The following is a 144179-nucleotide window of genomic DNA, read 5'->3' on the forward strand; positions in this document are numbered from 1 at the left end:
GAGCATGCTTTCAGTGAAAAACATCTTAGAAGATGGGATAGGCTCCAGCACATTTTTGTATTTTGTGTAAAGGTCAGGGGTGTCACGAGACACTCAGACACTCAGTTCACGAGGCGAGACAATACACGAGATTGTGTCATACGAGAACAAAATATGACGAAAGAACTTTACATTTAAGTAAAGTCAAATGAAAAAATATAAAAAAAATATTGCAATCTTTTCTGCATTCTGTGTGTATGCAAGCATCCTTTTTTCTTTTTTTAACCAAACAGTGAGGTACTGAAACCAGTGCACAGAGTGAACTCTCTTCCTGCCCGAAGAAAATAGACAAGCATGTACATGGCAGTATATTGAGGCCAGCAAAATATCTAGTTCATTTTCATTTGTGTGATTAATTAATTTGAAAGCTTGTCACGTTTTAATGTTGCAAGATCTTGTGACACTCCTGGTAAATATGTGATTGATTTCTACTTTGTTCTTAATTCGTTTTTTATGACTTAGTGTTATCTGTTTCATTAATCATTCCTACGGTTTAATGGTATTTATCGACTCCGAAATCAGGAAAAGCCGAAAGAAACAAACAAAGAAAACCCAATGTTCAGCATGTACTCTCTTTGAGTAGTGTGATTACAAGTGCAAGACTTTTCTGACCTCTGGTGGCCAATTTTAGCAATGCAATGACTGAAAATTTTTTTTTTGGGGGGGAAATGTACATTTTACCTTAAAACAAAAACAACAAAACAACTGTAATTTATTAAATTGCATTATATTTTAAAAGCAGCGATGCACAGCACAATGATAATGTGTTATTTTTATGATTAGAAAATGGTAAATGCTGTAAATGTTATATTTGATTATTTTACATTGTTGTTAATAATGACATTATTATTATAAAACAATACAGTTTTGTGACGTCATCGGAGCGTCAGTGCCGGTGGTTGGAGACACATTGAAGTTCAAAAACATAACCAGAAGTATCTCAGAGCTCATTAATGTTTTACCTTCAAAATAAAGCCTTTATTGTTTTAATAACTATAAAAATAGTATTTTGAAGAGAGATAAGATGATCATTCGTGCTGATATATATACTTTACTATAAATTTAGAAAAACAAACAAAAAACATGAACAACAATTGAAAACCAAGAGTGTGATTTATACGCCAGCATTTTACTTTGAAAGTATGTATTGGGAAGTTTCAGACTGCTCTGGTTTGTTTGACAGACGCGAATCTCTGCTCGAGCGCTGTCTGAGGATAATCGCAGGTGGCGAGCTTGTCAATTTGGCACAAGAAAGAGACGCCAGAAAGCATGTGTTGATAAACATTTGTTACATGTTTAGATAGCGTTTCAATTGATGAACCATCTTTTTTTGCGTGTGTGACCCTTACATGATCGACAATGCGGTCGCCGGCTTGGTGCGTCGCCAGTGGGGCTCTCCTTCTCCTCCTCTGTAAGCTGTGGATGATTGACGGGGCCGGAAAAGAGCGGACCTGCACTGAGGTGAGCGATGCCACACGATTAAACGTATTATTTCCCATTAATTTGATCAAAAAAACATTCAATCCCATGTTAATTGCTAAGTCGATATCGATTGGAAAACACTGATTGGTCCTTTTGTGACATCTTACACTCACGCTTCCGGTTTGCATCTTAAAAACGCTCCTATTTCCAAAAGTTTATCACCAAAACAGGACATTAACATCACTCATTGCCTCTCTCCAGTGTGTTGACCTTGGCCACTTGGTGTTGTGAGAGGCTGTTATCAGTTTCCTGCATGGACTGGTTTTTCCGTCCCTCGGTCTGGATCAGCTCAGCACCTCCCTCTTATCCTAAACTGGTGCCTTACTGGTCCTAAGTGTGAGGTCGTTAAGGCAGTGATCACACTGCCTGCATCTATTTGGGGGTTGTATTTGTGTGCATTTTATCCTAAGTATGAAATGCTTCTATGCAGTAATCAGACCACTATGTGACCCAGCAGTTGTCATGGAATTGGTGTGGAATGTTGTGTAAAGGAGTGGTAATTGCTTGTAGCACTGGTTCATCATACTACTGTAAGCATAGCGTGTAAAATCATCTTTTTTGTTCCTCAAAACAAACATGTACACCCACATTCAGGGGGTAGGGGCATCTTCTATGGTCATACTCAACACTCACACATTAGGTACCAGCACATCTAATACATATTCGACCTTTACAAAGATCATTTATTCAGGTTTGATGCTCTTATACATTACTATGGTTGTGGTTTGCGTTGGTGTCATGTATCCTACTGAGAGCTGTTTTCTTTGCCTCATTCATGCAGCTAAATAAATAAACTCAAATTTTAGAAACACCTGTCAGGATGCAGTTCTGTTGTTTTGAATCTCATCAGATTGTTCAAATGTGCCTAATGTTGCCACTCCGTTCTGTTTCTATTTGTGTTCATGCTTTTTTATTTTACAGGGGGACTACTACTACGAGTACACAGAATGCGACAGTTCCGGATCTCGTTGGAGAGCGGCCATCCCACACAATCCCGGAGCCTGCGTGGGCTTACCTGAGCCGGTGCGCGGCACAGAATGCAGTAAGTGAGTGTGTGTCTGCGCCTATGTGTGTATGTGTTGTCTGTGTAAGAGAGCAGTAGAACAGCTGATATTCGCATCACCCTCCTTATCAGTGGATTGGAATTTCCACTGCCACATCCTGGCCGACTTTTTGGGTGTACTCCAAAGGTAAAGTCCACTAAACACAGAAGTATCAAAGACAGCAAGTGGTGTCGGTAAAAACATGCTAGAACTAAACAGAGTGTGTGTACATTTCAATTGAAGATCTCACTTCTGTAACATTAAAAGCAATTGTAATAAGTTAGAATTTTGGATTGTCATAATAATTCTTGGACGAGTGGTTAGCACGCAGGCCTCACAGCTAGGAGACCCGAGTTCAATTCCACCATCAGCCATCTCTGTGTGGCGTTTGCATGTTCTCCCCGTGCATGTATGGGTTTTCTTCGGGTACTCCGGTTTCCTCCCACATTCTAAAAACATGCTAGGTTAATTGGTGACTCCAAATTGTCCATAGGTATGAATGTGAGTGTGAATGGTTGTTTGTCTATATGTGCCCTGTGATTGACTGGCGACCAGTCCAGAGTGTACCCCACCTCTCGCCCAAAGACAGCTGGGATAGGCTCCAGCACCCCTGCGACCCTTGTAAAGATAACCGGTTGAAACTTAATGAATTAATAATAATTCTCAATTATGTGTATTAATTGCATCTCGGTGCAGTTAAGGTAAAACGGAACACATTACTTGGCTTATTTTAGATTCAGTTCAACTAACTTTAGGTAAAAAAAGAATAACATGATGGAAGGTTTGGGAAGTTGAACTACATTAATATGACACTGGTACTGAAGCAGGAGTTTGGTGCATTTAAAAACCAGTCAAATAATCAATTCTAAATTTGAGTTGTTTTTGCCCATTGTGAATCAAGGAAATTTTGTCCATAAATGCTTATTGCTGAGAGACTTTTACAGGAAATGGTGAGTCATTCTTACAATATGGTGGTGGAAAGCAGGAAATACTTCTTAAAAACACTCCACTAATGTTGTAAGATGTGGTAGGACCAGTTTCCTTGATGTCCCAGGAACAGGTTTGTCCTGTGCTACATCTGCAATGATCAGGGCAATAACACCTGCATCTCCTAGCAACTGGACAGCAATCATATACTGTGCATAATGCCATTAAGTGTCCATTAATCACGTTTATGGTATGGCTTGTTTATAGCAAAGAGAGACGTCAGCAACAGGAATGAGGTTGTCACATTTCTGGCTGAGTGGAGAAAGTGAAATGACAGTGTGTAACAGGATGGAAGGATTACATTATACTCTCAATGCCTCAGTGACTCCTCTTACCCTCACTGTGTCTTTTCATATTGCATGAATAAAATAGCTTTATATGTCATCTTGTTTTTTTACGCACATGCCTTTTTGTGTACCCAAAAGCATTTTCATGCAAAGCCGGCGAGTTTCTGGAGATGTCAGCTCAGGAGTGCACCCGGTGCGCAGCAGGAAGCTACTCCCTGGGCAGCGGCATCCGCTTTGACCAATGGGATTCCATGCCAGCGGGATTCAGTAGCCTGGCAACTGCCCTGGAAAACAGTCCCCACAGAGATGACACTGTCACATGCAACAGGTACTGAGGCAGTGCAACACAACTGGGATGGAATGGGAAATGTACAGGAAATGTACAGGATCTTCTACAGGGACAATACCATAGAAATTAAAGTGGGATATACTTTAGTCAGTGTACGACTCGCTACTTTGCGGTTCAAATTTCACAGCTTCACTCTATCATGGTTTTTCAAATACAGGGTGATTGTGTGTATGTTTCACCATGACCAATGGGAATTAAATTAGAGGTTACAATTAAATTTTAGAATTAAATCTATGGCGGGCTGCACGGCGATGAGTGGTTAGCGCGCAGGCTACACAGCTAGGACACCTGACTTCGATTCCACCCTCTGCCATCTCTGTGTGGAGTTTGCATGTTCTCCCCGTGCATGCGTGGGTTTTCTCCGGGGACTCCGGTTTCCTCCCACATTCCAAAAACATGCTAGGTTAATTGGAGACTTCAAATTGTCCATAGGTATGAATGTGAGTGTGAATGGTTGTTTGTCTATATGTGCCCTGTGATTGGCTGGCGACCAGTCCAGGGTGTACCCCGCCTCTTGCTTGAAGACAGCTGGGATAGGCTCCAGCATGTCAGAGACACTTGTGAGGATAAGTGGTAGAAAATGAATGAATGAATGAATTCAATCTATGGTGAATACGAGCATATGAAGGTGACTATAGAGGTGTTAGTTCATGTCCAGAGGGCTCTAATTTAATTTAAAATAACAGGTTTTCAATGCTTGACTACGAACAAATAATAAATAAAAACTAACAAATAAGTGGAAATTCACTTATCGTGGTTGGGTCTGGAACCAATTAACCACCATAAATTAGGGATTATTATATAAAATTATTGATTTACTGTCCTGTATTTATTTTCACACAGACATTCTTGTCTAAATAGCTGGCAATACAAGGGAGCCTCACAGTCCAAATTGTGTCCGTTGTGTCAATATTTACTGTGAGCACTCCTTTTGTGAATGGAATTCACCAGAGCTGCAGAGGTTGTCACTACAGTAAAACCCTCCTCCACTCCCTCGTGAGGACATCGCTGATGGTGCTGGAAGTTGTTAGATACCTTGTGCTCTTCCATCTTCCTTCCCCTTCAGGATGCCCCACAAGTTCTCAGTTGTGTTCATGTCTGTAGACATACTTTGGCCTCAGCAAGGCACTTGTCATCTTGGACGTATATTTTAGTTTGTCATGTTGGAAAACTGGTATGTGGCCCACTTTCCCAAGGGAGGGGGTCATGTTCTCCTTCAGAATGCCACAGTATATGTTGTAATTAATATTCCCTTCAACGAATCGTAGCTCCCCAGTGCTGGCAGTACTCATGCATTCATTGACTGTAAGCATAACACAATTATCTTGGTAGTCACTTATGTTTACAGCGCTTTAGTGTTGACTTATTTACAGTGGATAGCATCTCTATGCTGCTATAAAACTATATAGTACACTACGTATATCCAAGTTTCATTTCGCTGGTATTGTCCTTTGAGAGGATATACTGTACTGTAATATAATTTTTTGCTGACACTTACCTTTATCAGATATGTGTATGTCCACACAAGGAACATGTGAATGGGGAAGATGACATTTTTTTTTCTGCAGTTCTTCTTGGGTGCCTCATGGAAGCTATCTGGAGTCCAACAGGGATGAGTGCACGGTGTCACTGATATATGCAGTCCATCTGAAGAAGCAGGGATCTGTCAGCTTTGAGTACCAGTATCCAGACAACAACCTGCTATTTGAGTTCTTTGTGAGTAGCACAGAATTTTTGATATACTATTTAACTGCAGTGAACAGTAACCGAGGTTCTACTGTAAATGTAAGTGTCGTAGAGGTGGGAGTTGAAGGCGCTAATCAATCATTTGTGTTGTAGATCCAGAATGATCAGTGTCAGGAGATGGATCAGACCGCGGACACCAAGTGGCTTAAGCTCAGCAATCAAGGAGAGTGGGCGACCCACACGGTAGATTCTGTCAATTAAATTCTAGACTACTTCTATATGACCCATGCTGTAACTTTTCACTCATCTTCCACATGCAAGGTGAACCTGAAGTCTGGCACCAACATCATGTATTGGAGGACCGGTGGCATCGTGGTGGGGGCAAAAGCGGTGAAACCTGTCTTGCTGAAAAATATCCAAATAGAAGGTCGGCTTTGTGTCTGTCTTCTGTCCTCTTTTTGATATTTCTCTCAACATTTATCATTTTTCTTTGTCTTGGTCTGTGTCATTTTCCAGGGGTGGCTTATACGTCGGAGTGTTTCCCTTGTAAGCCAGGGACATTCAGCCGTGTCCCTGGCTCCTCCTCCTGCGAGCCTTGCCCTCGGGACACCTACTCGGGTCACGGTGCAAGTTCCTGCACTTCCTGCAATACCACCACCCAGTATGCTGGTAAATAAACACTCCAAAACACAAGATATTTGTCAATGAATCTTAATAATGTTGGTTGTATTTTATTTCATTTAATGGAAGATGAGGGCTCAGCTATTTGTAAAGACAGACCTCCATGTTCCAAGAAGGACTATTTCAACATCCACACAGCTTGTGACAATGAGGGCAAGGTAAGGAAATATATTTAACCCTCTAACTCCTACAAAACTTTCTAGACTAGTTTCCTCACTTGCTTCCTTTGTAATTGCAGACCCAGATCATATATAAATGGAACGAGCCAAAGATCTGCCTTGAGAATGTGACTGGAGCTGAAGCACTGCCCCCTGGTGGCAAGCGTGAGCCCTGCCCTCCTTGCAACCCCGGTTTCTATAACAACGAAACAGCCATCTGCTCACCCTGCCCACATGGGACCTACTCAGATGGGATCAAACGTACATAGCCTGGTCTTCCACTGTTCTCTGTTCTATTTATTCAACTTCTTTTTGCGAATCTGTTCATTATTGTTTTGTTTTATTATTGTTTCAGCGTGTCAGCCGTGCCCGGCGGGCACCGAGCCCACTTTGGGTTACGAGTACAAATGGTGGAACGTTCTTCCTGCTAACATGAAGACATCCTGTTTCAATGTGGGCAACTCAAAATGTGACGGCTTGAATGGTGAGTGTTTGAGGCAAAAGGACAATTTCTATACTTCAATTTTTAGGAACAGCTTGGGAAAGGCCTTGGCCTCAACCCTATCAAACATTTTTGGGATGAACCAGATAAACTAACGGGCACAAGCTCTCAAAATTGATGGTCATTTCTCTTTTAAGGGAGCCGTTTCTATTCCTCTGATTTTTTTGTTGCTTAAAACCCTTGTTGTGTAAACCCTCTCTCACCCTCCTGCTCAGTGTTGACAAAAGACATTGGTGTTGACACACATGACACTGCACATTGACCAATCATGCGTTGCTTTAACAAAAAAAAAAGACGAGGAAAAAACGTCTAGTTCACTTCAAGCAGCAGGCTCTTATAAGCCTTTTGAACGACCCAACACTTACATATCACTTGCAACCATCACTAGTCTTCTGACATCAGACATGTCCCTGTGGATAGATGGACAAACATTCTCACAGACTCTTTATCTTGTAGAAAGTCTGTGAAAGAGTGTAAGTCGTTATAGTCTCAAAGATGTACATGTAGATGTCATTGTTTGCATCTTCTTTATTGAGTAGATGCAATCCCTACACTTGGACCAATTAATTCAGTCACTTTCCTTGAAATCATTTTTAGGTTGGGAAGTGGCTGGCGATCATATCCAGAGCGGCGCAGGAAGTTCTGATAATGATTACCTCATCCTTAGCGTCCATATTCCTGGATTCAAGTAAACACACTTTTTCATCACTTGTCACTGTTTGTGTTGTGCTCCTGCTGTGACTGATTATCTCTCCTGTTGGCGTCTTCCACCAGGCTCCCTACATCGATGTCAAGTCAGTCCGGGACAGAATTCGGCCGCATTACGTTTGAGTTTGAGACTTTGTGCACCGCAGACTGTGAATTCTACTTTATGATGGTGAGGGATGCTCCTTTTCAAATAGCACGCTATCTCCTGCATCTTATCTTTTATGTGTTTCCTTTCAAGGATGTTAACAGGAAAAGCACCACAGTGGTGGAGTCATGGGAAAGGAGTAAAACAAGACAGACATACACACACGTCCTGACAAAGAATGCCTCTGTTTCCTACACATGGGCTTTCCAAAGGACTAATCAGCCTTCAGATGTAAGTCCAATTAGTGGCTTGACATCTTTTCACACCAGAAAACATGCCATCTATATTAATACTTCTGTGTTCCGCAGTTTCGTCGCTACGTCAATGATGTGGCACGCATTTACTCCATCACAGTCAGCAACGCAGTGGACGGTGTGTCCTCCGAGTGTCGGGCCTGTGCCCTCAGCACTCAGCCGTCAAGCTCTGCCTGTGTGCCGTGTCCACCGGGTCATTACATAGACCCACACACCAGCCAGTGTACAGAGTGTCCTCGGAACACCTACCTCGTCTCTCAGGCCACACCAGGTCCCGAAGCCTGCAAGCCCTGTGGACCAGGCAGCCAGAGCAGCAAGGTTAGTTTGAATTCGGAGTCTAGCTCATTTTCAGCATCTAATGATATAATGACAAAGTCAGGGTTTAGGTTATAATAAGGCACTTTAGTAGTACTAATTCATGATGAAAAAAGCACATACACATCTACTGTCCGATGTATTCACATACACACCGAGTGTAATAAACATCAGGTTGTGAAAAAATGACAGTGGTCCAGCCCATATAGTCATTGTCTGATACAACCACTTCTTCTCCAGGACCACCGTTTATGTTACAGCGATTGTCACTTCACCCACACCGATGGCAACCTCACTCTCACCTTTGACTTCAGCTCACTTGGCTCAGTGGGAACACTGATGAATGGGCCGAGCTTCACCTCCAAAGGAACCAAGTACTTCCACCTGTTCAACATCAGCTTGTGTGGAGGACAGGTGAGGAGAAATCTTATATCTTAGTCAACCTTTTTCATAATATCTTGACTCTGTTTACGTCTCCTTTTAAGGACCAGTTGGCCTTATGCAAAGACAATGTGACGGACCTATCCATCAGCGATTCCCAGAGTGAGAGAGGCGAAGGAGCCAATGCTGTCAAGACCTTCATCTGTCAATCAACAATAATCCCAGCAAGTGGAAGAGGCTTCAACACGGCACTCACCTCACAGTCCATTAACCTGGCTGACACATTCCTCGGTGAGAATGCCGTACAGAATTTATTCAACCACCTTTGGACCATACAGCAGGCTTTGCTGTAAATGATAGCATTAAATGTGAGGTGTGAATGTCATTTAACAGGCACAACAACTGAAAATACATATGAAGGTATTCAGGTAAGACCAGAGCTGTACCCCCAGACCTCCAAGAAAGTGCCGGATGTCAACTTCTTTTTCCGGTAAACTCATTTGTCTTCTCAAGCTAAAGTTTCTCAATGCCATTACTGTACGTTGAGCGTTTTCATGGCAGTTTTTTATTGCATTTACCTTTTCCGTCCAACATGTAAAAACATCAGCATTGCTGATAATGTCTTGTGCACCATATTCTATACATTTGCATACAGATTAGAAAGAGAAGGGTACAACCCTTAATTCTTTACATACAGTCACAAGCCACAACATTAGATGCACATCACAATCCAATGAATAATTTAGTTTCTGTTTCTTTGTTTTTACAAAGGGCAGTTTCTGTTGACGGCTGCACGGTGGATGAGTGGTTAGCGTGCAGGCCACACAGCTAGGAGATCCGGGTTAGATTCCCCCATCAGGCATCTCTGTGTGGAGTTTGCATGTTCTCCCTGTGCGTGCTTCCTCCCACATTCCAAAAACACGATAGGTTATTTGGCGACTCCAAATTGTCCATATGTATGAATGTGAGTGTGAATGGTTGTTTGTCTATATGTGCCCTGTGATTGGCTGGTGACCAGTCCAGGGTGTACCTCGCCTCTTGCCCGAAGACAGCTGCGATAGGCTGAATATGCAAACCCCACACAGAGATGCACAAGCAGAGAATCGAACCCAGGTCTTCCCGATCTCCTGACTGTGTGGCCGACATGCTCACCACTTTTCCACCATGCGGCCTGGCAGAGATTTTAAATGACAGTGTAAATTAAAACGATTTGTGTTGTCTGTTAGTTCTTTGGAGCCCACCTCATCTTGTGAATCAGGTCGCAGCACAGTGGTGACAGTTCGCTGTAATCCAGACAGAAGCACTAAAGGAGAACTCTCAGTGCCCAGGTACCATCTCGCTACCATTCTAGCGTTTCCTATATGGACCGCTTTATGGTTGCTGTGGTGACATCCACTGATGATATGCCGTTTTTCCATTGCAGTACATGCCCTGCAGGAACATGCGATGGCTGCACCTTTAATTTCTTGTGGGAGAGCTCCGGTGCCTGTCCCACATGCACGGAGCAGGACTACCATGGTATAGAGGGAGCCTGCAAGGGTGGACAACAGGTATGTGTACTAAGCCCATCAAGTCTTTTCATTTTACACACAGGTTTACTTCACGCTAATACTATCTTTATGGTCAGGACCTGTTGTATGTGTGGACCGAGCCCAAGGTGTGTATGGGAGGTGTGAGCTTGCCTGAGAAGAAGACTGTGCCGTGTGAAGGAATGGAGTTCTGGGTGCGGCTCGGCGCAGGACTGGGCGCGTTCACGGCGGTGCTTCTCGTCTCGCTCACATGCTACTTCTGGAAGAAGAATAAGCGGTACTCTTTGTCTAACCTCTTCTTTTTTACAAGACACTTTATTAGGTACACTTGCAATGAGTGTATAATGAAAACCAATACACTATATAAAAATAATTTGACACTGTCAGAGGTAATAATTTAATAATATGTTATTGTTCTAACACATACGTATAAGGTGTGTTTCTAATATAAGGTAACCAAATTATCAGAAGCAGAGTTTTGTCCATCTGACTACTTGACAAATTATGACTTGTTATCTTTGTTAAGGCAGACTCTTTGGCACAGTTCTTGTACTGGATCTCATTAGATTGTATAGGTGTACATAACACAGTGTCTCTTGGCTTTCTCCATGCTGTACAAACTCACTACACTTTCATTCTTGGAGCCAGTCCCTCCTGCTTTATTCTTTTCCTTTTGGCTCTCACAGATTTCCAATTACTTGTGTTTATTTTTGCTCCGCCTTCATGTGTTGACTGGCTTTATCTGCGGCCCAGGTTGGAATATAAGTACTCCCGCCTGGTGATGTCTGCCAACAAGGAGTGCGAGATGCCAGGAGCTGACAGCTGTGCCGTGATGGAGGGGGAGAATGAAGGCGACATGGAAGATGAAGTTGTCTACTCCAAACCTTCGTTGCTTGGAAAACTCAAAGCCATAGCGTCCAAAGTGAGTTGAATTGGGCATTGTTTTAACTTTACTGTGATCTTATTTTAATGCTTCTCAAATAGTGGGGAGGGCCCTAGAGGGGAGATGCGGGGAACTGTCAGGGGGAGAGGTTTTCATTTTAATGCAGACCTACCAACATGTTCAAATTTAGGGTATGCAACGTGGAATTTGTCTTTTGAATATGTTTGTATGCTCTCCATTTTGTTGCATTTTTCTGGTTTCAGTTTTACATTCATTCTTTACAGTACAGATAAATGAATAAATATTGTCAGTTGGCTACACTTCAGATATTGTCAGTTTCTAATTGAGAACTAACTGTTTCTCTAACTGTTTTAATCCATGACTAACTGATTTTTGTTTCTTCATTTTAGGGGAATGGAGAAAGCTATGAAAACATGCAGCTAAACTCATCCCGTTCCAAAGCTTTGGTTTGGAGTTAAATAAACTGTGAGTCACCCTCAGGAGATTGAAGACCCCTTTAACCATTTACCTTACCCTTTTGAGCTTTTCTGGGTGTACATAAATACATACATACATACACACACACACACACACACACACACCCACGCACACTTACATACATGGTGGCCTTAAAGCCGGGTACGACAGTAACGGACACTTCCTGAAAATGTTGGAAGAGCTCAGGGTAAGACAGGGAGCTATGTCGCATCATTTGGTTTGTATTTATTATTAAGTTAGTTAAGAGGTGGGTTTCTGTGTGTTGACCCCACCCCTGTGGCCATACAAGGCCTGTGTCATCATCAGTGTATTATTTTGTGTTTACTTTTTTCAGTAAAATGATTGCAATGCGGTTAACACAGTCTGAAAAAGAAGACAATGAAGATAAGGTTGTGGTGTTGACTGTCAATGTATTGCAAATAAATTATGAATTATTTATGTATGAGTGGAGCCAGGTTGATTGCTTTCTCTTGGAGGACATAAACACACTTTATTTTGCCAGGTTAAATCATCTGTGGCACTGGCCTATGTTGACCACGGTTAAACAAAACAAACCTAAATCAAATTTGACAAAATGAATATTCACACAGACAGGAATCAATAAATAATAATAAAAGCTACTTAAAAATATTTGATGTTGTATGCTGTATGGTCATATTACCTTGTACTTCGGTACGTGACCCAAAAAAATACAAAATAAATAAATCAAATAAAAATAAATAAAGTAAAAAAAAAAAACTAAATTATATTAGAAAGCAGGAAGTGAACAAATGTAACAGTTACTGATTGTAAAAGTACCAGATGGAGGGGTAGGGTTTAATAAGCTTTGCTTCTTCCTACTCCTTTTGGACATTGGAACTGTGAACTGATTATGTGATGCACTCAATTGTAGACTGATGCATGTTCAAATGAAATAAAACCATTACCATTATCAACCATTACCAAATTGTAAGAGATCCAGTTCATATTATTTAAATAATTGACTACAATGTTAATGTATTAACATAGTTAGAATAGTTATAGTCGATAGAATTTTGAGTGTATCGGTCTTTATTTAAATCCGATGTGAATTTAAAACTGGGCAACTTGGGCTCAGCTGCTACAGTGCCTCTCTCTCTCTCCCCTGGCTGTGACTTCTCCCTCCAGAAGTGCTCCACCCACGGCGCCATCCGATTGGTTAAGCAAGCCACAGCGCGTGTTTGTCATAGAGTCAATCTGAAGTGGACGCTGCCCTCACACAAACACTGCGAAGAGGGAAGTCTTCTTGTGTGGAGAAGGTCCTCAGCGCAAACATACATGTCAAGGTAAATGCAGAAAACTCGAAATTGTAATAAACATCTTAGTGTTCTACATATCACAACTACTACTGACTTTACAAGTAACCAGCAGAGTAACATAAAAGCTAGCAGGAGCTCTGCTAGCTTTTATACCTCTTGAAAAAGGCAGATGATAATGTCAGCACTGAATGAACAGTCCATGCTAGTAAAAGCATGTGTGTGATTGAGAGAGACCGTGTTAAAAAAACAACTAAATTCACTTGTTTTATTGGCGGGAAGCACGGCAAGGTGGATGCTGGTTACCTAGCTTATCATAACATTAGTTAGGCGGTCTGTCTCAAGGCTCAGCAGCCTATGTATTAGCAATGGGGAAAATGTACAGTATGTCGTGTGGAGAATAGTGTGTTTGTGTGAAAGTCACACTACAATACCATAACGTTAAGAGCGGAGTAAACACAAGCAGCAGCTCTGATAGTTCGTAGTACCTACCAATATGTCTGTGAATGACTTGGTGGGACTGTGAACTTTTCTGAGAACTATTGGTGGAAACAGTCTGTGATTGTGAAATACGGTTGTGAAAAACTCTCTGCACTTTTTGTTGTGTTTGAACTGAAAACAAAGGTTATATACCTATATGAATGTTACTTAATTTACCAGGCAGTTAAACCAAGTTAAGTGTTTGTAGTATTCAAAATTGGTAGGCCAATTTTTACACTTTTACTGCAAATGAATATCTGCTCCCTATATTGGTTAATGGCCTCCTTGACTGCTAAAAAATCTGTCCTGAAAAACCCATATGAGTCGATCTCTGCTATGGATTTTTTATTATATATTTTAGTATGATTAAATAATAACTATTCATGAATTCCAACACTTACACAGCTGGTTGTGTTTCAAAATTTACAAAGTTTACATGGCGTTTATAATATAAAATTCTGAAGCATTGGCATCTAGTAAGGCTTAAGTTTGTGTAATGACCACATCTTACCGCCAGAGGTCGATCATGGCCTGGTCAGAGTCGATGTCTACTACTGTAGTTGGCCTAAGTTAATGGGGTGGGGGGCTATTTCTTTAAAATAATTTAAATAATAAATAATTTAAATAATCATTTAAATAAAGAGTCTGGCGTTAGAAGTGTTCACATAAACCATAAATCAACATCATTATAAAAAATAAAATGCTTTCTGCCATTTATGTCCTTTTTCCCCATCTTGTGGAGGCTCTCAAACTGGATCACTTTGGCTGCCAGCTCTCCAGTAACTGGTTTAATTGGAGTGCCATCACTTGGGGAGCAGATTAGAAGCAGTCTTACTGGCATCTCCCAACATTTGCTCACACGCACTGTGAATAGAGTCTGTGTGTGTGTGTGTGTGTGTGTGTGTGGGAGAGTAAAGGGGGCTATGAGGGGCTGCCAATGTTGCTGAAGGGACAAATCTATCTACACTCGCAGTCAGCGTTTTTATATTTTAGCTGAGATTTAGAGTAGCTTCACACACCCTCTCTGAACTACTTATTTTGCGGGATGGAGGTGCGGAGTGAGCGTGGAATGAGTGGAATAGACTGGCTCGTTACTTGTTATTTATTAGTGCAATGTCATCACTGTCTGCTTGGTTATTGAACATATCTAAACACACAACTATAGCTTTTTAATGGGAATTTATGTGAATTAATGGCAAACTGCAAGATTGTAGGTTGGCACAAAACAAAATTCAACCCGGATTTGAGTAAAAATGAGTTCATTTGCTGATCAAAATACAGGGCAGAAAGCTGAGATGAGACCGTGGCAAATGTCTCCTCTCGGAAGTGCGTGAGCTGAGCCTACTTTCTAGTGCACTTCACTTAGTGCACTGGATGTCGAATGCTGCGTGACTGTTCCTGTTTGTTAGTGCGCCACCAGTCCTGACACATAGCAGCAACATTTATTATTTACTATGACTTTCTACAGCCTGTGTAATATCTTTAATGTAGGTGTGACATCATTATTGTTGCTGTCTTGGGTCTTCATGGATTTCATTGTGGATGATGGGCAAAATTCCAAAAGTGCAGTTTTTCCTTTAACAGCCAACTTATATATTATATCTCAACAGAAGGTGATCAAACTTTTACGACAAAGTATCAGAATGTTTCCTGGAGAAGGATAGAATGCATGTACTTCATACACAAATGATACAGAAGACAACAAATCTTTTTCAGTTGGAAAAATAACAAAATAAATGGGGCTAATTTGAAAAAAAGTTTTTTGATGAAAGTGAATTATCTTCTTTGTCTTGGTATCTTCTTGATGAGTAACTTGTTTTAACATAAAAAAAAAAACAAAAGTCAGTGCATACCCAAAAATAAGACAAATCGTGTTTTGGAGACGGTTTTCTAGAGGGAAAAAGTACTGTCTTATATTTCCAGTATGTACAGTGGCAGTAAGTTTATAACAAAAATGTCTAGATGGCCAGTGGAGTGGCCAGAGAGTGGCCACCATGTAGGTCTGCCATTGTCTAAGTACTTGTTGGTCAATCTGCAATTGCTTTCAACACAACGGGGCGGTAGAAGTGAGTGTCAGGCGTTAAACTTCCCACCCATATCCCCGCTGCCCACAATTCCCTTTCACACAAGCAATGTTCCACCTCTGTTACTACCGCCGAAGCCAACTTTCACAAGCAGTGTGAAAGGGTCTACACAGACATGTCTATACTTGACAGTTGGCTGAAGCTCAATGGAGGAATAAGTGGATGTCGAAAGGACGTTCATGAGTAAAACCAATTAATAGACCTCCCAGATGGAAGGAGATAAACAGGCTGCCGTGGAGCCAGAGAGGTTTATTACAGCCATCTTTATATCTGATTTCCCATTGTCATTTTCTCCCACCAGTTCCCATCAGCCTGCAAGCTTGTTTGCATGAGCTGCACTGGGCAGTCCTTCACTTCAAGTGTGGCTTGGCTGAGACAAACTGGGCAGCAAATTTCACACAGTGAGAAAGACATACTCTTACAAAGATGGCAGAGGTAAAGGTTGAAGGTAGCAATGAGACACGAAGGGCCACAGAAAGAGTGTGAGACCAGACCAGAGACTAAATGAGAGTAGAATGAAGGTTAAGTGCTCCATTTGTGCGTCCATTAAGGGCCGAGCACCTTGCTTAGCCAAATCTCATCAGTCAGTGCCAGCTGGAATCACCAACATTCCCCCCAGTTTATTCATCTTCACCCTACTCTCCCTTCTCCATGCAGGCAGCGGATGTGGTGCCGGTTGTCCATAGCAACCTGCCATGCAGGGTGCATCTTTGTGGGAGCGTGAATAGCTAAGCCTTGTGCTAACAAAGACTGCGAATGTGTGAGATGCTTTGAGCTTCCACAGAAGCGCACTGACTTGTGGGAGCGCTTTACATAATCCAGCAGCAGAAGCCGCAGAAGCAGCGGCCCTCTGCTGAGCCACATTGCGCTCTCCTTCCTCCTCCTGCACACACACACACACACACACACACACACACACACACACACACACACACACACACACACACACAAACACTATGTAGGTCGCCCTGTTTCCAAAAAAAAAAATCTTTAAAATCTATCATTTAGTATGATAATCACAGGAGAGGTGTCTACATGTTAATATTCAACCATTCGTTAAGCTACAAGTGGGAAGATGTTCATGGGAAGTTCACATAAAAACAACACGCTGGTCTTACAATATGGACAAAAGTCTTGGGACATCTGGTCTTGAGAACTATGGGAAATGAAAGTGTCGTCTAGTGTTTTTTTTTTTTCATAGCATTTTGAATTTATCCATCTATGCCGCTTATCCTCACTAGGGTCGCAGCGGTATGCTGGAGCCTATCCCAGCTGACTTCAGGCGAGAGGCGGGGTACACACTGGCCTGGTCGCCATCCAATCGCAGGGCACATATAGACAAACAACTATTCACACTCACATTCATACCTATGGACAATTTGGAGTCGCCAATTAACCTAGCATGTTTTTGGAATGTGGGAGGAAACCGGAGTACCCAGAGAAAACTCACCAACACACGGGGAGAACATGCAAACTCCACACAGGGATGTCAAGCGGATAATCAAACCCAAGTCTTCCCTTGCTCCTGACTGTGTAGCCAAAATGCTAAACATATACTGTATATATATTAGTTTTTTGTGTTATTGTGATTTTATTGTTGTAATATTTCAGCTTTATTTATTTATACAACAGTTTATCCCCTGTAAAATATTTCTATTTCTGAATATTTTTCATTTTATACTCGGATATTTTCATCCTTTTCCATGTAATATGAAAACTACTATTTAGTATCTTCCTGTATTATCAGGGCCTTATTTTTTTGTAATATTTCAGCTTTATACTGGTAACCGTGCAATTTCCCCCCCTTTTAATTATTATTACTGTTTTCTCATCACATTTATTTAGATTTTTCCTTTCTGTTTTTTTCAATATAGTGAGTTTATTCATACTGTTGCTTTCTCTTAATATTTGGGCTTTTTAGTCAGATACTTGTATTACTTGTATACTTGTATATACTTTTCAGTGTTGCCCAATACATTCAGTTGGGTCAATGTTTTTTTTCTAGATCATAAAACATAATAACATTTGTATTAGTTGTTTCTTTAGAGTTAAGTAGTAGTTAGTTGCGTTATTTGGTCAATGTGCTTCCACATAGAATTTGATGGGTTTGATGGTGTTTGGTGCGTGCAAGCTGAAAGTTCTACCGTGCACATTCTTTTGTTAGCGGCCATGTTGCAGCATGAGCAGCTGACACTGTGTGCTCTGCTAGCGGTGCTGAGCCTCTTGTGGGGCTGGCTGCCCGAGTCAGCTGCTCTATCCACTGAGCCTGTCAACACATTTAATACACACTAGTACACTGCACACTTCAATAAGCCTACCATCTTAACCATGGACAATGGCTTTTCTTCTCACGGAACAAAAAAAAAAAAAACAGACATGAAAAGTGTCATCAACATTTGAACACTCGATGTGCTTTTAATTGCAAGATGGAGAAGGACGGGGGAGGGTGGGGTCAAGAAACGCATGTCAACCTTTGGACTCCTTTGTAACAATTCAGGTGCACAATCAATGCAAAGGGAATATAATACTAAACTGGCATAGCGTCATGTGTTAGGTCGTCATGTAAATGTGCCCTTTTACAATCTCCACCTGGAGCACTATCAAACATACATTAAGGCACATTGCCATACATCACCACATACAGGATACAAATAATCAGATTAATAAGAGTAAGCTACCACTGCTCTGTCTTTCTCCAATACAACATGTGTTCATCCAAGCACATTTTATTTAGATTTTTAACATAATTGTCCCACATTATACTCTTGATATCTGTAGTGCCACCAAAGTGTATTGGAAGTGTTGTCCAAAATTGAGCCATGATGCTAATGTTTAGACAGCTTATGGACGCTTTCTGAGAATCCGTAGCGGAAACACCTACTTTTGTGTGTCTGTAGCTTGAATGCTAATGAACTATGGTTATACATGCCTGTGTCAGACAGAGTGTGGCTCCTAGAAGCTCCATTGTGCAATTTATCCACTGTTTACCTATACACTGTTACTCTGCTTGTCCAATGTAATGGATGCCATATATCATATACAACAATACAATATCACAGAGTGGGACAGGAGGACACAAACGTTAGCAACACTAGCATAGCTATGTGAGCTCCAGTGCTAACATGACACTCACATTTTACCAGCAGCATCATGCTAGCTTGGCCTATTTGCTGAAGAAAAATAAATTGATGAAACTTAGAGCTGACTAATGGATTGTTGACGGGCTTTATTTTAAGATGTGTAGGAAAGCCTGATTTTTTTTTTATTTTTTACAGGTGAAATGATGGGCATATGCACAGTGCGGGTTCATCTACAGTACATAGGGGCGAGTCAGAGGACGGAGGTTTTTCATTCATCATCTCATAAAAACCCAGGGACCATTTGAGTGCCTTTGAAAAGTACCTATGAAAAGTAAAGCCAACAAGTGAGAGAGATGATAAACTGTGGGTCATAAACTGGCTGTAGGGACACAAATTACTGGTATACCATCATTAAAAAGTCAATTTTGCATCATAGGGGACCTTTAATGGACAACTGTTGTTTTGAAATGTCTTTTAAATGCATGTGTACACTTGTTGCTTGAATGAACACATGTCTTAATCTATGGCCATTTCAATAAAGGGATTCTATGATTAGAGGTTTTTTAAAAAATAATTATCAAAAGCAACATATTTTACTGCAAAAAAATGTTATTTATGTGGATGAATGACGCAAAACACCATCCATTTAAAATGGAAAGGTAATGTTTTTTTGTACACGTCCAGTGCAGACATTCAGTCCAACGTCCTCCCTCATACTGTTGTGCTGTTTCAACCGCTGGTCATACTGTACAAATGTTTAGATACACAATAGAAATGTTGTATTATTATTATTATTATAACAACGAGACCTAAAAAAACATGAGTAGAATAATAATAAAAAGTAAGTGGAATATTGCAAGGTGAGGCAAACGGCGCCACCACACACACTGAGGGACGCTCTCTCCTTACCTTCATGAAGCCTAATGTCTATTTACATCATAACAAAGCTATCAAAAACGAAAGGCTCCAAAAAATCCTCCTAAAAACATGTTTTTTTTGTCCTTTTTGAATGTCTACTTACAACAATTCCATGTATGTACAGCCTTAGAAAATAATTTATAGTTACACACTTTCTACATTGGAGATACATGGAGAGTCACTGTGTATTGTACAGGGCACAATATTAGGCACACCTGCATAATCTAAGGACAACCAATAGTGTAGCTGTCAGTGCAGTTCAACACCACTGAAACACAATAACAAACATGTTGATGTTCGATGATTACTCCGTTCCATTGTGCAGGTGTACCAGTACTATGCAAAGTGGGGCTTGATGCTGAGAAAACCGTGTACGTGTTGGCTAACAGTCGCAATTGGGGAACAGGAGTGTATTTGGACTCAGGACTTCTCTGTCCGTCACAGAGAGGAAGTGGTGGAGTCGACAATTTCTCTGCCGTTGCAAACTGTCGGGACGTAGTGGGCGCTGACAGAAGCTGAAAGAAAAAAAGACGGAGGAGAAATGAATAAGCGAGAAAAAAGGAAATTTACACCCAGCGTCAGCATGTTGTGCATTTTAAAAATAATGTTCAGCTCAAGGTACCTGATGAGGTTTGCTGTTCTGTGATGTGAGGGTGTACATTCACACACAGTACACTGATTTTTGCTTATTCATTTGTTCCAAAAGTAAAGATGAAAACCAAAAACGTATGGTAACTTTTCCCATAGGCAATGATCTAAACTCAATTACAAAACTGAAATGTTGATACTAATACCTAATAATAATCAAAGCCTCTGTTTTTCTTTGGTCATTTTACAAAATGAAATAAATAATTAATATATACCTATATTAAAAAAAAAAAAAAATCTCAAAGTGGCCCCCGCAACTTTAGACACACCTGCTGTACATCCTTTCGAGATCAAATTCAATAGTGTTTCTCACCTTATCAAATTGCTGGCACAAACTTCTTTGGCCCCATGGTGGGTTATTTAGCAATCACATAGACGGTAAGTCATCAATGCATATGGGGTTCTTGTCTGGGCACACAATTTCACGGAACTAGGACTCTTACATCCAATAAAACTGTACATTGACAGTAAACATTTTGGTCAAAATACGAAAACCAACATTTTAACATATTACACAAAAACAAATCAACTTCATCAATGAATAATATGCATATTATATGACATACTATATGTCATCAGCCAATACCGTTACATTACCATATTAACATAATATTTTCTTGATTCTTTCTTCTATTTTTGGAAAGTACCATATTGGTCTCCTCTTTTTCAAGACCTGTTTTGTACAATACATTTCTTAGGACAAAATCAAAGACAAAATGAACTGATAACTGGTACTTATATTTCTTTATCTCATATTTACATTGTTCCTATGCGGAAAAATGTGGTCAAATCAAAATAGGTGGACCAGGGTCCTGAGAACAGATTGTGTTAGCTCTTAAGGTCCCACTGTATAATACAAAATAGATTGGTGTTTACGTCAAGGATGGGGTTGTATATCAGCTGGAACATTCATCATAACTAACGCGCCTGTCTCTTTAAAAATGAGGTAGCAGCATGTAAACCCACCGGGAGAGGCGTACGAGGTGGCCGCCCCACTGACACTGAAGCGATTGAGGTTGAGCCTGTGGCTGGTCACGTTCTTCTGAGGCTGGAACATGATGATGTGGACCTTGGGAGCAAACATGCAGCCCAACACCACAAAACCACTGAGGCTGACTGAGATACACATGGTCGTGGTCTGAACCTGTAGATAACATGAAGGCATTTTTTATTTCAATTTTTTTTTGTATGTATGCCAAAAACAGTAATTTTATAATAATGATACTACAACTACTAAAAAAAATATATATATATATCTCACACTGAGAGGTGTTTCTAATATTTTGGCTAATGCATCTACAAATACGTTTAAAATGATAAGATCAGAGAGGTACCCTGTAATCACTGGATGTGACATAGAAGATGGGCAGAAAAGCCAGCCAAATGATACAGGTGGTGTACATGGTGAAGCCAATAAACTTTGCCTCGTTGAAGTTCTCGGGGCACTTCCTGGTCTTGAAGGCATATCTAGAAGTAAACCAGTTATATTGGCAATGAGAAGAAACAAGCTTGAAGAGAGCAGAAGGTACCGTCCACTTACACAGTACACAGTATGACCAAAAGGACGTCGTAGCCCAGCGACAGCAACATGCTGGTGTCGCGTACGTTGCACTTGAGGATGACCATCTGCCGCCGCTCTGGTAAGGTGAAGCGTCGCGTGCCGGGAACTTCTAGCAGCAGCCACACTGACACCATCACTAACTGCACTGAAATGAGGCTCAGACAGATGAACACCTGAAAACAAATGAGATGCTTCATTCAGTACACCTGTACAATTCCAATGAGATGCGAAGCAGCATAACAATGCTTAGTAGTGATTGACATGACCAGTATGTTTTGACCTGTGAGTGTACAGACATTTATGTCCACCTCGCTAATGCTGATGGATGAACAAAACGATGCGTTCACTGACCTGAGAGGATGGGCTGATGAAGCGCGGCCTTGCTGCCCCCGCCCCGTCTTTCACCCCGCTGAAAATCCTGGCGATTCTGTTGGTTTTGGTAAGGAGGGCCGAGTAGCACACAGCAAAAGATGTTCCCAGGCCGAGTCGCCGCAGGGCGCAGATAGCAGGAGATGGCTTGGCCAGGAAGAGGAACGTCATGGCATAGGACATGAAGACGCCCAGGAGAAGGATGTAACACAGTTCTCTGCCTGACGCTTTCACCAGCGGCGTGTTATTGTGTCGTATGAACACCCAGAACACAAGGCCCGTGCACATGAACCTGGATGGCAAGGAAGAGGTTATGAAGGCAACCATAGTGCGGGCTATACTGTTCTAACCTGAACATGTAAACTGGTCCCATGCAAAGGGCTGATAATGCTCCATTGTATGGCTGGTTTTCCAGTGTCTCAGAGGTTGTTAGCAAGTTAGCAGTTACAACCGAGGAGGAGTTATGATGCTGATTATAAGATAATACTGATCACTGTAGCAGAGTCATCACCAAACAACACTGGTTGAGCAGCTAATGAATATGATATCTTTTTTATTGGCATCTACCAGCAGTTATTTCACTGATCATGAAAGCTGAATTTAGCCTTTTTTCGGGTTTGAAAAAGAGGGCTTGTCTTTAGGTGTATAATGCTACAGCTACACAAAGATAGATTTTTCGGTGCAATCAGTGTGATGATGGCGTATCATTACTGATCTAGTTGTCTTAATTTCTGGGTTGTCTGATAGCCGGGTCAATACAGTAATAGGTGTACTACTGAGCCTTTCTGGATGCATTCTTTCTCACTCACCCTACACAGGCAATTGTAATTGGACCAATGGCCCACGCGTCTTCCCACATAATATAATCCTCAGGAAGCTCATAGCAGGATGTCAGGTCGTCTGTGGGCCACTGACCCGGAGCACAGGGTGAGCACGTGAACTCATCCGCCAGGTATTCATGAGACTCGCAGGCAGTGCAGATCCAGCAGCAATACTCACCTGGGAAGCATCAAAAAGCCCAGAATAAGATTTTTTTTTAAAAGGCACTGCTCCCTGATAAGGTACCTTTTTAAATGTTAAAAATCAGTCTCCCACCTGCCTGCATTTTCTTCATCTCATTGCGCTCACAGGGGTCGCTGCACTGAGAGGTGGGCACCGCTTCTCTGGGCCAGTGTATCAGAGCGCTGTTCAGGCTCAAGCTCTCTGCCCATTCGCCTACTGGCACATAACCATAGCGATCGCCCAAGCGCTGGTAGCTGAAGATGTTGTAGCGACCTATGCCGTCCCCCTGGGAATCGAACTTCACAGTCGTTTCACTGCCCAAGGGGGAGAATGGGGCTGAATAGAAAAAAAAAGGAATGTGATGAGTGGAAAAGAGGCCTGACAATCACAAACAATCAAGCCATTGATGTGTCATTGATGTGTCTTAAAGGAATGAGACAATAAGCCACGGTCAGCTCTGGAACAGACACTGAGAGGTGTTTTCATCACTAAACACTAGCCAAAGTATTTGCAAAGAGGCTATAAATGTCTGTATGAACAGCCTCCAATATGTCCCTAAGGCAACATTGAGACAAAATAACCGCTCTTAAAATCTGATCTGACAACACCTATTAACAAATGCATCATTAACAAACGGCCTGTAAAATCATATAGGCATGAAGGCAGAGGACACAATCCCTGGGCATCACTCAGGCTACCCACACAGCGATGGAATTGGCTTCAGAGGCTCTTCTTATATGAGGGAGGCAACACTGCTGAACGTGCCAAATTGGTCTGTACACAAGTTGTTATGAAAGGATTAGCATCTACCCCGAGGATAGGGGAGATTGTTAAACCGGCAGCGAGATGCTGGAACAGCAATGAAGACCCTGAGAGGAACCGGTCTATGGAGCCGAGAAAAAAAAGGCAATGTCGGAACCTGACACTCAGTTATTTGAGCAACAGAGCAAGTCAGTTGTGATTGAATTCTTCTTAAAGAAAAACTGCACCTTTTTGGAATTTTGCCCATCATCCACAATCCTCATGTAAGGCCTGAATACACCCGTCTTTCTCTTTTCTGTGCATTCCCAAGATATAAAAACAGCTACAAAGATGCAGTTAAGAATGCACATAATGGGAAGAACCTATTCTGTCTCTAAAACCTTCTGAAAAACACTCCAAAAAACCTCCAACAATGCTCCATATACATATGTGACGTGCATACTAAGCAAGCTACATTGACATTGTTATTATTACTATTATTAACTTTGTTATGATGAAGAACTACATTAATGGCGTAGTGACACCTTGCCACACCAGCTAGCTACTAGTTATGTCAGAGGGGCCATCAATATATTGATTTTCACCAAATAGAAGAACATACTTGCTCACAGTGCACCGAAACAAAAACGCAACATATAAAAATAAACAGCAAGCAAACGCTAAACATAACACAAGATAGACTGTATGATATGTTTGTTTTTTGTTGCCTGGATATGGTCATGTTAAACTTGTGCATGGCGGGTTTTGCTCTAGGCTGCGATGTCTTTTTCAGACTTTCTGGAGAGGTGCTGCCACACAATATTGTCACACAGACGATGTTGGTCTTGCTCCTTTTTATTTTGTTAGCACTGCTGTTGTGATCACGTGTGGTCTGCTTGATAGACATACCGGAGCGGAGTCTGGAATAGACCACTTGTAGTGGCATGCTTAATTTTTCAAAATTTTAGATCCAGGCTGTTATAATCATTTTTTTTTGCTGATATCAGAGTGATAGTTGACATCAATATTGGATCGGGACACATCTCAGAAAAACAACTGCTTTCCACACACCAGGACGGTAGAAGTGAGTGCCAGGTGTGAAACTTCATAACCCTGACTTTCCGCTATTCCCTTTCAGGCATGGCTTGTCAGACACAAACCCCAAAGTGAGATACATACAGCGACATGGCATCCTGCAATCATATGATTAAGACGCATGGCTACATCAGCACCACCATCTTGTGTGACAATCCCTTTCAACACAACAGGATGGGGGAGGTAAGTGTCAGACTTCACACACTTGTCCTGGCAGGACCTCTAAGGGGCTGTCCACAAAGAAAAAAAATCAGGCCAACAGTAAAGTATTTCATATTAAGTTGTGGACTCGTATAGAGCAGCTACACACGATAATCCACACAGAAAGCTTTCTAGATCTTCCAGAATCTGCACTTATTCCAGCTGTATTTCCTCAGATTTCCGTCATGCCCTTAAAAGAAAGTCCGGATCGCATTGACTTCACAAAGGACTTACTTCCAAATGCATAAACCTCATCAGAAACTTTGGCAACGTTTAACAAAAGAAAACATTCTAACAACATTTATAGGTCAGAAAAGTGGAAAAAGCAAAACAAAAATTTTGATCAGGAGTCCCAACACCTGTACTACCTCTGAAGGAGGAAACCTGTTGTGCCAATTCCTCTCCTCTGTGCTGTGCTGTTTATACTGAACTGCAACAAAATATAAAGTTTGCAGGAAAACATGCTCCAGTTACATGATAGCCCACTCTACATAATCTCCAATCAGAAAGAACATCTGGATATTTTTTTGACAAAGATTCTTTGTTACCATGATGCCATTTGTAGTGCTGCAGTGCTGCATCATACCACAGGCTGTTTCCAATATTTTGTCTTTCTTACATAACAAGGTAAATTATTATTATTATTACTAGAAACACCTACCGGTGTGCTGCATTTACATAGCATCCCACCACAAAGTAAAACTTTGTCAAATCATAATGTTTGATGCAACTCTTCTATTGGAACCTCAGCCTCAGTTGTTAGTGGTGTTCACATTTAAATCTAGGCTACTGTTGCAAAAGATCAGTGAGTTCAGAGAAGAACAGGTAGCCAGGTAGCGGCGGAGGGAGTCTGAGTTTATGAAACCCATAAATCATGCCGACAACATAACCCTCTATCTGTCCTTCTCACCCCCGTGTCTCCCATCACAGGAAATTTTACTTGTCAAGTCTATTTTGGAGTTTGGGGATAAATGTTTTGGTGACAGCTAAATGAAAATGATTTAAAGAAGTGCTGATAATATCATCGGACGAGGGAGGAGATATGAATCCATTATATTGCCAAGTTGGCAGATAATAAAGTCTGTTAATAACACAAAGCAATAAGACAAGCTTGGCCCTCCTCCTCATACACACATAACAGTTGGCCACTAATTACCATAACTACACCTTATTAGAATCATAGATGTGAGCAGAAGCCTAATTAGCTCTATGTGCATAATGATGACTAAAGAGATAATGACACTAGCCTAAAGTCCCATTTGAGGGCATTTGTGGATGACATCAAGCAAGCATTATGGACTACGGGGACTGGTGACTCCTTCCAACAATGAACGCCAATGACCTTGCTGATGTGGCATAATCACAAAGGCTGCATGTGAGAGAATGGTATGGTGAAGGCCACCAAAATTCCCCTGATGGCTGCAGGGAGCTGACACAAGAGGCTCAGGACCTTGACTGATAGCTGCCACTTTCTCCACACAGCCCAATGCTGTGTTAAATGTGAGGATCAATCACAGTGTGAGGCTTTCAACTAAATCCCCATGCCAGCTGTCAGCAGTGATCTTCTAACCCTGAACCCTCTCAAACGAAATAATATGGTGTGATTCAGTAGGATGATCTTGCGCCACATTATGATGTAGCTTTTAGTTTGGTTAACATAATAATGGGGTTCTAGTTGTGACTGCAACAACTAATAAACATACAACATATTAATATGAGACTTATTATGCATTGTTTCAGATGAACAGATTTCGTAGGTGCCTTAATACCAAGTTTATGACATGCTTTGGTCAAAATATCCCAAGGTATATCTGATACTCCATTTGGAGTTGGTCAGGACCTACACAGTAAGTACTTGAGACTGAAACTGGATGACAAGCTGGACTGGTCAGGCAAACTCGACTCTATCCACAGGAAATGTCCTTCACCATCTGCAAAAATTGCTGCAGATATCCTACCAGTCTGTTGTGGCCACTGTTTATGTTATGGTTTATTAGGGATTCTGGACTAAGAACAATGACATTGCTCATCTGGACAAACTAACGAGGAAAGCTGTCTCTGTGGTGGGTACATAGATGAATCCTCTGGGGATTACGGCAGAAAAAAAGGACTCTGGACAAATTCCTGTCCATTGTGGAAAGTGTCCTTCACCCTCTGCACAACACATTCAACCGGCAGAGGAAGGTGCTCACCTTCTCCACCAACGCACCAACTCACCCAATGGCCATATGGTTTGACAACGCATCAATTGGGGGCTAAGGGAAGTAACAGTAACAGAGACACTTGGACTGTCCCATGTTTCACCTTCATATCATGAACATCCATGCATGTTTCAGTATACTATTAATATCTGGTCACTGGTAGTGTCTAAGTTTTTCTTTTCACAATTACCTTACATAGCTTTTTAAAATGTTTATTGTTCTGTCTAAAATATGATACTGGATGTATTAATTTCCTTAGATCAATGAAGTATCTATGGTTCAATACTTACAGCACATACCCTCCTCTGAACATTATTTACAGCAGCCAGTTTTGCAAATTCTGGGTAGACTCAATGGACATTTTTAAAGTGGTTTGTTGTAGTGACAAGAACTAGATAAAGAGATAATTATTTTATGTTTTCTGCTCATGAAGCATCACAATGGCACCAAACCGGATACCGAAAATAAAATGTATTTTGTTTGCTCTAATGTTCGTTGTGGCTGGAAGATGTGTGACAATCTGTGCATCCAACAACACTGCTGCTCTGATTAGCGTTTGGCTTGAAAATGATAGTGGTTCCACATAGTCACTTGCAAGAAAAAACAAAGGTGAACCTTCACTGACATAGTTGTCAAGTCATGGCTCAAGAAACTTGGTGGATTTATGTTATGCCGGATTGCTATGTCAAAATCCCCAGTAAATCGTAACGTCTTGTTGACACATTTTCTGAAACAGGCAGCTCATTAAAAATGATGTGGTTGTGTAATTTCACACTTGATGGTTGGGCAAGCACTCCAAAGACCCATGTACAGTATGCGCACACAAACAATTAAAAAGCCAGTTTTCCATATGTCCCCTTCAAACAACAGTGCATAGCCACGCCGATACAGCAAACGCAAACATAATATGTGAGCTGACATTGAAGAGAAGAGCTGCAAATCTTGAAGACGCTTGCAGATGGCGCTACTGCTACCCCAAATGGCTAATTGTGACTTTCCTCACTGCCCAGAGATGAAAAAGCTGTATTTACTTTGTTCTGTCCCTTACCTTGATTTTTTTAAGCATGCCTAAACAAGTTTAATTTAGTATTGAAGCTTTATTCATTGTTTGTTGCTCTCAAGTGTGGTGCTAACAAGGGAATGACACATTTTAAAGACTGTGTAAAACTCAGTGGAGCCAGTGGTTCTAAAGGTAAAAAGGACTGAATAATTTAGGTCATCATATCTGAGGAATGTTAATTTAGGACACAGCGTCAAAATTCATGGACCATGCCAGCAAGTGGCATACAATGTCCTGAAGTATCCAATATGAAAAAAGTGCTTATTATTCCAGATTAGGGGTGTGGTGAAAAGAGGCTTTTCCATTCAGAATGAGTAATTAATTATGTTCTTGAGCATGTCAGGCTAAGTCGTGCCCGGGGGGATTGTGGGTATTAAAGGAGGGCATAGAGAGAGAGAGAATGAGAGAGATGACAAAGGAACTTGGCTGGAATAAGTAATCTAAAAGTGAGAGAGGAGATTAAGGTAGGGAGACTCATTGAGAAGAGTGAAAACTTTTCTTTGACTGTACACTGAAACGATGATTAAACCAGAGAATAGACAACATTATCATACATCAGGTTATATCATGAATGAAGCATTCAGTAAAATATTTGGAAACTTTACAGATATAGATAAATATCCAGTGGAACTTCCGTTTTCATATAGTATTCCTAGAATTTAATTTTCCACAAAACAGTGTGCTGAGTGAACTAGTTGAGTGCTGAAACAAAGCATTCACGTATTGGTTACTCAGTCTTTGTGAAGAATGAACTGTGGTTCTTTTAGAGTTTGGACACTATAGAAAGATTCTGGCCAGGTATTATGTGTGTGCGGGTGGTTTATTTGTTCATAGAACGCACACAGAACAACTCTACGTCTATCTCCTGCGCCATGTTCTGATGAGGCGGTTAAGCGCACTGATTATTATTATTCATTCATTCATTCATTTTCTACCGCTTTTACTCACGAGGGTCACGGGGGTGCTGGAGCCTATCCCAGCTGTCTTTGGGCGAGAGGCAGGGTACACCCTGGACTGGTCGCCAGCCAATCACAGGGCACATATAGACAAACAACCATTCACACTCACATTCATACCTATGGACAATTTGGAGTCACCAATTAACCTAGCATGTTTTTGGAATGTGGGAGGAAACCGGAGTACCCAGAGAGAACCTGCATCGAACTCAGGCCTCCTAGCTGTGTGGCCTGCACGCTAACTACTCGTCCGCCGTGCAGCGGTATTATTATTATTATTAAATATAAATATAAAAAGATACACTTCACAAAGATAATATAGCAATAGCTATAAAATGTGACCACAGTTGGCTGGGCGCCCCACGGGTTAATGGACGAGCATCATGCTTAAATATGCGTATTTTTGAAAAATAATAGGCCGCATTCAACCACCAACCAACATGATTTATGATTTAAAATATGTATAAAAAAACTTCACCAGAAGCTGCGGAATTCAAGCCACAATGTGGCGAAGGACGACTGCATATTGCTTAAGATAAGCTAATTGGTCTAACAGACAAAAGCAACACTAACTTTCGGATAGTACTTTTCTTACAGTATTTCACTTTTTGCAGGGTGAGTAGTTTGACTTTATTTTATCTTATTCATTTTACTTCTCTTTATACTTGCTGTTTCTCCTCAAAACATTGACCGTACAATTAATGAAAGTTTAATGATGGCAACAAATGAATTGACTTTACCTGATTACCTATGGGAGACCTTGTTTTGAAAAGAGAACAACTGTGTTGTGTTGGAGCTTCTACTGTTCTGTATGCGTGCAACTCTTTACACTGCAGACAGTATGACCACCCTTTCATAGACAAAAGCTCTCTTTTTTTTTGCTTCAGAGAGTTGCTGACCTTACCACACCTGTGGCCACTGGGAAGAGCATAAAATGGACACATACACACATCTTTGTGCACTTACAGATACGGACACAGGGATGCACTCATATGTCACAAATACATTCGCTATATTTGTTCTCCCTGAGGATTCCATCCCTGGGGGATCAAGCGCTGGATCATGCGGCAACAGCCCACGGAAGAATAGGCGACACGTCGGGGGGGAAGTGTGGAGTTTAAAACAAGGCAGAGCAATCCATAGGAGGAAAGGTGCGGCGGTGGTAGCTGAAAGGAAAGGTGCTGAGATACTGGAGACAAAAGGAAGGATATAAGAGAAGCTGAGAGGAGGGAATAAGCCGAGAGACAAGATAAGGGCAAAGAAAGGAAGGAAGTGAAAAGGCAGAAGGCAGCAAAAGCAACGTATGTCCTGCCCCCATAACTGATATAGGTCAGGCTTTAGTTGGAGAATTCATAGAAATAGTCGGATGGATGGATGGATGGACTGGGGGGGATAAGGGGAAGTGAAGGAGTCAATGAGCAGACTGACGCAGAAAGGTGGTGAAGGCAGGAGAGAAACCTTGTGAAGTCTGAGTGGGATGTGCTGTTTTTGAATGTGGAGCGAGAGAACACTTTTGGAGTGTGAAAAAGGAGAGAGACTGAGAGATGTGGAAGGGATAGAAGGACGAGCGAGAGAGTGAGAGAGAGACAGAAAAAGAGATGGAGAGCGACAGAGACGGAGGAGGAGATGAGGAGGGAGACGGAGTGATGAAGGTTGTTCTCTAGCATCTAACCGTCGCAGTAAGCTCACTGCTCAATATGGCCCTGAAGGCACGCCGCCTCTGCTAATACATCACACACACACACATGCACACACGCACTGTTGTACTTCACTACTTGTGGGGACCTTTACTTGACAAAAGTCTTCCCTGGTCCCTTGTCACAGCTACAGTGGGAGAAATAATGATTTACCCCCTTCCAAAAAGATTCCATCATTTTATGGTGGGTTTATTTTAAGAGTGAGAGAGACTGACTATTACAGACAATGTATAATTAAATAAATCCTAAAGGTTTCAAGGCTGTCCAACTCAAAGTGTCTTTCCTACGGTTTCCTTGATGATCATAATTAAGTTGATGCCTCACCTTTTTCAGAATCAAACAAAAAACACCACCCACATTCACACTTATGGACAATTTAGTTTCTAATGAACCCAACATGCATGTTTTTGGGATGTGGGCGGAAGATGAAGCACCTGGAGAAAACATGCACGCACCACAAGAACATGCAAACTCCACACAGAAATTGAGAACCCTTGATCTTATGTCATGTATCAGATATCCTCTCTATGAATATCAAAATTTTGTCCCCACAGAGATGGGAAGACACGTGTTGAGCATATGCATGTATCACCATTATTTGAGCAGTGTGCATGTGTGTGTGAGTGTATACAGATCTGTTTGCTGCAGATCAGAGGAGGTGGGTGGGTGGTTTGAATGATAGCTGGGAGAAGTGTGTGGGTTGTGGGTGTCTGCAATTCTATGCTGGTTAAAAAAACAAGCTGCCTTTGTTTAAAATAGTAATAAAAACAGTTTTACATGTGTGGTCGTCTTACAGATTGATCATGCATCTATATCGGTGTCTTCTCACAGGGAGGGGTTCCTATGATCTACCAGATCACTTCAACAATTGGCAATAGCGCCGGGTTGATTACCATAGCAACCAGCTAGAAGAGATCGAGAAAAAGAGAAAGAGAGCAGGATCTAAACACACTCTCCAGCATGCAGCCCCACTGTGCATCGACAGCAACACATTTACGGGGGAAAAACAGACAAAAACAAGACTGTTGATGGAATAAGGCATGGGAAACTTGTCGTCCATTACTGGTCATTCATTTTCATTGCATGTCATGTTGTCTACAGTTGACAAAAATATGATATGCATGCCTTAAGTCATCTTCTGAAATGAATAATTGCTGCAATTCCTGCATTATTAAGTCTCACTTGCAACGTTTGATGAAGTTGTGACGCAGAGAGCAAATGTTTGTGTTTGTTAAATCAAAGACGGAGGGAGCATTTGAACGCTGTTGCTTATCCATCTGCTTCAGAGGGCACTGCAGATGGCGATGGCTGTATTTATCCTCCATGTTCAACCTCATCTCACCTTGGCTCAGATGGAAAAGCCTATATGTGCAGCAGTGGCAATGAGTCATTGCCTGCTAAACAACAATTCAAAACCAAAAGCTACAGCTAACCGCAAAACTGCCAACAACAACCTAAGACTCAAGAGTTCAGTGTACCTCCATGAACTGTAATAATCAAAACTATAGGTCGTAGTTTGACAAAATGTCCTTGTTTTAATGGTCAGCAGCGCATTCGCTCCTCAAAGCACTGTGTTGGCCCCTCTCTTCGTCACTGTATACACCTCGGACGTCTGCAATGTTGCATTCAAAACGTTTGCAGGTTACACAGAAGACGATTACAGGAGTCATAATAACCACCTGCAGCTCGACACAAAGGTGCTGATTATAGACTTCGGGAAGTCCAGACTAAGGACCATTTCTGATTGAGGGATGTGAAGTAGGGGTAGGCTGAATCTACCACTACCTTGGGTTTTGGCTGGATGATAAGACCGACTGGTGTTACAACAGAGGGTCTGGTAAATTCCTGCAGATGTTCTTCCAGTCTACTGGGTAGGTAGCACCTTCAAGAAAGAATCATTCAGGCTGGACAAGCTAATAAGGAATTCTGGTTCTGTGATTGGCATGGAGCTGGACTCCCTGTTGACGGTTTCAGAGAGAAAATCCCTGGACAAACTGCATCAGAGATAATGCTAGCCACCTTTTGCAGGTTGTCATCAGTGTGCTAAGCAGTCTGTCAATGACAAGCTGATCTCTCAAGGAGCAAAACCAACAGACCTAAAAATGTCTTTGTTTATCAAACTGTATAACTATTGACTTGAAAAGGGGGGGATGGTGTGTGAGTCAAATGGAGGATTTTCAATTATTTTCTGTGAACCCATATTAAATCCATATGCCTACTCACTTTGGCCACTATGATGCCTGATAGAAGCTTACATGTGGTGCTGAGACCAGTTATAGGTTGGTAATTTCATGGTGCCATTCCCTTCTGGGGGTAATTTATGCTGCGAAGACTAAGACCTGTCCAGCTCTTCTTCTTGGACACTCTTGCTTGGATACCTGCCCTTATTATGACTCGGTTCTGTTCTGAGAGGTTACTGTGTCGTGCTTGTAAGTCTGCCAGTCATTGGAGGTTGGTGTTGTGTGATGCCTAGTTGTCCCAGACACTCTTCCAGTATTGCTTGATGTCAATCTTTGGTAGGTCTGTTACTGTATTTTTACGCAATTACTGAGTTGAGATATGAGCTGGGTTGGTGGAGAACATCATGTTTATTTTCCTGGCCTTTTTTTTTCTGCTGGGTTGAAAAAAATTAATGTCCACACTGTACCGGATTAGTAAATAGTTGCACCCAGATGGGAGCAGATCACATATTAATGTACATATTTTTGAGTTAGTACAGTAAGCAGTAATTGGTGTTTATAGCAAGTGATAGAAAACTGCGAAGAAAGTAGGAAGCAATCTTCAGCTTTGGTCATAAAATGCAATGTGCTGTGGAGTTGCAGTCATCACTTTTAACTCCTGTATTTATTTCAGTACTTGTTTGCATCCTTACAACTTTTGCAGGTTACAACTGTTTAAGTGATCTGCTAAATCACACTTTTTATAAACCTATTTTAAATAGGGCCGTGAAATGATTACAAATTTAGATTTTTAACTAATTAATCATGATAAATGATCATATACAACTAATGCCCGAAAATATTTAGTTTCAGAGTTACGAAGTGAGTGATAAGAAAATCCAATTAATGCTATTCATTTTCTTCCTAATTATTTGTGATGTTCGGGGTGTCGCTGAACTTGTTCTTGAAATGAGAATGAGAAATACAGGATGAAGGAACTAGAAACATGTGTGTTGTAGATACATACAGTATACGGTGTTGGAATTGTACTGGTGTCTGTGTTCAGGTCAGAAGGAAGTTATAAAACAATGTCAGGCTCTGTTTGACTGGATGAGGACGCCCCACTGTGCTATGTACTATGTGTTCTTCTGTGTGTATGATGTTTGACCCGGGCGTGCTTGCTCTAGTGGGCATGCGTTAATTACACCATTTTTTAAAATGTAATTAATGAAATAAATTAGTTAGCGGTTAACGCATTATTTTTGACAGCCCTAATTTTAAACATACACTCAACAAAAATACGCACTGCTTTTGTTTTTTGCTCCCATCTTTCAAGAACTGAACTGAAAGATGTAAAACTTTTTCCATGTAAAGGTGCAAATGTTCTGCCTTTTACTGTGGCCAGCCCAAGGCATCTGTGTGGAATAATCAAACTATTTAATCAGCATCTGAGTTGGATGAATTATCTCGGCAAAAGAGACTTGCTCGCTAACACAGATATCTGAACAACATTAGAGACAAATAAGCCTTTTGTGTACATAGATAAACAATTTAGATCTTTGACTGCAGCTCATGAAAGATGGGAGCAAAAACAAAAGTGCTGTGTTTATACTTTTGTTCAGTGCATATTTAGACGTATATCTTTCTGTGTATTATGTTATCTACCTATTTTAGTTTATTTGTTGTCCCCTATTCTTAGCTCTATGTGAAATGAAACAAGGTAAAGATTTCAGTCAGTGTGTGACTGTTGTGTTTTTACCATGTATATGACAATGCAAATTGAATCAACTAACCAATTGCTACTGTTATTTTTAAATAACATTGTTTTTCATAGAATTAATCTCTCTGAATGTTTTCAACTCAGAATAATGCTATTTCCTATAGCTGTCGTCATAAGGTACTTATTTAGATAGTTGAGACTGAAATAACTCTCAACTATCTGCCGGTTGCAGACAAATAGTGCACTCCATGCAAAGGTTATATCACTCTCACAGGAAGTCCCACACACGGCAGACATGGTTGTTCTGGATATTGTAGTGGGGGGGCTGATCGGCGTAGGGGATCGGCGCTATAAAGCAAGTAATGATATCATGCTTTTTCACTGATATCGGCCGTGCAACCCTAGTTCAGAGCCATCCCAAGCTTATTTTAGGGCTCATTTCCAAACTTCATTATCTGGAACCTTGGCATTGTTTAACACGAAAACAGAACATTCCAACAACAATTATAGGTCCGAAAAGTGGAAGAAGCATAATAGGTCCCTTCAACCAAACGGGGTGGACGCTAACCGAGATTCCACCGTAGTGGTACACTAGCTGGAAGCGAGAGTGGAATGTCAAGAGACGATCAAACTTTGCTGGAAAGTTACAGCAATGCTGGCAGTCCTTTGTCCTCCAGCCACCCGTCCCCCCTGTGTTCAGTCTCCCCGGGGTGCCAAGGCAAATCTGTCCAGCTAGTGCTGTTTTGATGTCCTCCCCTAGTCACGCTTGGTGGAGGAATAAGCACCTCTAAACCTGTGTCAGTTCCCGAGACACTGCAGTTTATTTATACCGCTATCTGTCAGTCAAGACAATCCTTTCCCCCTTTTCCTCTCTGAGGAACTCCACTGAGACTGACAGATGCAGCGGAAGCCTGCTATAGGAGCTATTATAACACACACAATCTCATTAGCGCAAGAGAGAAGAATATGCTCCGTGGATTAACCATGGCCCTCATTCCTCAAAGCAACTTAGTAGTGCTGTGTCATGGGTAATAGTCGTCAATAGCAGGCCGGTGCTTAACAATACATGGAAATTAAGCGGATTTGACTCTGTACTTTTTATATTCTGATCTTGGCTGCGCAGGCTGATGAGGACAAGAGCCCAACAACAGTGTTTCATGACAGGACACACTTCCATTTTCCATCCTAAAATCCCTGCACTTGTCTGGGACTCAGTTTTGCCACGCTGTCTTACCTGGGAAGCTGACGTTAAGGATGAAGTCCCTGTAGAGTCTGCGCCCATCCAAGGCCTTCATGCTGTCACACAGCTTGGAGGTGTTGAAGCAAAGGTTCCGTTGCATATTATGGAGGGCAAAAGCCATAGCATACACTGCATTCACCACAAACATGATCTTTGATTCAGGCTCAAAGTTTCTCTTGTCCATCGATAAATTCTTGTCACACGAGGGCAGCAACATCTCTCCTCCACCAACACCGCCTAGGGAGCACTGGAACCGTTGCTCCCAGAATTCCCTAAACCAGGGGTTTCTGACGTTTTTCTCCGGGTTCAAGTTGAGAAAGTAGCGGTTGAACTCTGGGACAGGATTGGCCGCGAGCTCCAATGTGATTGCTCCTTCGGCGGTGATCTCATTTCCCTTGATGATGCTCTCCTGTGCCCCCCAGCCGTCGCTGGCCACCCAGATAAAGGAGGCATTCAACCTCGTGGCAGCTGCCAGCAGTTCTCTGGCATCGTCGCTACGCAAGAAGAGAACGGCAACGTGGGCGTTAGGCTTTTGGAGGAGCTGGCGGATCACAGCTTCGTAAGACTTCTTAGCATTAGAACGTCCCACCTGTAGAGAAAGAAGATCTGATTTGAATGGAAATGTTTTATTTTTTTCAAGCTGCTGAAAGTCTTCGGAAAACTTTCTCACCAAACTGACATTACATTTGGACTGTAAAAAAGTAACCAAGGAACCCCAAAAGGATTTCATTTATTGTATCTGCAGATGATGTCGTCTTGATGTTTAGCATTTACTGTGGCAGTTCGCAGCTTCGCATGAAGCTTCTCGGATGAGACTCATCACCTACTAATCTGTGGTCTTGCCCCAGCTGGAGGAGTTCTCTGGATCTTGTTCATGAATGAGGGAAAACTGAAGTGTGAGATCGACGGGCAAATCAGTTTAGCATCTGCAGTAAGTCAGTATCAGGCTGATACAAGTTTTCTCCACGAGGAAGGCTGATTTCACCATAAGAGATAGGGTGAAGTGCTGAGGAGATGTGAAGGAGGAGCCGCTTCTCCTTCACATCGAGAGGAGCCAGTTGAGGTGGCTCTGTGCAGACCTTGGACAGACTAAAGGGATTAAGTCTCACAGCTGGCCTGCAAACGCCCCAAGATGGATGGAATTCATTCACTTTGTGTAGTGTATAAGAAGACTATTTATGTTATGTTGCAGTTCCATTTCTGGTTTGATGATTATCATGACACTATTTTTCTCTTTGCCATCATCGGCACACTTCTGTGATGGCATCATAAAATGTGGTTGGTTGAACTCCAAATTGTAGCATTGGTGAACGTTTGACTTTGGAGGTTCCACTTTATTTGAACTAAGCTTTTGTTGACATGTTCATTGTGACATGAATCCTAATTGTATAAAAAACAGTCAGTGGATAACCCACTTCGGTTGCAAACATAGTGGTCCGCCCATATAGGTATAAGTGGTTGCCGCCCAGATTATACATAAGTGTGACCCCACAGGTGAAAGCTTTGAGAAATGTCTACTTAACTTTATGTACAATGAAAATTAACGCATATGAACTTATGAACACCTATTGAAGTATTTTAGAAGTCTTACTTTCTCTGAAGTGGCAATGCAGATGTTCCTCATGCGGGCCTCTTGCTCAAAGGCTTCTATGCCTGTTTCACCGTAATCACCCTCTGATGCCACAGTGGAAACATATGTCCAGTTGAAGAAGCGCAGGATCTCAGCCATCGCTTTTGCTTGGTAGAAGTCTGGGGGCACGGTGCGGGCAAAGTAGTCGTAGCGGGTCTTGTCGCTGAGTTTGGCACTGGTTGAGGCGTAGCTTATCTGGGGGATCTGGAAGAGTCGGAGAAGGTTGGCAACCTGGAAGCAGAAAAGAAGCATCATGATAGAAGGCATCGAGAGGCATTGTTCTTATTTATTTGTAACATATATGCAGTCTTCGTGGTCAACACTTGGCAATGTATATTGGGCAACTAGTGCGCACAAAAAAAAATGTCAATAGCCAATGAAGAACATTTTTGTTAGAATTCGCCATACGGTGTTTAACTGCATGAATCTGTAAAAAGCTCAGGTTATACAAAATATGATGCAAACATAAAAAAACTAACAAAGTGTTGACGATATCAAAAGCAAAATAGGCATTTGAGTTATTATGATGAAAAAGCTCCCCTGTTGGTCGACAATGTTGATTTTACTTTGCAAACAGGCTGCTGGCATTCCCCACGATAAAGAACCTCAAATAAACAAAAGTAGGGTACCTGTCGTTCCTATTATAACCCAATGGGGAAAAAAGAGCAAAAACCAAACCAAACCCAAAAGCACCTAAAATAATACAACCAGAAATCTCACCATTTTTCTTTCTGGGAGCTTGTCTTTGTTAGATGGAAAAAGACATTTGCATTCACAATGTCAGCCCACAGTGGAACGAATGATGTGTTTCAATAATGTCAAAACAGATCAAATATGGAATTATTATGAACATGTACAACAACACACAGTTTTACTGGTTCTCATATGAGTTGTTTTCTTTCCTTTTCACCCTCTACATTTAGAACAGATCTTTATGTGTGTCAAGCTTTTTAATTAGGCTCTTAATAAAAGTTTGATCAAACACTGACTGGCCCAGTGTCAAAAAAGCATGCAGTGTAAAAAAGCGTGTCAAAGTAAATAATTGATCGTTTAATTAATGCAGGTTTTTTTAATTCAAAGATAAAATGTCAATATAAATCCGTAAGGTTGCGACTGACGGGAATTAGCTTTATGCATAATTTGATTATTTGAAGATAAAAGTGGCACGTGCACACAAACACACACACACACACACACACACACAGTGTATATTACACATGTGTAACTAAAGCACTCCCTTTTACCCTATACCTTCCACCAGTTGGCATACATCTCAATTTATGGCATAGGTTCACTATGGAAGACTGCTTTTGCAGGTCTTTTGTTGTCAATGTTATGTCATAAAATTAAACCTGTTTACCTAACCTGATGTTATCAAGGGCCAGATTTCTGCCAACTCTCCCTGTCCTTGGAACCTTCTAGGCTACCAAGGGCATACGTATTGTATGGCTCTCACTTTATGGCATTTTTATGGCTTGTAATGTCTATATAATACTATATAGACCCAAATACAACACATAATTTTTCAATTAGGAAAAGTCTGGAAAAAGTTAGTACTTCTACAACTACTTCTCCCCAAGCAAGTCAGAGCTTTTCTTCCTATCACTCACACACAGCACTAACCTAACAACAGAGAGACACACTGGAAAAATGTGCAAAAGTAGGATTTATGATGCTAATTGTAAGATAACGCGGTCTTCAAAGAAGCAGTCAAGCATTGAAGACTCCATCAGTTGAGAAGTTACATTTTAGTTCACTGATATTAAAAATGAAATGCCTTGAAAAAGAGTGGTTGTCCTATATTCATATCAATAGTCCTTTTTTTTTCCATGGATTTGGGCTCGTCTCAGATAGTGGCGCAACAGCAGTTGAAATATCATTACCTTACCGGAAAGACAGGTAAACTATGAAGCACACACACAGCCATTTTGCAGTCGTCTCTGTTAAATCCGTTTAGAGCGCATCATTCTGAGATTTTCTACATTTCATTCACAGCTGTGTTGATGAGCTGTTTTGACAACATGTCAGAATCTCATTACACTAATAATGCACTAGATTAGTAGGCACGTTATGGATACTGATGCATGCAGGAACAAGTTGTTACCTGCATTGATGTACCACACATACACAGTCCCACACACATTCATGATGGTTGCTTATGATACTGTGGGCAGGTTTTATGTTTTCAAGATGGCAGTTGATTTAAATGTCGGGGAAGGTCATGCTGCAACTGCATTGCTCCATTAGCCACCATTGAACAATGACTATAGCCTGTTAAGAGTTCTGTCTGGGGTGGGTACGTGCAGAGTTCAGGAAAGCATCCAAAGAGCGTGGATGGAAATATACTGTAGGACGATGGGGATAATATGAAAGATGTGTATAAGAAAAAGTACGGGGGGTGGGGGGGGTGTTGCAGTCGAGAGGTGCTGTGTGTTTTCCACTTGAAATGCAAGTCACACAGAGATACACTCACACACATGTACAGCAGGAAGGAGTGGGCCAGTCATACCTGCCCAACATGAAATGTTTGCTGATGGCTTCATTTAGAAGAAAAAGTAGCTGGATTGACTTCACTGACTCAAGATCAGCAAGAAATGCACAAATTGGGTCACTGCCCTCACATAAGATGAAGAAAAAAACATACAGTTGCCAATAAGAAGTTTCAGGGAAACAAGGAATGATTATACGTGACGGAGGACAAGAGACCGAGCAGGGGTGTTAAACAAAGGCTGCCCTAGGATGGGGGAGGATGTGGAAAAGATGAAGAAGAAAGGTGGCTGTGGTCAGCATGATCTCCAAATAGCCACTAGGGAGGCCTCTGAATGCATATAATCAGTAAAAAAAAAACAGTGTCAGGAGGGGGGAGAACGGAAAGTGTGCCCTCCTAAAGCTAATACACCAGCTGTGCTAGGAGTATTATGAACATGATACATATATTTAAAATATTACAGCACTACAAAATATTTTATGAGTCTGAACTTTGCTAATATTGAGAGAATGAACTCTTCTTCCTCTTTACAAGGAAAAAAAGAGAAAAAAGTTGCAATTTCAAGTGAATGCAGTAGTTATAATAATAATAGTATAAGCAACATTTTCAAACATTTATGACAAACAAGTCCAGAAAAATGTTGTAGTTTTACATTAGAAAGTAAAAAAAAAAGTAAAATGTTTATGTGATGAAAAAAACTGTAATGCTACAATGTGTTATTTTACAAGCAAAATGTTTCCAGGAATGTAATGATCCACCAAATAAAAGGTGATTTGGCCTGATAGTTTATTATCATCACTGGCCATAATGGTACTTGGAGCACAATCCACCCAGAATACAAACAAACAAAATGAGCTTGGTGGCATCAATAAAATGTGAGAAGAAGAGACGAGGCTAAGGAGATGACAGGTGGAGAAATGAGGGATTTAAAGCACGATAGGATGAGGCTTTTGTGAAGTCACAGAGGAGTAAAGGAGAAGGAGGTTTTATGCTAAACTATGCAAATCACACTGCTTTGTGACAACAGCCAAGAAACGCTGGGGTAACACACAAAGCTTGAATATGGAGACACAGATATGGATGCATTCCTGTGCTGGACCCTATTCCAAGGTTAACTTACTGGTAACAGCAATTGTCTTACCTGTATGGAGACGCTGCTGAAAGACCCTCCGATAACGCCGGCGATGGCAAGTGGGCTATCATCCGGTAAAGCATAGGAGCCGTCTGGACAGATGAACTCTGAGTCATCCACTTTGGTGAGGGATGCTCTAACGAACTCCAGCGCCTGTTAGAAGACAACCACAGTTCATATTCTCAAGTCCAATCTTTCCATTTGTATCATACTGTTTGATTACCATATTGACACAAATGTAAGGATGTCTTATATTCATAGTTTAATAATGTATGCACATAAACCAATGAGTGGTGACAAATGACATCTTCCCAATCTTCCCTTATCACATTATACGTGATTTGGAGAAACCCAATGAAAAAGTGTCTCAAAGGTTGGGCAACAACAAAGAAGGATTTATGATGCTAATTTCAAAATCATTACTCAACTGTTGACTTTTATTTAGGGTCATCTTACAACCCAGTCAACATGTTGCCTGATAAAAATGGCCATTGTCATGTTCAGAAAGTCTATTTTTCCTGACCAACCTGCTCCAGTGCATAGGTATCTCGAGAACATGTGTCCAAGATGTGGACGCCAAGGGAAATGCCAGGCAACAAAGTGTTGTCCATATTGATTCTGTCAATTGCAAACAGCATGGCCTCCAGTCTCTGGATCCCTCTGTCTTCATTGACACGCCCACACTCCTCCATCCCAGCTCCTTTCTCATGCACTGGGAACAGGCCCCCCAGCACTAGGTCGCCCTCTATCCGAATCTCCCGACGGGACTGAGGTGGGTCTCCAACGGACAGCAGGACACCTCGACACATCATGACCATGACGAGAGCCCGGGCAACCATGTTCGGGTTGCAGAGAGGGTTGTTTTTCAGGGGGCAGTCAAAATAAGAGGAGAGGACGGAGTGGGTGAGGTGTGGGGTCAAAGGTGAAGATTAGGGGTGAGGATCCAAGGGTGAGGCTTGAGAGTGGCGCAGCGGGGGTTGGTTTGAGGCCCATGAAATGGTCAGGGAAAGAGGAGGGCACATTGAGGGACACACCATGTGGACATCAGTCCTGCAGGAGAGAAAACACAATTTGAATCATTCACCTTCTCTTGGGACGAATCTCAAAGAAGCCAGAAGCTGTGAGATGAAACACCTTTGGAAGAGTTTCTCAAAAATGCAAAGAGCTTCAGGTAGACTGTCTTTCACGTGAAGGGAGAGCTAAGCGTAGCCTTTAAATTAGCATGCTTTATTGGCCAGCAGAAGGAGGTACAGTGGGGAAAACACGCACTTGATCCCCTGCTCCTGCATGCTCTCCTACTCTTCTTTCTTACACTTTTTAAAGAATCAACTGCTTGTACTGTTTTGTGAAATTGCTCATGGTTTCATAATTTCATTCCACATACTGATATGCTAATTAGCGTTGTTCTCTCATATAAGTGTTTTTAATAATTGTGATTTTAGGAATAAAGTGTTAGTATGTTCTCTATATGGATATAGACTAAACATAGGTGTGTGTTTTATTCTATTGTTTTTATTTATACTGGGAAATATCTAAAGTTGAGTGCCTGTGAAGTCACGCAACTCATTCATTTATTTTCTATGCTGCTTAATTCTCCTTAATTTACAAGGGTATGCTGGAGCCTACCCCAGCTAACTTTAGGTGAGACGTGGGGTACACCCTGGACTGATCACCAGCCAATCACAGGGCACATATTGACAAACAAAATTCACATTCTCAATCATACCAGTAGACAATTTAGAGTTAATTATGGATTAACCTAACATGCCGGAGAAACCCCATGCACACATGGGGAGAACATGCAATATCCATGTACATGTCTAACAGACTTTCAAACCAAGATCTTCCAAATCTCCTAACTGTGTCACCAACATGCTAACCACTCGGCCATTCAACTCTTTTGAGTAATAATTATTATTAATCCTCAATGAATTAACAATGAAACAATACATTAATAATGATAACATTGTCGACTCGCAGTCTGTGTCCCACCCAGGAAGTGTCCACAGCCGTCTTTTAGGTCCCAACCCATCAGTTGATTGATAATCACTGCCTGAGAGGGTACCTCCACAATGTCATGCCATTGTAGCCCTAAAGATACAATAATGTACTTCATATCAGAGAGTAGGGACTGCTCCATCTGCCTTATTGCCATGACTAAAGGGGATTTGGAATTGTTCGGAGATTGTGCCTTGCTGATCTCCAGTCGCCTATCCTTTAGATCACACAGTAAACTTTCTTCTTCAGGGTGTGGGTTTGTGTGTGTGTGTGTTTGCCCCTGGTTGTATCAGGATAAGCCAGCTCAGATGGCTGCTTGATACATGAGACTTCTCATACCACCAATCAGAAAAGCTGCTCTAATCTGATCTCTGCTGCAACACTTTGTCGCTCTCCTCCAGCAAGTGTGTGTGTGTTTGACAACAAGGACATCTGATACTACCAAGTTCACGACTCAATCAAAGCTATCCGTCTGGTTTTTTTTTTTGACTGCAATGTTCACTAATATGAACCACCACTGAAATACTTCAATAGACATGGACTCACTTTCACGCTATAGATTTTCTTATGTAAATCGATGAGTCATGGATACATTTTAAACTTCGGTGTCTCCTGTGGCTTTGACTGAGGTAACTTTTTTTTAGACCAAGATTGCGTCAATAACAGTTTGGAGACTTTAGCAGTTTGTCTATCCAATACACTGGATAAATTAAGACCCATTTCCAAGCAATATGGTTTGGTTCAGACTCTCAGACTTTTGTGTCTTCACTTCAAGTGCAGGCTAAGATTTTGAGGATTTGAGACAAAGGGCTCTAATTTCGTGGTGCAGCGTAAGGTGGCGCAGGGTGGCGGAGCCCGCCTAAATAAATGGCTTGTCCCCCCAAATCAACATTTTAGAAGCGTAAACTCCACCAGTAAAAAAAACACAAGACAGCTCCACTCACATCTCCGTGGTTGTGCCAGATCGACCCTCCCGCCCCTCCCGCAGCACACACTTTGTGCAAACAGAGTGACCCATTAGACAACTAATAATTAGCAACAACTAAAAGCAACCATTAATCTAAAGTTGGTTGTTTATTAATATGAAGTTGGTCTGGCTGTTTTCCTTTCCTATTTGGCGATGTAGAGCAGGAATGCTGGTGAAAAATAAGGATGATGCTTGGATTAGGGTAATGCTGTGTTTAATGTAACTGTCAGGAACAGATGATGTGTCCCATGAGGTGGCTTATGTGGTGAATGTTGCGGTGGCCTCTGATGCAAAGTCCAGTCCGGGGTATTTAAAGGCAATGAGAGACGTTCATTTGATTGGTTAAGATTACACTCGGCTATGTTAAACCCTCTCACGTCTTCTCTCCTCCCTCTTTGCCACTTGCGCTGTTGGGAGGGATGGAGGTGTGGGTGCGCATCGGTGTGTGGCGCTGCGCTGTTGCAATCTGTGCTGGCCACACCCCGGTGGCGCAGCAGAAGCGTGGCGTGAGGCAGGTATGCTAATGAATCGTCATTGGTCAATGAAATTAGAGCCCAAAGTCTTGACTTTCTGTCTATCAAATTGAGACCAAGTAAAGATCAAACGGAAAAAAGGAATGAAGGCCAAGACTTGCATCCAAACAAGAACGCATACACATGACACACCTACGTGTGGTTCTGAGAACAGGCATGCAGAGGGAACAGCAAACCAAACCATAGAAGAAGAAAGAACGTATGCACATAAGTCCATAGTCAAGGCACATCAAGTCTTATGAGAAGTGGAATTACTTGTGCGAGACATTATGGAGTATAAGACCCTCTGGAAGCTGTTTTCAAAAAAATACTGTTTCATGTCACCCAGAGCACTCTTCCGATGTGAATGAGAGGCTGACAGGATAAAATACATTACCGTTTTGACTTGAAAACGTTTCTGTGTGGATAGCTTTTAATTTGAGGAGTTGACTTCAAGTATAGACAAAGCCTCTAAGGAATCAAAAACAAGACCATGAGGACAGTCATGGGGGTAGGCTGCTGTTCATGGTTAAATACAGCCTATTATTTGTCAAAATATCTATATTTAATATTAGATTATATATTTAATAATTAACAACAGGTACAATAATAATAACATAATAGTCATAATAACATGAGATACTGGCCGGCACGGTGGTCTAGGGGTTAGCGCACAGACCTCACAGCTAGGAGACCAGGGTTCAATTCCACCCTCGAGTTTGCATGTTCTCCCCGTGCATGCGTGGGTTTTCTCCGGGTACTCCGGTTTCCTCCCACATTCCAAAAACATGCTAGGTTAATTGGCGACTCCAAATTGTCCATAGGTATGAATGTGAGTGTGAATGGTTGTTTGTCTATGTGTGGCCTGTGATTGCCTGGCGACCAGTCTAGGGTGTACCCCGCCTTACGCCCGAAGACAGCTGGGATAGGCTCCAGCACCCCCCGCGACCCTCGTGAGGAAAAGCGGTAGAAAATGAATGAATGAATGAATGAACATGAGATACTGTTGCGGCTGTAATCAAACTGAAATACGCACAACTCTGAACCCCCATTTATTGCAACACACAAACGTTTTATATTACAAGTGTAGAGGTTACTCTTTGGGTGTTATTTCATGTACAGAAGCCTTTAATAATGTTGAAACCCGTATTTAGAAGGTTGTTAACAGGTTTTCAGTTATTTCATCAACAGGTATTTGAAGACCAAAACCAAACTGCAGAAGCAACCTCTCTCTCTGTAAATCCAAGTTCATCATATAGTATAAACCTGAACCAGCAAATTAAACAATTTATAGATGAAGTACTGCTGACCCCACAGTTTTGGTCTTGCGAATAAGATCACACTCAGGTCCAAAAGCGCTAATTACCACTGCATGAATGGAGGCTCTGCCGTGATCAATCCTAGGTAATGAATTGGATGTGAGAGCTGATGCAGCTAAATGTTAGTATTTTCGGTGGGTTGGGGGAGACCTGACCTTTTGATTCCTTAGCTGATTGTGACCTTCATCCGCACATTTTACTTTCACTTAGCCGTGATTACTATTCAGACCGTACCACCAAGCCAGCACGGATCGAACTGATCAGCTTTCCGATTGGAGCGTGTTGTGTGTGTGTATTATTATATTACGTGTGGAAGCGGCTGATACAATTCAACAAATCCCAGCCTCTTGCAACATTGATTCTGACCTTTTGTGCACTTGCAAATGAGCACAAGAAGTCACTGATTCCAAGATTCAACTTTGTCAAATGATAAAGAAAGGATGCCCAACACCTGGGTCACAGCCCAGTATCAATCACGGATCATTTTGCATAAAAAACAGAAACTGAATTACCTCTGCAGTCCACACCTCCCTGCCACACTTAAATTATCTCTGTTGCTAGAGAGTTTATTTGAAGAAAAAAGAAGCTTTGTTTCAAAGAAGAATAAAGGGATGGTGGTACCCCAAATTTTCTTAATAATACCATACCAAGTAAAACAATTTTAGTATCACCGTTACATGTATTAGACTATATTGCATATTGCATATATTGCATTTTTTTCTGAAATTAATTAACTAATTAAAGATTGCTGTTTTGTGGTAGACTATATTATTGTTAGTCAAAACATATTAGAATACAGCCCTGTGATTGGCTGGCAACCAGTCCAGAGTGTACCCTGCCTCTCGCCCGAAGACAGCTGGGATAGGCTCCAGCACCCCCCGCGACCCTCGTGAGGATAAACGGTAGAAAATGAATGAATATTAGAATACAACTGACATGTAATGACATAACATTGAGACACAACCTTACATTACATTACCTTGACACTGCATGATGTCACAAAGTCAGGCATGGCATGTTTGACATGATTGAGTGAAAAGATGAAATGCATTTGAGGCTAACTGGTTAGCTTGCTAGTCCCTGAAGCATAAGAGCAACTTTAAGCAACGAATAACGGCAGTGTAAAGGTGACTATATGCTTGTTGTTTCATGTCTACACAGGTTTTCTATGCTCCCACTATGAAAATATTCAATTTATTATTATTGAATCCTATATCACAGGAATTAATTTAACACAGTCAGGCCTGGAACCAATTAACCGTTATAAATGAGGGATGACCGTATATCCACTTTGGCAAATACAAAAAGAAGGTTTTCTTTGAAACAGTCTCTCAGAGGATTGAGGTTTGGATTATGAAATTAAATTTAGGTCTGTAAAAGCAAGCATGTTGTGAAATTTCAGTTGATTGCCGGCATCTGTGGTCTGATTCTCATCTTGTACATGAGTGTATGACCCCCGCCCTCTTTTGGTGTGCAGGTAGGAGGATGAAAGCTTTCCTTAGATGCAGGCAGCTGAGATTTTTCTTCAGGCAGCTGCCATATTTGTACCATTCTACTCTGTAATATGACACACGTGTAAAGACACCCCCCCAACACACACACACACACACACACCTCTGCTTCTCTAAGGAGTTGACCTAAAAGCAGACTATTTCTATTTCTTGCCACCTCCCTCTTTTCTTCAACAGATGTCTGAAATGTTGAGGAGACCTGAATGAATAATAATTAAAGAAAGAAGCGTGGCACTAATAACATTTTAAGCACGATTTGTATGATGAAGTTGCTCTCGTCTCGTCTCTACCAAGTTGAGAAGATTTGCCTTCCTGACAGAATCCCACAGGAGGCAAGTTGACATTTATTTGATGATATGAACATTAACTCCAATCTTTTGCAGCAGGAGAGAGGCTGCAAGGAAAGTGGGGAAAAGAAAAACAAACAATATCAAAAGTAACATCCATTGTTTTCAGACGGGTCTGGGGAGAATGCTGCAAACAAGGACAAGCATATGCTGTGTTTAATTTTACGTAACAGTGCTTAGATGCAGATGTGTGCACTGTTATATAAAAGTGTATATTTATGCAGCTGGGACTCTAATAAGAGGCCTTTCTTGAGCAATGTGCATGAAATCATTTCCTAGAAATGGCCAAAATAGTATCTTAAACGTTCTTTTGTTCACTGAAATTGAACGCTTGCTTCATTAGAGCGTCTTGGAAAATACCCAAACACTGTGTCTGGTTGCAAGAGCAAAGCAAAGTACATGCCAGGAATTTTGTCCCTTCCATGAGCAAAAATATTGCAGACCACGCAGAAATAACGAGAAAGTGCACTTCCACCATTGAGTTGTTATTGAGCCCTTTGTTTCAAAGTTCAACTACTTTCAAAACTCTCCTTTGCTATATTACACTAATGGATTAATACTTCTCGTCTGTCTGTATATGATCAAAAAATAATCACAAAAAAGTCAAGCATTCTGACAAAGAAACCTGATTCATACTAAATACAATATTATAATTTTTGTGCAATTTTCTACTAAATTCACAGACAAATCAGGTGATAATGACAATGAGGGTGTTTTGGTTAAAATAATTCACAACAAAATAAAATGTAATAACAAGTAACACTTTTTTCTATTGCATACTTGTATACAAGCATATTGGATTTATTTTAATGTTACAATTGTAAAGTGTTCTATTATTAAAAGCCCTCTGTGTCAAACCAACAAGTGTGGATCTTTTAAAAAACACTTCAACACCGGTTTGGCTTTCTCTATGTCTCTCTCTCTGTATCTGCAGAGTGCCCCGAGAGCATTGATTGGGCTGTCATCATTTAAATATGAAGCATGCGGAGCCAACTGACGGTTAGCTTAGCATAAAGGCTGGACGCAGAGGGACCTATCTGACTGTGCTAACAAAATGAGGCAACCTTTAGTAATGTGACACGGCATGTCTCCTTTACTGAACCAGCATGCAAATCAGGCAGTAATGGGAGAGGTAAATACATGTTTTCACCTGCTTTAATATGTTTTTCCGTGTTAAAGAGCCACTTGAAAATGTATGGGGTGACCTGAAGGTGGCTGCACACAAGAGATACCCTTGCAATCGGGCAAATATTGCAAACTTCTGCAATGTCAACATTTACTTATGTGCAAGTCTGTATGAAGAGTCTCAGTCTAAATAAAAAAAAAAAGTATTTTCGGGGTCTGGAGACCCCTTTATGGTGGTTGCTAAACTTTTTTTGCAGCGCCCCCCCTTTGGAGATATACGATGAATGAGAATCTTTGTATTTATCTGTAACCATTTTCAAGATACAATCTTTGGATTGTTTTACCACTGCTTTATGCAAACCAACAGCTTGTGCCAAACCCCTTTCCCTAATCAAAACAGAGCTTTTTTCCTGTCGCTGATACACATTATTATTATATTACATTATATTCTTTTAAAAATATATATGTTTGACCATGTTGTATGTGAATATTTATTTCATGTGTTGTTTATTTTTTCTTTGTGATTTCAAACCTCATCTGAGGGAACCACCTATCTGAAACTCTGGCATAATTCATTCATTCATTCATTTTCTACCGCTTATCCTCACAAGGGTCACGGGGGTGCTGGAGCCTATCCCAGCTGTCTTCGGGCGAGAGGCGGGGTACACCATGGACTGGTCGCCAGCCAATCACAGGGCACATATAGACAAACAACCATTCACACTCACATTCATACCGTTGGACAATTTGGAGTCGCCAATTAACCTAGCATGTTTTTGGAATGTGGGAGGAAACCGGAGTACCCGGAGAAAACCCACGCATGCACAGGGAGAACATGCAAACTCCACACAGAGATGGCCGAGGGTGGAATTGAACTCTGGCATCATTTAACACGAGAATACAACATTCTAACAACATTTATAGGACAGAAAAGTGGAAAAAGCATTATAGGTCCTCTTTAACAAATTAGCAACATGGTTGCTATATTTCGTAATGAAGGGTGGTGGATTAGTGGTTAAGTGGTGGTCGTGCATTTATTCAGTAGTTAAATACAAGTGATCAACAAAGGCGAAGTGAGAGTCAGCTCCACCTGTGTAACGCCATGCAATGTATGTCTAAAAGCAAAAACAAAAAAACTCCATAATGCAACCCAGCCCTTGACCAACAGAGCCAAGGCTGAGTTTGGATACACTCGCCTTCCTTGCAAAACACACATGGGTGTCCAAAGTGTGGCATAGTGGTGTATCTCTGAAACGTGGCTCATTGCAAAATTGAAAAATACAACAAAACTGCATAGAAAAAGCTAAAATTGTGATACTAATAACTCATAAAAATGAAGCTAAGTTAACTCACTCTATGAGTGTATATTTGCTTATTACAAGCATGTCAATTAAAAACAGTAAAGTGTCTTACCTGAATTGAAAGGGAAAGGAACATATGGCAAATGGCATGTAGCAACATCACCACACCTGTTAAAGAGAGACATGGATTAAGTAGGTAAACAACCAAATCAGAATAAACAATATGCGCTAAAGGAGCAGGCTGATTTCAGTGTCCAATCTAAAGTAATTGAACACATGAACAACACTGCCTCTTATGTTTCACCTCCTGTTTCCACCATAGCATCACCACAGCCCCCCCACATGTCCTTCTCTTCTCTGTTGCACCCCTGTAACAGGCAGGGGTGCTGTGGAGGACACGCATCCAGCTGAGGGCAACCATTCAGGGTCGATGGAAGGGACGCAGTGCACTAAGAGAGCAGAGCCCACGAGACCCAGCGTAGTATGCTGGGTCTGTTTTGTTTTATTTCCTATGCATCCCTTTTAAACAACACGGGAAACAACTGCTGCTCCACTGATGTGAATAGCAGAGTCTATTCATTAGAGATACAGAGAAAGAGTATCAGAAGCTATGTTAACAACCAACAATAGAAACCAGTGAGCCTTAATTAAAGCTATGCATTAGCAGTCTGTGTCACCATCAGAGTCAGGATACGTGATAGCAAATGTTCAGCATTGTTCCTTTGTGTTAAGCAAATTGGTTATGTGAATTTTTAAATATGCTGTAAAGGTCACTATTCTACTTAAGCTATAACAATTTTAATATGTTTATTATAGTGATAGCAGCTTGCAGTGGTGAACAATATGCACAATTATCGTCCCTCGACATTTTGTGGTTTGAATTTTGTGCCTTCACTCTATCACGTTTTTTTTTCTCCAAAAAAATTAATAAATCATTGCTGTTTTATGGTTAACTTTGGCCTGTTATATGTCCAAAAATATGCATATTAAAGCAATGCAAGTCTTGTAATGTGTCAGCCCCTAATTTGCCTGACATTGTCCTCCACTTTAAGCTCCATTCAGTGTGAACGCCCTCATTTTGAAGGTTTGCCTAAAAAGAGACCATATTCATCAGATGACTATTTCATCAGTGGTGGATGATGGCTGGCCTGTCAAAGGGAGAATTACCCATCTGTGCATGACATCTATCAACTTAAATGTCATGTAATGACCCTGGGAGCTATCATGGAGCATCATTCAAATGAGCCGTGGCACTAGCGCCGCTGGCTCCTGCTTAATTCATGTTCACACTGCAGCAGTCTGTCCTAAGGGCGGGCCGAACACAAGGTGTTACGGAGGTTACAATGGATTGCGAGAGAGTAACAATGGCATTGTGAACAGACCAAAAATAATGTAAGTGGTCGGGATGAGCTGGATACCCGTTATAAATCAATATCCCTTACGGATAATGCATTTTTGACTAATACGAACATGAAATGAGTACAGCATAGCTGGATAATAACAAATTTAGCAAACTTCTGATGAATCCATTTTAATATCAGACTTAAAATAATGCACCGATACAAGCCCTTCCCATTTGTGGTTAACAGATACAGATGGTGGTGTACTCGCTCACTTTGGGACAGGGTACACAACTTATATCACTCTCACAAAGACGGGAAGTCACACACACAGCAGACATGGTTGTTGTTGGATGGCAGAAAGGATCGGCTTTTTAAAGCAAGTATCGGCCAATTTTGATACTGTTCTTTATCAGTGATATCAGCCAATACCGATCGGTGGCCGGATCGATCGGAGCAGCCCTAATATTAAATTATTATATTGGAACTATGCTGGCATATTATGCTACATTATCACATATTTGCAAATTATTACCAATGTAGGGTAGATATGCAATGGGTCTTTTGCAAAAAAATAAAGATAAAAAGCTCAAATGGGAAGTGCGGTTGTCGCAAATCGCAAATATGCGTGGAGCCACTGTGCACAGAACTCCACAATTTTAATATAACCTTGGTGGAAGTTCACTGTCTGTTGTGTTTCATTTTAGTGTTTTGGTAAGTACAGAGTACATACGATTATTCATGATACATTTCAGAGATATTTATAGCTCCAAATGCACAGTAATTCCCAGGTGTGTGGCGGGTAGCTGGGAAAAAAAGCTGAGTTGAAGCTTTTGAGAGGGTTCAAAGTGGAGTCTGAGTCACGACACACACTTCTTCACTTGAGTGAAAATGAATGAAATATGCAATTAATACGGTCATTTCTTCATGACCTCATCAGTGGGAATGTGATAATACAATTGGAAGAATTTGACGACCTACTGTATTTATTAATGTAGTTGTTTATTTACTCAACTGCAGAGTCAATTGACAGTATAAACCTTTCTTAGTGGGGATCTACACATTTTATAATAGTATTAATTTAACAGATCCTCACTCCCACGGTCTTAAGAGTTGCGCTAAATATTTCAAAATTTGATGGTGGTAGTGTGACAGTCCAGGGCTGTTTTGCTGTTTCAGGTCCTGGAAGACTTGCTGTGATAAATGGAACCATGAACTCTGCTGTCTACCAAAAAATCCTGAAGAGGAATATCCAGCCATCTGTTGGTGACCTCAAGCTGAAACCAACTTGGCTTCTGCAGCAGGACAATGATACAGCAAGTCCACCTTTGAATGGCTGAAGAAAACAAAATAAGGCTTTGGTGTGGCCTAGTCAAAGACCTGAATCCTATTGAGATGCTGTGGCATGACCTTAAAAAGGTGGTTCATGCTCGAAAAACCCACAAATGTGACTAAATTGCCACGATTCTTAAAAGATGAGCGGACCAAAATTCCTCTACAGCGCTGTAAATTTGATTGCACTTGATTGCAGTTGTTGCTGCTAAGGGTGGCCCAACCAGTTACAATATTAGGTTTAAAGGGCAATCACTTTTTTCACACAGGGACATGTCAGTTTGAATTTGTTTTCTTCTTCTTTCTCTTTTGGCTTTTCCCTTAAGGGGTCGCCACAGCAAATCAATCTCCTCCATCCAACCCTGTCTTCTGCATCTGTCTCTCTCACACCAACTACCCTCATGTCCTCCTTCACTACATCCATAAACCTCCTCTTTGGTCTTCCCCTACGCCTCCTGGCAGCTTTAAACGCAGCATCCTTCTACCAATATATTCACTATTTCTCCTCTGGACATGTCCGAACCATCTCAGTCTGGCCTCTCTTTATCTCTAGACCTCTAGACCTCTAACATGTAATGTCCCTCTGATGTACTCGTTCCTGATCCTATCCATCTTGGTCACTCCCAATGAGAACCTCAGCATCCTCATCTCTACTACCTCGAGTTCTGCTTCCTGTCTTTTCCTCAGAGACACTGTCTCTAGACCAAACAACATCGCTTTCCTTTCATTTTTGACATTTTCTCACTTAATTGAGGGCCCAAAGTAGGGACACAGTTACTTCATCCAGTCTATTCCTCTTTCGGGCAATATAGCATATGTTTTTTAAAATCCCATTCGTGAACAGGGAAAATATGATTTAAAGAAATTGTTATTCTAAAATGAATGGTTGTTTGTCTAATGTGCTGCCTGATTGGCTGGCGACCAGTCCAGGGTGTACCCCGCCTCTCGCCCAAAGACAGCTGGGATAGGCTCTGGCACCCCCGCGATCCTTGTGAGGATAAGCGGTAGAAAATGAATGACTGAATGAATGTTATTCTAAAATGATGACTTTATTCTTTAGTCGTGAACTTTTAATTGCTGTGTTCTTTTTTAAACAAACACTTGTATGACGCCATCTTTCACTTGATGACAACTGCATTGGCATCCCACAAATCTATATTATCTGCATAATCATGTGACAATAACTGGTTACACACTGGTAAAAACACTGACACAAACTCTACCAGCAAAACCATATTTCTAGTGCAAGAGACTGCCGGTGTTGATTCTAGTTGTTATCATAATTGCTCTTCCCAAAAACTGACCCAGTTCTGCACCCTTTGGTCCAATTAGTATCATGGCAAGCTGACAAAATTCTGAGCTCTCAGACAACGCACTGGCTCAGCTGTCGCCTCCCCCTCTGACACTGTTTAACAAACCACAAATGTCTCAAGACTTATTTACCTGCAGATGATGACACACACACACACACACACACAGACCAAGCTTCTCTCCTTCACTTCATCATTTATTCAAGAGTCTGATCTCTCTCAGAGACATCGCAGGCATACATCCCACTGGCCTTTCCTCCCCGCCTCATCCACTGAGTGAATGTCTGTGTATGAATGGCTGTGAATGTAGAGGAGGGGGTGTGGCGGCGCAGGGCTAACACTCTGTGTATGTGTGGATGAAACGAAGCAGCAGTGATCTTCAGGCACTTTGCTCTCCCTCTTCATTAAGGCTTCCTTATGCTACAGTGTCAAGGTGCCGGCGTAAGCGACCTCGCGTCAATGCCGACATAGACTGCAGAGCTGCGTTGGTGATCTTTTTTTTAAAACATCTGTTTTTCCCTACTGCAAAAGCGCCAAAAGTCCACCAAACCAAAAGTAACAATGGTGCAGCTTGAGGAGCATCTCAGCAAAGGAGCATGCAATAATAATATTGTTAATAAATATATGTATAGGAATAGTTATGCAGGCTGCATGGTGGACAAGTGGTTAGCGCGCAGGCCACACAGCTAGGAGACCCGGGTTTGCATGCGTGGGTTTTCTCCAGGTACTCCGGTTTCCTCCCACATTCCAAAAACATGCTAAGTTAATTGGTGACTCCAAATTGTTCATAGGTATGAATGTGAGTGTGAATGGTTGTTTGTCTATATGTACCCTGTGATTGGCTGGCGACCAGTCCAGGGTGTACCCCGCCTCTCGCCTGCAGACAGCATGCAACCCTTGTGAGCATAAGCTGTATAGAAAATGGATGGATGGAATAGTTATGCAAATATGATGGAAATATGAACAGATTTGGACGTGTACAATAAAAGTGACTGATTGATCAGTTCAAGCCCCAACAACAATCTGGATGTTCAGTTGCCATTGTTTACTAGACCGAAGAAGCATGTGGCTCAACACCAAAAAGTGTCACAACACGAAAGTCTGACAAGCACAGCACTTGAAGACGAAGCCTTGAAGGACCTCAAGGGAAAAATAGGTAATTGGCTTTAATGTTGGAATTCCAGCGCCACTGCCTACTGATGAACACTATAGTTGCATGACAGAAACCACTTTCAATGCTTACAGGAAAAACTGAGCATCAGACGATTAGGTATAATTACCAAACACAAGTGTTTACTCATGGCATCTCTAAACCTGAAGGATGATTTAGTTAGTCTCGCAAAAGGAGTGGAGTGCTCCTTAAAACATGACACTGCAGACAAAAGTATATGATTCTATTCTTATATTGCTTGTCATTGGTATATTACTCACAGCCACTAGGGGAACTATTTATCTCAACTGCTGCAATGAATTAACAAGCATTTGACATTCATTCATTTTCTACCACTTCCTCACGAGGGTTGCGGGGCTGCTGGAGCCTATCCCAACTGTCTTTGGGCGAGAGGCGGGGTACACCCTGGACTGGTTGCCAGCCAATCACTGGGCACATATAGACAAACAACCATTCACACTCACATACATTCACAGATTGGACATTCTATGGATAATTTGGAGTCTCCAGTTAACCAAGCATGTTTTTGGAGGTTTGGTTTATTACTGTCTTTGGAATTTTAGTGTAATGATAGCATCAAAGAATTCACACAGTGAACACACCATATAACTCTGATTAGACAGAATTTATAATATGTTTCCCCCATACGAAATAAGTACATGCCATTTTGTTAAACCACTACAGCTCTTGCGTTGCAGTGATTGCGATCCGTGCAGCTAAACACTGTGAAACACACACACAACAGACGGGTGGGAGCGTGAAGTGATACAACGGCAGATAAAATAACACCAAGCAATTTGTGAGATTTTTTCTAGTAGGCATTTTTTTGATGTAAATGTATTATGCTGTTGAATGCATATTGTTTTGAGAAGCCAAACTCTTTCCTTAACTGCCCCCAGGAACTATCTGAAACTACTTTGCTCAGCACCGAAATCTCGGCTCGGGACACAAAGTGGGGAGTGAGTCGCTGTTGACGGACTTCACTGCTTATAAGGGTGTCATACAACTACATGTCAAAAAATCTGAACTATCCCTTTAAGGGCACAACTAAACGATAATGCAATCCATTTGGTGCTAAATTTATGCAAACTCAGCCACCTGCAACAAAAGCACACAGAGGCTAAAGCACTTTTGAACCTTTATTGACAACCTTCAGACACCAACAGCAACACTCACTTCCAACACACACTTTTGTCGCTATCCACACTATCATCATCATCAATTGTCACTTTCAGTTGGAATTGTGTACCATGCATGCAGTTGATTGTATGCTTTAAGTACTGTATAATTTAGCAAAAAGTGCTAGTTTTGTACAACCACTGAACTAAATGTTGGATTTGTGTAACTTCTTTATGACGGTCTATGCACTTCCTTCTCCCTCTACATAGTCTTGCTATTATGTGCCATTAAGTTGGTCATTACGCATGTCCCAGCCCATTGCTTTAGAAGACATACACCATTGGAGGCGCCACATGATCTGAGGAGTTTGGACAAAAATACCAACTCACAAAACCTTGAGCTGCTCCAAAAATCACGTTTTAACATTTCCAAGAATGCACTACTACTGGGCTGGAGGTATTTGTAATCGAGACCTTGTCATGAAAGGTTTTCCATTCACTATGCAAACACAAAAAACAGCATCCGTGTACAATCAGGTTTCTGTAGCATGTATTCATTCAGAACACAAATACACTTGAATTCACGTTAAAAACCTCGGTAGCCATGATGCAAAACATTCCAAAAGTTTGTAACAAACTGCTTTGGGTTCTTTTCCACTGCTAAGCATGCAGCTGTGTACTGCACGCAGTCCGGAGAGAGGTACTGTGTGGAAGCTACAAGGCCATTTAGACACACACACACACACCAAGGTGCTCAAACAGGAGCTCATGTAAGCATATTCACTTGCACAGAAATGCTGAAACACAAGGCCGTGTTGCAGACTCGCCTCCTCACATAAATACACAGCCTTTGAATAAACGCACACACACACACACACACACTAACAACACATTTATGCAGGACACAAGGGTGTCTTTAAGGTTTGCACACCCACACCTCCACTTTGTTTGACCCACCAGTACTGCACAAAATAATAAAATAAAACATGCACAAGGGTATTAAACACGCACAAATATATCTATATATACATTCATAAAGTAAGTATATATTAGGGCTGTCAAATGATTACAATTTTTAATCAGATTAATCACAGTTTTCAAATTAATTAATCAATTTGCCTTTAACTCTATTTAATTGTGAATAATTAATGTTATTCATCTACCCTACTAAAATGCTTATAAAGCTAACAGTTAGCAACATACACAAATGCACACTAAAATAGCATGTTAACAATATCCATTAGTGGCAATGGCTAACTGGACACTAGTAAACCAGTCTTGTGTACAAATCTTTAAAGTATTTTAAAATATATCATCCTTTCCGGTTTACACGTAATTGCGATTTCAACAAGAATAACAACAAAAAAATTACATGCAGCTTGCAGGTTGTTGTGATGTTCGGGGTGTCAGTGAAAGCATCTTGCGATCTGTTTAGTGAGGAAGTGTTGTGATGACGAACGTAAATGGTGTTTGAATTGCACGGCTGTTGATGTGTTCAGTTCAGAATAAAGTTATAAAGGGGCGACAGAGTCTGTGTGAGGGAGCTACACTGTGCCGCCGTCTGTCGTCATTACAGAGAGTGGTGGGTTGCCATGATGCGCATGCGTTAATTACACTAAAAACATTATTTCATGTATTAAAATTCCCCAAAATTTTCCAGCAAAATGTATGTGAATAAAAACGTAGAAAACTTTCTTTAAATTTACAGTCTAAATGTTAATCACATTATTAGGGACACCAGCACTATGTATTAAATATTATTAAACATATTAAATTTTCAAAGATGCTAAGCTTTGATTGACACACTTTGCGAGAGCAATATATGTTATATTTGGTGTACGTAATGCTGTGGCCTTAACCAAAATATGTTCGTAATTAAAAAAAAAATCGTAATTCACATTACTATAAAGTATTCTGAGGGTATGAGGAGAATGCAAGGTCACACAATAAGACACACCTCTCTGCAGGCAGAGCATACAGTACATTAGTACTGTACATACAGACACTGCAACTTAAATGTGCAACATCTTAACTGAGCGCTAATAAGCCACTCACAGGGGAAAAGTTAAGCCTCCATAACAGAACAGATTGAGAGCCATATTAATGCAAAATTTGCTCCTTCTGCACTTTTAATTGCGCCCCTACCCGCTCCCTAAAAAGGATTGGTGCACTTCGAGGCTTGTTGTTTGTTGTCATGCAGTTATTACATGATCCACCTGTATGCATGTCTCCGCAATCCAAGAAGAAATAACAAAAAAAAGCTGCAGGATGCGTACACTATGCACGTGTGCTTCTGTCTAAAACCAAATAACTTCTCCTGGCACATGACTGCATCATTTCACCTTTATGATGCAGAGATTGCAAAGTGGTCTCTTCATCAGCTCGTCCAGCTACCACACATTTCAAACAAAGTTCAACATTCCCTAAATGACCAATTTATTTTCTATTTAACCAGGCAAACATGTAAGAATAACACACACAGGTGAGGAACATGTTGTTGGTTTTTACTCACCTCGTCGTTGTTTTTGTGAATCCTCTCTCAAAGGTTGTGCACAAATGGGAAGCTGCTGGAAGTTTGAGAGTCTACTCCCGATCCCCCGGAGGAGTCGCGCTGAGAGAGAGGATGCTGCTGTGTGTGTCAGAGAGAGAAAGAGAGAGAATGTGTGTGTCTGAGTGAGAGTGTGTGAATATGAGAGAAAGAGAGAGAGAGGGGGGGGGGGGGGGACGACAACAGACGTGGTGAGCTGTAGCCCGTTGCCAAAGGATGCTTCAGTCTCCTAGCAACAACAATCGATCTTGCAAGAAGACATTTTTATTGGATAAAACGAAAACTTAGCCATTCACCCCCCATGCTCAAACGCATATACATGCAGACACACACTTTGCACATGTTTACCACTCTGATCAACAACACAAGTAGTGAGTGAGTGAAGGACTGCTCTCACATCTCCATATTTATCCATCTGTCGTTTTGCAAACACACAAAAAATGCCGCCTCAAAAACAGAATTAGCGTCGTGTTTTAAACACATAAATATGAATGTTGTCAATATAGCAAAGAAACAGCATGTATGCGTGCACACCTGCCATTGTTTGCACAGATTTAGAGCAACATCCAAAGCTGAACCACCCTCACAAATGACAACACTGTCTGAAATCTGAAGGCTGAAGTCATCCAACTCTGCGCAGAGAGCTGTGGAATGCATGCACGCGACCCGACAACACCGCATGAAGGCACACGCACGCGCAATCTGTGGATTTGAACTTGTTTGTATGATTATGCGTACGGAGTCATTAGAATGCAAGTATGCAAGTCTGCAGTGCCTATTGAACAGAAAATCATCTTCATGCATGATTGAGTCACAGAGCGTCCTAGCTCTACACACACACACGAGCATGTACGCACGCACACACACACATGCACGCTCTGTGGAGAGGCCTGATTTCTGTATTGTAAAGTTACTCAAGAGCATAGAGATACACTGTCTGAGTGGCTTGCTTGGAGCACTTTCTGATTGCATCTAAAGGCTAAAAGCATGCTGTTTTTGCCAACTCTTTTCCTGTGCACTTGTGTGATTACAGGAGGCAGAGGTCACTGGCTGTCTCATGTCTTCCATCAAAATGCAGTGTGGGCCACTAAGGGGGATTGAATCGCAGATTAACAACAATATTTTAATATTGAGTGGAACCTCAACTTCCACCCACCACTACTGGTAGCTCAAGCTGCTGGCGAGCTGTTCTGTGTGTCGGTATTTGTAATCAAAATATGGTCTTTCCGTTCCTTGACTGTGTTGTAAGTCACATTTTGATGTAAGTTAGATCTTACACCAACTTCTGGATCAACTCCTTGTCATTCTTACAACATCCAGGTAGATGTTATAATACGTACTATTCTTTCCCCTTGGAAATGGTCGCAACACTCAAGGAATTGAAACAAATGCAACAAGTATTGAGGATGGCGCACTGCACTGTAACTAGTCCTCGAGCAAGTCTCGTGGTTACAGACCGAAATGAAGTTTGAAATTAATTTATGGGGGCACGTGCGTGAATGTACATAAGCACATAACACAGAGCTATATTGAGCAAGTAAGGTCAACATGAACAAACAAGCAGAAGTGTAGACTGAAGTTTCAATATCTTAATGGTTATCTTCTTTATAGTAAACTCATAGGAAAGTTCAAAGGGTACTTAAAATATATGTGCATTTGCCAAATTTGAATGAAGGCGACAGTTTGACTCTGAAATGGATTATATCTATTATATTGATTTTAACAAGAGAACAAATTGTGTCACAGAATGAAGTGTTCAACTTTCCAGGTCTAACCATATTTGGGGGAAAACTATAATACATCATGATATCTACATAATTGAAAAAAATATATAAAAAGAACATGCCATGGCTGAGGCGGACATGCCATGGCTGAGGCGGACATGCCATGGCTGAGGCGGACATGCCATGGCTGAGGCGGACATGCCATGGCTGAGGCGGACATGCCATGGCTGAGATCAAGTGGAAAAAAGGGTTCTCCTCTCATTCTGTGTGAAAGTGGAAAGTTTTGAGCTTCTTTGTTTTTCTTCCTCACTCCATTTGAAACACTTTCTAACTAGGCAAACTAGTTCGCTTGGTAGCTTGCGATGCTAGAAACTGACATCTCTTAAGTCCCAGTGATAGGTAGCCTGTGCAATGGAAAAAAAAAAGAATAATAGGAATGTAAAAGTGACTGTTGGGGTGTTATATCATGTCTACAGGGCTCTAATAATGTTATAATTTGTATTTAGAAAGTCATTCATGCTCCAACTACAAAAACATGTATTGATATTATCCACCACCATGCAACACCATGCAGTGCAAGAAAACTTTCAGTGATGGCAAATCTATAGATGAGGCAGTGATTGATTACCTAACTGACCAAGGGAGTCTAAGAGCATCTACTTCACACCACACATGAGCACAGGAATGAGGTGGAAAGAGCATAGACGCTCTCAAAAGCTCACACTAGAGCACAGTGTCAGTCACAGCTTTCCCCCAACTGCATCCCTCATCCCTACCACTCCAGCTCAGAGAGATGCTGGCCACTCTAATAAGGGCCTCATTGTTTGCATGGCATGCATATATGCAGCAAGCCCAGAAAGCCAGCTTTGTCCCATAAGGGTCCCTCAGCGAGGGGGCTTTGTGCCCAATCTTTCCCCATAGATAGGCACACAGCTTGGGCAAAAAAAGAGCTGAAAAAATGAGAAAAAGAAAGACATTGCAGGAGATCATTTAGGAAGATGTGTCACACTGATGATCGGCAATAAAATCGGTCCATTTGTAGCCCACATGGCACCACTGGGCTGCAAAATGTGTGCAGGAATGTGATGTTTCGCCTCATCGCCACGAACTGCTTCAGTTCATGTAGCAGGAAGTAGTTCCACTGGGACTTTGGTTCCTTCCCTGATTCCCCACAGATTGTTTGTGTCCATGCACTAATAGAATTAGCCATGCTTCATTTCCCATGGTCCTCGCTGCTTGTCTTGGCCTTGTAATGGATGGAGCTGCACACAGAAGGCTCAGTGCGCTCAGAAGTGTGCCCAGTGTTGGCGAGACAGTGGAGTTGGTACTGATCATCAGTTCTCAATGACTTTGGTCATCATGGTCGGTTTTGATGTGGCCAAGTACACTAAATACAAGGGATGCTCAGATTGATTGGCCAGCGATCAGTATCGGCTGAATTCCAGGGGAGAGCACGAGACTGACATATCCCGATCAATGTGTTTCAATGCCAATCAAACAATCAATCACCAACTGCAGCCTGAAAAGAAAACTGTATGCTGTAGTGTCCTGCTGGGTAATGTCCCCATCTCTCTTTCCATAACATCCATGTCTGCCGTATGGAACTTATCGGCCATTTGTGAGGGTGATGTAAACTTTAACATGGCATTTGAAAACAATTGAACAGTATAGTGAGTTTTTTTAGGCTGATATCAGCTGACATAGTCTTATAGTCTTATATGCATGCATGTGAGAAGACCAAGCAAATAACACATGAAACAACTGAATTAATCCGACTAGATGAACAACCTTTATCAGCGTCTGTTATCCACCAACTGCTCTCTCACTTGTAGCCATGCTGGCTACTACTTGGAAGGAAATATTTCACAGACGTCGCACTGCCAGAGAGCCACAGACAATGTTCTCATGTGGAAAAGCCTTCTTTAAAGAAGGCGTCTCATCCTCTGTCAGTTTCTGTAACTTACCAATGTAGCAATGTAACATTTCTGTAACTTTCTTCACCCCTCCCCCCAACTTCCCTGACTTTAAATACTAATGAGAACCTCAATATTATTATTTATCTGTGCAAATCACTGCATGAGTTGGTGGCATCAACATTTGACATCACCTGATTATGAAAACAGATGAGCTCGGATATCCATCCATCCATTTTCTATGCCGCTTATCCTCACTAGGGTCGTGGGGATATACTGGAGCCTATTCCAGCTGACTTTGGGCAAGAGGCGGGGTACACCCCGGACTAGTCGTCAGGCCAATCGCAGGGCACAATCATCAAACAATTATTCACACTCACGAGCTCAGATAGCATCTGCAACAGTTCATAATAATTTCCAAGTTAAGTTGTTATACTGCACTCTACCAGGAAATAGTTCACTGGTATTGAAAACATTACTTTTGCCTTAAAAGTCTTTTTCCAAAAATGGGTAGAAAAATGAAGTTTTAGACAAAACATAACCAAGATTTTTGCCTTTCTGTGTCCTATATTGACTATCCCCCTCCCCCACATTATTCATCTCCTCACCAGTCTTATCACTCCTCACTTATCATCTCATCACATCTGAACTTAGGTGACCTTAGGTCTTTCCTATTTAATTTTTGGATTGCCCTACCAATGTACTATAATATCAGTTTAATAACTACAATATCTTGTGACAGTTAGATGAGCATTTACTTTTATATTAAATATTGTGACCGCATGGTATTACTAAGGTGGAAATGTGTGAGACTGTACTACAGGGCTCCCTCTACTGGTTTAAAAGATATATTTAGCTTACTGCTCAACAGTGGTGCATGTTTCCATGGCAACATGGAAATATTAAGACACGTCAGCATTCTAAAATATACTGTAATAGAATTGTAGTGCAAAATTCTGAACAGTAGTGCAGATACTAAAGTAATAACACAACATGAAAGTTGCCCTGCCTGCTCCAACACTAAAATAGAATGTTGACCACTGAAGTAGGCAATGTTGCCATGATAATGGCAGGGATGTTATTCTCCGTATTACGACTAACAGAAGCTATAGAATACAACAGGACAACTGAGAGAGAAAAATATTGGCTGAAAATTGCAACCTGGGAGGAAGCAAGAAAAAAATCATGGCCTAATATGACCTTTACTTTGACCCACCCCAACTACCTGTTACATCTTGGATACAATATTTCCAAATAAATGTTACCAGATAGCACTAGGAAGGTAGAAGAAGAAGACTGATTTGACCTGTCACCTCACCTCTGGTGTAAGATGTCATTGAAATTATGAATTTGAAACATGACCATACCACAAGAAAGAACATCCATCCAACATCCATTACAATACCATTGTAAAAGCAATTATCGTTATATTTTAGGAGTGTCATATGGTTGGTAATATTGTTTTGGGGTGTTGTGTGTCTCCAAACAGGAGGTCTCACTAATTGTCTTGTTTACAGAGGCATGGCTAACAGACTGCAGGGCCACACACACTTAACAGGACATGCACTGACCTGCCTCCTGTTCATCTGATAATGCCAAAAAAAACTGCATTTAGGACTAATGCGGACTTGCAGACTTTTTGTGTGTAGCCGGTTTCATAACACATTTAATATCGAAATGCTAACATTTTCTTTCTGTGAAAGTTGTAAAGTAATTTTCATGCAAAGACAGGCCATCATTTATAATTTACTCAAACACACACACTCCAGATATTTACTGTATCATACACATAGTAGGATCTGTATAATATTTACTGTATCGTACACAATCATGTGTACAGTACAGTATGTGATTTGTGGTCTCATCTGAGCTTTCTTACTACTCGCACAATTCATTAGTAATTGACCGCAGCAGCTTCACTCATGAAACATTAACAGGCTTGTGGTGAATAATTGATTAATGATATGAGGCGGTCTGCAGTAGCATTCTGACAATAAGAGCAGGAGCACAGCAAGGAGACCACCAATCAATGCACACATACTGCATCATGTCGTCACTCATTCACTCACTGACTTTTTTTACTCATTCACTCCCAAACTCCTTTCCTACTTCACTCATTCACTCTGAAACTCATTCATAATGAATACAATTTGTCAGACCATCCACTTCATCCAGCTCCTCCCGGCAGACCCCATGGCGTTCCCAGGCCAGTTGAGAGACATAGTCTCTCCCACGTGTCCTGGGTCTTTCCCGAGGCCTCCGACCAGTCTGATGTGCCCTGAACACCTCCCCAGGGAGGCGTCCGGTAGGCATCCTGTACTTGGCTGTAGACTCTGATCAAGTTTTTATGTCAATACCACCAAACTATTTATTTTGAGGACACATGTTTCTGATGAAAGACGTGGGCTCAAATTTCCGCTTGGGCGTCTCTCCATGGAGTTTGCATGTCCTTCCTGTGCGTGTGCGTGGGTCTTCTCCGGGGACTCCGGCTTCCTCACACATACATAAACCATGCATGTTAGTTTAAATGGCGACTCTAATTGTCCAATGTGAGTGTGAATGGTTGTTCGTCTATATGTGTGGCGACCAGTCCAGGGTGTACCCCGCCTCTCGCCTGAAGTCAGCTGGGATAGGCTCCAACATACCTGCAACCCTAATGAGGATAAGCGGTAAAATGGAAAAAGGAAAGATGGACGTTTCTGAAAAAAATACAGGCAAGCCAAAAAATATCTTTCTTCTCAATGTATTCAAAGTCCTATTCATCAGTGCCAGTGCCACTTAGACACACTGACTACTGGGAAGAAGAATTTAGCTGGTTGGATTTCAAAAGAGTCCAAAGCTATGCTTATAATCCATATGGTTCAGACACAGCTTCACATTTACTTTCAGTATGATTTTTTTTCTTTTTTTTAGCCAAAATAGGTGAATTATACACGGTTGTCAACTATTTAACATATTTAACCGTGTGCCATCTGAGAGGTCTCAATAACAAGAACAACCTAGTCCTAAAATACTAGTACATACTGCAGTCAAATCAATACATAGCCGAATTTCACCCATGTTTAAAACACATATTTGACTAAAACACATGCTTTGTTTTATCTGACATAGTGTGGCGGGTTTTAATTGAGTCTGACTGAGACTGTGTTTTATCCAAGGCTTGTTCTGTTTTTGTAATGAGAAAATTCTGTGATGAGCGCCTGAGTAGTTTTCATTTGTAGCAAGACCAAACTATTAATTTTTCTTTTTCCCAGGAGCATGCACCCGCACCGAGTTAGATGCGGTCTCCTTGAATGTCACAACATTTTACTTTTTAAACTGTGTGTAGTACAACTGCTTGTGATTTTATTGTATTATCCTGTCTTGAATGTCACACTGACCTCCATGAAAATATTCCTATGGGCAACACATTCTGGCAAGCAGATTTATTATAAAGGGGACTTATTCCACCTATTAATGTAGTTTGAATGCTGTATTCTTATGTTAAACGATGCCAATGTTTGCACATTGGGATGTGAGCCCTTTGGGATGGCTTTGAATACTGGGTTTCAGAGAGTTTTTTCCAACACCGGATCCCTGTGACATCATAGTGATGCGGATTTCCTTATATGGGCGTTGCCGGATACAAGCTGTGTGTTTGCCCTCTGCTGTTTTCCCTGCTCTGATTTCACCATGTTAGCACGGAACTAGCACTCATGGATTCAGGGAAATATTTGTTCAGATTTAATGGACAGCTAACTTACCTAAAGAGGCGACCAGAAGTGGTTGGAATTGCAGATTGTGAGTGGAGTGATGCATTGTTTTTTTCAGGATCAGATGCCATATTTCCCAAACGTTCGAGACCTTTGTGGACCAAAATTTTTTATTTTTTTAAATTTAATTTTTACTGTTTAGAATGAGATTGTGCGATTCTCACATTGTAGGTAATTTTTGTTTCCTACTGGGCTTGTGACTGTGGTGACTTACAGTGGGTGGACGGGGCTTCATGATGTAATGGTCCATGACGACCACGGTGGCCATGAAAAATTTGCAAAAAAGAAAGCAAAGCAAAGCAAATATGTTTACTGGGTAACTACAAACAAGCGGCTTTTCTGTGTTTATTTTGCAGTTGCAATGAAGGAGCGATGGAGGGGCTTACAGCTCCACTTCATGCTTAGTGATGATAGGAAGTGATTCATGCATGTTTTGCAGAGTCTGCAGGAGTCTACACTAGCCTAGAATTCTTGGTAGTTGCTTGTGTGCGAAAGTATGCTACTACAACTGTAAATATGTAATATGTAATACTGCCACCTCAATTACATAACACACTCGCATGCACATAGCCACTGTATCAGTCACTGTATCAATATAGTAGCCACTCTATTAGACTGGAAGATAAAGAAGTATTTTGTATAGTTTTTTTTATTCGATTGAGGAGGTGTACATAATGTTGCGGCCAGTGTGAGTACAATCAAACTGGATGATTGAGGGTGAGTTAGGTTCCATTATGAGAAGTGAACTTTGAATACAATTACAACTCCCGCCCCCCACAAATAAATGTATTTTAATTACACTAACCCCCTTCCTGTTGCAAAGACAGTTATAGTAAATGTACACATACGTACAAGCTTTCTGGATGAACAGCACATACATTCACATCTTCGTGCACTCAAATGACATTTCTGCTGGCGCTGGGAGTGAAAATTAGGATAATGACAGTGATGATGATAGCAGGGATGAGTAGAGCTTGAATGTCAGGCTGAGGGACGACAATCTATTCAGAGATAAAAGAGACGTGTCCACTGTCTAGTACCAGTACCAATCATGATGAACATGTGGCACCCCTTGAAATCAACTATTTTAACGTATGTGTGCATGTATTAACTCTAAGTATATGTGTCTTGTCTCGTAAGGGGCCACTTCACAATCACATTTTAAAATTTTGAATGTGTCTTTTCTGATAAGAAATTATGTTTCTTTAACGACTTGATCCAACAGTGATCCAAATGAGGGCAAATTGTGATGCTTCTGCACGACACATGCACCACCTTGGCTGCCTCTCATGCACAATTATTTTTATCTTATCTCTTCATCGCCATTATCCGGCAGGAGATTCTGTTATCTGTGGGTGCAAGCGTGCTTGAACAACACCAAAATCCTCCTCCCGTCCATTAATCTTCCATCTGCTTCATTATCGCGGTTGCAAAGCATTCAGTTCAGGTAGACCACCTCTGACTCTTCCTCTCCAAATTTCAGAGTCGCTATGCTCAACATAGCACACCAAACAAAGTTATGAAGGACGGATGGTGCCAAGAGATTCTTCTGGGACTAGTGCTGGCCATGTGTCATGTTGCTATTTCTGGTCTCTCTACCAAGGCTGCCATGAGCTTTGAGGAGTCGTCCAGGTGGGAACCTGGCAATAGAGGAGCATTTCCTACTATCTAAGCGCCACCGTGCTGTAGAAACTGCTCAAATTCTTTTATTAATGACGCATAGCATGACTGTACAATTATTTTGGTTTGAAAGTTGGCCTGGAATTACGAGCCCTGTTGAAAAAGGCGGGTATCTCATCAAACAATTATTTTTCATGATTCCATCCACACGAGCCTGCAGATATTTGGTAGTAAAAACAAAGGTTTTCAAAACCTCCGGCCAAAGTGTGGATTTGGAGAAAAATCCGAATATGTGTTTGAAGATGGACGCCAATAACCGGAGTTTTACATTTCCCACCTTACATCAGAAACAACATCAATGCCCTCAGGACTGTGTTGGTTGTAGCTATTTTCCAAGCGCTTTCTGCTTGTTTGTATTTGCAAGCCCAAATATTGCTTGACTTTAAAGAGCAGAGGTGAACAAACACTTTGCGGAAATGACAGAATGACAGAGGTTGATTCTGATTGGATAGCATTTTAGAAACTACTGCTGCCTACATGTTTGGCATGCTTATGAATGTAGTTTGCAATGCATTTGTATGGTTACGTGTGGATGCATCTTTTTAAATACGAGGTTGTGTGGACACCATTTTTTTGTAAACAGAGAGTGGAAAATATATAGTTTTCTATGTGTGGACAAGGCCTAAAATATAAGAACATTTTGGAAGAAAATTTGGCATGGATTTTCAAGCCCTGTCTGTTTAAAAACATATAAAAAAATGAAATAAACATTGTAATAGTTTTTTCCCTTCCTGATTTGACATGCACCTGCTTTTGTTTACCTCGCTTGTCATCCTTCTTTGTCTTATTTCTTTTAAATAGTAAGCCCCACCGTAATGAGACCATATGTGCCTTGTGCTTTGTTTGTTTAATTACCTGTGCAGTTTTATGCTAACATTTGCAGAGGCGATGGGCCCATATTTGGCAAATGAACAGTATCAAAACAATGTGACAGAGATGAATTTCTGAATACCCCATTCTCATGTTTTGATTGACATTGTCAGAGAGGTGTTTGTATTTAGCAATATTTGTATTACTGTGGTTGGAGTTTGCAGAGCTATATTTACTGTACATATGGGGCTTATCTTACTTTAAAGGATGCAATCCCTCTTATTCTCACTCTACTAGCAGCACGGGGATCATTTGTAATGCAAGCCGGGCTGGAGCGTAAATTCACCTTGCATGCTGGCAAACAGTTCCAGGTCCAAAATAGAACACTTAGTAGGAGCACACTGTAAATGAGTCTTGATGACTTTGCCAGCCTTTATTTTCTGCACTGTTAGACAGCCCTGTGGCACACACTGAGATGTCAGACGTTCCTGCTGGTGCTAATATCCTCTAAAGCTCTGTGATGACACCGCCGCCAGTTAGTCACATGCACGCAGGTAATTGCATGCTTTGGGCATATGTGTACTTGTGAGGAGGGATGGTGTATGAGGAGACACTGAAGGAGAACATCCTTCATAAGTGACACCGTGTTGTCATCCTAGACTTTATCCGAGTGGTTAGCACATAGGCCGCACAGTCAGGAGATCGAGAAGACCTGGGTTCGATTCCCTGCTTGGCATCTGTGTCTAGAGTTTGCATGTTCTCCCGTGCGTACGTGGGTTTCTCTGGGGACTCCGGTTTCCTCCCACATTCTAAAAACATGCTAGGTTAATTGGTGACTCCAAATTGTCCATAGGTATGAATGTGAGTGTGAATGGTTGTTTGTCTATATGTGCCCTGTGATTGGCTGGCGACCAGTCCAGGGTGTACCCCGAGTCTTGCCCAAAGACAGCTGGGATAAGCTCCAGCATACCCGCCGCCCTCGTCAGGATAAGCGGTATAGAAAATGAATGAACAAATACATTTACTTTAATTCAGTGCTACCTCGGTTTTTGATATGAATTTGTCCGACTAATACTGAAACCTATGAAAATCAAGACAATTTTTCTCTTAGGATACAATGTAAATCCACTTCATACCATTGCATTCCATTCTACAGACTTCTACAGTCTCAGTAGGGAAGCCCAGTCCATCGCTGGCCAGCTCCACTGGGTTGTTCCCAGGCCAGGTGTGACACATAATCCCTCCAGCTTGTCCTAGCTCTGGGCATGCCCAGAACACCTCACCAGGGGAGGCATCCAGGAGGCATCCAGACTAGCTGCTCGAGCCAGCTCAACTGGCTCCTCTCGATGTGAAGGAGGTGGCGGCTCTACTAGGAGGATCCCCTCCAGGATGACTGAGCTAACAATTGTACCGTGTACATGAATGGGGGACGACTGAGCTGCCACCGTGTAGGGAGAGGCAACCGCTGTGTGTGGCTGGCCAATCACAGAGTGTGAAGAGTGAATACATAATGAGCATTTTCATTTTCTTTAAACATGGATATGGATAATGACGAAATGTACTAATTTCATACTCTTATCTGGCAAAAATGCATTATCCGTAATGGCTACTCGTTTATGACGAGTATCCGGCTCATCTCTAGTTAACAATATGGTGACTTTCGCCTTCTTGGTGGGCCTTTAAGGGATGCCAAGGATGATTCAGTGATGATTCCACATCAGAGCCATCAACAATGTTATACAATAGTGTGCTGCCATAAGGGAATGAAAGGCAAACAAGGGGAGGGAATGAGGGATGTGGAAGAGGTGGAGGGGAAGAGGGATCTAGGGGGACCCTGACAACAAGGAAAACCGGTTTTCTATGCTCTAACTACGAATATATTCCATGTATAAATGAGGAATCCTACTTTGTGGAAATTCACCTATCATGGTCAGGTCTGGAACCAATTAACAGAGATGACTGAGGGATGATGACTGTATGTCAGAATTTGATGTTACTACTAACTTGATGCTACTTATTTACTTACTTACTGTGACATATCTATAATATCTATAATCTTTTTGATAATTTATTTCCAGGTTTTGCAGTGATTCGCCATCAGATCAGCATTGGACACCTATTGAACAAATGTCGAAACATGTCCTCCAATGCATTTTGCACCATACCAATCGGGGGTACCACAAAGCCAAAGCCCTTTACGTAATAAAAGCAGCATTTCACTCTCAAGTGTGATTAAAGTAAAATTTGTCAGACAGTCAGACTCATTGTGCACTACAAAACAGACAAGAATATACTGTAGAAGACATTAGAAGGAAACCTCTCTCTAAAGTGCATCTGCATATTTCTCCTTGCGAACTCCAATGCAGAAGTGTTGGGCATGGTGCTAAAGGCACAAAATAAACAACATGCTTGCTTTTGCATTTCGATCAAAACCCTGCCAGCACATGCTGCCAGGCTATGAGAAGTGTGTAGTGTTAGCCGAATAAGTGGGGCAGCATACATTAATCATAACAATTTTACATGAAGTGACAGATACTCATATCAGCATTTACATAAACAAGGCGAAGTGCTTAGAATCCAAAATGATGCACTATAAAGAATGGATGATGTCAAACAAGAAGGTGGCACAAAATGCTGAGGAGGACGACAACGAGCGAGAGGCTGCAGGGGACAGCCAATCAGGAAATGAATAAGATTGATAGCGCAACTCTGCAACCACATTTGCATGCTCATTTGAAATCAATGAGGTTGGAGGATTTGTAACTTGGGAGAAAAGAAAGGAAAAAAGCAGAACTCAGACAACTATTTATAGGATGTAACATGTCAGCTAATGTATTTAAAGCAATGAAGCAGCCTGACCCTTTAACTTGTCTTTTGTCTGACTCTTTTTTTTTTTTTTTTGTCTTGCAACTCAAAAATCAGCTGCAAAATTTTCAGGGGTGCTTAGAAAACAATGCACACTGAAGTGTTTCAGCATTCTCTAATCAATACATTGCAGAAGTCTTTTATCTGGTATCTGTCTTTGGAGTATTCAGTTGCAAATCCCTCAGGAGAATGTTCACTATCATGGTGTTACACATTGACTTCTTATTGTGCGTTCTGGCCCAGCTGTGTGTGTGTGCTTATGCATGTGTTGCTTTATAGCTTGAGGGTAAACAGGCGAACTGACGTTGAAGTGCAGGCTGGAGAGAATACGCATGAGGCATCAATATTTGTCAGTGCAGAGGCAAGCTTTAAAGTCTTAAAATATCAGAAACCAAAAATGTCAACATATGCGCCTGTCTTTGTTACCCACATACTTATGTTGACTTTCTATATGAGTTTTCATTGAGGCTTAAATTTGAGACTAAACTGAGTCATTTGGGCTTGATGGATATATTTCAAAGCTTACTTTGTCTTTCCCTCCACTATTTTAGCTCTCATCCCTCACTCCCACCTTGTGTGTGCTTCCACAGCACAACTGTTTCATCTTTTAGAAGCGAGGTGCTTCGTGTTAAGTAAGAGGATTCTTAGATTGCAAATCTTGCTGAACTTTGAGGGTTCTGTTTAGGAGGACATGTATGTTGCAGTGCATCCAAACACTACTACAATATAACGCCATGGCCTACACAGAAGTTACGTTTCTCCGGGCATTTCTACATTTTAAATGCAACATAATTTCTCGATTTGCCAACAAACTTGCTGAAGCCTGACGCCTTTCCAACGTTACTTGGTCATGTGGAAGAGTCAGAAACACAAATAGTAAGTAACAATTTATCAGTGCCCTAACTGTGTTTATTTTGCAAATGTGCTTGTATGTGTAGCATTATAGAGTATGCATGCAGGGAGTGTAGTTGCTAATGATTAATTAGTGTTAGTCCCGCAAAACATATTAGCCGTGACCGATGATGGAGAAAACGCGAAAATGATAACGCTACTTACCATTGAGAGACGTCTTGAACATAACCTATTTTTTTGAGAAACCAGTCTCTTCTTCCGGATCGGATTTGGTATCCAACACATATGGCTTTATGTAAAAAGCTAATATTTTAAAAAGATACAGCAACGTTATTAACAACTCCTACACTGTTCATCAACTCCAGGCAACTCATCAACTCCCGCCTCTGTGGGTGGAATACATTAAAATAGACCGTTTTCTTAGGAAGCACAAAGTCGAAAGAAATACAGCTGCAGAGGTGCAGATTCTGGAAGAACTAGAAAGCTTTCTGTGCTGGTTATTGTGTGTAGCTGCTCTATAGGAGTCCACATCTCAATACAAAGGACTGAAAAATGAATCCCCTTTAAATGTGAGTGGTATGACATACTATATGTAGGCCACAACTTTCTAGGCTGCCAAGTCATAATTAAATAACATTGTGCTTGCAGCCCAACGAGAACATAAACAAACATGTATTTCTTCGACAAGTCTATAGTGTGCGCATGTGTGTGTACACAGCTGCTCATCTGTGTGTATCCAGCTTTGCATTTTGTGTGTTTCTCCGATGTACATGTTCAGGGAATAGGTGAGGTGATGTGTTTGAAGTGTGGCAGCGCCAAACCCAAGTGTTGCATGCTGCTGGATTTGCTTTGTTGCCACATGAAACGGAGAGAAAGGAAAAGGATGGCGAGACAGAGTGGTGCGACGGCGACAGAGCTGAACCCGAGTAACCCTCAGACGCTTTGAATTTAGCAAGAATTTAACTTAAAGTTTAACTTTTCCTCATCGTCTCTTCGCCAACTTTGGCATAACATTCAGGGTGCAACTTTGTGCGCTTTTTATTCTCCAATTGTAGGGCATCTTCGAGACAGCCGGTGTCAACTGCTATTTGTTGGTCACTGTTACAGGAATGCTTTAAATATAAGGGTAATGGTTAATTTTATTTTAAACATACATACAAGTTACATTGGAATACATCACATAGTACAATTCACAGTTCCACATGTCCAAAAAGGAGTAAGACCCCCTCTCTGTTTCACATCAATTACAATACGTTTGGTCACTTCCTGTATTCCAAATGTACTCGTAGACAATTTTAAATACATAGGAAATGATAAGGAAATATTATAATATGGTTGGGTATTATAATTTTGGGTACCACGTTATTGTTTGCTTATAAGAGAGATCATTCGCAAATTATTTGCAGAATCAATTGGATGATGAAGAGCCATGCACGTGTTTGCATGACATGAAGAGGGGGAGGCCGAGCGACTGAATTCATTCATCTGATTTACATCGGCCATGGCGGCGTGTTCTTTTAAGCACAGCAAAACTCTTTTATCGAAACCTTGATCCCCGATTGAGGGCTGACTTCACTGATTCGTGTGTCAGGGCTCAGGGAGTCGCACCAGTTTCCTTCCATGTCTAATTTTACCACATATAAAACATTGAAGGGGCTTGCATATTTTTATACAACTTTTCACATTCAAATCCATCCACATTTGGCAAATGTCAAGTGAAATATGTTTGGCAGACATTTCCTTAGTATAAAAGAAGGTTTGTTGTTATATTCTATATAAACTGCTGCAAGGCTCCTGCTACAGATGTGAAATGGTAAATATGCTAAAAATATATACACGTACGTAACGTTTTTCTTTTTGCTCCCATTTCTCATGATCTGAACTCAAAGATGTAAAACTTTATCGACCATAATTTTCAGTGTTACAAGACTAAGTTCTAATGTTGTGACATCCCCTTTACTTCAGAACTACCACTAATTGTTTAAATACTGTGGAAATACTGAGGAAACAGCAGCTTTGTCAGAAGCAAATCACAAGTTATCAGTGAACTCATGCTGAGCTTGTCAACCCATTCGAAATGTCAAGGGACCATTACTCAATGTAATAGTCTGAGTCACGGTGTCATCTTACAGAGAAGATGAACACTAAGCTCATCACACAGCACTTTAACAACCAAAGGGTACCTGGGAAACATACAATACAAGTGCAATATAAAGTTAAAATAAAAGACAAAATGTTTTAAACAATTTCTTATAATGTGCCGTGGAGGCTGCGATGTTGTCAGCCTCCCTCTAGGCTCTGGGCTCCTCTGGCTTTCTCTGCTGGACAAAGGCGGCTTTGCAGTGCCATGCATCCATCCATCCATCCTTTTTCGATGCTGCTTATCCAACAGTTGAAGGATTTATTCAGACGGAATGCATTATAAATTCATTTTAAACTCATAATGTACGTACTTACATATTTCCCAGCAACCTTTTGTGGCGTGCATGCCACAATATGCCATCTTGTCCTCGCATGGGGACAACGGTCAATACTGTTTTTAGTGTTCCATCCATCCATTTTCTAGACCGCTTATCTTCATTAGGGTCGCAGGGGTATGCTGGAGTCTATCCCAGCTGACTTCGGGCGAGAGGCGGTGTCCACCCTGGAGTGGTTGCCAGCCAATCACAGGGCACATATAGACAAACAACCATTCACACTCACATTCATACCTATGGACCATTTGGAGTCACCAATTAACCTAACATGCATGTATTTGGAATGTGGGAAATAACTGGAGTACCCGGAGAAAACCCACGCACGGGAGAACATGCAAACTCCACACAGAGCGGTACAATTACTACATAATACAGCTTGAAGTGAAATGGAGTATGTTTATATCCACCATAACTGGAGGAGGCACAACTGATTTTACCTCTATTACCTTAACTGTATGTTATCAGGATGGATTGTTGTTGAATAAAAGACAAATGGACGTCAACACATACAGTATTAGACACATGGGGGTCCTGTGTTGTTGTGCGAGTGGCCACATATTTGTGTGCTATTTCTGTTTCTTTTTGATTGGTGTTACCTTTGTGATACCTGCCCTCGCTGACACACTGTCTGGTTTTGTAAGCTTACTTTACTCCCCTCCTTTCCTTCCTTCATTGATTTTCTTAAAGGGAGCAGTGGTGAGAATAAAGTACATTCATAAATCTCCACTGGTTTATTCCTCTCAGGATGTGGTCTATTTTCATTTTAGGTCCTAACTTTGGGTGTTAGAAACAAATTTTACAGATATCTTCCCCCTGCCAAATTTTCAAGCTACTGTGACCTATTATACAAAATATATGGCTTAAATTTAGGTAGTTTGAAGTAAGTAGTTGAGAACATCCCCTTAGGGAAAATAGCACCTGATCGTATAGCAACCACATTATTAGGACGAGCTCCCAGTATGATACAGTGCATTTACACCACTATCAAATACAACAACATATTGTTAAATTAATACCTCTCCAACAGTGTCAGTCAAGCTGAGTATTATTGTCTTTGTAAAGGTTTTAATAGAGATATTGAATTGTATAGTTGTGCTCAGTGCATGGAAGTCCTCAACAATGGATTTGTTGCCAAATGTACCGGTAAATGGTGGAATGCTAAAAATACTTTTGACAAAATCTGACAAATCCAAAATGACGTTGACGTCATGCGACAGAGATGACTTGACTCCTAATGGGAGAGCCATACTGTATAGTCTTGCTCGCATTAAGAATTCAGTGCTGAATATCTATTAATCTGCACGATAGTCTCCACAAGTCAAATATTTATTAGGTCTGATTAGGAAATTCATATTTTAAAGATATGACCGTCTCTCATTGCTCTATGCTCATGAATATTCACTTCCTTTCACATGATAACCTCGGAAGATTTTGGATGATGACGACGAGAGTGGAGTATTTCTGACAAAAGAATCTTATCGCAAAAAGTTTCATCCAACTTAATGATTATCATCGCTCGTTTGCATTCTACTCGTCAAGTGTTTCTGTCATGTGGGGTTGATGAAATGTATAAATTTGTCAGCTTTTTGAGTGTGTGTCCAATTAAACTGGGCTGGCCATTCTCCTGGAGGACAGATGGAATGAAAGTGGTTAAGGTTGATTCACACTAGGATGTCATTGCTGGAGTGCTTGGCCACACTTTACACCCAATCAGCAAATATGAGAATGCAACTCATGTGATCACTCCTCCCACAAGTTATTCATGATAACCACTTACTTTCTTAATAGAAATAAACAGAATGACTCAAAAACAACCGATTTCAAAGCCCAAGGTATGCTTGGTCACGCATTGACACATGTATGCATGCAACATAAACAATAAACAATTAAAGAACATGATTGCTTCTAGAGCCAGTTATTAATGATAACCACCATATTGCGCAGTAAAAAATGTAACTATAAAAAAAATTATAATTCAAAACAAGCCACTTAATCAATATTTTTCCAGCTGTAAAAGCTGGTATAATGAAGTGATGACACGATGACATGTAAATGTAAAGGTCTGAATGTTGCAGAGTAGTTCTGAGAGTCAGTGTGTGAGTGTGAGAGACATGGAGTATGTGGAAATGAATGTGTGGTGATGTGTGTCATTGGCAGAGTACCTTTCCTAGTTGAAGAGAACTACTGGAACATAAGGGTCATGGGAACCTGCTCTCTCTGGGTCTCAATTGGCCATCACAGCACTCGCACCTACTACACACAAACACACACAAGTAGTACGACAGGATGCTTCTCACCAATCGCTCCTTGCAGAATAGATTAGGGACACTTGTTTCTCTACTCCTTGCAGCCATATATGCATAAATGTAATGCATAATGTTAAACGTTTTGACTCAGTGATCTACGAAATCTTTACAGACAAAGAAAAGTGACCACCACACACACACACACACACACACACACACACACTTGCTTAATACAAATAACGCATCATACATAGGTCACTTTAAAAGCAGCACTGACACTTTAACGACCCCTTGTTTACTTATTTATGTTACTTAATATGTTTTGCTACTGTGTTATTTGTATTTCTGTTGCATGTATTGTTTATTCTTTTGTTTTTAGATGATTCCACAACTGAATTCCACAACTCTGCAACTCCACAACCCATAAAGGTTTATAATCATCATTAACTGTGTTTTAAAAACATCACATGAAAATTATGTCTGGTAGAGAGAGAACAAAATAATAATGCTAATTACATCAGAAACCATAAAAGATAAATACAGCTCCTTTGCATGTATATGGAAAATTGAACAACACAGGAATGTACAGAATAAATTGTAGGATTGATAGAATGCAGTTCTATCTGGCTGCAGCTTTGTGCGCTCTATAAAAAGTAACAAATGGAGTCAAAAATGGTCTTTTTGTGGTTGAGTACAGGGCACACCGTGCAGGGGTGTCTCTAATGGACCTCTCACCTCACTCTTCTTTCTTAAGTAATCTCCTGTAAACAGAACAAACAACAGAACAGAACATAAACCATAACATGCAAAACTATTTAGAGTGCCCCTCTGTTGCTACTGTACATTGGTGATGAAATATTTAAACAGTAATCCATCACCATGTTTTTTTGCGGCTTCACTCTACCATGGTTTTAAAAAAAAATGATTCTGGTCTATGATAAGTCTAAACATATATATATATATATACATATTTAAGCAGATTTTACATATTACAGCCAGCATTTTCAAGCATAAAAATTGCAAAATGAGCTAAACACAGATAAAAGGCATTCAGAAGACACATTCAAAGACATGATTATATGTAATAATCTACACTGGTCACTAATGTTATTGGGATGTTCAATAAGACACACAAGCACCTGACTTGACTGTCGGAAAATAGCAGGCTTTTATTGCAGATTTGAATGGTTGCACAACAGACACAGCAATCCCTTACATTGGCTACTGACACACCAAGCTAAAACCCCTGAACCTCTGATGTCACTTCCTGTTTGACCCCGACTGAGCTCCTTGATCACAAAAACATATTTACAGCAACACATAGGCACAATAACATCATGCCCTTAAGGGTCATTATATTACAGTGATGAAACAATAGCCACAGGAAGTACTGTACAGAACAAGAAGTTAAAAGGACAGAACAAGACAATAAAAGAACAAAAAGAAACTCTCCCAATGCTAACATTTATGTAAACTGCAAGTAAACTGTGAACCATGTACACAAAATACGTAACATCAGATGTCATTCTGAAGGCATAAGGTTCTTACCCCGATATAAGACAAAAATGCAGTACAGTACTAGATATTTTAGTCCTATTGCTGGGTTTCATGTGACATCACATCTGGGTGGTGTCATCCCCACCTCAAAGACAAGGGAGGCAAATAAACATATTCATACCTAGATGTCATGTAAAATCAGAGCAAAAAATACCACATACTTGCATGGGAAAATTGTTCAAATATATATTTTGGGGAACGCTTTTACTGAAAAAACGGGAAAAAAAACCTTTTCAATAACAAACACAGGCCACCTTTTTTGGTGTATGCTAACCAGCTGCCACTCTTGTCACACGGTGACCAACAACAAGCAAAATTTATACTAAAATCAAAGTTAAAACATTGTTGCAACTCGAAACTGTGATATATTAGACATATACAGTAGGCATGTAATTTCCCCATACCGTTTCATCTAAATGTTCCTACTGTATAAGTACCAAATGACTCAATAAATCAGAATCAGAAGTATGCTAACGCAAACAAGAAATTAGACTTTGGTTAAATTTGGTTAAAATGCAAACTACTGTCGTCAGCAAACTGCAGGGGTTCCACAGAAGGGACACCATAAATATATTGCAAACAATACAAACCCTGCTATTTTCAACTATTTTATGTTTTCATGCATCTCACCATGTGCATACACAATTGGCACAAATAAGTTCAACGGCACGCATAATTATTATTAACATGCTGAGTGTGTAAGTTTATGTTTGCACCCCGTCTGCTCACCGGAAGTGGTCAAGAGCAATAGATTTACGAGGGATTCTAAGTAGGGTTCTGTCCCATCTCAGATACCAGAGAATGTAGTTCCAAATAGAACACTTTCAGTGTATGGGCCCTCCTCCTCTGTTTACGAGCTCCTCTTCACTGTAAACACACATGCAGACTAATGTTTGAAATTTACATTGAAAACAATTAGTCCCCCTTAAATCAGACGACAAATGTGATGCATTGCTTCAATTAAGCTCATTTTGCCGGGTCGGAGTGATTTGCAATCCATTAAGCAATTTGCTAAAAAGGCTGTGTGTGTTTGTTTTGTGTTAGGGATGGAAGCAAGGAGACATGAAGAGGGGAGGAGGATGAGGAGAAGAAAAATGAGAATTGAGTGTAATTGGTCTGGCTGCTCTTTCTGGAGTGTGCCTAATGATGTATACACAGAACGTATACACACACACAAACACACACACATTAACATGGAAATGTCAGCTGCTGGAATGCACGTTTGATTAGATTTTAACAATTTAGTATAAATGTTGTCTATACACTCCAAGGGTACCGTGATTTCTGCTACTTTTTTCTTCAACTTTGAACCTTGTAGCTTATATTATACAGTGGTGCGGCAAATTTATGGCCATGTTCTTTTCTTGTGGCTTCTCTTATTTTTCTCCTATACTTCTAATTGTTTAAATACTGTGGCACTCACGGGAACCTCATGAAGGACTTAGTGAGTCGCTGGTATGCTGGAGCCTATCCCAGCTGTCTTCAGGTGAGAGGCGGGGTACACCCTGGACTGGTTGCCAGCCAATCACAGGGCACATATAGACAAACAACCATTCACACTCACAGTCATACCTAGAAACCTAAAGAATTAAGCCTCAAGAATCACTTACACACATAATAAACACATATAATAAACAATACATAGATATACGTCTGATCAATCCATGCCAATTTCAGATTAAAAATAAACCACACCCACCTCCAGTTTATGCCCTGCCCACTCAGAGTATGCATATGATACAGATAATTTAGATGAGTGAACAAATACAGATACAGATAGTATAGTATAGTATTCGCTCATTCCTACCTATTACCCCATATTGCCATACAATAAGTTAGATATGGTAATACCAGAGGACAGTAAAGAGTATGGAGTGAGTTTCATTCAGTAGTGATATATTTCTCGACACTTTATGTTGTATATTTTTAATTTGAGATGAGATCATATTTCCATCTACGACCCCCCTTAGAAATGTATTCTCGTTCACCCTTTCAATGTTCGCAAAATCAGTTAGTATTTGCATGTAAATATCATTTCTGCTTTTACTAAATAACAGTATTTTATTAGTATTAGTATTTAGTAATCTCTTTTTGTCAAATCATATTTTTAGTATAATCATTTCCCCTCTGACTTTATTTATTAGCTTGTGAGTACTTTCCCCAGGAGAAAAATAGTACTAGTTTTAGGTCTTTCATAACGTTACAGATGCCATTAATGTATAGGTTTAACAGTTTTGGTCCCAGTATTGACCTCTGGGGTACGCTGCACTATAAATTTTAAACTAGCAGATGCGAGTTCTCCTCGCTTCACATATTGCTTCCTGTTTGCTAGGATGGAATTGCATTGTGCAGGCACAGGATGCCTAATGTTGCATCATAGATGTGATAACTCAGCAAGTGACTGCAAAAAAAGTGAAATACCAGTTACTTGCAAGTAAAATGGTACATTTGAGGACCTCACCTGCTGCCCTTTGTGTTCAGTTTCTGCTGTAGTACATGCCGCCAGTAATGAGGTAATCCGTGTAGCCACGGTGGCGATGGCCTGCTCTTACAGACTGTGTTCTCTCAGGCTGAACCACCACTATGCTGTTACCCCCTCCAGCATTTAATGACTTTCTGCTCCATGGACAACTTGGGCCAAAGAGATTACATATAAAAAAACGTGTATGAGAGAGAAAAAAGGACAAAGAAAGACAAGGTGATTTGTCGGGGGGTGGGGGAGCAGCGGAGCGTGGCTTCGTATCAAAATTAATGTAAATTGGATAAGACTGCTGTTGATCTTGATCACTGATCATTAGTGGTCTTGTTGAGCACGCCTGGCCTGCAGTGAACTTAGAGGGAACATCTGGGACCAATGTCAGCTTGCTGCTACATTCCTATTTGCACCAGTGGACTTTCAAATGTAACAAGAAGGAGGAGCGGGGCTCATAAATGTGGTAACAATGACACCTTTCTTTGCAAAAACACATCACCACCTTATAAAATCATTTTCTACAGGTTACGGGTGAGCTGGAGTCTATCCTTATCAGTCAAATACAGAGCATACATTGACAAACAGCCACTTTACATTCTCTAATTACCCCAACATGTACTGTATGTTTTGGGGATGTGGGAGGAAAGCAAAGTACCCAGAGTAAAACAACACAATCACAAGGAGAACAGGCAGACTCCACACAGGTGAGTTGAGATTTGAACCCAGAACCATCTGGCTATGAGGTAAACATGCAAACCACATGCTCTACTCAACTTCCTCTTCTCCCCTCCTATTGAATGGAAAGGTAATGGTAATTGTTTTGTTCCTGACATGCTTTACCTGCTGCACTTGTACAATTCAGCAGGTCCGAAAAGGAGTAGGAAGAAGCAGAGCTTATTTAATCATACCCCTACCATTGTTGCAGTATTTTAGTAGGATTGTTTCTTCATTTCCTGTGTTGAAATGTTACCATTTTCCAATAGAGGATATATAACAATGTATAAATATATGTATACGTATAGCTTACGCAGTGATGAAAGAACGGGGAAAAAGAAGGAAAAAAAAGTTAATACCCTTTGTATTGAGTTGTGGACTCCTATAGAGCAACTACACACAATAACCAGCACAGAAAACTTTCTAGATCTTCCAGAATCTGCACCTGTATTCTATGAAATGGATTTGTGCTTCCTGCCAAAATGGTCTGTTTTTATTCCACCTACAGTCCGACTCCCGGCACGCCCACTTTGCTGTGATTGGTCACACTACTTCCTGACTACTCGGAACACACTTTCAACAACAACAACAACAACAACACTTTCTGGGTATAGCTACTGGCTGAAGACCCCTGATTTACCCCGGGCTCACACTGAATCTGTCGTGGCTACGGTCCTGAACCAATCCATCTTGCCGCAAAGTGCCACTCACACTGAGGTGAGCGTCCGTCCTGTGTTAGTTTGGTTTGTCTCCTGATTATACAAACTGGACGCTTAAGCATATTACAAACCCAAACAACAATAATGATAATAGATATACCCTTGTAGGCTAGGTAGGCTCCAGTATAGAGAATGGATGGATAGAAGTTGTATCAGCGAGTATGATTCTCATTTCATCTCATATGATACACATTTATGTGGTATATGATCCAACATGAGCAAGGTTACCAGGTTCAAAGGTTCAAACTCAATCGTTCAACTGTTCTTGTTCTTTACGTTGCAACTTTCAACGAATTGTGTTAAGAGGTAAAACTAACCGTGTGCGACTAATCATCCCGCACCATGGAAAGTGAGGAGACATCTTCACTGATGCCCAGCTGCAAACCAATGCCTGGGTGATTTTAATATCAGATGGCTCAGGCTAATAACAAAGGCCCCATTATGCAAACAGATGTTCCATTCAGACATAGACGTAGGTACAGGAAACAACAACAAAATCCTCTTTGAATTGTTGCTCCTCTTCAGTCTTGGACCAATTACCGACCTGGGGTGGAATTTGTTCACTGTTCTCCTGTGACCTGTTGGGCTCATTCTCATGCTAAACTACTTTTCATTTGCTAACGAACGTGGCATGGCTTCAGTTGGACTTTCTGAATATGTATGGGGAGACAGAGCAGGTTGAATGGAGATGGGGAACCATTCGCTCGCTCTCTCTCTCTCTCTGCCAGCTGTCAAAGAGTACATAATCGCCATCTGAGCGCTTTCTACTTTCTTGCCACTGCATAGGTGTGTATTTGCATTGAGCTTGTGTCGACCCTCATTCAGTCATCCCATCCACGAACGCATGCACGCTAGGCTCTCCTCGTAACAGCACCTCTCTGATATGCAAAGCACCTGGCAGCCAGACGCGTGTGCCTCATCAGCAGCCATCTCCTCGGCCTAATTTGCTCCCTGTTCAAAATGTAATAGGAAAACACTCAAACAGGAAAATGGTTTGTTTTGTCTGCTTTGATAATCATGCTTTTTTGTGGCTCTGAGGAACAAAAGGATGTGTTTATCTGCACACGGGAAAACAGAAAGCGGGCCACAGAGGGTGATAATAGAGTGGTTACAGGTGTGTGAAAGTTTAGCAGACATCATCATTTCAACCAGATTACAGAAAACCCTTCACGGCAATCCCTTTGTCACAGTTAGTATCAACTCAGATATTCCCCATACATGTGATAATTAATCATCCGCTGACATTTGTAATATCCTCCGCGTATCTGTGTGGGCAGCAGAAATTCACACCTCTCCTTGATTAAACATAAATAAGATCAGTGAGGTGTTCAAAGTCCTTCTCCTTATTTCTCCTTTTAATCGATTACTTATGCCTGACAAGTTTTGGGGGGTGGAACGAGGCGCTGTAATTAAGGCGCAAGGTTCCAGTGGAAAAAAAGCAAAACACATGTAAGTGGGTAAAGCCTGCATAGCTGAAAATAACTCAGAAGTAAATGTTATTTTCAAGTTCAAATCCCTTCAAGGTCTGTGCAGGTTTTAGTGCCTATAATAAGCCAGTGCCTGGAGGAATTTTGGAATTCTGTGCACAACACGGAGAAATTCTCCAAAAGAGTTAACATGGCAGCAACCTTCATGGGAAGGAGGTGCTGCAGCTCTATCTTAAAAATAAATAAATACAGAGAGAGAGAGATGACACATCACCATGACAACACAGTGAGCTGTAGGACACATGCCATTTTAAAAGAAGGGAAGTGATGTGTATTCATAAAGAAATGTGTGTATGGGTAGGCACACACACACACACACACACACACATACACATACACATAGAAGTGCGAGTATAATCCATTTATTCAGGTCGTGCTTAATTTGCCGCGTCAACGACAAACTGAAGTAATTTCCTCCACATCTTTTTTTATTCCAGTTCATTGAACTCTTTAACAATTCCGCTTGAACTTTGATTACTTGTGCTCATTTGCATATTAATTATTCAAGTCAATATGTCCTTCTACCATTATAGCTGAGGTGACTTTTTATATGTAAACATACCGCACCACAATAACATATACACGCATAAATCACATTTGTGCCCACAAGAAGAAAAAGAATCGGACGGAGCTTTGTGTAATCCTTAACTTAATTAACAATTCTGATTTAAGTTGACCAAATCTGTGACTGTGTGCAGTGCAATCAAGTCACTTTGGAAACTGTGATGATTTGAAAGCCACATGGCCACAAGACCAGTCACAGTTTTAACACAGGCTCACTAGTGACATCCAGTGGCCTTTTAGGAGAAATGCAACGCTTCTGACAGTTATGACCAAACATATCACACAGTCATGACCAGCCAAAATGTCCACACAAAAACAAAAGTCAAGGCATACAAGGAAAAAGAAAATAACACACACGCATGCACACACACACACACACACACACAGTGGCATATGCGCCTTAGTCCCATACCTGCACATGCACATTCTCTACTCATTTTTTGTCATTTGGAATCATTTATTAGGTCCTGTAAATATACAAAATAAAATTTGAAACGCAAAATTATTGAATATATATATTATTAATGAATTATTGAACTTTTTAGATATTATATTTGCCAAAATAACTTAACAATTCAACACACTAATACGTATAATACTAATATAGACACAACCTGGGAGATATGTCTTTTGTTAGCATACCTGCAATTAAAAACAATTATTTAATATGCTATATAATGAACTTAGGTATATATGAAATTAACTACATAAAAAAAATATTATTAACTAATATTGTATAATAATGATAGCACTGTAAATAGCAATACTGGTATTGTATCATTACAATTAAATTATTAAATTAAAATATTGATATTTTGACATTTATTGTTTCGCTTTGAGAAAATAATTTCATGAATTAATCACTTGAAAATGTCTAATTTCAGCTAAGTTTGACTGATAAGAAATGCAATTTTAGAACTAGAGAAGTCTATTTTATGCATATAATAAGTAATTACATTGTATAATTTGGCAACTGACAGTGTTAGAGTATTATTTATTATTCATATTCATTTCTTCGACAAAGTATCAGTATTATTGGTATACCGAGCTCTGTTTTACATTGTATTGCATCATTGAGAACATTTGGGGTATTGTCCATCATAGGACAATCTATAGTACTGCATATATATATATATATATATATATATATACTTTTTTCAGTATCCTTAAAAAAAATAGTGTTACCACAGGACTGCAGTCTATTCGTGCTAGTAGTGAGTTTGCGTGGCATTTCTGTTGAGGACATACACAATTGTTAATTGTTAATCACACACAGAGACGCACAAACATGGTTTTACAGTTCCCTGGAGATGTCTGCAGGGATGCTACTTTTGAAAAAGATTTACACAATAACTGTATATGCAATGTTTGACACACATACACACACATATACACACATACACACACACGCACACACCATCAACTTTATTTAATCAATCCAGCATGACTCCATTTCTCCAACACGGAGCGCTTCCCAATTATCCTAATGTAATTTTCTGCCTGCTGCTGGCTGCCACACTGCTGATTATAACCGAGTAAGTGTAGACGTGAACACACACATGCACACAGATATGCACACATCTCTGAAATGTCTCCTCCTATCATCAAATGGCCAGTAGAGAGCGGACAGGCTCTGACAAAAAGGGAGGGATGAGGAGACCGAGATGAAGGGGATCGGGAGACAGACAGAGCCTGCTGGGCCCGGCGGCACTGTACCACTGTCAGCTCTTAGGAAGGAAGTGCAGACATCAGCGCAAGTACACAGTGACAGGATTGACATTAAATACACATTAGGATGGGCGACACAAGCCCAGCAGGGTACAGGGAGACAGATTGAAAAGAAGTTGACAGAAAACGATGGCAGGTCATGTATATCAATCCCTCTGCTTCAGAGGTCATTGCCGTCCTGTGGTTCAGTTACTTTGAGATGACAGTGGGAGGACCTCCGACTAATGAAAGATCTTCTCTGAGATTCAGGGATGGATGGAAGAGCAGTTAAAGCGGTTAAACACAGTGGGCATCTCATGTCGTCTTTGAAGACCACAGCCCCGGAAATGGACAGAACCCTGGAAATCCCCGCGTTTGCCCTGCATGACACCCTGTAACCTTGGCGATGACATTGGCTTTAGTCGGAGGGAAATTTGTCTACTATGTTTTGGCATGCCTGAAATTGCAGACAGAAATAACATTTCTAAAGCCAAAACCAAGAGCTTTAAATTTACAGCTGAAGAGTAGGAAAACAGTGGAAAAGGAAATAGAGGATGAAAGTCGATTTATTGGGTTACAACTTACAACTGATTGTAACTGTTTGGCAATACTACTGTATGTTAATTGAAGTAGATCAGTCCATCAGACATTGGATTTGAGACTGAAACGTTAGCAAAGGGCCAAAAAATATTACAACTAAAGATGGCGAACCCATACAGAACATCCGCTTATAGGGTACAAGACTGGAACTCTAATATACGTAGATCTGTGTAAAGTAATGCATACACGTCAATGATTGTTGTCCAAGTAATTTTCATTGATTATTTTGTTACACACTTTTAACAGGAGATGCATGGAAATGCATTTCTATACTGCTTATCCTCACTAAGATGCTGGAGCCTATCCCAGCTGACTTTGGGAGAGAGGCGGGGTACACCTTTGCACTGGTTGCCAGCCAATCACAGGTTGAACCGTCCCACGTCGAATAGGGACGCTTTTCACACACGGCGATGATGTCATCCAGACCCCAAAATGGGACACAGCTACTATCTATTATGTGTTTCCATTACATCCTTCCCTCTGCAACCTGTGTTAACTAAGGCGCCATATACATTACAATCATATTATAATAGATGCTACCTTCTTACTTTCCTGCGAGTTCTTTCTTCAATCCACAGTGTTTCTTTCCTTCTTTATCAGTGTGCTGGCACTTAGAACATCTTTTGCAGCTGTATTTAATGAATGGAAAAATAACAAATGGATTTGTCAGACTGGAAATATGCAAACAGAAATAAGCAATTCACCTAAACATGTGTGCCTATTAGGAGGAAAGAAAAGATATGAGTTGTTCTGTGTGTGTTCCATGAACAAATAAACCACACACACACATTATAAGGGTCGGACTCTGTCTATAGCAGGGGTCTCAAACTCAGTTTACCTGGGGGCCACTGGAGCTTGGGTCTGGGTGAGAATGGGCCGCATCAGGTAAAAAAATAAATAAATAAATACAAAAATACAATAAAATATATATATATAAAACAGAAATATTAAAAATATTAATTATATTTAATATTACATATTAATAAATATATATAATATACTTGTCTTCAATGCGTCTGCTATACCCTCCACTTTTTCAGTGCTTTGGTTCTTTGGAATAGCTCTGATAAAACAATAAATTATTATAAATTATTATAATAATTTTTATTTATTATTAAATAAATGTTTAGTGTTAATTTTTATTTTTCGACACAAAATAAGATGGAAAAATAAATAAGCAAATCAAAAAACAAATGAAACAAATGAAACAAATGAAACAAATGAAACAAATGAAACAAATGAAACAAATGAACAAATACATTTTTATTTATTATTAAATTATTAAATAAATGTTTAATGTTCATTTTTATTTTTCGACACAAAATAAGATGGAAAAATAAATAAGCAAATCAAAAAACAAATGAAACAAGTGAAACAAATGAACAAATTAATTTTTATTTATTATCAAATTATTAAATAAATGTTTAATATTAATTTTTATTTTTCGACACAAAATAAGATGGAAAAATAAATAAGCAAATCAAAAAACAAATGAAACAAATTAAACAAATTAAACTTTCATATCAAGGCGGGGGCTTCAAACTAGTGTCCCGCGGGCTGCATTTGGCCTGCGGGCCGTGAGTTTGAGACCCCTGGTCTATAGTGTCCATTCTATACAGACAGTCTCGCCCGAAGACAGCTGGGATAGGCTCCAGCATGCCTGTGATCCTCGTGAGGATCAGCGGTATAGAAAATGAATGATGTACTCCCTGACGCTTTCTCATCGGAAAACTATTTAGCATTTATGGTTAATCACCAGTGAAGCCCCACAGCTGTTGGCTAATTGACCTCAACCACTTGAGCTTAAGTTGCATTCTTTGGATGATTTAAAGGATAATTACCCTGTTTTGCTACGTTTTGTCACGTGTGTCAGCATACACTGACTCACCTTCATAAATGTTAGCAATAGAGTTTTAGGCTTTGGCAACCAGCTGATCTTTGTGAAAGTGGAACATCGTCACCATAATGTGTCCTGCCCCTGTTTTCAATTTCACACTCAATGGCTTCCATGTGGTAGAGCTTAATTGGCGCATCAACAGGGGACTGTTTGAATCTTTAGGGCTGTGTGTGTATATCCTATATAGTGTGTTTGTGTGTGTGCAGGAGGGGATCCCACTGCTTCACCCTCAAAGACGTCTTTCAGACATTTTTACGACTCGCACAAAGGTAACTCCTTTTTACGATGCTTTACCCTGCACGAGTACACTTAGCAAGGTCTTAAAAACAACAACATAAATGGATTTCAAGAGTAAAGAATCTCTTGAACAAAGATAACATCTGGAAGTAGAAACAACAAAGACCAATGGCTCCATTTTTAAGACCTGTAGCCATATTTGGTTAACTCTTGGGCCACCAAAACATCAATACACTGAATAAAGTAAAAAAAAAAAAAAGTAATTTCACACACTTTAGAATGAATTGTGCAGAAGAAAACCTCTTCACTACAAGTGATATTTTCAAAAAAAAATGATGTTTACACCATTGACTTTGAAATGGCCCGCACATGCAAATGTCAACGGGGGTCAAAAGTAGCATGTCCGCCTTAGGGAGAAGCACCCCCTGCCCTCATCAATCAATGCTACATCACAAAAATGCAAAAATGTGACACTGCATTTTTGGTCTTGGTTCGAAATGTTGAGCTTTTATCAGCACTAAACCAAATTACACTGGAGTCCATGAGCAAATATGCTTAGGGTGTTATTGTAAAAATGTGTTCATTGAAATTTTATCAGATTTTTTGGAACTACAAAAAAAAAGAAAATAACATTGTGTATATGTATATGGCACACACACATATATATATATATATATATATTTCGCATTGATATAATAGAATGAAATGAATATTTACTTATCATCTTGGAAGTAATTTATTAAATATTTCCACATACCCCCTGCAGTTTGCTCACCTACCACTAGGGGTACGTTCACGTGTCCAATTTTTTGCCTTTTGCCAAATCGCTGCATTTATTTATTTTTTTGTTCTCGGCGAGCGTAGTTGTGGTTACCATGAAGGACTAAGATCTCGACATGTACAGAAGACGTACACACATGCGTTGTAATGTGTTTAATTAATTATGCGGGGTGCACGTATGGCGCACGACACACATCTGCAAGTGCGATGTACACATTTTTTTTGGGCCAAACCTGACACTAGCAAAACGTACTATTTAAGAATAAATCAGCAGCTCCTCAATTGCTTGAGGACTGCAATAATCATAAAACTAGGGGTATGTCGATCCCATATTGATATCGGATTTTGGGTGAAGATCAGCTAAAAAAAATAGTATCAGATTATATCCGTTTGCATCTAAAATCTCGGCCTAGCACGTCTAGCAGCGGCTGGATAGAAACCATTAGCAGAGAGGAGTTATGGCAGATGTGTGGCAGTGTTTTCAATCAAAGTCTAAAAATGATATTGCCACTGAGTGCCAAACTTGGTTGGAGTTTAATTTGAAAAAGATTCATTAGCTGTAACAGTAATGAGCCAACAAAGTCGAGTTTAAACACTTAATGTAGCCCCTCGAACCTTGCTATGTTATGCCTAACCGCCACTATATTGTGGATTTCTTGTGCACACCATATGCACAAGAAAGTGAAAGTTTTTTTCATAACTATTGTTGCAGACTATTGTTCTCTGTCATATCACTTGATCAAACTTTTCCCCAACATCCCACACTATGAAATAAGTAATAAAAGCATGTACGATTAGTGGTGTTATTGGATCGATATCGGTGTCACCCGATATTGTAGGCTGCAATATCGGTATCGTATCAGAAGTGAAAACCTACATACAACACAATACAGTACACAAACACATCACTATCTGTCTAATTATGGCCATAACAGACAAGGTTCTAATTGAAATCAAATATTCTAGAGTAGGGGTAGTGAACCTATGGCTCGGGAGCCAGAACTTCAGTACAACGTTATTAAAATGAATACATTCAGAGACTTATTATATTCTAAAATGGTTGGTCTTGCTTGAAAATGCACACATGTGATCGTATTACATTTGAAAAAATCTGCTTCAGAATGTGCCTTCCTTATTAGACGTTTGTAGATACGGCATAGGGCTAAAGAATGGTTTCAACCATAATTGCCCTTAGTGAGGCTAACGTCATAGACTACAAAGCTTTTGAATTTTGGCCTCATCAGACTCCAGAAGTGGAACAGAGTCCACTCACTATACTTTGTTGAATGTAAGTGACAGCAAATGGAGATGTTATGAAAACAGTGATTTGGATTAAGCACATTCTAAAACACATAATACACTTGCAGGATGTTGGAGTGGTAAGATGAAAGGAGGTGTCATACACCATGATGCGGTACATTAACCTGAGCGAGCAGCGACGGTACATCCATTATTAGAAAGTATGAACAAAGCAGCCCAGCTGCAGTTTGGGTATGTTTAAGATATTCGTACGTATTCATATGTAACACATATGTATTGCATATTAACATGCAACATGAGCACTAATAACTTCCAGAGCTCAAAGCATCTTTCTTAGTGTGATTTGAGTATGCAAGCATGCGTGTGTAAGCACAAAGGCAGGAAGTTAATCAAATGAAATACATTCCATATTAATGTGATTTATTACTGCTGTGCAGCCAAAATGTGATGTTGCGGACCGTCAGCGCTGAATCGACTTTAGTTCTAACAAACGCCACATGGCACAGGCCCTGGGATGTGTTGGTTTCCTATTTGCTGACAGCTCGTGTTCTTTACGTCTGCCTCTTGGGATTGTGGGATTGCAGAAGACTCCTCTAGTTAAATATGAAGGATAAATGTGAAAGCAAACTCTAAGGGCAAGTTATTATTTGGAAGGACGGTGAAGTGCAAGAACAATGCATTCAGAAGTGGAGCTTGTACAGCATACAATTATGGGGCACTCTATTCAGTGCACCAAATATCAATATGAAACACACAATATATACAACTCATGTTAGATTGTACATGTGTTATAATAAAGATATAATTGATACCATATTGATGACCTGGAGCCTCTTTTTCAATATTTCAACATTTTTCAAGACAGAAATAGACAAAAAACATAAATCTGAACATATTTTTAAAAATCGTGTTGTCATCCATCCATCCATTTTCGATGCCGCTTATCCTCATTGGGTTTGCAGGGGATATGCGGTAACCTATCCCAGCTGATTTCCGGCAAGAGGCGGGGTACACCCTGGACTGACTGCCAGGCAATCACAGATCATGTTGTCAATGTCATAAAAAAATAACTGGAAGATAAATAAAAAGACTTATTTCATATTTCTTATCTGCTTGGCAGTTTTCTGATTACTCCTTGTTTTTCATTGTGTCTGTGAGTGACAGTAAGAAAAGCTCAGACTCACTTGGTGAGAAGTCACAGTAGCGCCACCTGTTGCTAAGTGCTAATACACTGTAAAAGTGTATTATACTGTATATAAAAACGGAAGCAGGTTTTTTTTTCAATTTACAGTAACCTTTGGATTAAAAAAGAAAAAAATAGTCATGTCTGTGAAGTTTTCAATGCTATAACTCACTAAATGTACTGCAAAAAAAGTCAGTAAGGATAATTCATAATGCCGCCTACAGAGAACATACTAATTTGCTAATTACAAGGATGAAGAGTCTTGAACCGGTCATGATGTGCTATACATATCACTATATTGACAGTTACTATATATAGTTTAGTAGTATTGTATGGTCATATCACCTTGTACTTCGGTACGTGACAAAAATAAATAAATAAAAAATACATTAAAAAACAACAACAATTTTTTTCAACTATATTAGGAAAGCAGGAAGTGAACAAATGTAACAGTTACTGATTATAAAAGTACCAGATGGAGGGGTAGGATTTAATAAGCTTTGCTTCTTCCTACTCCTTTTGGACATGTGGAACTGTGAACTGATTATGGGATGCACTCAATTGTAATCTGATGCATGTTCAAATGAAATAAAACCATTACCATTACCATAAAAACAGCATACACCGATAGTTCAGCGTCTGCTTCCTGTTGTTGTGATGAAAAAAAAGGCTGTGAAGCTTGGAAAACTATTCCACTCATATCACATCTGTGACATGTGTAACCTAGGAAACAGGAAGACAGACTGCCATTAAAAAGCGCAGCAAACGACTCCACCATGGCAGTCACTATAAAAACATCAAAGGATCATCCTCCCAACTTCATGACCACCCGTCATTTAGAGGTTTGGATTCTAGCTGTGGAGATGTGTATACCTTTTTAGTTTTTATTGTCTATGTTGAAAACAATTAATGCTTAAAACACACACGCTCACACACAAACACACACACATGCAAGCCTCATGATTGATTACTGGCCTCAGGCTATCCCTCTGTCTGAACTTCCTGGTTTTAAGTCTTGTTTCCTGCATGGGTCATTTTAGCGTTTAGTGTTGTGATTAACTCAGCCGCATGGGGTCACGCTTCGTACTGGGGTCTTCACACAGGTAAGAGAGATTAGAGAAGGGTCTCTGGTGGTCTGGTGACACGGAGGGGATTGGGGGTTAGAGCCACTCTACACTGACCAGCTGTATAATGACTGAGCAGTAATATAATAGTGATACAGTACTGGGAAATACATAATTTATCTGCTTATTTCCATGTTGTTTTTGTAGATTTCAAATGGGAGAGTATGCCGACAGCTTGCCCTAGGAACACATTTTGAAACAATGATGATCTTAACCCATGTTATGCCCACCACTTCACAGAGAACAGCTTTGTAACAATATAAAACAAGCAGGCTTAAAATAAACCCATGAATGACAGACATGGGAGCGATTAGTTTGATTTTCTTTTTCATCAGCTAACCTTGCATGATGTTGCTGTTAAAAAGTGGAATGTTCCTACTTGAGTCATGTGACTTTGTTGACAATAAATAATAATAATTCAAATTCAATAAATATTTTTTGTGACAATGTTGTAAATTGTGTCTCCATTAAAAGTATTCAACTCATGTCCGACAAGACAACACATTTCCCCACAGATTCTGGAACCCTTTCATGTTTTCATAGTGACTTCCATTGTAGAGTCATCTTTGCTGCTGTGCTTTTTAATGGAAGTCTGTCTTCCTGTTTCCTAGGTTACACATATCAGTGATGTCATGACTGTAATCGTTTTCCAAGCTGGGTTACAGATTGCTAGAACACAAGTTCAGGATGACTTGATGGTGTTTTTAAATTCCCCTCATTTCAAACCAATTAAACATTCGCATTGAAGATCCGTAGAGGCCCCCGTGTAACAACTCGGGGATCGAAATGATCACCTTTTCAATATCACAGTCCATCTTCAGAGGGCAAGTGACAGATCTGATGACATTTTTTGGCTTTGGATCAAATGTTATCCTCAGAATGAAGCCGCAGGAGGCGTGAGAAAGCATCGCTATTAGACCAGCTGGGAGCGTTGCTGTTTGAACTTTTGGGGTGAGAACGTGCTTGAGCTAAAGTCCATGTCGAGGACAGTCAGATGAAGGTTGGCCGGGACGTTTTGAACGCAGCAAAGGTTAAACTCTATCAGTTGCAATTGTCTCACCTCAGAGAGAAACTCACAGTCAATTTAAGATAAATACTTTCATGAGTACCTTGGGAATTGCTTGAACAAACACACACTTTTTTTTTTTGGGTCCACAACCATGTGCAGCTTCCTCTTGAAACTCGACTGCTCTCACATGACCCTGTTTGCTTGCTAATTGAGTTTTGTATTTTGACAAGCATATGGTATTGGTTTCAGTTGTGCTGCTCCATTGTAATGAGCAATCCCTTGTGGAAGAAAATACAAAACCATTTGGATTTACAACCAGATCTTACTTGTCAAAAACGGTCCTGATGGTTCAAAAGGTTAAGCACGTGAACTTGCACAAACTTTGTAAAGAACCATTAACAATGAAACACAGAGATGGCGTTTCTTTCTCTGGATGTACGTACATCACTCTGTTATCTGTCACTTTCTACTAAGACTGGCTCACTGTCTCTTTTCAAGGATTACAATTCAATTATATCTGACTTTTTTCCAAGCGGGCCTCTGTGGGAGGCTGAAATCATTAAGAAAATGTCACATTCCTATTGTTGTCTGGATATTATTCCTGCTGAAAGATGTTTTAATACTGTTGAGATGTATCTTTTCTATTTTATTAACAGTTCAAGGGTGACTGTTTTTAAACATGCAATGGTCAGGCTACTTATTAAAAAAACCCAGCCTTTGTCCAAATATTTATCTTTACCATTTTATCTAAGGTTATAGAAAAGGTTGTTTTCATTAATTGCAATAATTTCTTGATTTTTTTTTTTTTATAAGTTTCAGTCTGGTTTTAGATGACGACACACTACATCAGGGGTGGGCAAACTACGGCCCGGGGGCCACATGCGGCCCACCAAGCGTTTGAATCCGACCCGCCAGTTGCTTTCTAAGTAACTTCAACTTTTAACATACAAACTGGCAACATGACTTGCAAGTCGGATGTCTGATTTAGTAAAAAATAAACAACAAAACTGTAAAATTAAATGACATAGTTTGATGTGGTGTGATGTTTAAAGTGCTCCTAAAAAAGGGACATGAGAACATACAACTGATATAGGATAACACTTTTACAGATAAAATTAGACAAATAATTCAAGGAAAATGATAAGCATAAAATAGTGTGTGTGTGTTAAATATATGTTCTGGCCCCCCAGACAATTTTGTTAACTCAATGCGGCCCTCGAGCCCAAATATTTGCCCACCCCTGCACTACATAATGTTCAGAATGACATCCTTTTATCACTTGACTCCAAAAAAAACTGTGTTGCTGGGGATGCTCGACCTCACTGCTGCATTTGACATGGAACATTTCATTCTTCTCCAAGATTTGGCTCAGACCATTTGGCTTTGTGGGTCAGTTTTTCAGTGATTCTGGTCAAATTTGACAGACAGGACTTTTACTGTCACAATTTATTTTGTGTCTTCCATTGTTTCACTGTCCTCTGGTGTGCCACAGGGATCAATTGTTAGACCATTACTGTTCTCTTTATAATTGTTGCCCCTCAGGTCCGTTATTGACAAGTAGTCATGCTCTTTTAAATTTTTATTCCCGTACCCACATTACAATTTGTGTAGCTTGTGTACTCTGTAGTATAAAGAGAAAGCGCTGCTGTATACAGTGTTGGGAAATGCGAAACAGTTGACTAGTAAAGCATGATAAAATGTTGATCCAAAACAAGGATCATCATAATTGTTTTATGGTTACTACTGTGTTTGTCATTGGAAGTCTGGTGCACATTGAAAAAGTTGGGGTGTTGACCTAAGGCAAACTGTACCATCCATATCCATCTGTTTTCATGCATTCATCAGCCACAGGATCGTATTACCCATTTTAATTGGGAAGTAATATGAAACACTCCTCCGCATACATAGTCAACAAAACACCAAAACGTGTCAATGAGCAAAAAGCTTCCTTCCTCCATGCCATGAAATCCCTGGAGGTCAATAAGCACTACATTTGACAGACACCACTACCACTACCAATACAGTGTATACCTGGCTTGTCCCAGTGCCACTTCCACTCCACAGTGACTCATTGTACCAATCACTTCTCATTTCCTCTGTGCAGTTTTCCACAGTCTGAGATGGCGCTAGTAAGAAACAGGGAGAAAAGGGGAGTTTGTTTTTATGGCTTGTTCTGGACCTTTTAGACAACAGACAGCCCTTGATACAATGCACCAATACATGGGAAAAATACAAAAACACTCGTTGATGACCCAACTTTGCCAAGGTGTTGTATGCTTCGACCTGCTTCCACTCTGGTCCCCAACAAAGGCACTTTATTACCAGCTCAACTTTATTAAAACTCTTTATTGCTGCTAGGTGTTTCCAATTAGTTATAATTGCTCCTTCAGGTCCTGGGTTTCACTCTTGAATTATGACAAAACCATCACTTTATTTGAAATGCTACAAAAGTTCCACACAGGCATTTAACAACACCTAATTGTTTCTAATTATTATGATATTATTCTTCTTCTTTTAATTATGAAAATAAACCAGCCAGAAACGTTGTACTAACCCCAAAGGCCAGCCGGTTGATTAAAACCACACCTGAATATTTCGGAATAGGAGTCACGCTCTCATGCATGGTAACGTCTCCTGTGAGACTTAATGAAATTCATGTAAATGAACTCAGCTTTTATAATGAAAAGGTGCCGAAACACACAAGGCCAATAATGACTTGCTCAATAAGGGAGTTAGTGGTGCAGTAAAGAAGATTAGAAATAACAGTCAATGCTCTGTCAGTGAGCAAACAGACCGCCATGTCTCTTATCAGCCGGCATTTTAGGAATGATGGTCTTGTTTGCTGTGATACGTTTTTTTTTTCATAGTATCATTTTACTCAGGCTTCACTTTCTCCCATTGTCCTCTTCTGCTCTTCATGCTTCAGTGACTGCAGTTTCAAACCGAGCAAGGGTGTCTAAACTGTGGCTCAGAGGCCAGTTGCGGCCCACAATTAGATTTTTATTGATCAGCATATTCTAAAATTAAACATTTTCCTTCAAATATATTTAACAGCTTGATGTACAGTACATTTCATTGGTTTTTAGCATGCTTGCTAGACGAAAATCTGAATATTAGTGGAATGCACATTCTTAATTTTTTTATTATGAAAAACAAAATTTACAGAATACCCTGGATACAATGTAACAAAACGACTAAGTATTAGTTTAGTGGGCAAGTGCCTTTTAAAATGTATAACACATCTGATTACATTTCTCTCCAGTCTTTCTTTTTGTTCTCACCACACAGGAAACCAAACCAACCACAATATATTCAAACCTGTCAAATACTGATTCCATCTTTCAAAGAAAGGTCTCTTAAGGTTTGAGAAAATGAGCTGACCTCAGTGAGCCGCCCTCATTTTCTACTCACTTGCACAAAGTACGAATTGGGAAGAGCTCTAAAATCACCTCTGAAACTTTCTGTGTGGGTGACATTACAACACATAATGTTTTCATTATTCTGTTATTCATGGAATATTTAACACTAGTGCTAAGGAGGTAAGGGGGCGTCTTACCTGATAACCTATAGCCCATTGTCCATATACTGTATTCAGGCTCAAAAGATAAGGTTCTAGTTCCTCATTTTTCCAAAATTAATCATTGGAGATGGTGGCTTGTCCAAAGTCGTGCATCACTAATAAGAGCAAAGACGCTGTTTGTAAGCTGCTGTGTTGCTGATAGAAGTAGTGTTACCTCTTATCGGCTATGTGAAATCAATGCGCAGAGGAAAAAAGTTCTGGTCATGTTTAAAATGGTCAGAATAAGGCAAAAGTACCTGTTAATGCATGATTACATATATTGTTGTTAGGGGTTGTTTTAGAGGGCTTTATCATTGAACTAGGAGGCTTCCCGGTTGGACCACAAGGTGTATAGTGGTTGTACAGACCTCAATGTGTGGTTCCAAACCTGCCTCGACTGCCACTTTATGTGTGTCATTCACAGTGTGAATGGCTTCTGGCTGCGTGTTCTTGGGAGAAATGAAAGAAGGGCAGAAAGAAACATATCACAATATGATCTTTGACCCTCAAGTATCTCAAGCATGTTGGATCAGCCGTCCTTTAAAATCTCAAGTATTCTTGCTTTGACATGTCCTCATTCATCATTCCATGTTTTATGGGGGGGGGGGGGGGGGGGGGGGGGGATTTATTCTCTTTAAGTTCACTACAATTAAATAGAAATCGATGTAGCGATAGATCTACAATAGAACAACATGTAAACAAAACACAATAACTCATGACTATACTCAGCCAGGCTGCATGGTGGACGAGTGGTTTGTGCGCAGGACTCACAGCTAGGTGAACTGAGTTCGATTCCATCCTCAGGCATCTCTGTGCGAACTTTGCAGTTGGAGTTTGCATGTTCTCCCTGTGCATGCGTGGCTTTTTTCCGGGTACTCCGGCTTCCTCCCACATTCTAAAAACATGCTAGGTTAATTGGTGACTCCAAATTGTCCAAATTTATGAATGTGAGTGTGAATGGTTGTTTGTCTATATGTGCCCTGTGATTGGCTGCCGACCAGTCCAGGGTGTACCCAGCCTCTCGTCCGAACTCAGCCGGGATAGGCTCCAACACCTCCGCAACCCTCGTTAGTGGTAGAAAAGTGGTAGAAAAAATGAGTGGTAGAAAAAATGAATGAATGTACTCTGCCATGCTGCCATTCAAAAATGTGAAAGTAAGCTCTAAAAACTAGAAGAGACAGTGTGGACTGTAAAAGTAGAAGAAACCTGTTCAATATGCTGTATTGACCTCTGCCCTATCTGGGCCATCTGATGTTAGTACATTCCCCAAAGGTAATTCCCGAAAGGTGATAAAAAATTAAATGGATATGGTGAATACACCCAAGGCTCATAGTGCTTTGTGGAGACGAACCTGCAAAATAAACCTACCAAATGCAAATTGCAGACGGCATTTGGAGTCAAGATGTGCTACATTGCATCCTATAGCGTATTGATGAATCACCACATATTTTACAAACCCCTTAGGGAAAACACTACACATGGTTTCACTATTTGGCTGTAATTACCTTGACTATGATTGCAGTAGACATCTTTACCACAACACTGCCTGCAGAGCAGACATGGCATCTGTAAAGCTCAACTTTACAGTGGAGTTAAAAGAAAAATTGTTGATGGATGAAGGAGTCGAACATTCCAGAACGAAAGTTGCTAAACACTTCAACACTTATCTGAAAAAAGCATCTGAACAAAAGACAAAAGATTGTTATTATGATACTGAATAGAAAGCATGTAAGAAAAGCAACGATACATCAGACTATTCTGCAGAAAACATTATAAGACCAAGTGTAATATACAATAAAAGTTGTACTAATATGTATTAGTCATTCATTCATCCATTCTCTACCGCTAATCCTCACAAGGGTCTCTGGGATGCTGGAGCCTATCCCAGCTGTCTGTGGTCTAATATTATTTTCCTTGACTGTATATATATCTTCTTCTTTTTCCGATTATTAATATTACATTTGTTCATAAATGCACCACCATGGTGTAGTGGTTAGCATTCTGAACTTCGGAGCAAAATGCCCCAGGTTCGAATTTCCACTAGTAAGCATCATTGGTATTCGTCAGGAACGGTGTCCGGAATATAAAGTGTTCAAGCCAAAAATCAATATGCAGATGAAAAAATTATCTGCTGTGGCGACTACGTAATCAGGAAAAAGCAAAAAGAAGAGATTTGCTCATAAATATCCATGTTAATATTATTATGATTACTACTATTATCAAATGCGTGGTATTCTGAATATGAGTAAATACATGCTTCCTGCATATGTATGAGGAAATAAGCTATATGAGTTATTTATGATAATGAGCGTCATCTTGCAGGATTTCCAAAAGAATCAAACCAAGGTCATTTGGTTCATTTACATCATAAAATTTTACATCTTGCGTCTGTTTTAAATCCCAAATTTAAACATGATTATATTGTTTCACAATAAATCTAAGTCTCACCCCATCGGGTGTGCTAATATTTTAGCAATACAGTAGTTGTTTTTTTTGTAACTCACTGCTCAGCTTTACAGCTTAGTGCACATTCTCCTCTTCCTCTTCGTTGACTGCAACAATGATACAGTCAGACCTTATGCAGGCCACAGCCAAGATAAACTGTCATGCTGAGATAGATTACCAGGCTTTGTTTGTCATATCACGTGTGATAAAGTCTGTTTGAAAGATTCAATCATGGAAAAGATCAGCAGTGTGATGTTACTGTAGTATTTTAATATTTACTTTAAGCAGTGAGAACAGCCGGTGGAGGGAGGAGAGGTCTCCACGATTAAACGACACAGCTGTCCTGCATCTCTCTCTCTCTCTCTCTCTCTCTCACACACACACACACAGTCTAACTTCCAACTACATGTGGAAGGAGGTTGTTAAATATGTTCTGTTCAAAGTGGTTACATGTCGTTCCTCCCGCTGTCTACAGGTCCAATTAACACTTTATCCTTCTATCAAGCTTCTTGGTCCCCTCCTTAGAAGTGCTACTGACTTATCAAGATGAGATCCACATCATGTTTATTTCAGCGGCCAGGAATGTGAGGGCCCATCAAAACCACGTCAGCTCAACTATTTAGTCTGGACACCGAGCCAAAAGAAATGAACAGACTTTGCCTGGAATCTAACAGAAGGAAAGTACCTTTTTCTGACAAGCCAGGATGACAAAAGAGTGTTTGGGCCGCAAAATAAAAGTTTTGGAGTTGTATCACGCCCGCTTCTTTGGGTGCGGATTTTCCTTGGAATAACATTCATTTTTTTTATAAGTTACGACAAGATAACCGACTTCCATTTCCTGAGGCAGGCACTCCCTCCTCGCTCAACATTGGTTCTTTCCTCCTTGAAAATGAACCATCATATTCACTGGGAGAAAGAGCGGGATTACCTGTCTATAAAATGTCACCCCTGCATTACGAGAAATTTATAATTTTTTAGGCAATCACATCCATAGGAGGGTTTGTTGATGGGGGCATTTATTCTGTTCGGTTTGACTTTTTCCCTTGCCTGGAGAGGATGATTTTTTACAGCAAAATACATTCATTTTCCAAAAATATCTAAATGAATAAAGAATGCTGTTTTGTGGATGAATACACCCTGTTAATAATAGACAAAAATGCATATTTAATCATATTAGGTGAAGCATGTTATGTATGTTAGGAATTTTTTGCCTAAATTAAGCATTTTCAAGCATAAAACTGACTAAATGAATTAAAATACAAATATAAGGCATTCAAAAGATGCATTCAAAGACACTGAAGATGTGCAGTGGGCTACCGTAAACTAGTTAATGTTACTGTAATGTTCAGTGAGACACACACACCTGACACCTGACAACAGGCTTTTGCAGGTTTGAATGATCTAACAGGCACAATAATGCCGAATAAAAATCTATAATAAAAACACAGCTACTGGAATTGTAGTAGTAGATCCCCACAAATAGTCACATTATCAATGGTAGGTTCAACATTTAATTGAACACATCACCGGTACACCTGTCCAATGCATAAATCCCGCCTTAAAAAATCTTCCCTCAATTAAAAAAGTCAATTTTGCAGTGGTGAAGAATTACAAAATTGCCAATTTATTTGTGCTGTTTAACGATACAAATTTTAATCAAATTAATGACTGGATAGCTGTCGATTCATTTTGATTAATCACTAGTACATGTTGGCAGAGTAGTTAGCCACACAGTTAGGCCACACAGCTAGGAGACTGGAGTTTGATTCCACCCAGTTTCCTCCCACATTCCAAAAACATGCTAGGTTAATTGGCAACTCCAAATTGTCCATAGGTATGAATGTGAGTGTGAATGGTTGTTTGTCTATATGTGCCCTGTGATTGGCTGGCGACCAGTCCAGGGTGTACCCCGCCTCTCGCCCAAAGACAGCTGCGACAGCCCGTGACCCTCGTGAGGATAAGCAGTACAAAATGGAAGAATGAAATAATGTTTTAATCTATATCAGTTGTGTTTCATCATGCATAGACAAAAACACTGAAGAAAGAGCGCTGGCAAAAGTACTAGCAGAATCCATGACTAACGTATGCTTTGCATTAATGTGGTATTTTAAGCTGGAAGGGGGGGGCTCCTTTCTGCAGAGTGTGCATAATACTTTATCCCGGTTGACTGTTCCATCAGGTTTTTTTTGTGCTTAACTAAAATGTTCCATCAAGAAGGCCAACAAGCACAATGCTAACTTGTTGTCCAAAATGTGTTGCCATTGACGTCTGAGGGATTATGCACTGCAGATGGGTTAATTGTGTGAACAAAAGAGAGGTTTCATCAATTAATAATTAAGATGGATTAATCTCAATTAACACATCAATTTTGACAGGCCTAATTCACATATTTATATATATATATATATATTTTATCTATTTTTATTTTAGCCAAATGCATTGTATATATATTTTTTTTTTCAAAGAGAAAATCACACTGATATTTTCAAAGAGACATATTTAATACAGTTGTGATTCTACTCAGTTGTCTCAAAAAGTCTATATCAGTATGAGAAATCAGCAAGACACTGTCGAGGTCACCTCATGAATGTGTATAAGAGGCACACGCTCCTGCTGTAAATAAACAAATGATCACATGCTCAGACACTTGCCCATCACTAACAATGCCGAGATATAAATAAACAGAAATGTGGAGCTTCTCAGGGCACGCTTGTTGTTTCCTTTGTGGTTGGATTTTTTTTTTCTTTCTTTCTAATGGGCCTTTGTGTTTACGTGCTTTTAATTGGGCTGCGGCTTCACTGTGGCCGTGTGATGTCTGAAGTTGCAAATACGGTCATTTTGTTATGTTGTTGAGGTCAGTGTGTGTACAACAACAGAAAACACTAACACACAGATTGTTATGCCTCATACGGACTAATACCCCTTGTTTGTTTGCTTGTTATTGGGGCTAATGATTACAGATGTAACAGTTTCAGGGAATATAAAAGGATGGAAGCAATTCAAGGTCAACATTGTGTAAAGATAGTATGTTGTACTAGACTTTTGGGCTCAGTATTTTTTTTACTACTTTTTTTCAGTGTGGTTACTATCACTTACACCAACACTGGTGCACTTATGATACCGAGTTTTGGCACACATCCCTAGTGATCCACGTACAGTAGTATGATCTTATTTTAAATTAACAGCAATATATTTGCACATATCTCTGTGGGGCATCTATTTGTGGAGTTTGCATGTTCTCCGTGTGCATGGCTGGGTTTTATCCTGGTACTTTGTTTTCCTCCGACATTCCAAAAACATTGATGTTAGGCTAATTGGTGACTGTAAATTGTCCATAGGTATGAATACATGTATGTAAGTATAAATGATTGGTTGTTTATATTAGGCTGGCGACCAGTCCAGGGTGTACCCTATCGCTCGCCCAAAGTCAGCTGGATAGGCTCCGGCATACCCGCTAGTGAGGATACGCAGTATAGAAGATGGATGAATGGTCACCATTGTAACAACATGAACCCTAGTGAGCATAAGCTGCATAAAAGATGGATTGCCGTTGCAACAACATGAATCCTCTTTGCTTGGACAGATAACTTAAGTTGTTAGTTGACTATGAAAGGTACAGTTTCCAAGGAAAGGGATCCTGTTCTGCTTCAGAATGTCACCATAAACATTGGAATTCATGCCCAGTGCAGACCGCACTCCCACCACCACGTTTGACTGTAGACCAGACACAAATACGTATATTGGTACTCGCTTGTGGTGCCAGCTATTTAGACATTAATGACTGTTGACTCACTTACATTGACTACAGTATCATCCTTTAAGAAGATAAACTGTAATAAAATGTGAGATTTTATTACAGTATTTCCTTGTGAGGTTGTACAGGGCTGTGTGAAAATATGATATGATGTGGTAAAACACAGTCAATGGTGTTCACTCCATTGCTTTCTGACACGTCTACTTGATACTGTGGTACTGTACACCAAATCATTGAAAAGTAGTCAATCGTAGCTCCAGAATGGCATGAATTGCATATAATTAAGATAAATACATCAGCTCTAATCATCCTGCTTGTGTGTGTCCAAAATAGAGGGGGTGGGCCAGCATGCCTGGTGATCTTGCAGATTACAGTAAGAAATTGCTGTATTTTCAGTGACTAACCATACACAAGTGACTTGCTCCTGCATGGGAGCTTGTACGGAAAAGCGAAAAAAAGAAAAGAAACAAGACACTGAGTAACACCAATAAAACATAAGAATTTGTGTGTTCTCACCTAATTTCCCAAAGCCTCTCAGACTATAATTTAACCCTCTGCGTTTTATTAACTGCTAGCTGCTTGGAGAAGAAATGATATACGATATACTTACACAATCCAAACACATTTATAATAAGTGAACGTTTTGAACAATTCAATACAAGTTAATCCCTCCAACAGGGAAGGTATGCGGTCGCCTCCCTGCTCTTTTCCAAGTAAATAACATAGCCGTACTCCTACAGCGTCAATTATGTTCTCCTTGTAGCAATCATAACACATTATCCTTGGGGGGGATGCCATCTGATAACCATCAAGTGCAGTTTACTAGCTCATGCCAATCAACTCAACATCAGTATTTCAGGTATTATCTTTTGATTTTTCTACTGTCACCTCCACAAACACCAGTGATGTAAAAACCTGGAAGATTAAGATAATGGTGATACTAATTAAAATTATATACAGTGGTACCACGTTTTATTGTTATTAATTCATTTCAAAAGGTCAATTGACAATCAAAACGTACAACAATTGAAGCCATTAGGAAATAATGTACACCAATTAATTTGTTCCAGACACTCAAAATTATAAACAATAAATAAATTTTGTGGCATAATTTTGTGGAATAATTAGAACACCACTTATGATGCATAAGAAGTTTCTCTTAGGCCGGCCTCACTACCAGTATTAAGGTTCAAAAAGTTCAGAAGGAATGTCACCACTGCTGGTGGAAAAACTTTGGGTTTTCATTTGTGTAGTCTTTAGATGATCAAAATATGAACGCCACTCTGGAGAATGGGTTGAAATAAAAATATGTCATCAGTGCTTTTCATGACGGTATAATTTACAGTGTGTGTGTGTGTGTGTGTTATTCCAGGGGAAGTCCACGCCCCAGCAGACTATCCTATAACCCATCCTCTAAGGTAGCACCACTGTGTCCGATCAGAACCACAATAGCTTCATCCCCTCCAAACTACACTGACAAGCATCCCAACCAATGACTGGGAAATCTTTCACTTCCTTTCTTTGGGGTCCAAATGTACAGCTGGCTACTAATGGTACCCCTGTGTGTACTTGAATTGTCCACAACTTCTGCCAAATGGAAAAAAGATATTGTGGATTTGGACTGACCCGTGTCTGTGTGTACATACACCAGAGAGCCAAAGAAATTCATGTTTACATAAAAATGAGCCAAAGGACATAGGCCGCACACTCCTGTCTGTTAGACATGAGGCCAAGTTGTCCCACCTTCAGTATTGGCTTCTGCCAATGGAAGGAAAAGGAATGTTTCCTTCAGTCATCAGGATACCTGACTACACCTCCACGATTCTACTGTACACATTACAATACGATAAGTAAGATAAGTACATGTTTTACTGAGCCTTGGCAAAAATCTGTTTCATTCGGAAATAGGGCTTTAAAGGGGACCTATTATGCTTTTTCCACTTTTCTGACCTACAAATGTAGTTGGAATGTTGTATTCTCGTGTTAAATGATGCCGAAGTTTCAGAAGAAGATGAAGTTTGCGCCTTTGGAAGTGAGCCCTGAAAGAAGTTTGGAATGGCTCGAAACGATTTGAAAGGCGAGGTGAAACTGCCCCATTGTGATGTCACAGAGGGGCGGACTTCCTTATATATAAACTCTCTGCCCTCCCCCAAGCTCTACTAAAGAGCGCTGCTCCGCTGTTTACTTGCTAGCAATGCCGAACGACAAATTTGTTTACAATTCCTAAAGTGACGTCACCCTGGTTGGAGTTCGTAATTCCTTACCAGCAAAAGAAACACATTTTAATCTGTCAACGGCATTTCACTCTGGACTGTTTTGTGAACATGGGCCACAATGCAGCTGGACGAGCCAACAAACTGGAACTCTTTCTATGCACTCGAAAGTGTGACCAACCACAGCAGAGTGGCCGTGCCTGGAGACGGGACATGGGTGGAATACAATAAAACAGACCATTTTCACAGGAACCACAAAATCCAAAGAAATACAGCTGAATAGGTGCAGATTCTGGAAAAACTAGAAAGCTTTCTCTGCGGGTTATTGTGTGTAGATGCTCTATAGGAGTTCTCAACTCAATAAGGGCCAAAAAATGAGCATAATAGGTCCACACTCAAAAAACATACTGGACAAACCCCCGATCGTTAGAATTGCCTTTAATGTCAAGACTGGAGATTGAAATTTTGTCATAGTTGGGAAATTGAGAAGGAATTTGTTGTGTGAGCTTTTCATGAACCACAAATACAGTTGTACAGTTTGTTTAATGTAGTTATATTCCCTTAAGAATATAAGAAGACCCAACTGGAAGAATCTGCAACTTCTGTGTGGAATCATATTTACCACATGATTTTTATAGGCTATATTAACCTTTCTCTCTATCTAAAGTATCTATAGTTTTTATTTATCCAGATACTCATCTATTGCTATACAGATGCTAAGGGCCCCTCCCACAAAACGTGGGGCCCAATTAAAACGTAGCGATCTGTCCCCTCTAGGGCCGAGCCTGCGGTCCAACTCTCACATACACAGGCACAAGCACACACACACACACATAGAGAGTGCACTGAGAGTTCAAGAGCGCTGCATTCAAGGGGAGTGGACACATTTAAAGAAAAATATTCACTGTATCAGACCATCGGATCAGTTTTGTTTGAGTCGAAAAGGAGTTTCTGCTGCTGCTGTTGTATTTTTTTTTTCTTCCAAGTGGGGATCAAGGACAGCGGTGGTGCGTTCAAGTGCAGTGCGGGCATGTGCTGCATGTGAGAGCAAAGTTGAGTGTGCAGGTAAGATGCCACTTGAAGGGGAGGGGTGGGGTGATATAATTGTAAAGTACAGTATATACAGTATATAGTATGTTAAAAAGGGGCAGTCATCTTAGTGGGAATTAGCACTAACCACAAATGAGTCTCAGTTAGACTTTCACAGACTAAAAAATAGATTAAAAAAATAGATACATTTTAAAAAATAGATAAATAGGCATGTTAGGGTTCTATATATATTTATTTGTTTATGCATTATTGCATTATTTTAAATGCATGTCCACTTATTGTATGCCTTACATTTTGGGTAGTTATTGTTATGTACTGACTGAGTTAGTATGTGCTGTACCAAAACAGTATTTCACAATCCACATTGTTTATAGAAATTGAGATGGTTATATGAGAAGTCAGTGAGCAATGTTTATATTTTTTATTTTTATGAGCGTGGGCTGCATAGTGTCTGACATCACTTTTAACACACATTTTTCCCACCGCCTAAGCATTGCTTATATTAACAGCATGTCAAATATTTTACTTTGCGGGTTTCGTGCAGGTGTTTAATATTTATGTTGCTTACTGTGCAGTAGCTCACAAAAGCGAGGAAAGCGAGTGAAAGATGTGTGGGGGGTTTTGTCTAAAAAGGACCCTTTTCATTGACTCTCAAAGCTTTTTCCAAGCTTTTTCCAAGGACTTCAAATCTGGTAGAGACCAGTGGTCGTGAGCGCAATGAAGACACTGGATTTCAAAGTGGATTTCTTTAGTTGAGTCACAGAAAGATGACTCCAATAATTACATTGCTGAGGTTGCCGTTGGATAAAGACGGCTGTGTTGTCTAAATGAGGAGGTGTTGAAATGTAACAACATGCTTTGTAGATTTTCTATTAGAGGCATTGGAAGCCGGTTAATGTGATAATGCAATAATGTTCTTTCAGGTTTTTCACATGTCTGTACACATCCATCATTATCCAAGCATGGCAGCATCAATATTTGTCTGGCCTACAGCACATTTCTTGTGACATGTTGAGGCCTTAACTTCTAAAGTCAGGTTCTATGTATCCACCATGCACACTAGTCTAAGCCTCATTGTGTAGACAAGAGAAACGCAGCCAAGCCACATGTACTGCACTTGTGAAGTTTGCACAGTCTACAGTGAAAAGGTGCCAATTGCCTGCGGACAGACAGCCAGTCTGGGTTTGACTTCTCCTGTGGAAACAATTGTTCAGCATACACCTTTCGAAGGCTCAGCATTATTCTGAAAAATTGCTTTATCTCACTAATCCTAACCTTAGGGCCATCTCACCAAGAAGCTTGAAAGTCATACTTGGAAAAAAAACAAAAGAGCAATGGCAGATTTAAGAACATCTGGGAGCGAAGTGAAGATACCCTTGACTCTTGACACTTGATGATTTAAGGAAACTGTTCATATTTGAGAGGCTGAAATCACTTTGGAAAAACATTTTTTAAATAAAGAAACGATTAATAGAAAACCAAAATAGCTGTTGAATAATTGGGTATTTGATTAATCAGTCATTCATTAATTGTTGCAGCTCGCTGTTAATATTTTGGAGTAGTCTGGAATGCATTAACTGGATTTACATTATTTTCCATGGAAAAAGTTGCCTTGGTTTTTGCCTGACCTTTTGGAACTAATCAATAACAAAAACAGGTTCCACTACAAAGTTAATTGTATCAACAGCATGAAATTCAGCACCACAACACTACCAGTGATATTTTTTGAAAAGCCGGTCATCACTGATCTAATGTGCAGTGCGCATGACGAAAGAAGAGCGCAAAACCTATCCAAAAATATTGATTTGTTCGGGAAAAGGACAATAGAAGTTTGCATCATATAATCAGGAGCCAGTAGTCCTCTTGAGAGGTGCGGTTGCAAAACTTCAGCGGGTGCACTGTGCTTTCCTCAGGCTATCAGGAGACAAGTGAGAGCACTTAGAGCTGTCACATACTGCTTTCATGACCCGTTGCTCCCATCTGCCCACCTTAGGGCAAGATTAGGTTACCTACATATGCTCATACATGCACAGTGATACAAATTCATTGCGGCCTATTCAGCAAGTGTAGAGTTACTTGTTTTGTTGTCCCTCCTGGCATTTTTAATCTCTTACTTGTTCTTCCTAACTTGTTTTGAAAGCAACTTTGTTTCCAGTTTGTTTCATCCCGCCTCCATCTCCTCTTTTGATTAACCGCAGCTCCGGCAATGTTTCTTCTCCTCCTCCTTCCATACATCCATGCAACCCTGCAGATATTGGCCTAGCACGGTCTCACGTCGATAAAGAGTTATGGATTAAACCGCCACATGATACACTATATGATCGCTAACAAAAGCCACACTCTGGTTTCGGTGTGTTTGGTTTCCACACCAACAGTTGCCTGAAGTATACGCTGTTTTCTAAGAGAGAGATGAAATGTAGACAGACTGGAGCTTGGAGTTGGAATTCTATCCGTCTTCATTGGTTGTGCCTAGAGACATTATTTTCACTTCCAAAACAGAAGGAACTCTACTGGAACGTCCTCTCATGGAGGCATAGCATTCTTTGATTTTCTACAAAGATTGTTCTGTGAGGTCTTTTTTTTTTAAAGTGATGTCACAAGAGTTTAGTGAATACAAATCAGTGCCACAAAGACTGGGATTGATAAATCCAATCTTTGATTATAGACTGTGTGCGATCCAGCATCATTCTATGATCAAAACAGGCTGTGGAATTATGATATATGGGTTTTATTAGATGATAAACAGCTGTGGGAAATTTAGACTTCCTTTAATGCTTAGGGATCGCATGAACTCTGTTCCAGACCATGGTACCAGATTACCTTATCTTACACTTTATACACTACAATTTTAATACACTTTCATCCATTATTCAAGCTGACAACTTCAAAAATTTTATTTTAATATTAGAATTAAAAGCTAATTTTGTATGTTTGGGAAAAAAAACATGCAAATGCCAAGTAATTACAAAGAGGTTATGCAGCAGGTTTTTAATCAGATAAAGTTATGTTTGCGATTAACAACTAAACTGCATTTTAGTGCCCAACCTTGATGTTTCAACCTGAGTAAACAAACCTGGGTGGTGTTGCAAATGTTGCCAAAAAATGGTCGTATGATTGTGTCATGAGGTTTTTTAGCTCAATGCTTTTGGCATGAGCGTGACATGCTTCACATTTACTGTTTATGAGTCAACAGAATACAGTAAACACATGGAACGTTATACAAAGTTATACAAAGTATGAAAACAGTACAGAATCATGTCATAAATAGAAATCGTCTGTGGTTTTCAATAATTTTAGTAGAAGTGAAGTAGAGTGGTTAGCGTACAGGCCACACAGCTAGGAGACCCGAGTTCGATTCCACCCTCTGGCATTTCTGTGCAGAGTTTGCATGGGTTTTCTCTGGCTTCCTCACACATTCCAAAAACATGCTAGGTTAATTGGCGACTCCAAATTGTCCATAGATATGAATGTGAGTGTGAATGGTTGTTTGTCTATATGTGCCCTGTGATTGGCTGCCGACCAGTCCAGGGTATACCCTGCCTCTCGGCCGAAGACTGCTGGGATAGGCTCCAGCACATCCGCGACCCCCGTGAGGATAAGCGGTAGAAAATTACCGACTGACTGTCCAAACAATTGCATGACTTGCTGGCATCAGCAATAATCCTTTGTGCTTAATTTTGCTGTGTACATCAGTCCAACAGTGGTGCACTTTGGTGCAACATTTGAAGCAATATTGTCTCATTTACAAGTATACATTTACATTCAGTTCTCCTTGGGGTAATGTTGCAGTCAGGAAGTAGCTATTGCCATCAGGACATACAATGTGCCGGACCTGTCTCTTGTTGAGCTGTAGAAAACTCACTATGTAAACCACAAATACTAGTGGTTTGTACATCTATGCAATGCCACACACATCCTCCTGGTAGCAAGTTAAGTCCGTGTTAACGTTACAAACAGGACAGTACATTAAGACTGTTTCTTTCTTCCAGTAGGGTGCCGGAAAGACACCTCTTATTTAGCCCCCAAAATACTGTACCTTTAGCACCATCTATTGACCAGTCAGAGTAGTGAAAATTCAATGAATACAGACATGGCATTTCCAATGTAAGTTAGCATTGAACTGCTAGCATGTATTAATGCATTTCATTTATGTTGAATGTCACAGAGAAATTATTATATCTTCTGAAAGTCTTTTATTACTGTGTGTTCAAGTTTTGGCAGAAATTAAACTCAATTGGAGTCTTTTTTTTTGAGAATCTGTTATTTGCCTGGTGAGCTAGCAAATTTGAGAGCAAGCATTAGCCCCCGACACCTTGCCTCGCAGTATGGTAATTTTCTGATGTAAAAGCCGCTACTTTTTCTTAAACTTTGGAACCCTACGGCTTATTATCAGCACTAGTAGTCATGAATGCAATTAAACAATTTAATTAAGCAATTAAGCTACATCTCAAGTATTACACATATCCTCAATTTCCCTCTACACATAGAGCAATAGCAAGAAAAAAAGACAGGAACTCACATGGAATCACTGAGGAGTTGCATGCTTGTTTAAATGCAAGCTTACTACCCCCCCAAAAAAGACTGACCGTTGCCAAGAAAAACAAAAAAATGTCTTGAGAGCTCGAAACTATTACTAGTGTTGTTAATGTCTGGTCAGCGGCCGGCGCTCGACAAATAGCTCAGCTAATGCACCTTGTCATGGGGAGATGGAGGGATTTGATAATAGCGTACACCATGGGGCAACTGGGTGTCACTAACTGCCTCATTAGGGGTGGTCTGTGTGTGAGAATGCCCTCGGCCACCCCCACTTCACCATCTGCTGTTTCCTCATGCACTTGGGAAATGTCTAGAAAAGTTGGGCTACTCTTAATTGTCTCATTGTGATCTCAACCTTTTAGGCTAGGGCAAAGGTTGCCAAACGGTTTTTGCAAAATTTTATATTTTCTTCAAAAAGAAGAAAATAACGCCCTTCCCCAGTCTGAAAACCACTGGGAATTTTCCCTGTTGATGTTAAAGCAGAAAAAATAGAGTACATTAGAGAATATATAAGGTAGCATCACTCTGCCGTCCAGCTCTAAATCTGTCACAAATGTCGTCAGGATTGTTTGCCATCAACACTCCCCACCTCCCCTGCCCGTGTGCCGGCCCTGCTGCCAAAGACAACAGGGACTCCATGCTGGAGCTGCCAGGAAGCACTTATGTTTATTTAACCCACATGGCACAGAGCTGGGTGCTTCTCTTCCCCTCACTCTTCATCTATTTTATTGACTTGCTGGCTCAATATTCCACATCTTTTCCTGCCAGACTGCTCATCACTCTCCTGTTGTCATATTTTAGTTTATTTGGCAGTCCTTCTTTTCGAGGGATGCATGTGTGACCAATAAGGTCCATATGTTTGTTAAATTGGGTTTATTTAATTTAACACAGTGAGTGCATAGGATTTTGACATTAAGGGAATACTAGCCCAAGTTATAGTACAAAAGGTTAGCTTGATTATATGTTTCTTGGTGGTTGCATATGTGGTTCCCAAGCAGTAATCTGGGTTTCATTCCGAGACAATGCAGTTTTCAATTTGGGGGTGGCAGTAGATCAAATTTGGAAACCGGCCTGTGACACTGCAGCAATTTAAAGCATTCACTTTCCACAGAAGGGAAAACCACTAAATTCATCCTGAAGCACATTTCCCCCACATTGCCAGCAAGAACACCATATTGGAATAATTTATGCCAAAGCTCATTTATATAGTGTACATCATTATTTTGGTATTGCATTACTGCAATTTTGTTGTGGCTTAATTCAAGCTGTTTTGGTTATGCCTATTGTGAAAGGTGGTGGTGGAACAATTGCATTGCACGCTTACTTTGGATGCCCTTGCATGTGTATTTATCTTGATAGAGTCTGCGTTTTTTCCCTGTTCCCTGCGTTTTTTTGTGCATAACATTTTTTTCCTGTAAGTGATCTGACTGATCTCAAACCTCGTGTTCTAAGGCCATATTCACTCAAACGTCTACTTAGGTTATGGCCTAAGAAAACATAAAATAAACATGTGTTTTAGCATCTTGTTCTTGTGTAATCTGCTGTTTAGGACACTGAAAACTAAAGCTTGACAGGTTGAAACAATATCTCATCCACACAGTGTTGCATAGTCACAGCCACACGGCTGACAAATAAACATCCAATGCTTGGTCGACAGGACATTGGACACTGTATTCTTTGTGTACATGTGCTTGAATAAATGACACCTACTGTAATTATTTGTCCCATAATTAAGTGTTGACCTCATTGTGTCCATATTCTTAATGATGCCAAACGGAAGTGACATAATCGCTTCTAAAGTTTGACATGTATGAACATGAATGTTATATTGCAGCAGTCTTCATGCGGTCATGAAAAGGCTAAACGTGTTACTCAAGATGTAGGGGGAATAATTATGTTGCATTGGCAGGCTAAAGGAGTGGACAAAGGATTCTTGAGGTTCATTAAGCATGTCATTGATTGTCTGGTTAATTAGCAGCGAGATGGTTGTGATTAAATGAAATGATCTGGAACTGAGGTTTGATAAAGTCACTAGGTGTGTAATTAAATGGGGGTAATTCAATACTCACACTGTAATTGGGATATATCACTTCCTCACTGAGGTGGAAACAAAATGTTCTCATGGAGGATGGCCAGTACAGGGGTCAGTGCAGAACTAATTACTTGATAATTATTGAGAACTAATACATGTGTTATTTGGATAACATTTGTTGCTTCAAGTTTGCCAAATAACAACATTAAAGTTGATAAAGACACATGAAAACGTTATCAATCTACAGTAAGGTATTTTCTCAACTAGACGCCTCCACTGTGATGTCAAAATGGACGAAATGTGCAGGCCAGCAGCTGTCTTTTTTTAACTCCACTCATTGGGATTGAGATGTTTTTTTTTTTTTACACCGGAATGGTCTTGTATGTTCGTTCCCATTCCCAAATGTCTGTAAGGCTGCAAATGTTTCTTGACTGGTGATTGGATGAGTGAGAGCAAAGCAAGGAAAATGGAAGGAATGTGTGAGTGTGGTGAAGAGATAATTGATCAACCAATCCTCATCACCAATCTGAAGTGTGTGTAAAAGCTACGGTATTTTATATCCACACAAACACACCACTTAAGTCAAAATGTTGGGAAACATGGACAATTTTTAGGAGTCGTGCACAGAATTCGGACTAGTTGGTAGCTCTGGTACTGTGTAATAAAAATAAAAATCTACGTACACAAATAAATCTCCCCTCACTAATAAACACTTCATGAATAGATGCATTGTCTGTTATTGAGTATAACTATAAGGGTAAAATTCATAGCAATCAATCATTGAATCATTGAACCAAAACAGTCACCTCATATTCACTCAGTGCTTATTTCTCGTCTTTTGATAAAAAGCTAGTGACCGTTCCCATGGCTGCCCACCCATACATCTCACTTGTCCCTTAGTGTGAACTAACGTCCATATGCTAGAGGCCTCTTTAAGTCCCATACAGGATGTGGATCATTTTTTAACAGGAAATAAAGGAGAAGCTGACAGGGTCATCAGCCACTGCTTGAACCTTTGCCAAGTATCATTTAGGCAAATAATTAAATTAGTTATCTTTGTGAAAAGAAGACAGAGTAGTCCGCTAAAAGTGTTAGCCGAGTGTAACAGTATTGTCGGGGTGACCTTTGTTTTGAGCAAACAGGTTTAAGGCAACACAAAGGGTGGAGGCAGTGACAGGCAACAGCTGAGGTATGATGGCCGAGAAGAGGGGACATGCTTTCGGGACTCCATGGTGAAACAACTCAATGGTCACAACACAAATGTGTGTACATATCCTGCCTTGGCCTTGGAATAGACTACACACACACACACACACTTATGATTGCTCCTCCCTAGCTTCACCCTATGCATTGGTCTCTCTCCAGAGGGAAAACACACCACAAGACCACTCCACACGCCATGGGGGAAGACAGCTCTTGGAGTCTAAATGAAGACAGGATGACGCCACGCTGCATGTCCAGCAGTAATTATGGTAGAAAAGACAGGAGGATTAAGACGCTATCCTATCCAGGAGTCCCATTTTTAGGATTGATGCTCTTGGCCATCATCCCCTTTGGAGCGAGCATCAAACAAAGTGTCCCTCGGGTCAAACTCAGCCAGAGAGGTAAGGAATGATATACTGTGGATTTATCTGGAAATGTGGATTGCTTTTAAACGTTCATCTTATATCATCACACACTTGAAACTGACACACTTGAAATGATCTTGGTTAACTTAATATATTAGCCTTACCCTATTATTAAAATATACTGCTTGGTCTTCCTTGTTTGTCATATATTTTTAAGGGGAAGAAAGAATTATGACATAGAAACAGAACGACAGTATAGTGCTCTGTTTTCTTAGGATTCAATACTTTGGACATCTCCATAATTAACAGGGGTATACAGGAATTAATGCATGATTTGTCCAAGGCCGAAAAGGGATGTTTCCACTCTATAAAAGTCACCATCCCATAATGGATAACATTAGTTAAAGAGCAACTTTTTTCTGGTACACTTTTAGGGGACTGACAGGCAGATGTCCATACAATTTTAGCAGGATTGGTTGAAAAACATGGCCGCCATAAAGCAAAACATCTTTGCAGGGACATGGACATGGACTTTATTGCAGATAAATCATTGCTAATTTGTCTCATGACTCTAAAACTTTGATGATATCTGTATTGTCTACCACTTTATTACCGATACCAATATCAACCAACAGCGTGTTTTTTTACTGTGAAACACCTGAATGCATTTCACAAATAAACAATGTTTTGCAAAATAAGACAAACACTGCAAAATGCAATGTATGTTGTGCAATATTTATTTTAACATTATGGACTCAAATTTTGGGTGCGCTGCGCATGTGTCGTTGCAACGGGGTGGTTCATTCCACTGAAATCTGCCCGACACAATGAAAAACCTGCCTGTGAGGTTTTGGTGACATGTGTGCACTGTGCGCTCCTCAGCCAATTTACCACTGAGGGTGCGCTTCACCTGCGCCAAGAATAGACTGGGTCGGAGCTGGAGAGCTTTCAGCACACCTTCGGCGAACTGTTTTGTCACAAAATTGTCCCTGCGCCAAGCTGAAAATGTGGACACCTCCACTCGTGCGCCGCAACAACCATCTCGGCACAGTCTAGTCTACCAAAATGGCTGCGCACAGTGGTGCACTGGACCAAATTATGATGTCGCACTCTGCCGCTAGCGCCATCTTGCGCTGTGCTACGAAATTAGAGCGCTTTGTGTCAAGAAAATAGTAATTCACATATTATGACCAAAAGTGAACTATTAATCACATGTTCACCTCCTATCAACAAGGTTGGTCTTATGAATAACTTCACCCGTAAGAATCTATTTAAATAATGCTTGAGACCTACAATTCGCAGAGCTGCATTTTCATATGTGGCACAAACATCTGTACAAAAACAAAGTAACAATCAAAGTATGAAACTCTGGACTAATACAATGAAATTATAACCTGGGCTCATTAAGCACGTCTGACATTGCTTATTATGTTTCTGCATGTGACTCCAAGTGATTCTTCCCGAGGTGTGATATAAGAAGTATTAACGGAAGACACCTTACTCCCCCCAGAAAAACCATCTGAAAAAAAATGGTAGGAACCAATGTGTCAATTGATATTTTCAGACATCCCCAGTTGTAAGTATATTTTATGGAATAATGGTGCAGCAGCCCTTGGCTTGTAATATCATAAGTTGAGTCAGTGGCTTCAGTGGTGTTTACTTTTCATTTGTCAGTGGTAATTATATTATGCGTAAAATGGTGCTGATGTGGAACAGTACTAATATGTCACAAAGTTCAATTTCCTGTTGTTCAGTCTGAAGGGTGACTTTTAGCCAGTTAGTGCTGTGTGCTGCGTGTTTCACTGTCGTCACCGTCTATTAGTCTTCAGCCACCAGGGCAAAGCTAAATGATGGCTTGACTTAATATCCATTTCAACCTCCAGTGCAAATGTTACTTCAAAGTCTTTTTTTTAAAATCACTCTATCATTTGTCATTGACAGAAAACCACACAAATTGCAACTTCAGTCCTGCTCATGAAACTCAATCTCCAGTGCGACTTGAAAGTAAACTAAGAGCTGACCTAAAGCAAAGAGCTCTCCTATGGTCAAAGGCATCCAAAGCGCTGTGTGGCTGCAAATAGATCCATATTTATGTCCACCATAAATATAAAATAGCTATGGGAATAATGATCGGGCTCTACAATGTTTACTCAGCAGTTAAGGTAGTATTTAGAACCGCAATAGATCTTTCATATCTTTCCATCTGTGATGATTCAGTCAGAATCAGAACATACAGTACACACAGTATCTTGGCATGGGCTGTCAGTTCTTTTTTCCAAGAGGACAGCTGTGTCTTCACTCCAAGAAAATGGCCAACGAGACCTTGAAGTGTGGATAGTAGGGGAAAAAAATGTCCATGTTTGGTTATCTCAGTTGGGCTGATTCAGGCAAAGCCTCAAGGCTGCCAACCTAGTGGCCACATCTTCACCTTACACTCTGAGGATGAGGCGTTCAAAGCAGAATCATCCCTCAGTAACAAGAGTGGCCTTTTCTAACTAATCTCTGTCAGCTTCATTATTAGCATAGCCAATATTTTCATGGTTAAACGCAGATGGTTAAATGCAATATTTGCCAGTCTTAACCCTCTGGCGTAGGTATTTTTGACACTTGGGCCCCGGGTGAGATGGAGCATATCCTACCTACAGTAACTGTAGGAAAGTGAAAATGATGGAGTACATAGACAGCTTTTCACACTCAAGTAAGCATGGGGTACATGGACATGCAAAATCCACACAGCGAGGTCTGAGTCGTACTACAATCCAGCGTCACCTGACTGTGAGGCAGACATGATATGATGACAGATGATGTTTGTTGACATCTTAGTCAGGCTATTGTGTCTATGTCTTACTCAAGGGAAGCTAATCAAGAACTGCTGAGGCTCTCCTCTTTGGGGAAAGGTGTACAGAACCGTGCTAAGGAGCATCAGCTAAGGAGGCTGTTTCAACGGGGCTCATAGTGCTGCGTGTTTACAGAACAGATTAGCAAGGGGCTTGCAGGGCCTAATCTCCCTCCTTTGCTGCAAGTGTGAGGTGTGTGGGGGTGAAAGATATCAAGAATTTGGGGGGTACTTGTGTGTGTGTGAGCGAGAGAGAAAGAGAGAGAGAGTTTATGCATAGGAGGAGGTTAAGACGGATTGTGTGGAGTGGAGGCAACGGAGAAGTTCAAATATTGAAGGTTAGTAACCTTTCCAATCCTTCACACCAAGAGGGTAATCACAGTGTCAATCCTTTTGGAGTGACTCCCTCAGGACCCCCCCCAAACATTGAGCAAGAGTTGATAGAAGGCATGCTGCTGCACTGGTGGCTTCAAAAGCAGCTGCTGACAGTGGAGGGATCAAGGACACATACTGCATTGAGAATATATTCAATCATCATCACTATGGTTACCTTGCAATAAAGCTTGCAGTGGAGGATTCTTCCATCTGTTTTATATCACCATCTTGTCTTTGATCCACTTTATTGGTAAAATTCTTGAGCAGTAAAGCACTTTGTGATCTCAAATAAAGAACTGTAAAGACTAGTTGTAGCGGTGGTTGAGGGTCAGATCTCTTATAATATTTGTTTGTTACAGTGTAGTGGTACCTGAGGCTGGACACATACTGTACAATGTGTTGTTTTGAAATTATGACTTAATCGCTTAAATGAAAGCTACACATTTGGATAAGGGCTGCAACAATTATTTTCTCTGCTGATTAATCTGAAATTTGTTGAGATTAATTGAATAATCGGTTAGACCCCAGACAGTCCAAATCGAAACACAAACAGTTAGTGGTTTGTTCTGCAACATTTCAGTAATGAGGAAAAAATGTCAATCACTTGTCCAAAGTCAAAGCTGATCAATGAATTGTAGCAGGTCTAATCTGGATTGTTCATGTTGCACTTAAAGGCACTATCCCTGCTTGGCTCTAAATGACAATTTTTTAAATCCAAAAATATAAAAACCTTTGCCCAGCACAAGTTACCAATAATGGTTTCATAGAACAGATTATACAAAAAAAATATTCTTTGCAATTATGAGTTAATCTGAATGGGATTTGAAAAGAGTGACTGTTAATGCCTGTCATTCACTCACAGCTCATACAGAGTCACATGTCCGTAGTGTACATGTCGAGTGTTTTTCCCATCTGCTCCTCATTGCTCCTCAAACTGATGAGCGGTAAAACATCCCGAACCTTTCAGTTGCAATCGATTCGATGCTCTGAATAGTCTCAAAGGAGATATTGACAGTTAAAAGTCATGGCTGAGCAGCAAGAGGGCGGAGCATAGTACGCTGTAATGCTTTCTCCCCCATTGCAGTACCTAACCATGACAGACGGGCACATCTAAACATATCTAAACCAAATCTAAGTGATGAGAAAAGGCTTGGAGATTGGGGAAACCATTCTTAAAGGGCCACTGTTGGGCAAAATTGACTTTGTAATCATAGTTCTAACAGTAATACGTATATGTCAGTTAAGTCTGTTTAAGACCACTAAACATGATATCTCATCTCCCTTACTTCTTTCTTTCAAATTTGAGTGAAGCGACACGGTTGCTTTTTAAGTTCTCTGTGTTCTCTTAGACATGATACCACCTCAACCCCGTGTTTAAGACCACAACGTCATAGAGGACAAATAAAATAGTTTCACGACACAACTGCTGTGGAAACAAAAGCAAGATAAGCAATGTCTTGTAAACTGTACTAATGTAAGATACTGCTCAATGGAAGTTAAAGCATGTTACTTGGCTACAAACTATCGTGTTACTTCTTCAAACTTTCATCAGCAAGATCTTAATGGATAAGGAATGATATCTGATACAAGATCCCTGAGATAGCAAAGAGTTGTTTTAGCCTCTTATCAGATTAGAGTACAGTCTTCTTGAGTTCATGAATTTGCTTTTATTTGGTCAATCTGCACACTGGGAATGTAAATCTGTCTATTTTAGAGATGCCTTCATGGGCAATGAACGAGCTATGAAAATACCCTGATACAGATATCCACAAGCTACTGAGGTGATAGACTGTGTATTTGCTATTGTATCCTTTTTTTCAGTGAAGGTGTTGAACCACAGAGGATTAGATTGTTTCAAGCCAAGACATGTTTTTCTTTAGATGAGAAAATCTACTGCTTGCTTTTGGAGAGAAATAATTCAAGCAATATCCTGCTGAAGTTTTTGTCAAGGTGTTGGTTTTTCCAGTTTTCCAGTCAGATGTTGAATTAATCAGTTTGTGTTTCTGTTGTGTGTCTGGAACAGAACTGCTGCAAGCCGGCAGTGTGTCTTTGTTTTTGGGCCCCTCCGATGGCCTCCTTTCGCACTCCCTGCTGTTGGATGAGGAGAGAGGTCGTCTTCTGCTGGGAGTCCGGGATCACATCTACCTGCTTGACCCTGACAACCTGACCAAAGGTCCCAGAAAGGTACACAATGCCAATGAATGTTATGAATATGAATGACTAGAATATTGTGGCCATACTTGGTTGGGAAACTCTGCCACTTTAGAGTCTCCAAGTATGCTGAAGAGCCACTGAAAATGTTGCTAGCATTATAGCCAGAAGAGATCAAAACAGTTCCACATATGTGCCATACTTGGCCCACCCCTGCTCTAAAGCAATAGAATTTCAAGTTATGCAGTCAGTTTGCTGTGGTTGGCAGGGTGTTTACACAATCGCCAAAGTGATTCAGTGATTAAAGCCCGAAATGAAGTCGCTCCATTGGACTCAAGTTGAAACAAAAAGATTCATGTCCATCTTTCCGACATGCTTGGAGTTGCTGTCGGAGTTTTAATAACATCTGCTCATGACAAGTGTGCAGTATTAAAGACAGCCATTCATCATATGCTGACATTTAAATCGTGACATGCAATTACGGTTAGATTGATTGATGCCTGCTCCCGCCCCATGTATACAGTACGCTGAAATGGACTCAGGCCATGTATAGTTTTAGCCTTGCCTTTTTGTCTGCTCAGGGTTATCATAAGTAAACACTAAAGCACATACATTCAATAAATAGCTATTTGACACAAAAACAGACACGTGCATTCTCCATATGTTTGAGTTCATCAGTGAATGTTAATGCAGCTGAGGTTGACCTGCGGTCGGGGTGGCCGTGTGTTTATTTGATGGTTATCTGGTTGTTTTAACTCTTCGTGCTGCTCTCAGAATGCTGCCTCTCCAGTCACCGATACTGATTCAGGAGAGATTAGTACCTCAAGGCTAATTTTCAGGGCTTTTGGGATAGTTGACTGTGAATATGATCTGGAAACACAACCTTTGGGGGCTTTCTGGAAATTGACACTTACCTGGAAAAGAGACTAAAACACATTGCAAGCATGCTTTGTGAGGTTCTAAACTTGTTATCACAGTTTCTGCAGGTCGTCATGTGATGTAGTAAGACCCGGCCACTGATCTATGGTCATATTAAGTACTTTCACAAGCTCACACTGCTTTTTTCTGTATGAATTACGTTTTAACTCATGAACTGTTTTAACATGGAAGGAGGTTTGCATGCTCAAAAGTTTGGCGATAGCTCCCCTTGGTAGGCTCTTGGGGAGGCAACACGCTAAGCACATAAGCCTGTTATAACACATGTGTGAACATGGCGAGGCACACTAAGGGGAGAACCGTATGTTGTGTGTCCTTTGCTTTATGGTAATTGCACATGGCGGTGACAGTTATTAGGCTATATACTGACAACGGTAAAATAAATGCCAAATTCCACTGATGTTGTGCCACAACAGGAGGGAGAATGTCATCTTTGATGATGTCAAGATTTATACTATGGTAATAAACACAGTACAGGGCTTCACATATTATACTGTCTTTAAATATTTTCTCTTATTAGATTCACTGGCCTGCACCTTGGGACCGAGTGGACGCGTGCACACTGGCTGGCAAAAATGCAAATGTACGTAACCTCACTTATGCAAAATAAGTCTTTCTCAGTCTTATATTCATGTTGTTGTATTTTCTTCTCCATCTCTCGTGTTACAGGAGTGTGCAAACTTTGTGAGGGTACTCCACAACTACAACATGACACATGTCTACGCCTGTGGGACAGGAGCCTTCCACCCCAGCTGTGCTTTCATTGAAATCAGGGGTTCCAGACAGGTAGAAATAATGAAGATGGAACGTGTTGGTTTTGGATTTCAAGACATTTTAACTTGTTGTTTTGTCTTTCAGGATGGAGTCTTCCAGCTGCTGTCTGGTACAGTGGAGTCTGGCAGATTGAAATGTCCTTTTGATCCCTTGGGGTCATTCACTTCAGTCCTCACAGGTATGATGAAATATTCCAAATAAATATTACAGATACCTCAAACAATTCATGCTACATTCTGCGTTCAAGCAACCAGCTACTACAGTAATGTGAAGAAAAGCCAAGCTGGTTAAAGTGGGACTTTACCCCCAAAGTGTTTGTCCAAATAAACAAATAATAAGCCTTTGGGTCCTTGGGTCTCTCATCTACTTCTGTTTAATATTCTCCTTCAGTCTGTTTATTGTTTGTCATAATCAATTGAGCTGTTTCTGCATTTGGCCCAGACCAGTACCTGTATGCGGGCACGGCTTCAGACTTCCTGGGCAAAGACACCACATTCACACGTTCCCTAGGCCCGCCACCTGACCAGCACTACATACGCACGGACATTGCCGAGGACTACTGGATCAATGGTACACAACACATAACCACTTCAACCCTCTGCACTGAACACTCATTGCTGTTTCTCTCGCAAACATCCGAGCTCCACTTGGACACACAGAGCCTTTCAGCATGCCTGCAGGATAGTTATTGGCATTCCAGTGCAGAAGAAACAGCCCGCTTATTCATTTAGCTGCACTTGTATTTTATTTGAATGTCATAGCAGAGCATGGGCCACACCTACTGAGGAATTTAAAGTTTGCAACAATGTTCACACAGTTAGTCGCAGAAAAAACACAGTGATATCACAATAATAATAAAAAAAAACAACTTGACTATACTATTCTGTTTGTTGATAGACGGAACCTTGCAATGAGAGTATCCATATTTTAGTATTCAGTACATCAACAGCATCATTCAACCTTCTCAAGCTCACATTCAGAACCCTTTGCAATGGAAAGTCCCACTCTCCTACAAACTAAACAACATTTTAAACGCACCAAAGTAAAAGACAGTGCTTATTATGACACGACCCCTCGCTTTCAGCGTACATTTTGAGACACAATCAAACAAAAAAAAAATCAGTTTTCAGCGAAAAAACTGTACTAGACTGCAATAACAAAAAATATATCAACTGCTGGGCAGTTGTATGGTGCCTGCTTCACGGATCACCTTAGGACGTTAGGACGCTAACTATCTTTAAAGTTAGCGTCCTAACTCCTCCTTTGCTGCTTGATAATTTGCCTAACCCTTTATATATTTTTTTCCCGCATATAAAACAGCCGCATCATTTTCAGACTTTTTCCAGTCCAAAAGTATTGTTTTATGTTCGGTTCAATACAGAAAAGAGAAAATGAAAGGCTTTTAAGTGCGCCTTGTAGTGCGGAAAATACAGCAATCATTCATAAGTGAGATCAGCCAATACCATCAAATAAATTGTCTGTACATTTATTTATGACGAATGCTATTGGCCAGGATTGCCTTTATACAATTCTCTTATAAATTATAATTTATAACAGAAACAACAGTTTCCACTGTAGCTATAATCATTTTACCAGGATTTTCTATTTAAGTGACCCCAAAAATGTTGTACTTTCAATCATCTCTGTGTGGACATGGACATCCATACATTTCCACCTCTAAGTATCTTCCAGCCATTGATGGCTCATCGTCCATCAGCATTTGTCACCTGAATCCAAATAAATGCACATAGACTCCGCATTGAACTATTTAAAGCGACAGCACCTCTCTCTCTTGCGGACTAGTACTATTTATCGTATATACAGTGTGTAGTGGCTCATCATTTAGCGATTCTTTCCCTTGGGTGCCAGTGGAACATCTTTTAAGCACTGTAGATCTAACAATAACCTTCTGTTGAGTGCATTCGCAGCCACACTTTAAGCTGTTGCAGTTGGGGAACCACTCCTCAGGTTGTTGGCTCAGCCTTCAGGGTTGAGCTCATGTTGATCTAATGTCACTGCAGCGCTTAAACCTTTGGATCCCCAACCTTCCAAATCGAGACACGGCATGATGTCATGGAAGTTGGCAGCCTGGTCTTGCACTGATTGGACCTTACCTACATTGGACACAATGTTGTCTTGTCATATTTTCACGTATTTAGAAGTACTTTCTATTTAGGCAAGTATTATTTGAAGGACGGGCAATGCCCCTATCTTCACATTTACATAAAACTGAAACTTCAGTGGTTTGTCCATGTGTTTATATGTGATGCGCGTTTGTAAAGCCCCCTCTCTGCATCACAGCTCGCACCGAACTTCGCCTGACACATGAGCTGTTACAAACCTGCGTGCCCCAATTAAAAGATTATCTCTGTGGTACACTGCTACACCGTGCAAAGTAAACACACCTCCTTAGAAAGTTATATAAATAGTCTGGTAATCATTGCATGTGCTTTTGTAACAAGCAGCATGACACGATGATGTGCAGCCTCAGCTTATCTTGAAGTGATAGTAAATCAGACTTGTTTGTAGTAAAATAGTGTACCGTTTATCATGGACTAAGAGCTCGCTGGGACAAATCTATCGTATTCACACAAATATACTGTAAGTCAGCATTTTTTCCCTAGATAAGAGTCTGAAAGAGAAGGGTTACTGGAGGGTCTATGGATTCATACATACCAAACAGGAGGCAGTGGCAAATGACAGGCTTTTCTTCCAGTCACTCACATACACTAGTGACCTGGAGAAACACAGTCCAGACACTGGACTCTCTGGAAATATGTGTGTCAAAGTTTATTAGCAAACAATATTTCACTAAAATGGAACATGATTATTTTTACCTTCATCAACTTCCATGCTTTTTTTGTTACTCTCTTTAGAGGCCAAGTTCATATCTGCGCACGCCATTGCGGACACCTACAACCCGGATGATGACAAAATTTACTTTTTCTTTCGGGAGGTGTCGTGGGAAGGCAATGACAAGAGCATTCTGTCTCGCGTGGCTCGAGTTTGCAAGGTGAGTGAGATATTGCACAGATGGAGGGGGGGGGGGGGGGGCTGCTCTCAAGACAATGAGGCATAACTCCTGGTGTTGCATGATAGGATAAGGATCTCTGTGCCATCCACTCGAGATAAGTGCTTTATCTCCCCTACAAGGAGGCTTTCCTCATCTGGTCTTGTTTTGTAGTTCTCAGTGCACTGCTGTCAGTGGCGGTAAATCATGTTTTAAACCATCTTTGCACTCCGTTCACACTGACAAAGCAATCATGGTGCAGTTACTTGGAATGTCACGAGTGTGCTGCTAATGCAATTTAGATCCACGTTTCTCTTCAATCATTGTCACATTGATACAAGCCTCCAAATAGCTGTTTTTGTAATCCAGATTTAGCTGGCAGTTCAAAATCAGCAAAAAAAAAAACAGTTGAGAGATGGCTCGCATCTGAAAAACATTTGTTACTTGGGACACTCGTATGCCAAGGTACCAATGTATAAATGACAAGCTTTGAATTGTTTGTGGTGTAAAGACAGGCAGAGAAATGTAATATTTGTCTGTGTGGCAACACGTAGCTGATTGCCTTGTTCCTCCAATAGACTTAGTGATGCATGTGAGATGCATGTAAAAAGCATTCCATGGCTCAAAAAAGGTTGAAAAATACTGGTATGGGGCACATCACATTTAAAACACTGGACTGGTTGCCAGCCAATCACAGGGCACATATAGACAAACAACCATTCACACTCACATTCATACCTATGGACAATTTGGAGTCACCAATTAACCTAGCATGTTTTTGGAATGTGGGAGGAAACCAGAGTCCCTGGAGAAAACCCATGCATGCACAGGGAGAACATGGAACGTGGATCTAGACTATAGCAAAAAATGTACAGTATGAAACTTCAACATTCCTCAGGTCTGCATCTGTTGCAAGTTACATAAAATAATACATATGCTAATTTAGATTAAAGTATGTTGCCAATCAGCACCTGTTTTTTATTACCTCTAACAATTTACTGCACTTCCTTTTTCCTGTCTCATCCGCTGCATCTCTTTTCAGTGACTTCTGGATGTCATTATATTAACAAGAATGTTTCCAGGTAGCATGTGGGTCATTTAATTAGTGTGTAAATATGAGTCAGGCATCCCTTCCTCCTTTGGTCAGCTGTCTGTCTCTAGTTTTGTTGGAGTTATAAAGTTGTGTGTTTCAGAATGACGTGGGTGGGCTGAGGAGTTTGACCAACAAATGGACCACCTTCTTGAAGGCCAGACTTGTGTGCTCCATACCTGGGCCTGATGGAGTGGATACACACTTTGATGAGCTGCGTAAGTCTCTCCAATTGATATATGACATAGTATTGCTTGAATAAGCACAATCATAATCATACTTTCTCACCTGATTTTTTATGTATATTTTATTAAAATGTTTTCAGAATTAAAAAAACTGGAAAAACAATCGATTACAGTCAGGATTACAAACTGAAGCGAAGAGTTCCTTCAGAGTCTCCAACAAGTGGTCTGCAAAAGCAGATAACTGATAAATATGTCCGGCTTAATCTGAGTATTGACAGATGTGGCTGTAGGAAACCTCATGATGTAGTAAAAGCACTACATTTCAGGACCTGTGTGACCTAAAACAAAGTTCATTACAAACCATAGAGATTGTTAGTCTTCCATTTACAGTACTGTCTGTCTTGTAGAGGACATTTTTATGCTGCCGACCAGGGACCCTAAAAACCCCACAGTGTACGCGGTCTTCACCACCTCCAGGTATAGTTGTTCTTTTCCATCGACACCTGTGGTCCCTTTTGGTTTTATTTTTAACCTGCTCTCCTGTTCTCACCCTGCCCTCAGCTCTATTTTCCGAGGCTCTGCTGTGTGTGTGTACAGCATGGCAGACATAAGGGCTGTGTTTAATGGGCCCTACGCCCACAAAGAGGGGCCGGACCACCGATGGGTAGAATATGAGGGACGCATACCATACCCTCGCCCCGGAACGGTGAGTTGGACACCACGAAAAAAAAAGTATCCTTGATTATACAGGATAGTGCAAAATATTATAATAATCATTATCAATATATTCATGTATTCATATATTCATATAGAACTTGTAATAGATATCAGACTAAACCTAATGTTGTGGCCAGTGAGCATGTTTTGATGTGCATGATGTGTCCATGCATGCTAAGGCCACCAGAGGGAGACAAACACCAATAGAAAATAATGACACATCATTCAAACATGATTTGCTCTTTGTCTTTTGTCTTGTAGTGTCCCAGCAAAACATATGACCCTAGAATCAAAACCACCAAAGACTTCCCTGATGAGGTTGTCAGCTTCATTCGTTTCCACCCACTGATGTACCGCTCAGTCTACCCACTGAGTGGACGACCTGTGTTCACACGTGTACACGTCGACTACAGCCTCACTCAGATTGTGGTGGACAGAGTTTTAGCCGAGGATGGACAGTATGAGGTTCTCTTCCTGGCGACAGGTAGGTGACTGTTACCCAAACCAGCCATCAGGGGGCAATACAACATTTACCTGTTTTTTTTCTGAGGAAGACATGTTGGGTTTGTTTTCTAACAAAACAATAGTAACTAATATAGATTAGTAAGTCTATTAACTTTAATGCATTAATGCAATTCAAGGATTTCATTTTAGTAAAGTTTAGTGTGGCTTGTGTATTCCCATGCTTGAAATTTGGTGTCTGTCTGCCCCAGATGCTGGCACTGTTCTAAAGGTGGTGAGCATCAGCAGAGACAAGTGGTTGACGGAGGAAGTGGTGCTTGAAGAGCTTCAAGTATTTCAGGTTTGATGCAACATAAACACACAACACAAACAAATGTATGAATAGTGAGTGCTGCTTTACAGATGCCAGCTGCTCTGTAGCTGTTACCTACAGATATACAACCTGTAATAAAGAACAGTTGGCTGCTTTTACTTTGAGAGTGGTAAAAAAAAAAAAAATGTTTATCCATACATGTTTTTTTTTTCAGGTTCCCACTCCCATTCTTAGTCTGGAGATATCTTCCAAACAGGTTTGACATCATTTAGCATCTTGACTGCACTTCTTTTATGCTTCATGTATGGAATCAAAGCACAATTTGAAATATTTTCTAAACAAGTAACATTTAAACTTCTTAAATTCTGAGGGTTTGTGGTAGGCTTACATGACAACAAAGTAGTAAAAGCATTTTTGCATAGAAAACATATCACACTCAAAAACTGCAACAACACTGTGGTATGCATGCCAGGCCAGTAGTTGGTGATGGCACATGCACAAAAACTGCTTATCGTCTTGCACAAGAAGGACTTTTGCAAGCACTTATGAGATATGTGGATTAAGACTTTGGTAAGAAATGTACCTCCACTGTCGCTAAGTAGTCAACTTTACTAGAAAAGTCTTATGGGTACAAATAGAGATGTGCCGATCCCATTTTGTATCCTATCCCGATACCTGAATGTGGTTATCTGCTGATACCGGTACAATTTCAATGCCATAGATCTGTTTCAATATGCAACCGCAGCAAATGAATACCAGCAAATGTCATAAGAAGATATCATTAAACATCTCCTCGCAAGCAGCCTGCACACACACAAGGGTTGAAAACTTGAAGTTTTATATTGTAGTCTATATTTAATTGATAAATATACTTCACATGTTTGAGGTAGCTAGTGTCAAAATTCATTTTAGTTCTTTTCTGCATCCCAAAAGTTGCCGTTTTCAACCTATTTTTAAAATCAAAGGTTGCTTTATTTGTTTTGGAAGCCCCCCTAGTTGTAAAATGTTTTCATCCTTGTTCTACTTGCCTCTCTCTTTCAAGTCTTCACCATGACTTCCCATCTCTCTCTCTCTCCCGCCTTGATTTTCCTCATTATCTGAAAGGTCAAGGGTGTCAGTAGACACTTCAACCCTAATCAAAGCATCCATTAATCTCCCGCAGCATTTGACCTGCGTGTGTCTGTGCATGCATGCTTTGACTATGTTGTGTTTTCAGGGGGAGGTGAAAGTTCCTTTTAGGAATTTCCTTACACAGATTGGAATAATATCATCATAATATCATAATATATAATATCATCATCAAAATTCTGCACACATAACATCAACATTTTTTGTTGATCAATTATTGATGCTGTTCTCATATTTACCTTGTTGAAGATTCAGCTGGCATAAAAACTTAATCTTGAAATGTCCATATTTCCATCACCTGAAGCCTGATGTTGTGTTTGACTACAGGAACAGCTGTATGTGGGCTCAAGTGAGGGCCTGGCCCAGGTTTCACTGAGCAGATGTCACCTCTATGGTCAAGCCTGCGCTGAGTGCTGCCTGGCTCGTGACCCCTACTGTGCCTGGGATGGACACACGTGTTCAAGATATGTCCCTGCATCCAAGAGGTAGGTAATTACAGAGTGGGACTCGCTGGCTTCATTCTCTTGTAAAATAAATGCCAAGCTTGAGTGTCATAAAAGGATACATTCTGTCAGAAGAAACCTGGCGGAGACGTACACATTATGAACTGCAGTATTATGCAATATAAAAAAGTCTGTTTCAGTATATTCTACAATATGTCTGTCTTTCTCTGATGCCCACAGAGACTGAACAATCTGGATATCAAGAAATACGTTTTTACAGTATATGCTGTATACTGAGATCCCTACTACTCACAGGGGTTACATACCTGTACAGAGACCACCGGCCAGTAAACACGAGTAACTGACACACCCATAAAAATGTCTACTTTTGACACTTTAGATTATGCTGTTGCAAGGCGGCGCCACCGTAAACTATGCCGGCTCGCTTCTTTCTCTCCATTCCATCCTGCTGGTTTGACAATGATCTCTCCTCCGATTTTGAATTAAAATTGGTTATAAAAGAGTCATTATTAAATTAACTTCAGCTCCAGAACCCTCCTCATCTCTATTTAATTGCCATTGTTTGCTCACGCCGAAAGAAGCGAAAAAGCTAGTAAATGTTTAGAATCACAGTCCAGGTTTAGGTCCTATAAAATGTATAGGTACTCACTACTTATTATCTATAATGGAAGCCCTGCCAAATTTATAGTTCTCAACATGACATTTGATGCTTGAATACGCTTGTATGCTCTCCAATTTGTTGCAGTTCCCTGATTTCATTTTCCCGTTCAGTCTATACAGTACAAATAAATAAATAGAGGCCACAGGCCGATGGCTCGTCCCAGCTACCTGTCGAAGAAGGCATTTCTTCAAGCCGCATCTACATAATCCACGCTGGTTGCCTGTTGCAGTTTGACTTATAATCATGAACTCATTCAATCTAAGCCATTTTCTAAAATCTCTGTCCGTACCTGCAATTTTTGTTGATTTTGACTGATTTTTCAAGGCACACAATATAGTTCATTATTGTGTATTATTACAATATTGTGTATATTATGTACAGTGAAGAAAATAAGTATTTGAACACCCTGCTATTTTGCTATTTCTCCCACTTAGAAATCATGGAGGGGTCTGAAATTTTCATCGTAGGTGCATGTCCACTGTGAGAGAGATAAACTAAAAAGAAAAATCCAGAAATCACAATGCATGATTTTTTTAACAATTTATTTGTGTGATACAGCTGCTAATAAGTATTTGAACACCTGAGAAAATGAATGTTAATATTTGGTACAGTAGCCTTTGTTTGCTATTACAGAGGTCAAACGTTTCCTGTAGTTTTTCACCAGGTTTGCACACACTGCAGGAGGGATCTTGGCCCACTCCTCCACACAGATCTTCTCTAGATCAGTCAGGTTTCTGGGCTGTCGCTGAGAAACACGGAGTTTGAGCTCCCTCCAAAGATTTTCGATTGGGTTCAGGTCTGGAGACTGGCTGGGCCATGCTAGAACCTTGATATGCTTCTTACGGAGCCACTCCTTGGTTTTCCTGGCTGTGTGCTTCGGGTCGTTGTCGTGTTGGAAGACCCAGCCACGACCCATCTTCAATGCTCTGACAGAGGGAAGGAGGTTGTTCCCCAAAATCTCACAATACACGGCCCCAGTCATCCTCTCTTTAATGCAGTGCACTCGTCCTGTCCCATGTGCAGAAAAACACCCCCAAAGCATGATGCTACCACCCCCGTGCTTCACAGTAGGGATGGTGTTCTTCGGATTGTACTCTTCATTCTTCTTCCTCCAAACACGCTTATTGGAATTATGACCAAAAAGTTCTATTTTGGTCTCATCTGACCATAAAACTTTCTCCCATGACTCCTCTGTATCATCCAAATGGTCATATGCAAACTTAAGACGGGCCTTGACATGTGCTGGTTTAAGCAGGGGAACCTTTCGTGCCATGCATGATTTCACATCATGACGTCTTAGTGTATTACCTACAGTAACCTTGGAAACGGTGGTCCCAGCTCTTTTCAGGTCATTGACCAAGTCCTGTCGTGTAGTTCTGGGCTGATTCCTCACCTTTCTTAGAATCATTGAGACCCCACGAGGTGATATCTTGCATGGGGCTCCACTCCGATTGAGATTGACCGTCATGTTTAGCTTCTTCCATTTTCTAATGATAGCTCCAACAGTGGACCTTTTTTCACCAAGCTGCTTGGTAATTGCTCCGTAGCCCTTTCCAGCCTTGTGGAGGTGTACAATTTTGTCTCTGGTGTCTTTGGACAGCTCTTTGGTCTTCGCCATGTTACAAGTTAAAGTCTTACTGATTGTATGGGGTGGACAGGTGTCTTTATGCAGCTAACGACCTCAAACAGGTGCATCTGATTCAGGATGATACATGGAGTGCAGGTGGACTTCTAATGGGCAGACTAACAGGTCTTTCAGGGTCAGAATTCTAGATGATACACAGGTGTTCAAATACTTATTTGCAGCTGTATCACACAAATAAATTGTTAAAAAATCATGCATTGTGATTTCTGGATTTTTCTTTTTAGTTTATCTCTCTCACAGTGGACATGCACCTACGATGAAAATTTCAGACCCCTCCATGATTTCTAAGTGGGAGAAATAGCAAAATAGCAGGGTGTTCAAATACTTATTTTCTTCACTGTATATACCAAAAGACAGATTAGACTCGCTTCTTTCATCAGAAAAAGTTTGTTTGGATCTTTTTCCGTTCTTTAGTAATCAGCGGTAGATCATAGGTAAGTTTCAGCAAAATATCAGACCTCCACAAAAAAAGGGAGAGAAAAGGCTTTTTGTGAAAAGCATAATTTTGACTTTGACACAAATTTAGCAATATATATATTAGCCAAATTTTACATGAAAGTATTTGTATTTTTTACAAATATAACGGCATGAACTATTTCCAATTTTCACATTTGCAACTGAACTGTGTGTGAGCCCACACGTGTGCATGTGTTCAAATTTACCTTCAATGCGTAACACGCGAGATGCCTTTTCACTTCCTGGTTGCATGCATTTCAATGCACTGACATCACATCATACATGTATGCTGTGCATTTTATGTTTTACTATCACATTTTTACAGATTATTAGCAATCCTGGAAAATGAACAATATTTTCTGAGAAAAAAATAAATATATACTGAATTGCGAATTTACAGCACTGGCTTACATTGAGTTTTTGTTTTATTTTTCCTGTGTACTTGCCTACAGGAATAGTGGCTGTACAGAATCAGGATGTTATAGCTGAGCAAGTGGGGTCATGGCGACATGTTATCAGCCAGTGGGGGATGCTGTTATGGTTTGTCCAAACAATGAGCCTCTGCCTTTGGTCTCAAGGGCTCTTTGAAAGCTATCTACAGTGAGTGTAGTCTACAGATGTGGCGTGACAAAGGGCGCAGAGGAGGTGGAGGGGGAGGTGAAGTCAGTACAAACTGACGACGCCCTGGAGAGCAACATCTATAAGAGCCAAAACTTGCTATGATTCAAACATACAGTAACTATTGCCGCTAATCTAAAATCCTCTCAGGTGACTTTATAAGTACTTTTGCCAGGCACTTTCGTCATGTTTGGTGCTTTAGAAACTCGACAACAGGTGGAGAAAGAAGTGATGTTTTTACATATAAAAAAGTAGCTTATGTTTTAAAATATGTTTTAAATAACTGGTAGGTTATCATGAATGTGAGTGTGAATGGTTGTTTTGTGCCATGTGATTGGCTGGCGACCAGTCCAGGGTGTACCCCGCCTCTTGCCCGAAGACAGCTGGGATAGGCTCCATCATGCCCGCGACCCTCGTGAGGATAAGCGGCATAGAAAGTGAATGAAAGGATAACCTTTGATTGTACATTTATTCAACCATCTTTTTTTCTTTGAATGAGATTTATAAGATGGGCTAAGCCGATGAGAGAAGCTGAATATATATACTCCATATGCCATGGCTGTCTGTGGTTGGCTGAGAGATGTGTAGTTGGCATCACACTTTCATACATCCTACTTTTCAGCTGCCATCAGGTAGAGTTCCCATTATACGTGATGTCTTTCATCTGACATCGAATGTGATGGGACAATTAATACTAAATGCAAATGTTAAATAGTGGTTGCAGTGATTGTTTATTGCATTGAAATATGCCTGACACTCTACCTGCATGTAAGGTTTTGGTGACGTGTGTGCACTTCGCCTGCGCCAAGAATAGACCAGGTCGGAGCTGGTGAGCTTTCAGTGCATCTTCAGCGCACTGTTTTGTCATGAAATTTTAAAATGTGGACACCTTCTCCTGGTGCACCGCAACGGCCATCTTGCCGCAGCTCAGTCTACCATAATACCAAATTGGCTGTGCGAAGTGGTGCGCAGCAATCTATAAACCACAAATTTATAGGTAACCAGTTTTAATAGGTCTCAATTATTTTTTATAAATGCCCATTTTGGGTTTTTGGTGTTCTGAGACTTTTAGTCAGATTTCCACACATATTTTATAGATGAAGCCCCTGGTCACCAGGTCACTGTTGTGTGTGAAGACATGCTTTGCCTTCCTTGGGGAGAAGTTGTTGGTGCCATCTGCTGTTTTGAATTTCTGAACCCTGAATATAGGACAACCCATCTCTTCCAGACTTTTATTTTCTTATAGGTCTACCATCTTATATTTTGGTGAATATATGGTACATGTACATAAATACAGATATTGTGAGTTTTATGCATTAGCTCCAAACATGATATATTAATGGTGTTTTTTCCACCTTGGCAGGTGTCTATGCTTCACTGTTAGGTCAATTTTTTTTTAACAATCCATATCTACAAATATGCTTCTGACATCACCTTTGAGACTTGTTTGATTTCGGGTGCTGAGTTCCAGAAGAGTTGGCATCTGTGTAATTTGTACATGATTCAGTGTTATACAGAGACGTTCGACAAGATTACACATAAAGATGTGAGACTTTAACCCTGGTTAAAAGTTGGTTAAACATTGGTTAAAAGTTATGGCACCACTTTCTTTTCCCAGGAGAGCCAGGAGACAGGACATCAAGCACGGGGACCCTGCCAGTCAATGTTGGGATTCAGAGGACAGTATGTAAACTTTATCATCATGTGTCAACCACACACAACCATACACATGTGTACAAACTGTACAATGATGGCTCATAAACTACAGTACCTTTGGATCATCTTTTCATCAGGTCTCGGGATGGGACAGGTTGAGGAGAGAGTTCTCTTTGGAGTTCAGAGCAACTCAACTTTCCTTGAGTGCATCCCCAAATCTCAGCAGGCCCAAATCCGCTGGTTTGTTCGAAGAACTGGATCGGAACACAGAGAAGAGGTCAGAGAGTGCGATTGTCAACACAGGCACACCCTAACACAGTTTTATTTTTACTAGTCTTGCCCTGAGGTTCACAGGTGGAAGGTAAAATGTTTTTTTTTTGCTTTACTTTGGTTTACTGGAGCTAAGAGGTTACATTTTTTTGTTCTGGTAAAGAGAAATTACAGGGCAAAAACATTTACAGTATTGCTTCAAAGCTTCCAACAAGATCGTATTTCATTTATATTGTTTGACTGATTGGTGGTCTGAGCTATGAATGCGACCCAAATCATATTCATAATCATATTCTTACACTTACAGAATATTTGAAGAACATAAAATACAGCACTAAATTCAATAATTAAATGAAACTAATAAAAAATAAAGCCAGCCTTTCAACCTTTCCATCTCGATCATAGGTCCACTACAGTGCTTTGTTATTAGTGTCACTTACAGAGGATCACCTGACCTGACAGTTGTGTGTACTATTGTGTTAAAGAGCTTAGTTATTTCCGAATGTCGGTGATGGAGGAGAAGACAGTTGAGTTTGTTGACGTTGCTTTTGAGATTGTTTATGTACCACCTCCTCCTCATCCAGTTAGATGTTACAGTACAATCGTTATCCTTAATAATGTTTGCGACAGTTAAGTGATTGATTGAGCATATTGTGTATTATTCCGCAGTGGAACTAGTTCTTGTGTTTACAGACCAAAATTACACGGGCGCGTCTATTTAACCACAAAATGCCATAAACCGAGGACACCTGTAACTGGTCATTGTCTAATCTAAATTATTCCAAACCTCCTGTTTTAGATGTAACATTATATATATTATTTCTATGGAAGACCAGACCCTGTGGGGCAGGTGGGCAGTGAAGGGGTAATTTAGTAATAATGACACTTCACTGAATGAAACCTGCACCCCCCTCCTTTATCTAAACACCCATTGTGAGTAACATCTTATCACTTACTTTCCACTACAGTTATTTACACCCACGGCCATATCCTCTTTCTCAGTGGTGAAAGTAAACACACAAGACAGGTGCAAGCACCACAAAAAAATAAAACCCACGTGTTCCTTTATGATCCGTCACTGCAGAAAGGCTTGTTTGTTCTGTGCGTGCATGTTTCTTTATTATCCCCCCACAGCGGAAATCATAACACAGTGATCCCTACGGACAGCCATGTGTTTGCTGGTAATGACACAATGGGGTGTTTTCTGTGTTTGTGTGTTTGAGTGTGTGATGATATGCGACCTATGGTGCTCTACAGATGAAGTGATGAAGGACCAGATGTATGGTTTCTTCCTCCCTCCCCACAGGAATGTAACATGATGGTCAGAAAAGGAGACGGTTTTGAACATTTAGATACACTATTACAACATTGGTTCTGTTGCGTCTGTGTAACAAATGGCCATGTGATCAAGAGAGCCGTTTTCTCACGCACCCCAATTTATTATTAAAAGTTCATTCATTCATTCATTGATTTTCTACCACTTATCCTCACGAGGACCCTGCTGGAGCCTATCCCAGCTGTCTTCGGGCATCAGCCAATCACAGGGCACATATAGACAAACAACCATTCACACTCACATTCATACCTATGGACAATTTGGAGTCACCAATTAACCTAGCATGTTTTTGGAATGTGGGAGGATACCGGAGTACCCGGAGAAAACCCACGCATGCAAACGCCACACAGAGATGGCCGAGGGTGGGATGAACTTGGGTCTCCTAGCTGTGAGGTCTACGCCCTAACCACCGTGCAGCCCATTATTAAAAGTTGTAAAAAATAAGTTGCACTGATAATGAATCAAGCTATACTCTTGTCAGATTATAAACAAAAAGAAGTAGAGAATGACTCAGATATGAAAAGCGCTACATTTTAAGACATATTGTCTCAAGGTACTTAGAGGTTTAATTTGTTTTTCAAGCTCAAAACATTCCAGTTGAAAGGAAATACATGTGGCCCCTATTCAGGCTTTTGTAAATAGTATACAAATATAGTTTATGGAATTTCCTGATTGAAGTTTTACTGTCCAACTCAAACTTCCAAGCACCAAGACAACCGTTTTTAATGGAACATACGTCAAACTTCGCACAGGGAAGAAATTCGTTCCTATCATTGAGAAGATGGCTCTGGTTTATGTGGGCCTAATTTGAACTCCCTGCTCAACTCCTGTGCTTCCTCACACTCCTCCACATGTTGCACAATTTCCCCACAATCTCTTCCCTCACAATCACATTTTGCCTCCAGTTGGCTTGTAGTATAAGCACCACTGACCGACTCTCTCCCTCCTCGTAAAACCCCGCCACAAATGATGTGAGCAGAACCAATTTGTCTGTGCTTCTCACACGATGGCTATGACTATTTATGCAAGCGGGTGTTCACCTCCTACAGACTGGAATGTTGGCCGGTTCAAATAATTCTCAAGAAAATGCATGGCCTATGAATATCCTCACGATTACTTAAAGCAAATGACATGCGGTGCATTTGGTATCTGGGACTTCAGTGGGCGGACTTTCTTAGGCCAGGCACTGTGAGAGCCGATATCACCAAAATAAATAAAGACATGAATAATAATGAAATAAAATAACACTTTGCCATTGTCTTCTTGACTAAAATGAACCTCCTGTTCTCACAGGTAAGACTAGATGATCGCATCATCCAAACAGATCGAGGCCTCTTGATTCGCTCCCTCCACGTCTCTGATGTTGGATTGTATGAGTGCGAAGCTCAGGAGCACACTCGTTTCACGCACACTCTTCGCCGCCTCACCATACAACTCGTGTCTCAAGGACAACTGGACAAAAAGACCAAGTCCAGCGAAGACCCCCTGGTGGAGCTAAAGCAAGGTCACCATTACAAAGACTACCTAAGGTTGATGAGCTCCCCTGTGGGATCGCTGGAGGACTACTGTGATTCACTTTGGCTTGAGAAAAGGCCGCCAAAGGCTAGAGGACGAGCTTTGGGAGTTGGAAAGTGGAAACACATCCAGGAAATGAAGAAGAGTAGGAACAGGAGGCACCACAGAGAGTGACTGACAAACTGTAGTATTGAGCAATGGGGTGAAAAAAATCAGACTGTAAAAGTTACATGAATTGCTTCACATATTCCACATGATACACAACTGACTGGTCATATTAAGTCCATCTATTATTTGATCATCGTAACACATTAAAACATTGTTTAATGAGTGAATCATGGGAAAATAGTCTCCTCTTGGTGATGGCAATGCATTCATGTTGAATGCCTGTAAATAGTTGTATAACTTGCACAGGATATAGTGTGCGAGATGTCCAGTGTAGTCTTATTACTTTAATATGTATTACTGTCAATATGATAACAATGAAGGCTGTGATGTCAAGGCCAGCCAGTATTATATTTTTCTACTAGTGTCTCTTTCAGTTTGACAGCTATTTAAATAAATATGTCTTGCGTGTCCACAACTAAAAAAAAATGGCTTGTTTCCAGTGAACAAATGCACGAAGTGTGCGGTTTCTAGAGCACCAACAGATTTAGAATGGGTTGGCATTTTTCCAGGTGTCCCAAGATAGCAACGTAGGTCCCTGAACGGTGTTCGTTGGGATGATTCAGGACCAGCTGCTCTCTTGTTTAATTAGAAATGCGAGTTTGCTAAAAGAGAGTGCAGCCAGAAAGAGTTCATGTATGAAAGCATGGGATTAAATGATGCCGTAGGGTTCCTATAATGAAATGAACTGAAGGTATAATTACATAATGATATAATTAATTATAGCATGATATGTATTTATTTAGGATTGTACATATTGATCAATACATAGACAAAAGCATGACAGTAACTAAACTTAATGTGTTGTACTAAGGCAGACATACATATACATACTGTACGTGATGCCAGTTCCAAACTGAAACACTGCAGTCAGAAAATCTTTATTTTTCATGATCCTCCACGGGGATTCTTCGTGTGCCTTGTTAGAAAGGCAATAAATATTTCAAGCACTTCCTCCATGTCTATTGTTTATTTATTGACTGGCCTCAAAGAACAAAAATACCCACAAATACCATGCTGCAAAGAAAATATCTTAACCCACAATTTGAAGATTTAATTGTCTTTTGTAGTTAATTCTCAGTGAAATAAGATGTCATCTGCCGTCTTAAAGATGAACGAGTGGCAGACCGAAGCAGCAGGAAAAGAAACAAGTCTGGCGGCAAAAAAGCGCAGCAGGAAAGGAAACAAGTCTGGCACAAAAGGCAAAAAAACAGCAATTTGATGTGATTGGTATAATGAGCATATAGAGAACACTCCTGTAGATTGGTACCAACAGCAAGTTTCATCTTGACTGGCCTCATTGTGTACAAAAAGGAAATGGCTGAATTGCAGGGCAGAAACAACTAGGCTGTTGGTTTGGCCACATATTTTTTCCACATTCCTACTCTTAGTAAAATCCATTAACTTAAGAATCATGTTAAATATCATCTGGAAGGTAGAAACTACATTTTATGATAACAATGCACATATTCAGTGGAATGGAACTCCATTATAAGAAATAATCTGTTAGAGGGTCAAGCTGTTTGTTAGTGTTAGGCGAAAACACACTTAAAGGGGAACTACACTTTTTTTTTATTTTTCCCATCATTCACAATCCTTATGTGAAACATTAACACATATTTATTTCCCTTTTCTGTGCATTATAACATGAGAAAACAAGTTAATTTCAGCTAGTTTACAATGCTGCAATTGGGATACACCTATTTCGATTATGAAGCCCCTTGAACCTCTCGCAACGTTGCATCATTTGATATATGCATGCTGTGATCATGCATGAACACGTACACTGATGATAGCATGTAATTGTTGCAGTATCTTGCTGTATTTTGATGATTGGAAACACTACTAAATCTTTTGCATTGATACAAATACTTATTCTCGTTCTGTCAACAACAACAACAGCAGCAACAACCACACTTACGATGTCCGCTCTCCTTGGAATGGCTGCGTTTTCCAGCACAAGACGTGTGCTCCAGTCCTCAGGTAAAAAATGCTGATAGAAAAGGAACATCTTGTTGAGAAATGGAGAGCTCGAATCCACACTTCCATCTATGAATGACGCTGAGGCGAGTGGTAAGCGTCAGTGTCATGTTAGTTAATTAGTATCCATGCATCGAGTAAAGAAGTTTTGATAGTAGTGTTGGGCGATATGGACCTTAGCATATATCGCGGTATTTTTGGCATGTATTGCGATACAACGAACCTTAACCTTAAGCCATAGAATGAAATATACTTGTCTCAAATTGTAAAGTACATTTATTTACTGGTAAGAAAGTGGCAAACCTTTCCAATGGGATCTCAGCCTTTGCACATATTGCTACTAAATCTTCAACAAACTGTAATGCCTGTGCTTGTCATGAAGGAAAATATAGTCGCCCATGGAACTCCAACTGCATATGGAAGATATTTTTTATGACACTCTTGTTTTGTTAGGGTTAGGGTATTGCTCTTAATTTGAAAGACGATCACGGAAGTATATTCCTTATGTGGAGAATGTGATATTTACGGCTAAGACGAACAACGTTCAAAAATAAACGTGCATGTCGTTTATTTTTCCACTTAGAAGGTGCATGTCTTCACCGGGCACTGGAAAGCCTTCCTTACATTAAAGCCGTAAAACACAACCTGGTGAAAAAAGACTCATTGGCATGGAGTCATCAACTTGGCTTGTTTACGTTTTATCATTTCTACCAGTGTAAGTTATTTTCTTATCATTGGAAGAATATATGCCCTGAGATTGGCTGGCGACCAGTCCAGGGTGTACCCCGCCTCTCGCACCAAGACAGCTGGGATAGGCTCCAGCACACTTGCGACCCTCGTAAGGATAAGCGGTAGAAAATGAATGAATGAATGAATGGAAGAATCTAAACCGGTGTACTGGTACACAAAATACATATATAACACTATTTGCGGTTCAATATTTTTTTACTTACAGTATAATAGGCCATAGCGAGCCACAAAACAGCAATCATGTATTCATTTTTGAAAACCCTCGACAGAGTGAGGGAGCGATCGTCGAACCACGATGTAGCGAGAAATGACTTTTTTCTATTTATTGTGATGTTTTTAATACGAACACGCATTACATTAAATTCAGGTTTGCATGAAATAGGACAAGGGAAAAAATAATAATACAGTCGGTCCAGTTGGCCCTGCCAACAAAGTGTCCCTTCTTTATTTTTCCGGGAGTTAGCATCCCTACTTGACATTAAGCAAAAGCTGGTGTTTTTTTCTGCTTCTGGCAGACAGCAACTCACCAGAAAATAAGACCTCAAAAACAGCGTGTCAAGAGGATTGAGATGAAGAGCGGAATTGAGATGTCGTTGGAGGTGTTCCTGGTTGTATATTACAGGGTATTTACAGCTGTGCCGATGTGTGCATTTGTCAGGTGGTGGCAGTGAACCTCCTGGCCCGGGTAGAGACAGTCAAGTGTTGTATGGGAGCTGTCGGACCTGGCTGGTATTGATGGCAGCCCGGGGGTAGTGGAAGGCAAAAGGTATGTGTGCACGGTCTCCTAACAGTTGTTTCCTTGCATCTAATGACTACCTGTGCTCTCTGAGCCTGATTTACCGATGTAGGTGATCTCGTTTTCTTCCAGGGTAGAACACAGTAGACCTAAACACACCTTGTCATCCACATTTATGTGTTTTTGAGGACTTGTCACTAAATGCATATATCTCAAATCCGCTGTTTCCTGGTGTCATAATGTGTTTTGTTTCAATGTGTTTCAGGGGTTAAGGCTCATGATCATTTGACATAAACACAACCAAACCATAAGTAGAATAGCTGCTGTTTTTCTTTCAACCAGAAGTTACAGTAGTTGAAACGGACTCTACAGTGCCTCTGCTGTTTGCAGCAAGTACTGCACACATAATGTAGCCTTCATGAAATAATCCATCAGCATGCCATAATAACACAGTTACACAACAAAACCAACCCCCACTCTGTTGTTAAATAAGGTTACATCACATACCCCACCTTCCGAAGCCCACCATCACAATTAAACAGTAGACCTGTGGGAAACATTGCACATGGTTCAGCCGTACCGTAGGATCAGAGTTTGTTTTGTTTCCAAATACCAATCAAAACTATTTTTCATTTAGTCAGCATAAATATTTTATTTTATCGTTATCAAAACATAGACATCACACGTATACATTCTTGGCATTTTCACTACATACAGTACTGCATAAGCAATTATACATCCTCAGGTTATGTGATAGTGGAGGCTCAAACCGAGTGTTGGTTTGACTTAAATCTAAAATTGTTCACATCAAGATATGTTAGATTATGTAAGGCGAACAGCTATTTGATGTTCTATACTGTAAATAATCTTGTTGTTGATTCTGGAATGATGGTGTTGGTATGAAAGTCGCTCTGAGACTCAACACTGTTTTTCAAGTGTCGATCTGAAATTCCAAGTTCGAGCAAATATGTTTCATTTCAGTATAACTTCTTAAAAGACAATATTTTAGAAGCGAATCTTGGATATACATTAGAGTAGTCAGTGTACAGCTGGCATTGTAACATAGATACTTTCTGCTGAAAGTGACACATCCATTATTGTATAAATAGATGGCCAGATATTTATGTCTTGTACAGTCAAGCATGGTGACGTTGGTGTCTTGGTCTGGGACTGCAAGAGTGCTACCAGCACCGGGGAGTTGTGGTTAATTAAAGTGAAACGTGAATTCCAACATGTGCTATCATGTGAAGCAGTGAAGTAACACGCCCTTGGAAAACCGGGCTGCATTCCAACATTCTCCAACATAACAAGCCCAAACACACTTCCAAGGTGACAAGTGGAGGAAACTGAAGGTGATGGAGTGGCCAAGTACGTCTCCAAACCTGAACACCTGTGGGACATTTTCAATTGGAAACACAAGGTGTCTAACATCCACCAGCTCCACCAGTGCTATGCTAACTATTGCTGGATGAATAGTTTCACATAAATATTGGCACATTGGACACAATTTGGACAGACAATAATGGATTTGTGGAACGCAAATCTATCTGTAAGATGTACACTTACTACACTTAAGTTCCATTTCTATAGTATTGTCCCTT

General features: G+C 40.5%; 3 protein-coding genes and 1 long non-coding RNA gene across 6 annotated transcripts; 3 read left to right on the forward strand and 1 right to left on the reverse strand.

Annotated features, from left to right (window-relative positions):
- Nucleotides 1-1203: 1203 nt before the first annotated feature.
- elapor2a (endosome-lysosome associated apoptosis and autophagy regulator family member 2a) lies at nucleotides 1204-12681 on the forward strand. The gene is made up of 22 exons (XM_058076455.1): nucleotides 1204-1500; nucleotides 2443-2563; nucleotides 3977-4166; nucleotides 5756-5903; nucleotides 6027-6116; nucleotides 6195-6300; nucleotides 6390-6542; nucleotides 6624-6712; nucleotides 6793-6973; nucleotides 7068-7196; nucleotides 7812-7902; nucleotides 7989-8091; nucleotides 8161-8298; nucleotides 8376-8639; nucleotides 8877-9050; nucleotides 9122-9308; nucleotides 9411-9507; nucleotides 10244-10345; nucleotides 10441-10567; nucleotides 10645-10823; nucleotides 11300-11468; nucleotides 11840-12681. Exons 1-22 carry the CDS (start codon nucleotides 1399-1401, stop codon nucleotides 11906-11908), a joined length of 3009 nt encoding a protein of 1002 aa, XP_057932438.1. The 5' UTR covers nucleotides 1204-1398; the 3' UTR covers nucleotides 11909-12681.
- A 473-nt stretch (nucleotides 12682-13154) lies between these two features.
- LOC131131054 (uncharacterized) lies at nucleotides 13155-83309 on the forward strand. 2 transcript variants are annotated; one of them, XR_009130137.1, is made up of 3 exons: nucleotides 13155-13231; nucleotides 25223-25362; nucleotides 83134-83309. It is a non-coding gene; the product is annotated as an uncharacterized LOC131131054 (long non-coding RNA). The 2 variants fall into 2 exon arrangements; XR_009130138.1 differs by lacking the exon at nucleotides 83134-83309 and adding an exon at nucleotides 59560-59670.
- Nucleotides 18157-59672, reverse strand: grm3 (glutamate receptor, metabotropic 3). Its single transcript, XM_058075371.1, has 13 exons — nucleotides 59527-59672; nucleotides 50856-50911; nucleotides 42191-42713; nucleotides 41673-41816; nucleotides 38005-38274; nucleotides 36408-37002; nucleotides 23437-23679; nucleotides 23151-23340; nucleotides 22324-22633; nucleotides 21952-22145; nucleotides 21746-21878; nucleotides 21378-21555; nucleotides 18157-20278 (listed from the first exon to the last, which is right to left on the reverse strand). The coding sequence occupies exons 3-13, from the start codon at nucleotides 42500-42502 to the stop codon at nucleotides 20202-20204; spliced, it is 2646 nt and encodes an 881-aa protein (XP_057931354.1). The 5' UTR covers nucleotides 42503-42713; nucleotides 50856-50911; nucleotides 59527-59672; the 3' UTR covers nucleotides 18157-20201.
- Nucleotides 83310-107953: 24644 nt separating the features above from the next.
- On the forward strand, nucleotides 107954-140066 carry sema3d (sema domain, immunoglobulin domain (Ig), short basic domain, secreted, (semaphorin) 3D). 2 transcript variants are annotated; one of them, XM_058074723.1, is made up of 18 exons: nucleotides 107954-108228; nucleotides 116147-116385; nucleotides 121584-121744; nucleotides 123168-123230; nucleotides 123317-123433; nucleotides 123506-123599; nucleotides 123863-123991; nucleotides 126298-126434; nucleotides 127625-127739; nucleotides 128114-128183; nucleotides 128268-128412; nucleotides 128685-128907; nucleotides 129137-129225; nucleotides 129413-129454; nucleotides 130654-130811; nucleotides 135789-135853; nucleotides 135964-136103; nucleotides 138726-140066. In XM_058074723.1, the coding sequence occupies exons 2-18, from the start codon at nucleotides 116181-116183 to the stop codon at nucleotides 139119-139121; spliced, it is 2349 nt and encodes a 782-aa protein (XP_057930706.1). In that variant the 5' UTR covers nucleotides 107954-108228; nucleotides 116147-116180; the 3' UTR covers nucleotides 139122-140066. The 2 variants fall into 2 exon arrangements, with proteins under 2 accessions (XP_057930706.1, XP_057930705.1); XM_058074722.1 differs by lacking the exon at nucleotides 107954-108228 and adding an exon at nucleotides 109758-116043.
- The last annotated feature ends 4113 nt before the right edge of the window (nucleotides 140067-144179 follow it).

This window comes from Doryrhamphus excisus, chromosome 6, assembly GCF_030265055.1.
Source record: "Doryrhamphus excisus isolate RoL2022-K1 chromosome 6, RoL_Dexc_1.0, whole genome shotgun sequence".
NCBI classification, from domain to species: domain Eukaryota; kingdom Metazoa; phylum Chordata; class Actinopteri; order Syngnathiformes; family Syngnathidae; genus Doryrhamphus; species Doryrhamphus excisus.

Bases quoted from the DNA above. Each gene is read 5' to 3' on its own strand.
- sema3d (XM_058074722.1), top strand. The intron at 116,386-121,583 runs GTAAGGAATGAT...TGTCTGGAACAG, and splicing joins GGTCAAACTCAGCCAGAGAG to AACTGCTGCAAGCCGGCAGT. The intron at 135,854-135,963 runs GTATGTAAACTT...TCTTTTCATCAG, and splicing joins ATGTTGGGATTCAGAGGACA to GTCTCGGGATGGGACAGGTT.
- elapor2a (XM_058076455.1), top strand. From the start codon at position 1,399: ATGCGGTCGCCGGCTTGGTGCGTCGCCAGTGGGGCTCTCCTTCTCCTC. The intron at 6,543-6,623 runs GTAAATAAACAC...ATTTAATGGAAG, and splicing joins TACCACCACCCAGTATGCTG to ATGAGGGCTCAGCTATTTGT. The intron at 11,469-11,839 runs GTGAGTTGAATT...TCTTCATTTTAG, and splicing joins TCAAAGCCATAGCGTCCAAA to GGGAATGGAGAAAGCTATGA.
- grm3 (XM_058075371.1), bottom strand. From the start codon at position 42,502: ATGGTTGCCCGGGCTCTCGTCATGGTCATGATGTGTCGAGGTGTCCTG. The intron at 22,146-22,323 runs GTCAGTGAACGC...ATTTGTTTTCAG, and splicing joins TCATCAGCCCATCCTCTCAG to GTGTTCATCTGTCTGAGCCT. The intron at 21,879-21,951 runs GTAAGTGGACGG...GTTTACTTCTAG, and splicing joins TTGGTCATACTGTGTACTGT to ATATGCCTTCAAGACCAGGA.